Genomic DNA, 144,179 nt, shown 5'->3' with positions numbered 1-144,179 from the left:
ATGAAATGTTCCTTTGGTATCTCTGATTTTCTTGAAGAGATCTCTAGTCTTTCCCATTCTGTTGTTTTCCTCTATTTCTTTGCATATACTCAAATTAGTTATCATATAGTTTTGATTCTATTCCAGAAGGTGCCTCCCAAACCTGACTCCATCTGACAAATCCCGCTGTTACCTTGCCCCAGTTCAGGCCCTCAGAATCTCATCACTGATTTATTGAAATTATTACCCAATTGACCATTCATATCCTTGCCTATTCAACACTGTCAGGTATGTGTTCTCAAACCACATCCTCTATTTTCCCCCCTCTCCTGCTAAAAAAAAAACCTGTACTATCCCTTCATTCACTGTCTGAAAAGTACCAGCCAATTGTCTCAGACCCTTCATGGTCTGCTGCTAACATTTGGTCTGGCTTTTCTTCCCACATAGTGCTACTATTACATGCTATGCTCCCAATAATCTGAACTTCTCAGTATGCTGATCATGCCCCCTCATTGATGCCCTCAAGCTCTCCCTCCCTTCACTGAAAATGTTTTTTCTTACCCCATCTATCCTGTCATCTCCTGAGGCTCACACAACACAATTGTCATTGATCCTATGGCTAGGTAAGAGTGATAGCTATGGCAGAGATGGTTCACGGCCAACCATTTCACACAGTGGAAGCCATGAGTTTTTGCTGAGCACATGGCCAGCCAGACAGTACAATTAACCACTCTTTTAATGCAGCTTGACACAATCATATGACTAAGTTCTGGCACAAGGCATTAATCGAAACAGAATGTGCCACTTCCAGTTTATTCCCTTAAAAAGAAATAAGCATGCCCTCCCCTAGCCTTTTCCCTTTCTTGCTGGCAAGGATGGGACAAGGGCTGGAGCCACCATCTTGGCCTTAGACATGAAACTATATTTTGAAAATGGCAGAGATATTTTTATAGTCCTAGACCTCTCAGCTTCAAATAGAGAAAATCCATTTCTATTCTGTACTACTGAATTTCGGAGTCTCCTTGTCATTGTAGCTTAGTCCATATCCTACCTACTATGATAGCTAATCTTTATATTGAGAGTTTATCAAGTAGCAGACACTGTGCATCGCATCATTTAACCCTCACAATGATATTGTGGGAAAATAATGTTAGAGATGAGGAAACTGAAGCTCAGAAGGGGTTTACAACATGCCTGGGGCCACACAGCTAGTAGATAATGGAGTTAGAACTCAAGCCTAGGACAGTTGCTTTCAGAAACTATACCTTTAATCACTGCTTATCCCTTTGCTCTGATCCACAGCCTTAAAGGCATAGACAGACCTCACTGAGGTTTGCCAAGAGTCCCCATAAACACTTAGAAATATGCTTCTCATGTGATAGATACTCAATAAATGTTTGTTGAATAAATATCAATTGGTTTTAGGAAAGCAGGCTTTTTGGAAGTTCCTAACTACAATCAGATGCAGCCCTGCATCCCTGTTTTATATAGAAAACTCTCCCAGCTGCTTAATACCAGACAATTTTCTCTCTGAAGAATAACAGAGTACTGCACTTCGGGTCCATGCATGTCCTTATGCATCTCACCTGCCATCAGCAGAGAGCCTATGTGAGTGGAGCAGGCAGTTGGGGGAAGCACACAGCCAGTGTATTCATCTGTATTTATTTACACAGCTGTTCTTCCCCTTGTTCAGGCAGAAGACTCCAACCCAGAAATCAGAAACAAAAATAAAATCAGGGGGCTTTTTGAAGACTGCTGGGCAGTATCCTGCATCCTGGGGTCTCAGCAGGGATGTGGGGTCCAAGGACGTTCAAAGTCTCCTTTGTGTGATGTCAAGGGTACTAGTACAAAGCAAATAGTGCTGAGAGTTTAGGGCTGTGAGAGAGGTTATTATAAAGTACTGACATCCTGCTGTGAGGGCTGAATGTGTTCCCTTCTTCAGGGCTCTTATCTGGAGCTCTGCGATAGAAAAGGAATAGAAGAGAACGCCTGAACTGTTCTAGCGTTGCCTTCAGCCCTCCCCTGGGAAAACTTTTAGCAATAAACACAAATCAAGAGGAAACTGAAAACGATTTTTTCAAATGGGTCTTCAAACAGCCAGTCTTTATTTGTTCAAGTGGGGGGACCAAAAGAAGAAATTAAAGCCAACTTTCTTTCTAATTAAGTTTCATGGACCTCCCAAAATACAACACAGATGCTGTGATGAACATTAACAAGCTCTCTGATGGAGTGTACTTGAACTCAGTAGGACTAAGACAGAGAATGATTTAGAAAAAAAAAAAAAAACTCCACTTCACACACTGAGAGAAATATCCTAAAAGCTTGTAATGATGACTTTTATTAGTTCTTTAGGAGGTTACACAATAAAGCTGAATCCTTTTTTCATCGGTACATTCAAAAGTAAATTCATTCTTCTCTTTTGATTCCAGTAATGATATACATTTAAGATTATTCTTTCTTTTCTTATGGGAACCTATCATGTTAACATATCTAATTAAAAGTAAGCATTATTTTGTTTCAGAACATATGTTTAGATATAATGTCCCTGCCCTGGAATTCCATAGAGTCAGTGTCTCAGGGGTGGGGTGCAGGGGTTGGAGGGCTAAGATTGCTCCATCACCTAGAGGAGTATGTGCATTAGGAAAAGCTAAGTGATCACTGAAGAGGCATGTTTGATCCATCATGTGTAATCAGTTTTAGTGCAACCAGATCCCAGGGAGTGGGATGAGTGTAAGGCAGGTGATTTTAGCTTCAACTTCAGAAAGTCAAAGATGATTTCGGTGGTATTTCTGCTTCAGTTCTAGCTATTCCTGCTATATAGTTGCTCAATCGTATCCAACTCTTTGCTACCCCATGGACTGTAGCCTGCTAGGCTCCACTGTCCATGGAATTCTCCAGGCAAGAATACTTGTTTTAGGGTCCACAGCAATAATCCCACAGATACCATCAAGAATAGGAAAAACGCACGACATAGAGGGAACCATGCATGGAAGTTGGCATCACTTCAGAGTTAATTAATTTGAGATAAGAGTCAGACAGAAACAAGCTATGTGATAGTGCCAAGAAAGATAGATGATGCTCTCCTGAAACAGAAAGAAAAATTGAGCTCAATGTTGAAATTTCAAACGGAGGCAGTGCAAGGTTGGATTGAGGATTATTTGCCTGTGAGACTGTATTATCTATAAACCATGTCAATGAGGAAAAATAAAAACCAATGAGGAAATTCATTTTTATGATTTCTGTTAAGTATACATGGGGGTGAGGGAAAATACCAACATAATTAACATAGAAGAGGGACTTCCCTAGTGGTCCAGTGGTTAAGAATCTTCCTTCTAATGCAGGGGACCCAGATTCAATCACTGGTTCGGGAACTAAGATCACACATGCCAGGGGAGCAACGAAGAGCCCTCGCTGCAACTACAGAGCCCATGTGCCCTGGAGCCTGTGAGCCACATCTAGAGTTTTGCACCACAAGGGAAGATCCCGTGTGATGCCATGAAGATCCTGCATGCCTCAGCTAAGACCTGACACAGCCAAATAAATAAATACATAAACTTTCAAGAATTAATGTAGGGGATTAAATGAGGGGATCTGTTTCAGGCCACCAAGGCCTTGCATATGGAGTGAACTGAAGCGGAAGATGGAAGTTTCTGTGTCTCTTCACATCTCTGTGTACTCTCTACCTCACCTTAAAAAGTGGAATAATACTTTACTCCATCCAACATCAAATTGTTAGAAGGGAAAGACTCAGTTTTCTTTCTTGTGGAGGATTCATTTTCAAGGCCTCTTTTTACTTCTCACTCACTCTTCCTTCTTCTTCTCTGGCAAATTAGGGAAGAATAAAGTAGACCTTTTTGGCTCCATTCTTACCTTTTTGGTGGGCCACAAGGATCGTGGAATCAAGGTGCTTAGAGCCTTGCCTGGACAACTCCCACCTCGGGAGATCGTCCCCAAACCAAGGTTGCCTGTGGCTCAGGAGCACATCCGCCTAATCCTGGAATCAGTTCATAGGGCCATTTGGAGGTACATTTATAGGTACACTATCAACTCAGTTGTAGCCTCTAATGAAGGGTATCTTTTTTATTTCCCATATGCCTGCCTCTTTACCATTTTTCTCACTGTGTTCATAACCTGGACAGAGAAAAGATATACTATATATTGGGCTCCCTGGGAAATCTCAGCAAAAATAAAGAAATATTGGAATGCATAAGCTGGTTTTAAAGTCCACGTAGAAAAATAAGCAAGCAAGAATAGCTAGGACAGTTGTGAAAAACAAAAATAGTGAAAGAATGTCTTGATAGTCCAATGATACAATAATTAAAACTGTGGTATTGACACACTGAAGCTGCAGACAGATCAATGGATCAGAGTAGAAAGGTGAGCATTAACCGCTCAGCGTGTCTGACTGCTTGTGATCCCATGGACTATAGCCCGCCAGGCTCCTCTGTCCATGGAAATCTCCAGGCAAGAATACTAGAGTGGGTAGCCACTCCCCTTCTCCAGGGGATCTTCCCAACCCAGGGACTGAAACTGCCTCTCCTGCATCTCCTGCATTGCAGACAGATTGTTTACCAACTGAGCCACCAGGGAAGACATAGGCATAAATATATGTGGAAATATAGTCACAAAGATGACATTTAATATCAATAGCGAAAAGAAAGAGTACTTAATAAATTGTGTTGGAGCAGTATCTGGGGAAACAAAAAGAGCCCTTACTTTATGGCAAGATAATTCCAAGTATATTAAATATTTAAAGTCAACAAATTAAATAACAAAAATTCAGGAAGAAATCACTGGAGTCCTTTCATAATCCTAAGTACCATAAAACTTCTCAGAAATCACAAAAAGAAAGACTCATCATTTCAATTGCCTAAAATTCAAAATTTATGTACAGCAAAGCCCATCAATAATCAAAAGATAAATGGCAAACTGGTCAAAATATTAGAAACTTAAATCACAGAAAAAAAGACCAACATTTGCTAATAATATATTTATTCTATGTAAGCAGGAAGAGATAGATATCAATAGATAAACAGGCAAAGGATATGAAATAGAAATAGCTCTTAAGCATGAAAAAAAAACCCAGTATCATTCATTAAAAGAAATATGTAAATAACTCTACAATGATTTATCATTTTTTGCCTATTAAATGGACATAATTAAAAAAAAAACCTACATAGAACAATGTGTAGAGAAGCCAGCACTATCAATACATTATCCGTGGAAGTATAAATTGATTAATCTTCTACCAAGAATAATTTGATCATATCAGTTCTAAATGTATATACCTTTTGACCCAGAAATTCCTCTTCTAGAATTGTATTCTATCAATATATTTATATATGTGTCAAATGATATATGTAAAGTACTTATTAGAGCACTGTTTATAATAGCAAAAGATTGAAAACTAAACATTCATTATTAGGAAGTTGGTTGAATAAACTATGATCAACCTCATTAGAAGATAAGGTCTATGAATGAAAGGATTTGTGTTTGCTTTGTTCACTGAAGAAAAAGAAATGCAAAAAGGCAAAATGGTTGTCTGAGGAGGACTTACAAATAGCTGAGAAATGAAGAAAATAGAAAGGCAAAGAAGAAAAGGAAAAATATACCCATCTGAATGCAGAGATCCAAAAAAAAGCAGGGAGAAATAAGAAAGCCTTCCTAAGCAATCAGTGCAAAGAAAGAGAAGTATACAACAGAATGGCAAAGACTAGAGATCTCTTCAAGAAAATTAGAGATACCAAGGGAACATTTCATTCAAAGATGGGCACAATAAAGGACAGAAATGGTATGGACCTAACAGAAGCAGAAGATATTAAGAAAAGGTGGCAAAAATACAAAGAACTATACAAAAGAGATCTTCATGACCCAGATAACCACGATGATGTGATCACTCACCTAGAGCCAGACATCCTGGAGTGGGAAGTCAAGTAGGCCTTAAGAAGCATCACTATGAACAAACATAGTGGAGGTGATAGAATTCCAGCTGAACTATTTCAAATCTTAAAAGATGATGCACTTAACATGCCAGTAAATTTGGAAAACTCAGCAATGGCCACAGGACTGGAAAAGGTCAGTTTTCATTCCAATCCCAAAGAAAAGCAATGCCAAAGAATGTTCAAACTCTGTACAGAGTACGTCATGTGAAATGCCAGGCTAGATGAAGCATAAGCTGAAATTAAGATTGCTGGGAGAAATATCAATAACCTCAGATATGCAGGTGACACTACCCTTATGGCAGAAAGTGAAGAACTAAAGAGCCTCTTGACGAAAGTGAAAGAGGAGAGTGAAAAAATTGGCTTAAAATTCAACATTCAAAAAAAGAAGATCATGTCATCTGATCCTATCACTTCATGGCAGTCAGATGGGGAAACAATTAAAATAGTGACAGACTTTATTTTGGGGGCCTCCAAAATCACTGCAGCCATGAAATTAAAAGACACTTGCTTCTTGGAAGAAAAGCAATGACCAACCTAGACAGCATATTAAAAAGCAGAGACATTACTTTGCCAACAAAGGTCCATCTAGTCAAAGCTTTGGTTTTTCCAGTAGTCATGTATGGATATGAGAGTTGGACCACAAAGAAAGTTGAGTGCTGAAAAATTGATGCTTTTGAACTGTGGTGTTGGAGAAAACTCTTGAGAGTCCCTTGGACTGCAAGGAGATCCAACCAGTCCATCCTAAAGGAAATCAGTCCTGAATGTTCATTGGAAGGACTGATGTAGATGCTGAAGCTCCACCTGAGGCAAAGAACTGCCTCCTTGGAAAAGACCCTGATGTTGGGAAAGATTGAAGGTAGGAGGAGAAGGGGACGACAGATGATGGGATGGTTGGATGGCATCACCGACTCGATGGACATGAGTTGGAGCAAGCTCCGGGAGTTGATGATGGACAGGGAAGCCTGGTGTGCTGCAGTCTGTGGGGTTGCAAGTAATTGGACACAACTGAGCAACTCAACTGACTGAGATGAGAAACAAAGCAAAAACCCTGTTAAAACATTGGAAGAAAATCTTGGAGAGTACAGTACTTTTATACCTTTAGAATGGGTAAAGTCTTTGAAAGAAATATTTAAAACCAGAAGCCATGAAAAAAAGTAACAATAGCAAACTTACTGCTTAAAATTTCAAACCTCAGATGAGAAAAGACACCATAAATAATGATAATGTTGTTGACCAAAGCCTCAAGATGTCCCATAGAATATCATTACTCTACCTTTAGGAGTAGTATTGTGCCAAGAAGTGGGAAGTATATCGTAAGAGTTCAGGACACAAATTCAGAGACAGCAGAAGTTCTCCACCCTTCTGCACCATTGTTCCTTTGGCAATCTTATGAAGTCCCTCTCAGGATTAAACAGAAAATGCATAATGCAAAAGATTACAAAGGGAACCAATTATTTTGAAATTCAGTTATATGTATATATGCTTCTCTACTAACACAATAAAAAAAGATACAGTGTCCAATCTAATAATTACTGCAATTTTGAAGTACTGTTGAACTATCTGAAACAACTGTAATGTGATATAATGCTATCTATGTCAGTGACAAAGTCCAGGTACTGCTAATATTAATATGGCTTGTTGCCTACATTCTTAAGTGAAAGAATTGCTGAATTTCAATTAAAAGTTAATGAAAGTAGGACTTCCCTGGTGTTTCAGTGGTTAAGAATTCACATTCCAATACAGGGGGCCCAGGTTCAATCTTGGCCAGGGAACTAAGATCCCTGGCCAATGCCACGGGGCAACAAAGACCCAGTGCAGCACCCCCAAAAAAAGTTAATGAAAAGATTGAAAGGAAAACTGTAATATTTTTCACATCCAAGTTCATGGACACCTAGGTTTTATCAATAGAAGACCCTTTGGACAGCTCCTCCAACCCCAGGTTCACAATTCCATGGGAAGATCTTGACACAACCTCAAAATATAAAGAAATGCAAAGTCTAATCAAGTGTTGTGGCTCCCCTGTGGTTGCTTAAATAGTCCAACCTCATCCCACTCTTTACCCTTCAAAATCATGAGGGAGATTTAAACAGCATCTCACAGCATGGCAGTCAGGAGTTGAGAAGCCAAGCCCTGCTGTCTGCTGCTTCCCATAACACACCTAGCCAAAATCTCTGGTCAACGTGCCACACTGATTAGCCAGGAATGTATAGCTGGAAACATAATTCTAAAATATCCCTTTGGGAAAGCAACTCTCAAATCCTCTGGATGACATATTTATTTTCTAAGCAAGCAAGTATATATAATCCTGGGGAGATTTAGAATTAAATACAGAGGCCATGTAAATAAGACCAGGTGGCTCAGTGGTAAAGAATCTGCCTGGAATGCAGGAGACTCTGATTTAATCTCTGGGTCAGGAAGATCCCCTGGACTTCGAAGAGAGTGGCAACCTACTCCAGTATTTTCGCATGGGAAATTCCATGAACAGAGGAGTCTGGCAAGCTACAGTCCATGGGGTCGCAAAAGAGTTGGACATGACTTCTCGACCAAACAACAAATTCTACGCTTGCATTAAATTTCAAAAGAATCTGTGACTAACTGGTATTTTAAGTACTTGTTTACAATAATTTGGCATATTGGACCATACTTCTGCTTTTTCCTCCCTTACCATGAGGGCTCTTTTCCCATCCCTCCATATCTTTTTCATCTCTGGGTATTGGAGAGCCCCCAGCCCATTCCTTGATTATCAATTCTTGATTATCTATCTCTAGCTACACTCACACCCTGTGGAGACAAAATCCAAGTTGTTAGTATCAAACTGTGCCCTAGCTTTAAACACTATATAGAATTTGATAACAGCAGATCTAATCTCCAACCAGACCTCACCCCTGAATTCCTTCTCTTATATCTAACAGCCTATTCGATATCCCTACTTGATTACCTTTTGATTTCCTGTCCTGCCCACACCACACACAAGTCTGTTCCCACTCTTCCCCAAATTGATAAATTACAACCACAGTCTTCCAGTTTCTCAGGCCAAAAACCTTGGTGTCATCCTTTTTGAGCCAATACATGCTTATGAAAAATTTGGCTAACAGTATAAAGCAGAATAATAGAGATTCCATTAGATATAACTTCAGCCTTTGTAATAGTGTTTGGTGTACTAGCATGTATAATGTTAAGCAAAATAAACTGAACTATTTAATTTTTAGTTGTTCCATTTGTTATGAATCTTTCTGCTCTGTCTCCAGCACACCCATGCACTCCCTTGGCATGCTCATTCAGAGCTGGAGCTCTTAATTCTGTGTGTATGACAAATATGGAATGCCGGCTTTCCATCTCTCTTGAATGCCATTGCCACCCAGCCATCTACATTTGGAGATCTGAGAGAATCCAAAAAAGCTCTTCCATTCCCTACACCTAACCGAAACCTTCAGCTTTCCACCCATTTCAGTTAAACTGTTTACGCAGTTACTCAAGCCTAAAACTTCAGTTCCATCCTTCACTATTCTCTTACCTTCATACCCTTCATTCAAACATTATCAAAGACTGACAGTTCTTCTTTCAAAAGACATCCACTGCTTATAATCTCTCTGGTTAGTCACCTTAATCCAAGCTACCATCATCCTTCCTTGAGGCTTTTCTAGTGGTCTCTCACCCTATTAACCATTCTCCATGCAGCAGCCAGAGTTCGATTTTTTTGTCTGTACCAGGATCTTAGTTCCCTATCCAAGGATGGAACACAGGTCTCCTATAGTGGAAGTACAGAGTCCTAACCACTGGACCACTAAGAAAGTCCTAGACCACTAAAAAAGACTACTTCACCCCTCTGTGCTAAGCTAAGCCCTACAGTGGCTTCTTCTCTCTCTCAGTGAGATCCAGAGCGCCTTCCTGAAGCCATGTGCATTTCTTTGTTGAGGCTCTATCTCCCACTAGAATGCAGACTCCAGGAGCATCCAGACCTCCTTTCCTTTCTTCACCACTCTATCCACAGCACCTAAACAGTGCCACACACGGAGCAGGGACTCAACAGAAATTTGTTGCATAAAGAGTAAATAAACTTGAAGTTTGGGGTTAGCAGATGCAAACTAATACATAAAGAAAGGATAAACAGCAAGGTCCCACAGTATAGCACAGGGAATTCATTCAATATCCTGTGGTAAGTCATAATGCAAAAAAAATTTTAAGAATATGTACATATATATAACTAAATTACCTTGCTGTACAGCAAAAATAGCACAACATGTAAATCAACTATGCTTCTATTTTTTTTTAAAGTAAATAAAATGTTGGATGTGGATGAAGCAAAATTTGGGGGTGCAAAGGAGTATAGAAGGGCAACACTTACATTTTCCTTTATAATTTTTACTCTTTTGTAAAGAAAATGCATTTTGAAGACTTAATCCTCAAAAATTTTAGAGGGGAAAAATTTATGTAAACATGTTAGCAAGTTTAAGCTTTCCATAGGATTGAAGGGGCACTAGAATAAGACAGAGAAATCTACAGTGGTGGAGATCTACCAGAAATCTACTGGTGGAGCTGAGGAAGCTGAACAAGTCACATCAACCTTTTAGGAAAAATGTTAGAGAGGAGTCTTCCTCTGGTTCACAATGACTTCCTAATGAGAATCAAAACCCCAGCTTCCACCATAGCCAGTTTCTACCCTTTTGAAGATTATCTGTGCCCTTGTCCACTCTCTTGTCTTGTTTGTTCTTTTCCTTTTTCTCACCCTAATCACATCTATTTTTTTTTTTTAGTTAATTCCACACATGTATTTAAATCTGATGGTGAAAGTGAAATTCCTCAGGTGTGTCCAACTCTCTGCAACCCCATGGACTATAGCCCACCAGGCTGCTCTGTCCATGGGATTTTCCAGGCAAGAGTACTGGAGTGGGTAATCTGATGGTATGAAGATATAATTGGTTATAAAAAAGAGAACTTATTGTGAGGTGAACAGCACAGCAAGCATGATGGATGATGCAGTTCTTGAGAGTAAGAGGAGTTTTCCTCAGCAGAATAAAATTTCTTAACACCAAGTTACAGTCTGTTGGAAAAGACCGTGATGTTGGGAAAGATTGAGGGCAAGAAGAGAAGGGGACAACAGAGAATAAGATGGTTGGATGGCATCACTGAAGCAACAGACATGAGTTTGAGCAAACCCTGGGAGATAGGGAAGGACAGGGAAGCCTGGTGTGCTGCAGCCCATGGGGTCGCAAATAGCTGAACACCACTGAGCGACTGAACAACAACAGCAACAATCTTATCCAGAAGACCCAAGAAAACAGTTCTAAAAAGCCAGCAAAGAAGCAATAAATTCTCTGTGATAAGAAGTTGAGAAAGCCAGATATTCCAAGTGGGTTAAAAGAATGCCAGAGGCATAGCTTCAGGATTGACATATATACATTGACCATATTCTAGGAGTAGGATTTGCTTGGTCCTGGTGATGGTACTATTATTTGTAGTGAAAGACTGGTGCAAAAGGTGGTTTGTTGTTGTTCTTCAGTCTGACTCTTTGAGACCCCATGAACTGCAGCATGTTAGGCTTCCCTGTCCTTTGTCTCCCAGAGTTTGCTCAAACTCATGTCCATTGAGTTGGTGATGCCATACAATCATCTCATCCTCTGTCGTCCCCTTCTCCTCCTGCCCTCAATCTTTCCCAGCATCAGGGTCTTTTCTAATGAGTCAGCTCTTCACATAAGGCGGCCAAAGTATTGGAGCTTCGGCATTAGTCCTTCCAATAAATACTCAGGATTGATTTCCTTTAGGATTGACAGGTTTGAGCTCCATGCTGTCCAAGGGACTCTGAAGAGTCTTCTCCAGCAACACAGTTCAAAAGCATCAATTCTTTGTCTCTCAGCCTTCTTTATGGTCCAACTCTCACATCTATACTTGACTACTAGAAAAATCACAACTTGGATTATATGAACCTTTGTCAACAAAGTAATGTCTCTGCTTTTTAATACACTATGTAGGTTTGTCATAACTTTTCTTCCAAGCAGTAAGTGTCTTTTAATTTCATGACTGCAGTCACCGTCCACTGTGATTTTGGAGCCCAAGAATATAAAGTCTGTCACTCTTTCCATTTTAACCCAAGATAAATTAACCCTTCAGCAACACTCCTTTCCCTAAATTCACCACCACACATTTTAACCTAGAGACAAACCCTGGGCTGAAATTAGATTGGGACTACATTTTAATCACTGAACTGTTCCATAACAAAAGGCCTCACCTGGTGGCTCCAATTTCCTGCAAGAATTTGAAAGTTGGACAGGCAGTTCTGAGTCACATTGAATTTGGTGAAAAAAAGATTTAAGCAGTGGAAGGGGAAACTCCATCTTCCCTGTCAAGGAAGTCGGCAGTGAGTTCTGCCTTAAAAATTACATTTGAAAACTTAACAGACATCTAAGAGGGATTCCAACAGATTATCTAATAAAATTATTCACTGTCTTCTACATGCTGGTAAAAGCTACCTTTTCTAGGCTTCTCTGTCTGCCCCTTTAATGTTAGCAATTAGTATCCTTCTGTCTATCTCTGCTATGCTATGCTAAGTCATTTCAGTCGTGGCTGACTCTGTGCGACCCCATAGATGGCAGCCCACCAGGCTCCCCTGTCCCTGGGATTCTCCAGGCAAGAACACTGGAGTGGGTTGCCATTTCCTTCTCCAATGCATGAAAGTGAAAAGTGAAAGTGAAGTCACTTAGTCGTGTCCGATTCTTAGCGACCCCATGGACTGTAGCCCACCAGGCTCCTCCGTCCATGGGATTTTCCAGACAAGAGTACTAGAGTGGGGTGCCATTGCCTTCTGCTATTGGCCCCCAAACAGTCCTTCCTGTAATGGAGTCGAAGGCAACCAGGATTTTGACCTGAGTATGCATTGGGGTGGAGCTAAGGCAGGGGCATAGTTGAGAAGGCCTTTTGTTTCTGCTGATAAAGATCCTGGAATATGAAAGAATGTAGGCCACCAGGAGATCACTTCCCTGGCATCTTTGTTACATTTGGATACACTGTTCCTTTTGATTCTTGAAGATGGGTGGTTCTCTGAAGTTCTTAGGGTCTGATCTTGTGGTAGTTGGTGCTATTGCCTGTTTGACCTGGTTATAGAAAAAGACTTGAGAGCTTTACAAATTGCATTAATACAAAGCTATCTTTGATCTTGACAAGACTTTTTTCCAACCCAAGAAATCCTTGTCAAAAAAGCAAAGGTGGACAAGAGATAAATGAGAAGTTTGGGATTAACAGATATACACTACTATATATAAAATTAACAAAATACAAGGATTTATTTGTTCTGTACAGCACCAGGGCTTCCCTGGTAGCTCAGACGGTAAAGAATCTGCCTGCAACACAGGAGACCTGGATTTGATCCCTGCATCAGGAAGATCCCCTAGAGAAGAAAATGGCAACCCACTCCAGTATTCTTGCCTGGATAATTCCATGGACAGAGGAGACTGGCAGACTACAGTCCATGGGGTCACAAAGAGGCAGACACGACTAAGTGACTAACACATTTACGTTTACATAGCACAGGGAACTATAGTCAATATTGTCACAGTCCGTGTGAGAGTTGGAAAAGAATTTTGAGACATGAAGCAGAATGAGAGGAGAATAAAGTTGACTAGAGTGAGAGATGCTGTTAGAATAGCAGGGTGGCTCAAGGGTGAGCTGAATGCTTTCCCAGGCTTGCAGCCAATTTTTATAGCCTCGAGACAGAGAAAATTCCTACTGGAATGGTGGCATTAGGTGATTGGCTAGGATGCTATAGGGTGGATAGTAGGGTGGGTATTTTACATAATATGAGGTCACAGAACTGGCTGGTTTAGATCCGGAAGCTCATGGCAACAACTGCTATGGGGCTTGGTTAGTTCCAGAGATTTTTATCCTGTGGTACAGTGTTCCACACGGGCAACCTTGGTATAGGGCTCCACAGATATCTTATAGTAGCCTATAACAACAACAACAAAAATTTAATGAATATATATGTATATAGACATGTACATATATATATAACCAAATCACTTTGCTATACACCTGAAACTAACACAATATTGTAAATCAACTATACTTCAATTTAAAAAAAAAAGAATAAAGCAAAGTATCCAAGGTCTTTCTACCTTCTTACTCTCTACTTGTCTAAACACAGTATGCCTGAGACCTCCCTCGTGGTCCAGTGGCTAAGAATTTGCTCTAGTAATGCAGGGGATCCAGGTTCCATCCCTGGCCAGAGAACTAAATCTTGCATGCCACAACTAAGACCCAGCGCAGTCAAAAAAATATTGAAAATAAAACACGGAATACTCGACCTCTTCTGTCTTGTCTTTCACTTGTGCCATATTTTAATAGCTTCTCTGGAGTCCATGCAGTGTCTTTGCTCTTTGGTTTTGCCACCTGAAAGATTCTCCAGAGCTATTCCTGTGTATGTGTGTGTGTGTGTGTGTATGTGTGTGTGTGTATTAGGCCCTCAGTCCTGTCCCACTGTTTGTGACCCCATTGATCATAGCCCACCAGGCTCCTCTGTCCATGGAATTTTCCAGGCAAGAATACTGGAGTGGGTTGCCATTCCCTTCTCCAGGAGATCTTCCTAACTGTATTAAAAAAACTTCTCCTGTAGAGTTCCTTCTGAAATATTGCCTCTTCCATGCAACCCGCCATTTCCCCCTGAAACTAGAATTAATCTCTCTCCTGTGTGTCTAGAGAGTTTAATTTTTCAATCTCATCAGGCCTTATATAGTCATCTATCTCACTGCATATGTTCTCCGTACGATATTGTAAGATCCCTGAGGACTGCAACCATTTTGTCCTTCTCTGTGTATTCGGACTTCCTTTCAGTGTCTTCAGACCTGTGGGAATTTGTAGAATTCAGAAGGCAGTATTTTCATCAGGAGTGTTCTTTCTCAAAGCAAAATTGTGTGGCACTCAAAGGCCTGAACTTTGAAAGCAAGTGGCTGCGGTAGAATCTGAGTCCAACCACTTAACCAGCTTGTGATCTTGGCTGGGTGCTCATTCTCTCAGAACCTCAATTCCTTCATTGGGAAAGTGGGAATAATAAAATTTAGTAACAATAGGGTTGTTGTGACAAATAAATGAGGCAAATGTAAAGCACTTGGCACAAGGCCTGGCACACAGAAAAGATTTAATAAATGGTAGCTGTTTTATTATTATTACTATTACCATAGCATTAAACCTCTGTGCACAGACCAAAATAGTCTCAACACATGCTAATCTATTTAAATAAATTGAGAGAGAATGGACTGGAGAGCTTGCTTGTGCTGCCAAGTCTAAGAACACCTCTATAAAGAGTAATCACTTATAACAGTGCTGTCCAATAGAAAGACAATGCAAGTCACGTATGTAATTTTAAGTTTTCTATTAGCTACATGAAAATAAGCTACAATAAACAGGTGAAATTCTTAAACATATTTTTAATATATTTTCTTCAACTTGATGACAGTCAAAGAGGAGAGTGAAAAAGTTGACTTAAAACTCAATAATCAAAAAACAAAGACCACGGCATCCAGTTCCATCACTTCATGGAAAATAAACAAGGGGAAAAAATGGAAGCAGAGGCAGATTTTATTTTTCAGGGCTCCAAAATCACTGCAGATGATAACTACAGCCATGAAATTAAAAGACACTTGTTCCTTGGAAGAAAATCTATGACAAACCTAGACAGCATACTAAAAAGCAGAGATGTCACTTTGCCAACAAAGGTCTGTATAGTCAAGGTTATGGTTTTTCCAGTAGTCATGTACAGATATGAGAGTTGGACCACAAAGAAGGCTGAGTGCCAAAGAATTGATGTTTTCGAATTGTGGTACTGGAGGAAACTCTTGAGAGTCCCTTGGACTGCAAGGAGATCAAACCAGTCAATCCTAAAGGAAATCAACCCTGAATTTTCATTGGAAGGACTGATGCTGAAGCTGAAGCTCCAATACTTGGGCTACCTGATGTAAAGAGTTGACTCACTGGAAAAGACACTAATTCTGGGAAAGAATGAGGGTAGGAAGAGAAGGGGATGGCAGAGAATGAGATGGTTCAATGGTATCACCAACTCATTGGATACGGGTTTGAGCAAACTGGAAGATAGTGAAGGACAGGGAAGCCTGGTGTGCTGCAGTCCATGGGGTCACAAAGAGTCAGACATGACTTAGTGACTAAACAACAACTTAACCCAATATCTAAAATATTATCATTACAAACATGTAATTAATATTAATAACTATTAATGGTATACTTAACATTTTTGGGATTAAATTTTCAAAATTAATATATACTTCACACTTACCCAGTGGTTCAGATGGTAAAGAGCCTGCCCACAATGTGGGAGACCCAGCTTTGATCCCAGGGTCAGGAAGATCCCCTGGAGAAAGAAATGGCAGCACAGTCCAATATTCTTGCCTGGAAAATCCCATGGATGGAGGAGCCTGGCAGGCTACAGTCCATTGGGCCGTGAAGAGTCAGACACGATTAGTGACTAACCCTTTTCACTTTCACACTTACAGCTCATCTCAATTTGTACTAGCCACATTAAAGCACTCCATAGCAACTTGTGGCTGGTGGCAGCCACATTGGACAATATAGCTTTCTACCATGGGATCTGAAAATATCTCCCTTATAAGTGAGTCAAACCATATTAGGCTTTCACTGTATGTTTCTCTGAAAATGACTGGTGGGAGTGTGAACACCAGGTTCAGGTGCTGACTTTGATGTTCACTTCGTTGACTTTGGGCAAACCATTAATTTGGCATTTCCTGCATCTATCCTGGTGCTTAGCAAGGTCACATGGCCATAAAAATTATGACCCATTGCTCAGTCCAGTCTGTCTCATCACCACCCACCATCCCCTCCCATCCCCTGACCACAGGCCTGGGCCTGAGATCTGCAAAACATACTCCCAGACATCTTACCTATGGCTGAATTTACTACAACAAGCCATGCCTCTGTAAGATTTATTAATTGAGGCATCGCTGAAACTGTGGGGTCCTTAGAGTTTAAGGCTTTTGTCTTTTGCTATGAAGTTATTCTATCCTATTACAGTGCTTTTCTTAGAAATTGAGTACTTTGAGTTACCTGATACAGTCACTTCCATATCTTGCCCTGGGAACCCACTCAGGTTCACTCGCTAGTGGAGTGGATGCCAGAGGGAGGGCAAATCCAGAGGCTCTGGGCATCCCACCTCCACATTAGGCTGATCCTTGATGTGTGATATTACCGTTTGTTCCATCATGAGATTTTATTTGAACAAGTGAGTGAAAGTCGCTCAGTCGTGTCCAACCCTTTAGGACCCCATGGACTGTAGCCAGCCAGGCTCCTCTGTCCATGGGATTTCCCAGGCAAGAATACTGGAGTGGGTTCCCATTTCCTTCTCCAGGTTATCTTCCTGACTCAGGAATCAAACCCAGGAAGCTTATAACAAAGTGTTTATCAAATGACAAAAATAATACAATTTAGAAATAAGTTTGATGTCCTTTATTCAAGTGAAAACAATCCAGGGACTATGGGAGCACAGTTCATCATAAGTAGTGGAACACCCTTCCCGGGGGATTTTGGGCAAAAGTTAATTTGTAGAACTTTAGAAGAGGCCAATTGGCCTGAAGGCCTTATAAGGCTGGCAGTCCCTATTTTCTGGTAAGGTAAGCTAAGGCTTTGCAGGTGGTGCTAGTGGTAAAAAAAAAAAAAAAAAAAAAACCGCCTGCCAATGGAGGAGATGTAAGAGGTTTGGGTTCAATCCTTGGGTCGGGAAGATCCCCTGGAGAAGGACATGGCACCCTACTCGAATAATCTTGCCTGGGAGAATCCCATGGACAAAGGAGCCTGGCAGGCTATGGTCCGTAGGTTTGCAAAGAGCTGGACACCATGGCAGTGACTTAGCACACAAGCCAGCTAAAGCTGAGCTGGAGATTTGGAGTTGGTGTTTTAGGTTTCCTTGACAGTGTGGGCTGACTTGGGTTTTAATGTGTGATGTGGGCTCATACATGAATTAACTTTATCAGGTTAAAAAAAGTCTGAAACCTAGTTTTTGTCTTACCTTTAGCTTAGTCCCAGGATTTTCCCAAGCTTCCACAACCTGACCCCAGCTTCAGTGTATGTTTCTCCAAGACTAAATTATCTCCTCAAGTTTTATCTGTTGATATTAAGAGTTTTTTTCAATATTTATTTCTTTAGGCTGTCCTGGGTATTAGTTGCGGCATGCAGGATCTTCTCAGTTACAGCATGCAAGATATTTATTTGCAACATGCCAACTCTTAGTGATAGCATGTGGGATCTAATTCCCCCACCAGGGATTGAACCTGGGCCCCCTGCACTGGGAGTAGGAAGCCTTAGCCACTGGACCACCAGGGAAGTCCCAGTATCAAGAGATTTTTGAAGAACCTACTGGAACTCATGCAACAGTGATAGAAATATCATTTTATAACTGAAGTCTATCGACAGGAGTGAACAGGTCATCCTGTGAGAATGTCATTTCATTTTGGCAGGTGTGGTCCTATGTGAGAAAAGAGCAGGATGAGGGGGGAGGCTTGGTTTTGCCACTTCTGTGACCCAAGGTGAACTGCCCCACAAGGCCACAGCAATCCCCCTGCCCAGCCCAGGAAAATGGGGTTGGTAGCATTCTAAAGGTTTCCTCTTTGGTCTTTCAATTTAGAATCAGCCTATAGACGTGACATTAGCAGAAGATGGACTTCAACTCCTGAGCACAGCACAATGTACATTTTAAAGCATGAAACAACTTTATTCTGACCTTACCCCAAATTACTCCCACAGCATCCGATGACCAAAAATTATTTCAGCCGCTGAGATTGATTTGTGTGCAAGACCCAGACAGTTTCCACCATTCACCCTGTTTTCTCAACTCAAAGCTGCATTTTCTCTTGCTTAAAAAATTTGCATATTTTCTCAGTGCCTGTTTCTGACTCACAATAAACAATGCCCAGACCTCCTGCCAAAAAAATGTCCAAATGCGAAATAGTTGCTATAATAGTCGTTTTTGTGATGGCAACTTTGAGCTGTGTGCTTTTAAATTATAATTACTTTTTTCCTTACAAAAAATGTGTATCTGTCTTGATTGCTGTAATTATGATTCTATACTTACAAACACTTATAAAAGATTCATGTCATTGCTGTGCTTCATAAAACCCATGCCCTTCAATAAGCTTCCTTTGGTGACTGTTTATATGTTTGTGTTTAATTTGTGGCAGAGAAATCTAATGAGAAGCCATTAATCACTGAGTGCATATAAAAATTTGTGTCCTTAACTAAATAGACCGAAGTGAATGGGGCAAGCCTATTACTGGCATGACAAATTTAGAATCATAGAACATTGAAAGGGAAAGCGACTTGAGCAAAGTAACGTAGTCTAACCTCATTTTGGGCTTCCCTGGTGACTCAGTCTGTAAAGAATCTGCCTGCAATGATGGAGATGAGGGTTCGATCCCTGGGTTGGGAGGATCCCCTAGAGAAGGGAATTCAACCTCCTCCAGTACTCTTGCCTGGGAAATCCCATGGGCAGAGGAGCCTGGCAGGCTACAGTCCATGAGGTCGTAAGAGTTGGACATGACTTAGTGAGTAAACTACCACCAATCTCATTTTACAGATGACATGCAAATTTGGAAGGGGAGGAATTTGTGGTTTAGTGATTAAAAATATGATGGGAGCTGGAATGGGGCATCTAAATTCTAAACCTGGACCTGGCACTAAGGAGTCCTGGCACATGCTGACTTGACTTCCTCATTCATCCTTCTTCTCAAAGATGATGCCTAGAATCTGTGGATTGATGAGGGGCTCCCCTGAGGGAGAGAGGAAGGGGACACTGAAATAGGTTCTGACATCCATCTCCTATCCATTCCATTAGAGTAGCTCCACTTGGATTTATTTTTTATTCTTTTGCCCATGTCACCCGACCCCTGTGGTGGAGGGTAGAGTTCTAACCACTGGACTGCCAGGGAATTCCTTCTCCTCCTTTTAAAGTTTCATGTTTTCTGAGATCCTTTCTTCAAGTTTTAGCACTGGAGATGGATTGATATAATTTTTCATATTTGTGGCTGTGATGTGTCCATTTATTCATGTAATAATTCCTACTTAACCAGGCAACCATCTGTATTAGTAACTGGGTGTGCAGTAGCTGTAAAGACAGACTGCTCTCAAAGAGCCTGCAGTCTAGAAAGAGAGAATTACAGAACAGTGTGGCAATCACTCTGGAAATTTAAACCCCAGGAATCTTGGGAGCACATAGAAGGGGCAGTCAACCCTATCAAGATTTGAGGAGGAAGAGAAGGAAGAGGAGAAGTTTAGGGTTGACTTTGCAGAAGAAATAACAGATGGTGGGCATTCCTTTTAATGTCCTTTACTTTCTTTTCTCTTTGTCTTAATAAAAGCTACTGAGGACTTCTTTTGGAAAAAGATGAGAAACCAAACTTCCGAGAACTGTTAAGAGCTCTTGTCACTCACTGACTGTAATCCTGGGCAAATTGCTTAATCCCTATGAAACTCCATGTCAACATCTGGATATACAGGGCCAGTAATGATAGAATGTTCCACAAAGTACTATCACAAAGATTGAATTAGATAATGTGTGTACAAGTGTTTACAAAACTATAAAGCCCTGTAAAAATGTGGACTATCATTATTGCTAACACTCTGCGGAAAGCTTTAATTCCCACTGACCTACCCGATCTTTCCCAATTACACCAAGATTCTAGTCCTGTGGAGGTTTGGCTCACATCGAACAACTGGGAAGGGAGCCATTTCACAATATGAGTCATAATTAATAGCAATAAGGCTTGTGAAATCTTCATTAAAAAGCAGACCCTCTTTAGTTTTAGGATGAAGAGAATGTGTTACATTTCAGTAAACCATCATTGTGTCCAACTCTTATCTAACTTGGGATAAAATGGTTGGTATAATTTCTTACCACCTGCAGATTTATTGAGGGGGAGTCCTGTTGTTCTTTTTCTCTATTATAGTGGGACTCCCTAGGCGTCTGCCCTTGCTCAGACTGCTTCTTAAACCTCTTCAGGGGTCAAAACATTAGAATGTTCTAGAGAAACCCACTGGTAACTAAAAGGAGTGAAGTGGGTAGGCCCAGAGATCTGGAAAGAAATTACCTCTAGGGGAGGTGGTCTCAGTTTAATTCCAGCCTGTCTGTTGAATCTCCATACCTTGAGGTTGTCTGTACTGTTCAGTGTAATCTTTTTTTTATCTTTAAATGTGAGTGTGAATCATTCTGGTTTGTAAAGGCTCCTCTGTCCCCTTGGCTTCCTTACTCAAGTCTTGTTCCCTTAAAAGGTTTCCATCAATCTAAACCTAAAATCACTCCAATGATTAAATCCTGTGGCTCCCTCTTGCTTAGGAGTAGAGTTCAAGGTTTTTTTAATTTAGTGTTCTGGCTCCTCTGTAAGTTACCCTGAAGAAGGGCAAGGCAACCCACTCCAGTATTCTTGCCTGGAGAATCCCACGGACAGAGGAGACTGTCGGGCTACAGTCCATAGGATCGCAAAGAGTCAGACACCACTGAACCGACTTAACACAGCACACACAGAGTAAGAATAATGTTGAGCTAGGCATAGCTTCTCCAAGAGTCTCTGAGTCTCAGAGGAAAACCTGGTAAATAGGCTGCAGGACAGGGTTCCCATAACTTTCTGTGGGCTGCTCCCACTGCCCACTGAATAATTACAGACGTGTTTGTGGCCTCCTAGAGAAAAGGGGCTGGTTTTTGGAGCACAGCACTTGTTCAAGGTTTGTTGAATGAGTGACTATGATAAAGGGTACTTTTAGTTGTTCAACTCTTTGTAACCCTATGGACACTTTCCCGCCAGGCCCCTCTGTCCGTGGAATTCTCCCGGCAAGAATACTGGAGTGCATAGCCTTTCCTTTTTCCAGGGGATCTTCCTGACCCAGGGATCAAACTCGGGTCTCCTGTATTGCAGGCAGATTCTTCACCTTCTGAGCCACCAGGGAAGCCTAGCTGCCCACTAAAATTGGGATTTTCAGGCTTCACATAGGTTCAAGATAAACCCAATCTGTTAAAAACCTAACCAGAATTCACCACCAACGTTTTGTTGTTTTGCTTTTTACATTCGGGCTCAAAAGGAAAAAAAAATTAAGACAAAATGAGAGACCAGCTACCATAAGTACTGTTTCTATGCCTGCTACCTCCAGTACTTTCACTGGAGTTAAATAAGCCCCCTTCATTGTCCTAATATTCTACAATTTCCAAATTGCAGAAGGAAAATTGACATTCCTTATGGTAATCCTAAAATGTAAACTATTTAAACAAGAATGGACAAAATCTCCCTTGAAATGACAAATCAAAGTGAAAAATATTCAACAAAAGTTAAAAGGGTTTCTAATCACATTCTTCCTCAAATTCCAGAATTCCCTTATCTTGAATGCTGAAATTTGATGGTTCTGTACTATGTTACAAAACTTGCTAATACGTCAAACTTCAAACTAATGGAAATTCAAGGATAGGTTGGATTTGGTTGTTTCTTGTTACTGTGGCATTTCCCCTCACCTCCCACCACCCCAGTTAATTCACCTACAACATACTTTATAATAGCATGTTCAAAGAAGATTCTTGAAAGTTTTCAAAAGAAATAGCATTTGCCTCATCCTTTTTTTTTTTTAACTCTGGAATAGAAAAATGAATATGATTTCCTAGTCCTGCGTCTCCTACCCACAGTAGCATTAAATAAAATACATATAGAGACGTGTTCATAATTTCTTGCTGTTTGGCTTATTTAGTATTTCTATGAAGGAAAAAATGTTTGAAGGCTCAAGGGTCTTATTTATAAAATGGAGGAAAAGGAAGAAATATGTTGAGTAAACCCAAGTTGTCCCGAGGGCATTATTGCTATAGCTTTCCAAAAGAGAAAGTGGTACTTAAAAGTAGTAATTCCTAATATTTCCCCCAGACTACACCCTTGTAATTCAGATGAACTCTGAACTGAGACTCTTTACATCTCATTTTCTCATTAGGTTTTTATTATAGCCAACAAAACTTTCAGTGGTGAATTACTTCCCTTCTCTGGGGTTCACCAGACTCCTATAATGTCTGTGCTAACTAAAATAATGAAATGGTTTTTAACTAAGATTTGGGGATTAGAAAAAAAGGGATAAAGAGAGGGTACTAGAGCCTTCTCATCTCTATACTAACCAAAGTATGGTTTTCTAATCCCTTTTCTTGTCCCCCTACTCCAAAACAACCAGAAATAAAAGATGGAAATGCCACTTGGCTTGAAATTCCATTTAAAATTATATAAAGATTTCTCTTTTAAGTTCTCTTGAAATACAAGACATTTCCTCAAGAAATGTGGACAAGTTAGGCTTAAATCCATGGCTCACAGAGGACTCAGTGTAGTAAATAAATGCTTTAAAATGTAGTCAAGGCATTGAGAAATGGCGCCTAGGCCAGAAGTGCCAACACAAAAAGCGATTTTGTTTGTTGCCAAGTGTTATTATGTCACTTATTCATAAGAGTTAAATTTAATATTTACTGTGTATCAGGTATAAAACCCATTCTTGCTCTCAAAGAACTTACAATTTAGTTGAGAAGCCAGAAATTTTACCAGGATTTTTTAAAAGAAAAGAGTGGTAGGAGACTTGTAATTAAATGTTAAACTATGTGATACAGATGCTAAGCAAGCTAGGAGATAAAAGAAAGAGAAAGACTGCTGAGGGTTGGGACTGCCAAGAGCATATATTTTCAATAAACCCTTAGAATGATGCAATTTTAAAAGTTGTTGTAATTGCTGCTAATTTATACTTTTAGCATGTACATGATTCACCATTGCTTTCCAACCAGGAGATGTTCAAAAAAGTATAAACATGCAACAGTTGAGACTTGGCAGGAGACATATCTTCAGAATCTCCCTGGATTTGCTAATGAGAGAAAAAGACATACTTTCTTGCTGGAAAACAGACGTAAGAATTAAGTGGATTTTGTATGGGGAATATAAGATTTAATAAACAGGAATACAGAACTCTGGCTGTAATTTTTGGTATGAGTTTTGTTTCTATTAAACATTTTTTCTTCTTGCTAAACACATTCTAAGTTTCGGAGTTGAGTCAGGCTCAAAAATTTTTTTTTTAATTTTTAAAAACCTATTTTCACAATCTATTTTCTTTAAAAAAGGTGGACTAGAAGTACGAGTTACAGTCTCAAGGGAATGAGAATTTTCTAATTCCTAAAAAACGATGGGGCAGGTAGGGGTGTAGAGGACATATAGCGTCCTTTAAAATTGAGGCATCTGTCTGCACAGCAAACTTATCTTTTGAAATTACGAAACTTCAAGTGTGCATTTATACTCTTGGTCTTAAAATGCTTTTTACTTTAGTAGTCTAGCAAAGGTCTTGGTCTCTTTGTGTTTCTTACCTTTTTTAATCTTTGCCACCAGACAATTTGAACTAAAATTAGATGTGTTATAATAGAGTTTTAACTGCTAAAACAGAGGCATGTCTCATCTTGTGTTTTGAGTAAGTTTAGTCAAGTTTAGAGCATTATAGCATTTCTTTTCTCCATACTTGATTGCCTTCTGGGTCTTCCCAAGAAATGTCAGTTATTTCCCCAATTCTAAAAAGAGGGACTCTTTCATAATAGTGTACAACCAGGCAAAAGAGCACACTCGTGTTTCCTTAAGGGTAGGAAACCAGTAACAATGTGAGATAATTAAATTTAGCTCCAGAAATCTCTTCTTTGAAACGTTCTAATCAAGACTTCAAGCTTTCTGAGTGTGTGTGCGCTTTATTCTTCAATTCTTCCTGGTCCCGGTTTTGCATTTCTAATGAAAGTGAACTGACAAAGCGGCAAAGTGGTCTAAGGAGCAAAACAAAGCCAACAAGCAGGCTTCTGGTGCGCCAAGATTAATCAATATTCCAGAAACCTCGGGTTTCTCCCCTCCTTCCCTGTGGTGTTTTCATTTTTCCCCACTCCCCCTTTCCCGGGCACAGACTCCGCCCCTTTTCTTAAGTTGCCCTGATAGTAATTTGCAGTTTCAGAGCACATGCACGCCTCGCTCGCTGCGTTCTGTTGCTCTGCCGTACCTGCTGGGAATTCACCTTGTCATTGCCTGGGGTATCTTCCACCCGTTACAAAATCCGAAAAAGGTAAGTCTGACGTCCTGTATTCCTGCTGGGCTTAATTTCTCATTCCATTTCTCTGCCCCTGTATTTTGTTTCCCAGGCAGAGGAGTAGCGAGAGTAAAAGCTAGCCATTTTGGTAGATAAAGTCCATGTTAGTGATTTAATGCAAGGAGCGTGTGGTGTCTATTTACGCCGCGTCCTCTCTTAATTTGGAGTTGAGTCATTCAGGGTGGATTGGGGGCAGATTGTGGTTCCGGCGCTAGAAAAGAATCAAGGCTGAGCTGGTCTGTTTAAAAGTGACTGGTAAAGGGAATGAGAGATCAGTAGGGGGAAAAAAAAAATCTGGTCTCTCGCGTCTCCTCTGCTTTACTTCTCCGTAAACGTTTAATCTGCTATGAAGTCTTGAACGACCTGTACGTCTTATTACCACTGACCCCAACCTGCAGTTTTATTTAAAAGTCAAAGCTGTTAGGGTTGTTTTCCCCACCCGCCCCGCACTTGAATTTGCCAAAAGCTTCCGAGGAGTCCCTCGCTTTCTAGTTACTTCCCCCACGGACGCACACGCTGGCTGTTCGCCAGATACTATACACGTCCACAGGCACCACTGCTTTTTACTTGGATTTATCGTGGGAAAGGTTATGGACTAGAAATCTTGTAAAACAGCAGGAGGAATTTCTTGATCTTTCAAAAGAGCTGATTTCTACCAAGGGGAGATTTACTTAGATATATTTGAATAACCTAGGAGCACTTTAAAGAAACTGGAAACCACACTAACTGTAATGTTTGGAATGAAAATTGGACTCATCTCTTCATCTGTTGTAGAAATCCTAAATTTTAAAATACAGAGAAGTGGGTGATAGTTTCCTTAGAAGACTTCAGCATGTTTGCCACAAAGATAAATGCTACTTTGTACTTCTACTTGTGACAGAAATGTAAATGAATTATGATTTCAGATCATTTATAAATGTGCCCAGCCCACTTTGCTCATTTCGTGAAAAAAACTAAAAAGTTGCCATGTGAAAGAGTCATTCTTTCTCAGGGCCTGTGGGTACTTGTGTTCTGTTCATAAGCATATTTACTATTGGATGTTATCATGACATTTTTCTTAATGGAGAAAATGGTTACTTTATTATATATAACAGAAACCTCTGACTGAAATCTCAACATCTTAATTCATTTTATTGAGCTGGTTATGCCTTTCCCATGTATACAACATAAGCCATTAAGTATAGTTATTGAGCGTTTCCTGTGCATTTAATTCAGTTGGACATTTATTGAGGGTGAACCCTGTGTAAGGCGCCCAGCTAGGTTCCAGGGGATCGGGTTGGGGTAGGGGTTGTTCCGTCACACCCAGCTCTGATGAGCCCTTTTATAGCTTCACTGGAGAGGGAAGGACAAATTTTTAAAAACGTAACACAAGTTCCTGCTCATATATTCTGGATTTATGCACATGTCTCACACGTGGTTCAGTAAGATATCCACATTCGAGCCCTGCAGTCTGGCATTGCCGCTCTCCAGTCCTTGATTCCTAGTGAGATCATACAGTTTGCCAACAGCTTCCCCTGGTGTGAGGCAGCCCTGATTGTTCACCCCTGGGGGCTGTAACTCTCGTCTCTTTCTCTCCTGTCTAGTTGTGTTCTTTAACACCAAAGAGAACTGGCTTTCCGGGGCTGATTCCGTGACGTTGACGTTCAAAGCCGAGACACTCTAGAGAAGTAAAATATGACGAAAAGCAATGGAGAAGAGGCCAGGTTGGGAGGCAGGATGGAGAGATTCCAGCAAGGGGTCCGTAAACGCACACTGTTGGCCAAGAAGAAAGTGCAGAACATCACAAAGGAGGACGTTAAAAGTTACCTATTTCGGAATGCATTTGTGCTGCTCACGGTCACTGCAGTCATTGTGGGTAAGTCATTTGATAACAAAACCCCCTTCCAAAAAAAAAACAACAACTGGATCTTGTTTCTTTGGGGCATCTGACTGCCTGGGAAAATTATCAGATGAACTGATTGTAGGTATTCAAAAGGACCGCCCAGGCTTTCCTCTGAATTGGAAGATTCTTTTTTTTCCCCTTTACATGACAGTCTGTTGGCACGTTTGGAACTTTGATAAACATGTAGGAATCTAAAGAAGCATCCTTAGGCATTATGCAAATCAATTGATTGTGTGGAGAAGGGAAATAAATCAAATGTTTTTCCATCTTATGTAAGAATAAAAGAGGATAATTTAATCATTAGGCCTGAGCGGTCAAATAACAATAAAAACAAGCAAGCACAGTAGATCTGGCCAAAATGTGATCCTTATACAATGTAACTTTCACTTAAAACTAATTTACACAATTAGTATACCCAAAATGAGACACAGGTCGCTGATAGTAATTATATTCTAACTGATGCTGTCTTGAAGCTGAGTAACAACTCTTAGACTTAGAGGCAGAATCTTTTTTGTTTGCACTCTCTGTCATCCAGTGACTGGGAAAGGTAAATTTCGGAAAATGTTAACACGGATCTGTCATTCATTCATTGCCTCTAAGTGCCTGACATAAATGGCTATAACTCTTTTGAAACATTTTAGCCTCTTACTAATTTAGCATTGTTGATGGCAATCTGTACAAATAAAACATTGTTTTGTTTGATTTATTGTTATCTGAAATTACAGTTCATTACTTGTGGGTAGCATTAATCTTCCTTTAAAATGTAGTTGGGATTTTTGACTGAACCAATATAAAAGTCCTTAGGCTAGTAAACAGATAAGCCAATGCCATGCTGTTAAAAACAAACAAATAAACAAAGCTTAAATCTGCCACCAGAAAAGGTTTTAATCTCTAACTTGAAGTTTGCTAAAATCTCCATCAAATATAAGAGGTAATGACAAAACAACTAAGATAATTCTGTAGCATGTAAATATAATTGTAACTTTGTCCCCCAAAAAGGGATTCTTAGATCACAGACAAATATGAATATAGCAGAAGAGTAGTTTGTCACAAGACTTTAGATACATTCCATGTCAGTATCATTGGCTCCTTTTCGTAACTGTTGTTGATTAATGAGTGTTCAATTAATTCTAGAGACGTTCCAAGGGAAAGTGTCTTGACTGACTAGGAAAAATAATGGCTTTCTTTAGGTTGCCAGGTTTGAATACCTTCCTCGAAGAAGTATTTCAGTGCTGTGTCACTGTCTTGGAAGTTGATGTAAAATACATTATTTTCAATGAATTACAGTCACTGTCAAGCCAACTAATAGCTGCATAATATTAACAGTGAACATTTATACAGCACTATGCCAGCTACTTTCTAGGTGTTTTGCTTATATTAGCTCACTTAATCTTTAAACAAACCTATGAAGACTGTGGATAGGTATGATTACTCTGATCTTCATTTTATAGTTGAGGAGACTGAGCATGGAGAGATAAGCCACTTGGCCAACATCACACAACCAATAAATGTTAGAGCTGGAAGTGAAACTCAGGCTGTCTAGAGCCAGAGGTGATTTCTCTTAACTACTCTGCCATCTTGCCTCTCTGCTCTCCTGACTAGTTTATATCTTATGAGAGTTGCCAGGAAGAAAAATACTGCCATGTCCTGGTAGAAGCCAATTACCAAGCAATGCTCGATGCATTCACATAGCCTTGTAATTTTGCTATATGATTTACTCAGTTAAATTCAGCAGAAAACGTATAATTCTCCTACAAATGATTAAGCTGCATCCCTATCATTAATTTAACAAATACCCATTTATTTTGTAACCCTATCCATATAATAATAGAGCTTAGTGATACTGGTGTATGTTTGGAAAAGATATAGAAACCCTGATTCAAAATGGTGTTCTAAACACAAGAGTTCAATTGCTATGACAGAAGTGTTTCATTTCAAGAACAGAGAAATAAAAAATGGTAAAAACCTGAGCATGGAAAGCAGATTGATGGAGCAGGAAGTTCTTAAGTGACTAAAAAGAAATAACATCTCTAATAGAAGGAAGATAATCCCAGATTTAAAAGTCCATTTTCTCTTTGAGTTCTGGGATCATTTCCTAGCCCAATGAGTCGTTCCTACAATTTGTGAGATTTGTGATGAGTTGGCTGAGCTGGGGTAGATAGCTTGGCAGGTTGCCCTCGGTGTTGGCTTTACTAATGGAAACTGAGGAGGTAGAAGTAAGAAGAAGCCACTAACAAAGAAACAAATAAAAAGAGCTCATTGACAGTCAGAGAGACCACTGAGTCTGCATAAAGGACTTGGAATCTCAATTTAGTAGCAAACAGGTTTAGGAAAGAAGGAGGATGCTTCGGTTATCTCTTGGTGCCTCTTCCATAGAGTGAAAACATGAATTTAGCTTGTCAATGGTACGTCTACATCAACCTTAAAGAAATATTAGGAAAAGGACATGTCTGTGCATGTCTTCTCAAATTTATTTGCTGCAGCATAAGAAAAGACTGGGAAGTTGCTAGGAAGAAAGAAGAAAATAGTTTCTTTCCCCAAAGATGAAATGAGACAAAAGAACTATAGCTATTACTTAGTTTTCGAATTCTTAGGTTTTGATTGCTTTTACTAAGAAAGAGTGGAAAAACCTACATATTGGGGTGAATTTTTTATTCCAATATGTTTTCTTTATCTTTTTGAAATAAAGTAAATGTTCATTTAGTGTGTGGAAATAGAAACTAGAAAAAGAGAGGAAGAGTAGAGACATGTAATTCCATATGCTCAAAAAAGTAGAGAATTGTAAATATTACTATTTCCATAGCAATTCCTCTACAAACACAGGCATAGAACTACATGAACAATTTGATGTCATTTCTATGCAATAATATTTCTACTGTCATTTCTAAGTGATATCAAAAGTCTGAAAATGCCAGGTTGCAAAGCCCATGTAACAGGAGCAGGTTAGCAACCTGAGAGAAGGCAGCGCCACGTGCTAGATGTCTTTAGGACAGTTCATCATGAAAGCATTAGATGAAGTGTCTTCCCAGGCTATTGCAGACAGCTGTCTGACAAAAGCCATACTGAGAAAAGTGGTTACCGTCCTTTCTCCAGGAAGCATTTTCTCATTTTCAACTGTGGTCAGTTGTGTTAGAGTGACCTCAGACATCTCCCTGAAACAAAGGAAAATCCTTTGTCATGGTCAAGTCACAGAATGTTACTCATTTCATGTGCAGGGAATGAAGAGAAAATAAAAGTGAAATCTCAGGCCAAAGAATTACGAAGAAAGGAGTCTTAAGATCAGCTTCAAGGGGAGGGAATCTTTAAATAGAGTTGCAGAGAATTAGATGGTGGTTTTACCTGAGGAAGTTCACAAATACAGTACCCAGCACCTTTTTCTGCTGTTGGTCTTAAGACAGACAGACAGACACACACACACACACACACACACACATACACACACACAACGTTAATGTTTAGACTATCTTTATGTGACTTTGAGAGAAATTGGTGACTTTTTAAGAAAGAAAACCTACTGACTGAATGTGTATATTACATTTCTCACCATTCCCTGACACTCTTTGGCAATAAATTTCAATTGCACTAAAATTGAGTGCAGTTCAATAATATATCTGAAAGGATGTGCAAGAAATGAGCCACCATGACTGCCTCTTGGGGTAGAATTTGGATAGGTGGGGAGTAGGATGGAAGGAATGTTACTTTATCCTAAGTAAGTTTTTGTATAGTTTAAATGTTTTAAGGGCTGATTAACTCAGTTGGCTATGGCGTGATGCTAATAAATGCTTTATACCACATTCACACATTACCCACTGTGATCTATTATTTGCTGAATACATAAGTTAATTTTTTTAAAGATTCAGTGTTATTCAGTGATTTAACAAATATTGGATATTGTATATCTGGCCCTGTGCTTTGAGATGAGGAGTCTCTGCCCTCTGGTCATTTAGTAGAAGAGATGGATGAAACATGAGATGACAAAGTGATATACAGGGTTCAGATATCATAATAGAGGAGTTTGTAGCATTCTTTAAAATGAGATCATATTTGTATATACAGTGCTGTATCATATATGAGGTCTTCCTGTGTTGGTACTTTAGAGATTCTATTGTATTATTAACAACCACACTTGAAGCCCTAGATGTGCCACGTGGAATAATCTTTTTTTAAACTGTGGCTTTCAATGAAGGATAGATCTGGGTTCATATGCCAGCTGTACTTAATCACTGTGTGAGCCTAAATAAGACGTTTAGCTATTCTGAAGTTTCAGTTTCCTCATCTATCATTATATGTATGATATATATTGTGAACACTTACATGGTGCCAAGCAGTGCTAGAGTAAGCCAGGGAGGAAGGTATTTTTATTCTCATTTTATAGATGAGGAAACTGAAGGTCAGCCACAGTTGATGCACAGTCGATGCATTTTGACCACAGTTGATGCATTTTGACCATGTTTCAAACCCACCCTTCTGTCTCCAAGTTCATATTCTTACCCACCACAGTGTTCTGGGTGCTCATCTCTGCTCTCAGGAAATGTTCATTCTTGTTTTATTACAACAGTTAACTAAGGATGTGCACTGACACATCAACACGAGATGTGGAAAGGAGAGATTGAATCAACAGTTCAGAACAAGGGTCACTCCTGAATCCTGGTGGTTGATTACATGTGAGTTGACAGAGAAAGTGGACTGCAGGTGAATCGTCCGATTTCTGGTTTGGGTGCCTGCATGGTAATGGTGCCACCAGTCATGGTGGAATACAGGAAGAAGATGTGGAAAATAATAAGCTGAGTTTTGGATGTACTGAGTTTGAGATGCAGGCTGCCACTGCAGTGGAGATGTAGTGCAAGAGGCTCACAGAGATTTGGATGGTAGCCTTACCATCTCCAGGCCCAGTGAAGACAGGCTCTGTCTTTGAAGATAAATGAATAATGATCAGTGAATCAGGTTATTCTACTACATAAGCTACTCTGTAGGTGAGTCTGTTCTGAGAGCAGTATAACTCTAGGGCCCTTCTTTATGACTAGAAGCAGTAATCTCCCAGAAAGGCTGTAGTGGTATTCTGAGCCTCGGACATGTAACACAATATCCAGCTGAGTCAGTTTAGCTCAACAGGTTCATCGATGCGGTGAACCATCAGCTGCTGCACTGAAGTGACAGGTCTTGGGACCAGAGTAGCCAACTATTTGAGTTAGGGGCCCCCCTGCTGACACCTTCCACCTTACTAAGAGAAGGGCATCTCCTCTCGGGCTGAACAACAGGAATCCAAAGAATGGTGGACGGATTTCTGTTTCCTTCAACACTTCCTGGAAAAGAGAAGAGAGAGAGCTTCCGGAAGCTTCGGGGAGGGTGGCTCCCGAGGCAAGCCCTCCCCTGGTGTTACCAAAGCCCAGCTATTTGTGGTCACACAACGGAGGCTCCCTGGGCAGAGGGCTGGACTGGAAGGGTTAGGCTTTTGGAGCTGAGAACCACAATGCCCTGCTTTAGAGAAATGACACAGTGATTGAGTATTAGGGATTAGAGTCTGAATTTTTTTTTCTTTTTTATCTGCTTTATCTTCTCCCCCAGGGAGCAGAACTATAGAAAAATTGTCAGGGACAGCAATAGCAAATAAGTGACTTGCATTAGCTGACTTGATCCTAGCCCTCCCTATACCCCACCTTCTCCGCAAGCGTTCCAGGGAGCTGCCTCCTGTCGTGGGGACAGAGTCCAGGACTGGAGAGAGGAGTGGATCAGAGCTATGGATTCTGGAGTCAGACACTTAGGGCTATGTCCCACTTCTGGAACTGAGCCTCTGTTTCCTTGCGTGTAAAATGGAATAATTACAACACCTCTCTGCCAAGATTTATATCCCAGTTCTGCCATTTACAACCATGTAACCTTAAATCACTTCCTTAAATGCTTGGCAGACAGAGTGTCTGTAAGAACTGTCCATGCTTTGCCTTTGCTTCCCATCTTTGTTATGGCAATAAGTGGAAATATGCACAGGTTTGATGATGCTATTTGCTCAGAGGACGGAGACCCAGGAATGAGGGAGGCCTGGGAGCTGGAAGCAGGGAAGTCAGTCACCTGGTTTAGGTCTGGAAGTGGCTTCTGTTTCCTTGGCTAGAGAAAAGAGCTAAGAGAGTTGTAGGAAGAGACCTAATAGCTGTTAAGGGCTCTGAGAGCAGAGATGAAAGCCTCAGAGTAAGTGACACCATCCTTATCTGTCCCTTATCTACCTGGCCTCTTGAGTCAAAGCAGAAAGCAAACTCCAGGCAACTGCTATCACAACACAGCTTGCTCAATGCAGGGAGCACCTGATAGCTGAGGCCCCTCTCAGGAAAATGGGAAGTTGCTGGAAAAGTGGTTTCAATAAATGTTGTAACATACTCAATAGCTCATTTTTGTTCCTAGCACTTGGGGACCCATCAGAGAGTCCATCACCTCCCTGATTTCTCCTTTTCTCCAGCATTTTGGTGTCTTCCTTGTTGTTTAGTCACTAAGTCATGTCCGACTCTTTTGCAACCCCATGGATTGTAGCCCGTCCAGCTCCTCAGTCCATGGGATCTCCCAGGCAAAAATACTGGTGTAGGTTGCCGTCTCCATCTCCAAGGGATTTTCTTGACCCAAGGATCAAACCATGTCTTCTTCATTGGCTGGCATATTCTTTACCACTGAGCCACCAAGGAAGCCCATTTTTGGTGTCGACTATTCTTTAACTGTCACCCCCGCATTGGAGTGGGGGCAGGAAAGATGAGGGGTTCTGGAAACTTGGAGAAAATGTTGCTGGTTTCTAACAGAGCTGGGAGAGGTTGTTTTGAAGTAGGGGTAAGGCTTAATGTTGTTCTAAGATTATCTCTAGGTTCTATTTTCTTTCTGTTAAATCAGATAATGAGAAAACTGAGCAGGCAATTTCAAATCTATTTATCTTAAAAGTAGGCCATCAAGTAAGTAGATATGTTCAGAACAATTACCTGCAATAATAATAATACCTTCCATTTTTCTGTGTCACTTTACAGAGCACTTTCTGTTTGCCCTTTATAGCAATGTAAGTCCATGGCCAGTTCATCCCCTCTTCTGATTAGTATCTGGGAATGTCTGGAACACAGCTAGGAAAGTGCTAAGAATCTAAAGGTCCTGCTAAGAATCTTAAGGACCCTGCTCTGCCATCAGCTCCCCTTATGATTTTTAAAAATTTTTTATTTATTCTATTTTCAGCTGTGCTTGGTCTTCATTGCTTCATGTGGCTACTCTCTAGGGCAGTATGCAGGCTTCCCATTGCAATGGCTCCTCCTCTTGGGGAGTGTCGACTTTAGACCTTGTGGGCTCAGTAGTTGGGGCCCACAGGTTTGGTTGCTCTGTGGCATGTGGACTCCTCCCAAACCAGGGATTGAACCCATGTCCCCTGCATTGGCAGGAGGATTCTTAACCACTGGACCATCAGGGAAGTCCTCCCTTTATGATTTAAAACAAATCTCTGGTCCTCACAAAGTCTCATCGTGCATACATGCTAAGTTACTTCAGTCGTGTCCAACTCTTTGCAGCCCTACGAACTGTAGCCTGCCAGGCTCCTCTATCCATAGAGATTCTCCAGGCAAGAATACTGGAGTGGGTTGCCGTGCCCTACTGGAGTGGGTTACCGTGCCCTCCTCCAGTGGATCTTCCCCACCCAGAGATCAAACCTGCATTTCTTACATCTCCTGCATTGACAGGTGGGTTCTTTACCCCTAGCACCACCATCAGGAAAATACATTTGGACTAATGTCTGCTGCCAGCTCCAAAATTCTATCATTTAAAGTCTAATTTGCTTTCCTCTAAAGCTATATATGAAATAAGATACAAGAGTGTTTGCAGCCCATGACGCGGTACCATTGCAGGGACCTTTTTCCTGAGCTCATGATCTCCCAACCCATTTGAGCCAGTCTCTCTAAACTCACAAGCAGCTGCCTTCTCTTGCTTTGCATTCTTGGCTGTCAAGTTCCTGACTCTGGGTAATGGCCAGTGTTTCCTAAGCAATGTTCGAGGACACACGTGAGGCATACCTCTTTAGGAGTCACTTCCAACCTTCCGTCTTCTGCTAACCTATCATAGGTCCGAGGATGAAAATTTCGGGTGTCTGTTTTTGCCATAGAGTAAACAAGGTTGTGAAGAGCCTACGCTATTTGGAAGAGGCAACTGGAATTTAAGCCCCGTCTTTCCCAAGCTGTACATTCCAGGTGTTAGAGTTCTTGATATTTATGGAACACTGGGGTGCCATCATTCATCAGGTATTTGGTCTGGCAGCGAGGTGAGCTGTATCATTGCTGTGAGATGTGGAAACACAGAGAACACTCCAGCACACAAAGTATTGCCATTGTACTGATTGAGGATAAAAATTATGAGTTTTATGTCAAGCTTCAGTGCAATCAAAGCAACCCAGAGCAGATTCCCTAGACCAAGAATAGTCCCATCACTAGGCCCAATCAAAAATGTGCTCAAGTTGTTTTGAAAGCAAAAAGAAAAGAATAAAACTCCCAAAAGTAGATAAAGAAAGTTATACCCTGGCTGAATTAAGGCAAGGTTTCCTCTGTGTAGCTTATCAAAGAGTTGAAGGTAAATTTAGGAGCAGCGAGTTGAAAGGCACACTTGAATTTTGAATTTTAAGACTGAGTCCCTGTCTCCTGAGAGGACAGCTTCATTCTTCTTGGCCCCAAAGAGACTTCTCCAGTTCTCCAGCAATGATTCCAGGCCACACACTGCTGTCTCTTCTCAGAGAGAAAACAGCGGGCTATTAATGACAGACTTTCTATTCAGAATCTTGTAAGACGAAGCTCATTTGTCCCTAATGAGAGTAGAGATGGACAATTACTGCCCTTCTCATGCTGAAATGATGGCCTCTGCGTTTAGATCCATTGCATCATTGGAAATTCCACCTTTAAAGCAAGAAAGGCAAAACCTCAGAGATCCATGTGTTTCTTGCTGTCTTCATCGTATTGATGAACGTGAAGACAAAGACATCAAGAAAGAAAGTATGTCTTTGAAGAGATGCCTATGACCCTAGCTGGTTTTGGTTTTTTTCTCTTATTTTTTTACTTTTGTCTTAGATGTGCTTTTTAAGGCAAATGAAGTAGTCCTGTGCTAAAGTTGAGATTCAGTAAAGTTGCCAGGGCTTTGTAATTTCTGGTACTGGGATGCTTTACACAACATGGTGGATGAGGAAAGAGCATATGCCTTTGCCAAGTTATTGAGTCTCTGAGTCTTCAGTTCTGGGGTACTTGTAACTCCAGCTAATTGGGTGAATCAGCACATGAGCCTCAAATGACTGAGTTCAAAGTTTTTTCAGAGTCACTTCCTTGTCTCCAGAAAAAGAGCCTTTTGGTCAGAAAGTGATCCACTCAGCTATAAGACCGAGCACAACTAGTGTCTCCTCTCTCCATGACCCAAGTTAAGTAAATTCATTATTAAAAAAGATTGAGGACAAGCCGACCCAGACCCAGAATGACCTTTTAGAAAGATCCAGGCATCTAGCAGAAAATATATAAAATAGAATTCCATCAGATTGCTTTTTGTAGTTGTGGACCATTTTTGTGTGTGTATTTTATTTTTTAACTTATGAAATAAATCACACTGCCCCAAATCAAAAAGAACAGATGTGAAATGAAAGGGTCATGGCCACCAAAACCCTCCCCCAGGGATCTAATTTGCTTTGTTATCAGTTTCCTCAGTGTATTTAGAGTGATTTTATGAACACAAAAATAAATTCATATTGATTTTTTTTGGTCTTTTCCAAATAGTAGCATAGTATATATAGCCCACTTCATACTTTGCTTTTTTTCACTTTGCAACATTCTTTGGATGTCATTCCTTACTGGCACATAAAAAGGCTCCATTCTCTCAGGGCTGCGTTGTATGGGCAAATTATAATTTATTTAAACAATCCCCAATGTAAAGGTTGTTTCCAGCTCTTCGAAATCATTTTTCAAATGGTATAATGAATTATCTTGGATGAAAGTTATTTCACCTTAGTAAAGTATGTCTATAGAATACACCCTTTACAGTGAAGTTGCTGAGACTAAGGATATACACATTTGTGATTTTGATAAATATGGCTAACTTACACCTCATAGAGGTTGTTGTCATTTACTCTTTCAAATTGTGAGATTTGAAAGTTTTCCCAATGGGACTGCTGCCACGGGTAAAGATGAGTGGACTTTGTAGTTTATGTGGACTGGCGAGCATGTGACTCATAGCAAAGGCATAGGAGGAACTTGGAAATTTTTAAATATATTTTATTTTCGGTTTCTGCTCACAACTATATATGTACATGTGCTGTGCTTAGTCGCTCAGTCATGTCCAACTCTTTGCGACCCTTTGGCCTGTAACCTGCCAGGCTCTTCTGTCCATGGGGATTCTCCAGGCAAGAATACTGAAGTGGGTTGCCATGCCCTCCTCCAGGGGATTTTCCCAACCCAGGGATTGAACCCAGGTCTCACAATTGCAGGCAGATTCTTTACCATCCGAGCCACCAGGGAGGCATATAGTTACGTAACTATATATAGTTACGTAACTATATAGTTGCTGCTGCTGCTGCTAAGTTGCTTCAGTCATGTCCAACTCTGTGCGACCCCATAGACGGCAGCCCACAAGGCTCCCCTGTCCCTGGGATTCTCCAGGCAAGAACACTGGAGTGGGTTGCCATTTCCTTCTTATGTAACTATAAAATATAATATATATAGTTATATAATATATATTTAAACCAGAAATAAAGGCAACAGATTCTGGTGATTATAATTCGTATTTCTAAAATAAAAGACTTTTTTAAAAGGACAATGGATTGGACATTTAAGAGATCTGTAGAATTATTTATAAATTACATTACCATTTTGCATAGCCTGTGTTACTGCAATTTGAAGAAGAAAGTCGCACCGCATTGAAAGCCACTCTGCTGTCCCTGGGACATTCTGTGCTCACTATGCCATTTTGTTAATATTTATTGAGCCCTACTATGTGTCAGGAACTGTGTCATGAATGGATCATCTAGTGAGAAATACATATTAGTCTCTGTCTTAAAAAAGAAGGAGAAAACACCAGGTTTTTCAGAACTCCAGGGTTCTTGCAATTCACTTGGTTCCCAGGGCTGCATGCCATGTGGATTTGAGTCTGCGTTTGTACCCTGCCTGGTGTCCGTCACGGCTGGTTATCTGGGCATCATTGGTGGAAGGAGGCTGGAACAGGTATTTCCCACCTCCAGCAACAGGAAATACCAAAGGATAAAACAATGAGCCAAGTCGGGGCCCAAATCTCTGAAGGATGTGGGAACTGAGGAGTGGGGGAGGGTCAAAAGGTTGACTCAACACAGGGCAGCTTCTCACCAGGAAATGCCTGCAAGTTTGGGCTGAAACAAAAGGCCAGGGAGCTTGAGACCCCCAACCCCCCCACCCCCAGCAGGTAAACTCTCCATTATTGCCTTGGAGTCTTTATAAAAATGAGTTAATGATGCTTTATGTCCAGCAGCTTCCTCAAGCTGACATGAGACCAGCCTTTAACATCTCCAAATGGATTGGCCACAGTCTAACAAATTTCCAAAACAGAAACTTTTATTCAATCTCTCAACCTGTTGCATACCTGCCATAATAGCCGTAATGGCCAAATTGATAAAGCATTTTATGACTTACTACTAGTTTTGTGTGCATTTTCAATGACTTTAGAATTCATTAGAAGAAACAAGATGAATTCATAAAGAAGCTAAGCTAATGCTCAGGACATTTAGCTGAGAATATTGCAGTTCAAGAAGATCTTAGATACTGGCTTTATGATCTAGTTCTCCCATTTTTCAGATTAACGAAGAGGGCAAGGAGAGCAAAGAGATTATGTGACTTGAAGGTAGGAGCTGTGGAAATAGGAAGATCCAAGTCTATAACCCCATTTTGCCAACATCTCTTACTGGCCATGTAATCCTGGGCAGACAGCTTATTCTTTCTAGGGTTCAGTCTCCTCATCTATACAATGGTGATTCTAAGTCTGTCTAAGTATGTCTGCTGTGATGATTCAATCATTTAAGTGAAGTGTCTACTTGCATTATTTACTGACAGCATCTGACTTTCAGTCCATGATCTTGCTATTGCATCACACCTACTGTTCTTCACACTCAAAAAAAAATAAATAAAAACAACCTGCCTTGTCAGAGTATTAGGGATTGAGAGCTATCATGCCTAGTTTGTGAGTCTAGAAGCCTAAGCATATGAGAAATTGTAGCTCAATCAAGAACCAGTTTCCCAAATCATGAGAGAAACCACAGTTTGGCAGACAGGAGATGTCTCTAAGGGCAGGCTCCTATGTTCACACAGCACAGTAAGGAGTCAGATTCACTGTGGAGCTAAGTCATTCCTCTGTTCAGGAAATTGTTCAACAGCAGCTGGAGGCCAGGCCTAGAGACTTTACAGGTCAGACAAACCATTAATCACCCTGTGAAGCTTGCTTGTTGGTGTGGGGAAACTGTTCTTGCTTTTAGCCAATAGAATATGGCAAAGGTGATGGATGCCACTCCTGTGATTTTATTACATCACACGTTGTTGTTTAGTTGCTAAGGTATGCCTGACTCTTTTTTGACCTCATGGACTGTAGCCTGCCAGTGTCCTCTGTCCATGGGATTTCCCAGGCAAGAATACTGGAGTAGGTTGCCTTTTCCTTCTTGAGGGGGTCTTCCCAACCCAGGGATTGAACCTGCATCTCCTGGGTCTCCTGCATTGGCAAGTGGATTCTTAACCGCTGAGCTACTCTGGAAGCCCACATCATACTTTAGATTTTTGTAAACTTGAGGCAAAGTTATGCTAGTTTTTTGTTTGTGTGTGTGTTTGGGTTTTGTTTGTTTGTTTGTTTGTTTTTTTGCTACAAAAATGAAAAGACTCTAGCTGGGAAATAGTAGCATTTTGTACATAAAACCATCGGTGCACTATCAACTTTTGATGTTACTGCTACATCCTTGAATCATCTTACAAACAGCATGGTCTTTCTGGCTAAAGACCTACAGGCCAAGCCTTTTCTTGGTAGCAGTTTGAATGCACTTTGACTGGTTTGCAGTGTAAATGCTTAAAGAGCTAGTTGGCTCATCTTGGGTGGGCTTTTGGTAATTTTCTTACAGCTGGCCTCAGAATGTGAGGTCCTCTTCTCAAGATCAATGCCACTGTCACCTTTAAATTCTCTTGACATTTGAGTCTTTAGGGGGCATCATCTCTTTCTGAGAATTTTGCAACTGTAAGTAATAATTCTAGAAGGCTTTCTACCAACTCTCCAGAGTTTGGAGATAGGGCAGGAATCTTAGTAAAACTTTTGTTTCTAACTCCAACATCCTCGAAAACTTAAATTGGGTGACTTGATGTAGTTTACTTCTGACTGTGCCTCGTTCTTTCACTTTTAAATATGTTCTGACTTCTTGATGTTTTCAGTAATTTTTTCAGATTAGATATGGACCAAATTCTTAAAACAAGTCTTCAGCTTTTACTTGTGTGTGTTTGGCCTTCAAAAGCGAGCTGAGAATGTGTTCTTTCTGAGGTAGCAGGGTGCATTTTGTGTCTTAGTTTAGAAAGTGAAGTGATATTTAATCTTCCAAAGAAGTATTTGTTATATAGACTCCCTAGGGAGAACAGTGAGCCCCTGAAGGACTCTCTTCTTGTGCTTTACACATTAAGAGAAAGAATTGAATATTTTTGAAAATGCATCTTTGCTCATAGCAATTAACTAACTACAGTTAGTTTTCATCCCTGTAAACATTTTTGTTACTGTATTTCCTAGATTCTAGAAATCTTGTTAAAATACCAAAACAGAAGTGCTGTAAGCCTACTGGCTGAGAATGGATGATCTTGATACTGCTCATGACATCTATGAATTACATAATGTCACCAAGATGCCAACTTTGCAAACTTTGCTTTGGCTCTGACCAGTCCTGTTAGGAAGTTCTTCTGGTTTTTATTGTTATTTCCGCAGAGTAATCAATAATAAAGGGTCTGTTCTTTTGCACTGAAGATCTGGTGGCCATAAAGGTCTTTATTAACTCTGGGAATATAGATCAATGTACTTAAGTAAGTGCCCACTAATGGAACCCAGCTCTGCAGAGGCATTGAGTTGCTTTACCAAAGCGAAGCAGGCTCCCCCATCCCTCTCCCGCTAACAGGTCAGAAGGACAGAGTGGAGAGGGTGCTGAGACATCTATGCATCAGGCTGTGAGAATGTGTTTCAGAAAAGGCTTCATTTCTGTAATCAGAAACCTGAATTGCTTACCCCCCAAAAGCCATCTTTGCGTGCAGACCATTTCCTCTTGATTTTGATGTTGATCGCTGGCTGACCTCACCACTCTGGTTTTACCTCTAACTACCTGTCCCAACAGAAGACTGAAGAAAAAAATGTCTTTTGTTTCTTCATGTAACAAATGAGTTGAAAACAGCTAGATGTTAACTTCATTAATTCAATGAAATCTGTCCTCAAGTTTAGCTCCATATTTAACCTAATTAGTTAACCTAATTCAAAATAGAATGAAAAGGTAGATAAAATATTGCTCTTTAAAGTAGTGTCATGACTATTTTTTTAACACCAAAAACATTTTGTATCGGGGTATCACCAATTAGCAGGGTTGTGATAGCTTCAGGTGAGCAGCAAAAGGACTCAGCCGTACAGACACATGTATCTATTCTCCCTCAAACCCGCCAGTGACATGACTATTGAGAGGCCCTGAGTACAGCGTAGTGGGTGATGATCTGGGCCCTGGAGTTGGGTGTGAAGTCCAGCTCAGCCACTCAGCTGACCTTGAAGAACTTGACCACTCATAAGGTGGTCTATCTACACAGGTTTGTGGTTTTGGCAGTTTACCAACCTTGTTGATGACCGGTTCTTCATCTGAGATATAGGTAGTGCTAGTCTTGGCCTCCATGGTATCTGTGCTTGTGAGAACGTGGCATCTTGCACGTGCTCAAGACTGATATCATTAAGTGAGAGAATCTGAAGCATGTTTTCTTTTCATGTCTTTCCTACCTTTGTGTACTGATGGTTTCCAAGGATTAAAATGTCTGCCCTGGAAAGAAAAGGCAGGCTGCTTTAATGAGTAAATTCTATTTAAGTTTAGTTAAATCATTCCATAAAAAAGGACTTGGTGTAACCATTTTAAAAAGTGACTTGATGCTTAATAACCATACTGTAGGACCCTCAGCAAGTCAGAGGACCTATGGAAGGTTCCAAGATGTGCTGGGTACCTCTGCAGCATCTTCAGCAGATCAAAGCTTAGTACCCAGTTGCTTCTACGATTTAGAGATGCTTGAAGACCCAGAGGTCAGGTGCATTTGAGAACTGTCTTTAGGCAGGCTAAATGGAAGAGAGGTACATGGAGCACTCAGAAAGAAAGAGGCAGATACAGCTGAACTGGTTGTTGAGAGCAGAGTAGAATCAGTGTTGGCAATGGTTGGACTCTGGGGAGTGGGATCAAATGTACCTAATATTTAGAAAGAATAATCCCTTCTTTCATCTACACTAGCTTGTCTCTTGCTCTCAGAACCTATATCATAAGTAGAGAAGCTATCTTGCTAGTTTTTTTCTAAATTATAATTTAAATTTTCTGAACTAGGCAGGATCCTACCTACCCTTGGAAATATTGTTGTATCAATACATGAGTAAATACATGAATTTAGCAATGAACTTGTAAAGCCAAGCTTATTCTTAAATTGTTGCTTGAAGGATATCTAAAATTCCTACTAGCTTGGTATGGTCAAATTCCAGAAGACCAAAGTGAGTTTCTCATGTTTACTGTGCATATTTTTTGTTACAATTGAATGACCAGTGTTTAAATGCATTTAAACAAAAGTCACAAAACATAATCAATACCAGTGTAAATTTGATTTGGAAGTAAGGTAAAAATTTTAAATATTTATTTATTTACATACTTGTAAGATAAAGCATTTAAACTAGTAACAACCTTTATATGAGTAAGTAGGAAAAAAAACAGATATAACCAGAGCTTTTTATAATATCTATCTGCTGTTAATACTGCTGTATCAAATAATGCACAATGAAAATTGAAGTAAAATCCTTTACCCCAAACCAAGTTCCAGGAAGATTAAAGGTTCAATATTTTAAAACCAAGTGAACTATCTAAAAAGGAAAAATATATTAAAGATTTCTCAAACTTGGGAGGGAAATTAAGTTTATAACTCTTGAAAAGATCATCTATACACTTGCATTCCTATACACTAATAATGAGAAAACAGAAAGAGAAATTAAGGAAACAACTCCATTCACCATTGCAACGGAAAGAATAAAATACTTAGGAATATATCTACCTAAAGAATCTAAAGACCTATATATAGAAAACTATAAAACACTGGTGAAAGAAATCAAAGAGGACACTAACAGATGGAGAAATATACCATGTTCATGGATTGGAAGAATCAATGTAGTGAAAATGAGTATACTACCCAAAGCAATCTATAGATTCAATGCAATCCCTATCAAGCTACCAACAGCATTCTTCACAGAGCTAGAACAAATAATTTCACAATTTGTATGGAAAAACAAAAAACCTCGAATAGCCAAAGCGATCTTGAGAAAGAAGAATGGAACTGGAGGAATCAACCTACCTGACTTCAGGCTCTACTACAAAGCCACAGTTATCAAGACAGTATGGTACTGGCACAAAGACAGAAATATAGATCAATGGAACAAAATAGAAAGCCCAGAGATAAATCCACGCACATATGGACACCTTATCTTCGACAAAGGAGGCAAGAATATACAATGGATTAAAGACAATCTCTTTAACAAGTGGTGCTGGGAACTCTGGTCAACCACTTGTAAAAGAATGAAACTAGAACCCTTTCTAACACCATACACAAAAATAAACTCAAAATGGATTAAAGATCTAAACGTAAGACCAGAAACTATAAAACTCCTAGAGGAGAACATAGGCAAAACACTCTCTGACATACATCACAGCAGGATCCTCTATGACCCACCTCCCAGAATATTGGAAATAAAAGCAAAAATAAACAAATGGGACCTAATTAACCTTAAAAGCTTCTGCACATCAAAGGAAACTATTAGCAAGGTGAAAAGACAGCCTTCAGAATGGGAGAAGATAATAGCAAATGAAGCAACTGACAAACAACTAATCTCGAGGATATACAAGCAACTCCTACAGCTCAACTCCAGAAAAATAAATGACCCAATCAAAAAATGGGCCAAAGAACTAAATAGACATTTCTCCAAAGAAGACATACAGATGGCTAACAAACACATGAAAAGATGCTCAACATCACTCATTATCAGAGAAATGCAAATCAAAACCACTATGAGGTACCATTTCACACCAGTCAGAATGGCTGCGATCCAAAAGTCTACAAGTAATAAATGCTGGAGAGGGTGTGGAGAAAAGGGAACCCTCTTACACTGTTGGTGGGAATGCAAACTAGTACAGCCACTATGGAGAACAGTGTGGAGATTCCTTAAAAAACTGGAAATAGACATGCCTTATGATCCAGCAATCCCACTGCTGGGCATACACACTGAGAAAACCAGAAGGGAAAGAGACACGAGTACCCCAATGTTCATCGCAGCACTGTTTATAATAGCCAGGACATGGAAGCAACCTAGATGTCCATCAGCAGATGAATGGATAAGAAAGCTGTGGTACATATACACAATGGAGTATTATTCAGCCATTAAAAAGAATACATTTGAAGCAGTTCTAATGAGGTGGATGAAACTGGAGCCTATTATACAGAGTGAAGTAAGCCAGAAAGAAAAACACCAATACAGTATACTAACGCATATATATGGAATTTAGAAAGATGGTAACAATAACCCTGTGTACGAGACAGCAAAAGAGACACTGATGTATAGAACAGTCTTATGGACTCTGTGGGAGAGGGAGAGGGTGGGAAGATTTGGGAGAATGGCATTGAAACATGTAAAATATCATGTATGAAACGAGTTGCCAGTCCAGGTTCGATGCACGATACTGGATGCTTGGGGCTGGTGCACTGGGACGACCCAGAGGGATGGAATGGGGAGGGAGGAGGGAGGAGGGTTCAGGATGGGGAACACATGTATACCTGTGGCGGATTCATTTTGATATTTGGCAAATCTAATACAGTTATGTTAAGTTTAAAAATAAAATAAAATTAAAAAAAAAAATAAAAGCAAATAAATAACTAAAAAAAAAAAAAAAGAAAAGAAAAGATCATCTAATAAAAAAGATGTGTAGACATTGTTTTATAAAGTAGAATACCTGTATATTTTAAGTAATAATATATGGCAAGTAAATTAGGAAAGTAGTTATAGCAAATACCATTTTAAATATAGGCAGAAAGTAACTATCTCTATTACATAAAGAATATACACCAAATATACACACACATACATAAACTCTTAAACTATCAAAATGTAATAAATGCTTGATGAAAATACAATTGAGGGAATGGTCAAGATCACTAAATATTAAGTAAATTCAAAAGAAAACAAATGTGCATACTATTTTCTCCTCTCATTCAAAAATTCTGCTTCTTTTAAACATTTTTTATAATGCTGTGTTCCTAGAGGTATAGGAAATAAGCCATCTTGTTCACTAATGAATTAAACTGCTGAGCTAACCCATTGAGAAAGCAGATTGATAGCATGAATTGAGGTAGTCATACACTTTATTTTCTTCCAGTTTTATTGAGATATAATTGACATACAGCACCATGTAAGTTTAAGATATACAGTGTGGGAATTCCCTGGCGATCCAATGGTTAGGACTCTGAGCTTTCACTGCTGAGAGACAGGATTCAATCTCTGGTCAGGAAACAAAGATTTCACAAGCCACACAGCTCGGCCCCATAACCCCCACAAAGATGTACAAGATAATAATTTGACTTATTGTTGTTCAGTCACTCAGTCGTGTCTGACTCTTTGCAACCCCATGGATTGCAGCACACCAGGCTTCCCTGTCCTTCATAATCTCGCAAAGTTTGCTCCAACTCATATCCATTGAGTCAGTGATGCCATCCAACCATCTCATCTTCTGTTGTCCCCCTCTCCTCCTGCCCTCAGTCTTTCCCAGCATCAGGGTCTTTTCTAGTGAGTTGGCTCCTCACATCAGGTGGACCAAGTATTGGAGCTTCAGCTTCAACATCAGTCCTTCCAGTGAATATTCAGGACTGATTTCCTTTAGGATTGACTGGTTTGCTCTCCTTCCATCATGAAATGATTATCACAATAAGTTTGGTGAACATCCATTATCTTATAGATACAAAAATTGAAGAAATAGAAATTTTTTTTTCCTTGTGGTAACTCAAGATTTACCCTTTTAACAGTTTTCACATATAAGTACAGCAGTGTTAATTTATCATGTTGTCCATTACATCCCTAGTATTTCTTTGTCTCATGACTGGAAGTTTGTAGCTTTTGACCACCTTCCTCTAATTCTCCTTCCACCCACACCGTGCCTCATGTAACCACAATTCTGATCTCATTTTCCATGAGTTTGTTTTTGAAGTGAGATTGACCTACACCACTATGTTAGTTCCTGGTGTACAACATAGTGATTTAGTATTTCCATACATTTAAAATGGTCCTCATGGTAAGCCTACTTACTATTTGTCATTCTACCAAAGATATTATATAATTATTGACTATATTACCCCACACTGTACATTTCATACCCATGACTCATTTATTTTGTAACTGCAAGTTTATACATCTTAATCTCTCTTACCTTAATCTCTCCTCTTCCCACCTGGTAGCCAGATTCTTTAACGCACAGGTTCCCTTTCCCTGAACCACGCTAAGCAAAATATTCGTAGGAAAAAACCAGCCTTCATATATTCATAATGGAGTTTTTCATAAAGTAAAAAATGTGAAATAACAAAGTGACAACAAAAAAAATATTAGGTACATTTTGATACAATCATTAGATCTGTTATCATGAGGCTTAAAAGTGTTGTTTATAGTAACAGTATATGGAAAAGTATTGTCTTCGTGATTTCAATATATTTCACTCTGTATGGGAACATTCTGGGAGGAAACTCACAGAAGCACTAACAGTAGTTGTCTGCCCTACTGAAGAGGCAGGAGAATGAAATGTAGTCAGGAACAGGAGATCTGAGTCCAAACTGCCTGGGTTTAACTCCCAGCTCTGCCACTTCAGTGACTGTTCAACTTTGATATGGAAGAGCTATTAAAATTGGGCATGTTTTAAGTTCACTGTGATTAAATTTCTCTGTGAGTAAATTGGTGGTAAATTAGTACATAATTCCTGGGATTTTTTTTGAGGATTAAATATACTAATACAGGCCAGGAAAGGAAGGAGAAGGAAATGGCAACCCACTCTGGTATTCTTGCCAGGAAAACCCCATGGACAGAGGAACCCAGCAAGCTACAGTCTATGGGGTCTCAAAAGAGTTGGATACTACTTAGTGACTAAATACAGGTAAAGCACTTAACAGAAATGTTTAGCAAATAGTAAGACCTCAATAAGCATTAGCTGCTGCTGCTAAGTCACTTCAGTCGTGTCCAACTCTGTGCAACCCCACAGACGGCAGCCGACCAGGCTCCCCCATCTCTGGGACTCTCCAGGCAGGAACACTGGAGTGGGTTGCCATTTCCTTCTCCAAGCATTAGCTATTTGCTGTTTAAATGGCAAAGCAAATAAAAGCAGGGTTTTGCCTGGACTTTTCTACCTTTTCCCAATCAACTTTTTTATATCAAACATGTTACTGTTATACTGAGGGAAAGCAATAAATATTTTTCTGAAGGTCTTGAAAACTGGGTCAGCTGGATTTTCTAGTAAACATAGATTCAGCTCATAATTAGGATATCATAGATTCAGCTCATGATTGGGGTATCACAGTATGTAATCAAATGGATACTTCATTGCTGCTGGAATCCAAGAATTGAAATTGGAAGTTATAGTAACAACTGAAATGAACTTTGTGTCTCATTTCATAAGAAGTTAGGATGGCTCAGTTTCCTTAAAGGAAAGATTGCTTCCTTTGGAAAAACTTGCGTCTACACAGTATTCACTTCCCCAACCTTTAGCCTCTAGACTACTCAGTACTTCTCTATAACTCACATGTTTTAGTAATAACAGTGCAAAATTTTTGAAAATATTCATAATAATGGAATAGGCACATTTTAGGGGTCAAGGGTTAGCAAACACCCTCTTCCAACAACAGAAGACTCTACACATGAACATCACCAGACAGCCAACACCAAAATCAGATTGATTATATTCTTTGCAGCCAAAGATGGAGAAGCTCTATACAGTCAGCAAAAATAAGACCAGGAGCTGACTGTGGCTCAGATCATGAACTCCTTATTGCCAAACTCAGACTTAAATTGAAGAAAGTAGGGAAAATCACTAGACCATTCAGGTATGACCTAAATCAAAACCCTCAAAGTGGAAGTGAGAAATAGATTTATGGGACTAGATCTGATAGAGTACCTGATGAACTATGGATGGAGGTTCGGGACATTGTACAGGAGACAGGGATCAAGACCATCCCCAAGAAAAGGAATTGCAAAAAAGCAAAATGGCTGTCTGAGGAGGCCTTACAAATAGCTGTGAAAAGAAGAGAAGCAAGAAGCAAAGGAGAAAAGGAAAGATATACCCGTTTGAATGCAGAGTTCCAAAGAATAGCAAGGAGAGATAAGAAAGCCTTCCTCAGTGATCAGTGCAAAGAAATAGAGGAAAACTAGAAAGACTAGAGACCTCTTCAAGAAAATTAGAGATACCAAAGGAACATTTCATGCAAAGATGGGATCGATAAAGGACAGAAATGGTATGGACCTAATAGAAGCAGAAGATATTAAGAAGAGGTGGCAAGAATACACAGAAGAACTGTACGAAAAAGATCTTCACGACCCAGATAATCACGATGGTGTGATCACTCACCTACAGCCAGACATCCTGGAATGCAAAGTCCAGTGGGCCTTAGGAAGCATCACTATGAACAAAGGTAGTGGAGGTGATGGAATCCCAGCTGAGCTATTTCAAATCCTGAAAGATGATGCTGTAAAAGTGCTGCACTCAATATGCCAGCAAATTTGGAAAACTCATCAGTGGCCACAGGACTGGAAAAGGCCAGTTTTCATTCCAATCCCAAAGAAAGGCAATGCCAAAGAATGCTCAAACTACTGCACAATTGCACTCATCTCACACGCTAGTAAAGTCAAGCTCAAAATTCTCCAAGCCAGGCTTCAGCAATATATGAACTGTGAACTTCCAGATGTTCAAGCTGGTTTTAGAAAAGGCAGAGGAACCAGAGAGCAAATTGCCAACATCATCAAAAAAGCAAGAGAGTTCCAGGAAAACATCTATTTCTGCTTTATTGACTATGCCAAAGCCTTTGACTGTGTGGATCACAATAAACTGTAGAAAATTCTGAAAGAGATGGGAATACTAGACCACCTGCCCTGCCTCTTGAGAAATCTGTATGCAAGTCAGGAAGCAACAGTTAGAACTGGACATGGAACAACAGACTGGTTCCAAATAGGAGAAGGAGTACATCAAGGCTGTATATTGTCACTCTGCTTATTTAACTTATATGCAGAGTACATCATGAGAAATGCTGGGCTGGAAGAAGCACAAGCTGGAATCAAGATTGCCAGGAGAAATATCAATAACCTCAGATATGCAGATGACACCACCCTTATGGCAGAAAGTGAAGAGGAACTAAAGAGCCTGTTGATGAAAGTGAAAGAGGAGAGTGAAAAAGTTGGCTTAAAGCTCAACATTCAGAAAACTAAGATCATGGCATCCAGTCCCATCACTTCATGGCAAATAGATGGGGAAACAATGAAAACAGTGGCTGACTTTATTTTTTTGGGCTCCAAAATCACTGCAGGTGGTGACTACAGCCGTGAAATTGAAAGATGCTTGCTCCTTAGAAGAAAAGCTATGATCAACCTAGACAGCATATTAAAAAGCAGAGACATTACATTGCCAACAAAGGTCCATCTAGTCAAGGCTATGGTTTTTCCAGTAGTCATGTATGGATGTGAGAGTTGGACTATAAAGAAAGCTGAGTGCCGACGGATTGATGCCTTTGAACTATGGTGTTGGAGAAGACTCTTGAGAGTCTCTTGGACTGCAAGGAGATCCAACCAGTCCATCCTAGAGGAGATCAGTCCTAAGTGTTCTTTGGAAGGACTGATGTTGAAGCTGAACCTCCAATACTTTGGCCACCTGACGCGAAGAGCTGACTCATTTGAAAAGACTCTGATGCTGGGAAAGATTGAAGGCGGGAGGAGAAGGGGACAACAGAGGATGATATGGTTGGATGGCGTCACTGATTCAATGGACATGGGTTTGGGTAAACTCCGGGAGTTGGTGATGGACAGGGAGGCCTGGCATGCTGTGGTCCATGGGGTCGGGAAGTCAGACACAACTGAGCGCCTGAACTGAACTGAACTGAGGCGGAGTCAGGAAAGTTAATTAGGGAAAGGGGAGAGGGAGTAAATTTATTCACTACATTTGTTGATTTTTAAACATTTCCAATGGTATCATGCATAATTTGATTTGCATATAAAGTTAATAAATATTTAAAGATTCTATTTATTTATTTTTGGCTCCACCGGGTCTTCATTGCTTCGCTTGACTTTCTCTGGTTGTGGCAAGCAGGGGTTACACTCGAGTTGCAGTTGCATGCTTCTCATTGCAGTGACTTCTCACTGCAGAGCACAAGCTCTTGGGTGTGCGGGCTTCAGTAGTTGCAGCTCATGGACCTTAAAGCATGGGCTCAGTAGGTGTGGTATACAGGCTTAGTTGCCCCTCAGCCTGTGGAATCTTCCTGGACCAGGGATTGAACCCATGTTCCCTGCATTGGCAGACAGATTCTTAACCACCAGAGCACCACAGAGTACTTCATTTTGATATTTTTTTAAGTTCCAGGAGCAGAATCAAATTAAGGGAAAAATTGCTTTCTCTGTCCTCTATTATCCCCTAAGTTTTTCAGGGAAGATTTTTGGGAAAAGTGGTAATTTTGAAATCCTCTCCTGCCAGCAACTAGCAAGTCTGTACAGGATAGTTGCCAAGGCAATATCAGGACCACGTAGACAGAAAGTGTGGGGTGTAGATAGGGGGATGATGAAACTGGATTCACAGTGTGAGCAAGAGGAGTTTTTTTTTTTAATTGTAAAAAATAAAATTACACTACCCTTTATTAGTAGTTATGCCAGAAGTTCTAACATCTGTTGTTACAAAGGAACTTGAATATAAGAAGCCTTTTCCCCCTGTATTGCCTTGTGTATGGGGACACGCTTTGTTTCCTAGATATGCCCCAGTCTTTATAACTTTGTCCTGGGCCATGTCAAAATTGGTTGCAAGTTAGACAAAGAAATTTTTCATTGGCTAAGACTAGGAACATTTTTTTCTCTAACTACTCTTTGAAGCCCTGAATTCTGCCAGACCCTTTGAGATTATGGTTGAAAAGACAGGCAACACCCCTTGCAGCAAAGCAGCACAAATATTTGCTGCTTAAATAAATTGATTCTTGTTAGATAGGCATGATCACCAGCCAAATTCTTGCATATTTTTCTAGGCTCGTTACAGTTTCAAGAAAGGCTCAACGTTTCTTCCTTGTTTTTCTTTTTCCTTCAGGTACAATCCTTGGATTTACCCTCCGACCATACAGAATGAGCTACCGGGAAGTCAAGTACTTCTCTTTTCCTGGGGAGCTCCTGATGAGGATGCTACAGATGCTGGTGTTACCACTCATCATCTCCAGTCTCGTCACAGGTACCCTATGCAGTTTTGTTTTTTCATGTGTGCTTATTGCCAAAGATCGCTTAGAAAAACCAACGCTTTAGGTTTCTGCTGGATGCATGCTCTGTTCTAGAAAATAAAAGTCCCTTCAAAATGATGGAAAGGAGGCTTCAGTAATGCATGAATGATTATAACTCTCGTATTTTACCAATCACAAGAGGAAACGGATTTGAACCGCCACGTAATCTGGTCTGCCTCACTATGCAAGAGGCACCCTGCTAGACACTACACCACCAGCCTTCTCTGCCCACAGCGATGTAGTTGACAACAGCGTACAACAGGTCTGTTTTCTCACCCTCTTATCCCACCCAGATAACATCTGGTTGGACAGCCTATTAGCTATTGATGCAAGAATGCTTGTTCTCAGAGCCACCACGACTTGAGCGGGAGCCTTCTTGGAAGCCTCATCAAGAGGTAATGCCCACGACACACTCACCAACTCTCCTGCCACCAACACTGTATCTTTTCCTGGTGAACCCGCATGACTTCTCCATTGTCCCCCACCCCCGTTGCCTTTTACGCTGGTGGGAGAATGGGGAGGGGGTGGGAGATTTCCCCATCCAGACACTTTGTCAGTTGACACTTGGATTGTCGAGGCGTGGAAGCTTGGCAGGATAGGATTCTTATTCTCTATGAACGCAAATAACGATTTACGCCTGCGTGGGAAACGGTTTAAGAGTACATGTGATTGGTGAATACGAACAGAGCTAAAAATTTCAGAAAAATGTTGCTGTACGTTCCTCCCTGCCCACTGTTCTCTTTCCCCACAGCACATCTCTGACTTGGAGAAGGAATATCCGTAGACACTACCCCCAGCAGGATGGTTTCTGGGTTTGTAGCTCAAGCCCAGACCTCAGGTATTACTGGCCCTGTTTTCTTTTCCGTCCTTGGCTTACTGTCCACCCTTAGGCAGATCATTCTGTGAGCTGGCTCTCAGCATCTTTTCACCTCCCAGGGAGTTCGCAAGGATGTTTATAATCTCCTTTCAAGATCTCTGTGTAAAAAGAACTCCATAGAACAACTCGAAAGTCTTGAGGCAAGATTCTGACTGCTTCATGCCTTGGAGGGCTGGCCATTACTTGGAACAGAAACTACATCAGTTTCTTTTTTTTCCCAATGCCTTGAAAATCTCTGCTGGCTTCTACTTGCCCAGGTCTTCAAACAAGTGATTGCATGTACATAAAGCTCCCATTGGAGGATGAGTTGCCCATAAAACAGTCAAGTAGACAGGATGATTTGGGGCACTTTTTTTGAAACCGGTCTGGCCCATTGCTGACCAGAGGTAATCATAGCCGGCCACGATTCTTAGCAGAGAAGCTACATTCATACTGAGGTGAGGGCACGTCCTCATTATGCATTTGCTGCCATTTTTCTGGGAAGCAAGTTCTTGCGGCAAGCACTCAGAGGACAGAACTCATATCCGCCATTTTGTTTAGTGGAACAGGGAGTCCCTTCCCACCACCCTATGGCTGGAATCTGAATTGAGTACCTGCAGTTTTCCTGGATGCAAACTGAGGGTCCTGTGTTCCTTTATGCTCTCTCTTCAGTGGTGAGGCCAGTGTTTAGAGGTTTCTGCTTTCTGATAATTGTGCTTTAAAAAAAAAACCCTTTATAAGAGGAGAGCCCTTGTTCAGTACAACTAGAGAAAATATTCGTTCCCTTTGCAATCCTTTGAAGTAGAACTCCCTAGTGTTTTCTCATACTTAATACATCAACTTTGTTGCAGGAATAAGAGCTTTGGTTGAGTAATTTTTCAGGGAAAAAACAACAACAACACTATGAGGCAGTCCCTCTGCTTGGTTAAAAAGAAACTGTGTGTAAACCTTGGAGAAATTATCAACATTTATGATACTGGTGTTAAAGAGAAAGGAATTTTAAACCTTGAACAACCAGTATAAAATGAACCTTAAAAGGTAACCTAATTGCAAGTTGGGAATGCCACCACTTGGAACCACTACAAGAGTCTCAGTTCTTTTCTAGGACTGTTAAGGCAAGGGACATAATGACGTTTGCTAAAGATCTTTTCAAGGTGTTAGTCTCAAAGGAATAATTTCTAAGCTACATGATAATTTAGATACTTATGATCAATTGGAATGAATGATAGATTCAATAAGAATTTATTTCATGATTTGAAGTGCTGTGATTCTAAACCAAAGCAGGGTGTGATCCAGTGTAAATAAGGAGGTCCCCTTTGGGGACTTTTGCAAATTACACATACACAAGAGGATCTCTGTGTGTGTTGGGAAGCATTCCTGGAGAATGTATTGGGAGAGGACAAGGTGAGGGCCCAATATTTTAGAATGGAAAAGCAAGCTCAAATGCCTCCGGTGGCCAAGCAGGTGAGGGATCTTTATATATGAAGTTGCCCTTTCAGGCTCCTTTTTGTTTTCCTACTTGATAGAGTCATGGATACAGGGAAATATTTCTCTTCAGTGGGAGAGGTAGCAGGGATGAGTGTGATGATAAATGGAAAGTGACCCACTGCAGAACAGTGTAGACAAAGGGAGGAAAGGAGGTGATTATGACCTGAAAGCTATCAACTCCATCCAGTTGTTGCCATGTGTCAACAAGGGCCAAATCTTCCAATTTTTCCACAGAATCCAGAAATCCAAAAATTGATAAGAACCTAGATTTTTTTTTAATTTATTTATTTTTGGCTGTGCTGGGTCTTTTTTGCTGTGCACAGGCTTTCTTTAGTTGAGGGGAGCAGGCTTCTCATTGCAATGGCTTCTCTCGTTGCAAAGCACAGGCTCTAGAGCATGGGCTAAGCAGCTGTGGCACACAGGCTTAGTTGCTCCACAGCATGTGGGATCTTCCTGGACCAGGGATTGAACTCATGTCTCTTTCATGGACAGGCAGATTCTTAACCACTGGACCACTAGGGAAGTCCAGAACCTAGCTTTTTTAAACATTGACATAAGTAACAGAACAAAACAGTGAAAGCCAAACAAAGCACATCTGCAGGCTCAGTCCAACACTTGAGCCACCAATACTGGAACTCAGGTTTCAGTGTTGCTGCTATTAATTATAAGAATGCACTGATAGACTTGTGCATGCATTGTGCATGCATCAGCTATCGCCAGGTTTCATATGTTGCCTTATTCCACGGTTGGCAGTTCCTTGTCAAAGCTTAACATGGAATCAGCTACTGAACACCACTAAACAAGCAACTATTGGAAAATCTCTCCATCTTCTGTGTTATAAATGTGTTGTGTCCTGGCCATGCTGGCCTTTTCGGCCCCCATCAGGACGAGAACTCAGCACTCTTAAAGTTCAAAAGTCCCAGGGTCTGTGCAGACAGAACTTGGAATGCATGAAACCCTTACTGCATTGCCTGCATTTGGCATTTTGTTTCAGAAGGTTCTGCGTGTTGTTTTTCCTTCAATTAATTAATTAATATATTTTAGGCTGTGCTGGGTCGTCGTTGCTGCACCGGCTTTTCTCTGGTTGTGGAGAAACCTTGGGTGCAGCGTGCAGGTTTCTCATTGTTATGGCTTCTCTTGTGGAGCACGGGCTCTAGGGTGCATGAGCTTCAGTGTTTCGGCAGGTGGGCTCAGGGTCGCGGCAGGTGGGCTCAGTAGCTGCAGTTCCTGGGCCCTAGAGCACAGGCTCAGGGGCTGTGGCTCAGTGGCTCTAGAGTGCGTGGGCTTGTGTACGCGGGCTCTAGAACACTGGGTTGGTAGTTGTGGCACACGGGCTTAGTTGCTGCACGGCATGTGGGATCTTCCCGGAGCAGGGATCCAACCTGCAACTCTTGCACCTGCAGGCAGATTCTTGACCAATGAGCCACCAGAGAAGCCTGGTTCTGAATGTTTTTAATCACATTTAAACTCTGAGAAATTTAAGTTAGATTTTCACGCTTGGAACATCCCTCTTGGTGAATTCTGGCACTAGAGACCCTGTAAGCCATGTTCTCCTTTTCTCAAATTTGAAATTTCAGTCCTTCCTAACATCCTGGGTATGTATTAGCATTCCAGAAGCTGCCAGAGAGAAGCCGGGAGAAAGCCTAACAGCTAGATTTGTACTCAAGTACCTATTTTTTTGGACAAAAGGAATACATCTGTGCCAACATACCACACAATAAAATGGGGAGTTGGCACCAATTTCTATTGATTTGGTCAAGATAGGCAGCCAGACTAGATATTTCATGCCAGAAATATGAGTTGGTTTGACTGACTTAACCCTGATTAAATTCACTAGATAATAGTTAAACTCCATTTCAGGTTGCTCTGTGTAGACATAGCTACCACCTCACTTCCTCCTTACTTTGGAATCTTTTCAGAAAACTCGTGCTTTCTTTTCTCATTCTGAATGTGCATTCCTTCTCAATCTCTTACCCTGCAAGAAATCTTCTGTGTCAACAGTTTTCTGGAACGGGAAAGCATCCCTTTTGACAAACGATCTTCCAAATCTGTAGACCCGTGAATTCAGTGAAATATAGGACTTCAGTATAGGTGAAGCCAACAAGCTCCACTCAGCAAAGGGCTCCCTTACTTGAGAAAACAGAAGTAGAGACAGTAAATGGTAAACCTCAAAATATGGCCCCTTATTGTCAAAGAAAAGACAGCTACAATAAGAATGATCTCAAGTTTTGTCATTTCATTTAACACGAGAGGGCAAGCAATGAGCTAGACGATTCTTGGTTCTTGGACATATAAAGGTTTTGTGAAGGTCTTGCAAAAATGAAAGCCAAAACACATAAGAAAAATTTACTATTTCAAATGATACATTGTCGTGGCTGAGGGGTATCACTGAGGCCTTGATGAAATACTCCAGGTGCTTATGTACAAGAAAAGGGAGAGTAGATTTCTTTCCTTTTCCCCCCTACACATACATTTCATTGAAGAAGGAAATATATCTATCTCTGGTGGGGAGGAGTGTCTTTGAGCCTCCTTTTCATTCTCTGTAAAATGAATTCATTCATGGTATCTGTGTCATGGGTCTGTTCTGAGGATTTGTGCTTGGCACACAGTTCAGTTCGGTTTAGCTCAGTTGTTTCCCACTCTTTGTGACCCCGTGGACTGCAGCACGCCAGGCCTCTCTGTTCATCACCAGCTCCTGGTGTTCACCCAAATCCATGTCCATTGAGTCAGTGATGCCATCCAACCATCCCATCCTCTGTCATCCCCTTCTCCTCCCGCCTTCAATCTTTCCCAGCATCAGGGTCTTTTCAAATGAGTCAGCTCTTCGCACCAGGTGGCCAAAGGACTGGAGTTTCAGCCTCAACCTCAGTCCTTCCAATGAATATTCAGGACTGAATTCCTTTAGGATGGACTGGTTGGATCTCCTTGCAGTCCAAGGGACTCTCAAGAGTCTTCTCCAATACCACAGTTCAAAAGCATCAATTCTTTGGTGCTCAGCTTTCTTTATAGTCCAACTCTCACATCCATACATGACTACTGGAAAAACCATAGCCTTGACTAGACGGACCTTTGTTGGCAAAGTAATGTCTCTGCTTTTTAATATGCTGTCTAGGTTGTATGTGCTCAGTTACTGGTAGCTACTGGTGGTAAGGATAGCAGCAGTAAGAGCTGTCCTGGTCCACACAGTATGAGTGAAAATTCTAGAACAAGAAGAGAGAGCTTCAGCTTAGGGGCATGTAACTAAGCCTCCAGATTCCTTACATTTTATTTGTCGGTGGTCTTCACAGTCATCATTTTCCTATTAAAGGTTGATTAAAGAAACCATGAAGTTAATCAAGTAGCAACTGGGAGCCAGGGAGAATTCCTTCCTCTCCACTGGAAGGGATTGGTTTCTGCCCTGCAATGTGGAATGGGATGACCTTATTACTGCTGCATCATTCTAAATATTATCATTGGTTATACAACTGCCCAGTCGTTACTGAGCAACGAGGCCCCAGTGTGCAGCACCCTGGAATCCACAGGGCAGCAAAACCTACTTGCTGCTTATAGGCCACAAGCGGAGCCTTCCTGGCTAATCAAAAGTTGGACAAGTGGAGTCTGTCTCGACACAATGCTTGGCAGCCTAGAAACAAGCCACCCAGAAAGAAACTTTGGCCCAGTTCATTTGAAGCCAACAGGTTGGCCCCGCTTCATTTTCTCTCTAGATCTGTTGGCAAACATGGGGAGGGAGGCTGAATTACATCCACAGAGACAGAGAGATTGTAAGATATAATAGGAAGACCCACCTGAGGGCTGAAGAGATCACCTGGCTTTTTTTTTTTTTTTTTTTTTTTTGCATCCTGTAGAAAGGAAATCTGGGAAACTAAACGCTCTTTATTTATTTTTAGTAAATTTGGGTTTTGTTAAAAGGTAGACCAAATTATTTAAGTCTAGCTGTCCCAGAAAATATCTACCTTTGCATCACAAATAATTTCATTCAATAAGCACTTAAATTTTTTTTTTTTTTTAATGTACCGGCCACTTTTCTAGGACATGAAGATGACACAGAACTTCCCTGGCAGTCCAGTGGTTAAGCCTCTAGCTTCCACTGCAGGGGGTACATGTTCAATCCCTGGTCGCCAAAGTAGGATCCCGAATGCTTCAAGGCACAGGCCAAAAAAAAAAAAATTTTTTTTTTAATGAGAAAGACAAAATCCCTGACTTCAGGAGTTCAGAGTCTGGTGGGCGATAGACTTGCAGTAGCAGTGGCATGGACAGGGACAGTGACGCAGGGAGGAAGAGCCCAGGGAGGGACAAAGTAGAGACTGAGTAACCCCAGGCCAGCTGTACTCCCCAGTTTTCAGGCTCCCTCTTCAGGAAGCGACTCTACGAGCAGAGAAGAAGCTGTTTAGGTTGTTGTTCTCCTTACACTTGGCTCACCATTAAATGCTGCAAGAGCCGGAGGTTGGGCCCTGGGCAGCTCCCAGCAAAAGTAACCCTGGGATGTGCGGCCCCACAGAGGGAAGAGGACCCTGACGGGGTTTCAGCCACAGAAACTCCCTTTGGGAGCAGAGCCTCTCTCCCGGCTCTCAGTGGGGCATGCAGGAGATTGGGTCCCTCTGAGCTGGACGGCAGGGAGAGGACGTGCTGTGCATTCCAATGCCCAGAGTGGCAGCCCCCTCCCCTGCACCCCGGAAGGCGGCCCGCAGCCGCTGCCTGAAAGTTTTGTGCGTCCATGGTCCAAACTTAAGTTGAACTTGTCTCCTGTGAGGTCCAGGGAGAAATAGGGGATGACAGTTTGGACGGTGTCAGGAAAGCCCTTGAGCACAGCCTCGAATTTTTCTGCCAGTTCTTCTCAGGTGCCCAGTCCTCCTAGGCCCTTCACCAACCTGGTTGCCTTCCACATCCCCTTGTGTTCCCAGAGTTGAACCCAGTGTTCCAGGTGTCACATGACCAGGTCGGGGCAGTCACCAGACCCAGTCCTCTGCTCATACCGACTAGGGTTGGGTCAGTTGTCATCAGTTGCAACAGACCCCTGGCTCAGAGGGGTTCAGCCTATGGTCACCTAACCCCTCAGAAATGAAGTTTGTGGAGAAGTTTTTGTGGTAAAAATCAAACCGTTCTTGAAAAATCAGAAGCCCCAGGCTCAAGGCTTTCCTAGAAAGCTTAGGCTTCTATGACTTGGGAATTCTTATCTATGAAATTTCAGCAGCTTCAAGGTAGGTAGCCTACAGTTTTGATCAGTTCCTGTTTGTAAGACATTTTTGAACGTTTCTTTAATAAAATTAAAGAAAAAGATTTAAAGCTTCTTTTCAAGTTAGATTATTCTCTAAGAAAAAAAAGATCCCCGGCCTCTACCCCCACCCTTACCCCCCCCACCCCCCAACCCCAGGTTATGTTACCAATCTGGTAATTTCTTTCAAACCACTCTGAAACTGCAGGTCTGTGGATGGTGCTGAAAACAGATGCTTTTATTTTGCTGATATGATAATGGTTTTCAGTAGAGCGAGGATGAATCCTGACTGGAAATTTCTGCTTAAGGACACACACAGACACCCAGTTTATTAACTTTGATTTGAATGGATTTCTGCTAGGAAAACTGCTTACCTTGAAAGTGACTGGGAAAACTGCCTTCCGTTATAAATTATGCATGTCTCATAAAGCCAAGTAAAAAGGTGCTGGAGTATCTGCCAGCAGAAAGAGACAGAGATAGAGACAGAAAGAGAAAAGGTTCTATAGCTGGATAAGGCTTTCTGTGACAATGTCATGGATTGTATGTCTTCAGGGGATAGCACCCCTTCTTCTGTTTATTCAGTGTTTAGTGGGTATTTCATGATAAGCAGAAAGAAGGCTTTTTGGGGTGATGATATTTTCTGCTGAAGGATGGATCTGCTGGAATGATCCACCCAATTTTGAGCCTGTGTAGAATCTAGCTTCCCGAGTCTTGTATTTGTGCAAATTTCATTTCTCTAGGCAAGATAAACTTCTTTTTAGCTTCTTCACGGAAGATCTTTACAAAAATCCCAGATGGAAGCCAGTTTACTACCCATGATTGCAACCTGTTTTGCTAGCCCAGCAACATCTACATTTTCAGTTAAGACTGCTTTCAGATGTCCATTTCCTGGACTCCCATGTATGGGGAAATAGGTTTTGCCGTCTTTGTTTAATTTGTTAAACAATTACTTGAGTTTTCATCTGAGTTTTTCTCGGAGGGAAGAAACTTCCCCTAAATTACCAAGGGGGTTTCCTCTCACAGGGCGCTGGATGAAGGGAGGCCAGTGTCTGAGCTCTGTGATGCTGGGGGCAAGTAAACAAGTCAGAAGAAGCTCTTGGCTAGCCATTTAGAAAGAGTTTTAGAAGGAAGAGCAAGGTGGCAAGATGATTGCAGACTTCCTAGATTCCGCCTGTTGAAATGACATTTATATTACCAGGACTTGCCAGTGCGGTTGAGGGAGACTATAAATATATACATACCCCAAATCTTGTCTGCAGTACCCTTAGATCCCCTCCCCCACCTATACTCCTTCCCACCATTGGATTATTTTGAAGCAAATACCAGAACAGATAAGACAGGAATGATATTTTAAGATAATTTTAACTTGTTTCATGTTTCCATAATGTCCTACCCCACCACCCACGCACACACACACACCAAGAGCTGTCCGTCACTTAAAAGTGTTGCCAACCAAGTTCTTTCCTTTTGTAGTACAAACTTCTCTGCCACTGCTTTACAGTAATTACCAAAATCTGTTTCCAGAGAGCATGATACATCTCTGGTATAAGATGATGCAATAAAATGTTGATGCTATGGAATTTGGGGACACAATTTTTCATTGTAGCACAATACAAGTATGTGTGTGCACACATAACTTTGTGTGTTTTGTCCAAAGTTCTTCCGACTCTGAAAAATACTCTGGTCTGACTGTTGCCTCTACTCTTTGTAATTTACAACTTTTTCAGAATTTCTTTCTGTACTTTATGGTATCCTACATAGATTATTTCTAGTTAAGCTATAATTTGAACACATTGTTCTCAGAGGAATTTGTGCTAAGAGCTGAAGTTTCAATTATTTTAGAACTAACTTTCCTAAGGAATATCGCAAAATTTTCCTGAGTTGGTGCATACCATAAAATCCTTAATATCAGCATACCTTACCTACACACTAAGTATTTTGGAGTTTGGGAAAGAATGAATACATATGGCTGAGTTGCTTTGCTGTGTACCTGAAATTATCACAACATTATGAATTGTCTATACTCCAATATAAAATAAAAAGGTTTTTTCAAAAAAAAGATGGAAACATTAGTAGCTTCTATACTAGAATCTTGTAACTTTTATACTAGAATCTTGCCTTCTTTTTTATTTTTGAATAGAATTTGGTAGTCTTATCTTGGGACCTATGCATAATGACATATCTGAAAGCATTCCTTTGGCATACTTAGGCTTAAAGCCAGGCATTAATGTAGTAGTTCTTAAACATATTTAAGAATAACAAACTGGAAACTCATAACACTCTCATGGGTATATTCAAAATGTTTACATATTGAATGATGTAGGAATACATTTACTGTAAGAAAATATGACTCTTATGCAGTATAGAAACAAAACTATAAAGCGTATTTCCACAAATAGTATAAGCTATTAAACGAAAGCATGATTGACAGTTGCAAAGTTGGTAATATCATTTAGGTATTCATAATTTTTAAGTCATTTTTATGCTAGCATTCACATAAGTAGAGGCAAGAAATACTGAAGAAAAATTTATAGTGAAAAATCAAAAGAATTCGGTCTACTGACTTTATTCATTTTTTTCCCTCTGAATTGGGCATGTGGCATCATTATCTGATCTTAGCAGAAAACAGATGTTTTATGGGAAAGTGACTGACGTCACTCTATAATTTCCCATTAAATAAACATCTGAACACTAACTTAACAACTAGCAAGTGAGGTCAAGTGCCTGAAAAGTGCTGTATACACCACAGAAGCACATTTTGCATCTGTGAAAGACGGATGTGTAGCAGTGTGTATCAGACTTTCAACTGCTAGGAACATCCTGGTTGCCAAACTTTGCCTCTGTCACTACTTTCCCTTGTTCTTTGGAATGATAGGAGCCTACTTTACAATAGAAAGAGAGAGGTTTTTATTTATATGACGTTCCTAAAATTATTTCTTGGTATTGGTAGACTTAGGCTGATCTTATTTCAAGGTGCTTTTAATTTTTTTAACAGTTCTGCTGAAATGTAACTCACACACATACGATTTACCCCTATTGTGTATAATTCAATGGTTTTTAGCGTATTCGTGAAGTTGTGCATCCATCATCACATTAAAATTTTAGAACATTATTATTACCCCCTGAAAAAAAACCCACACTCCATAGCCATCACCGCCTGCCCCCCTCCCCGCAATTACCCCATTCCTCCAGTCCTACGCAAATACCAAACTATTGCCTTTCTCTATGCGCCCGTCTATCCTGGAGATTCCATATAAATGAAATGCATGGTCCTTTGTTACTAGTTCTTTCAGAGTTCATCTTTGTTGCTGTGCATGTTCGTGTCTCATTCCCTTTTATGGCCAAATGATATTTTGTTTTCTGAACATCCCATACTTTATTTATCATTCATTACTTGGTAGACTTCAGGGATTTTGTCTGTTACAGGCAGGGTGCTCTTATGAATAATGCTGCTGTAAACTTTCGTGGGCCTGTGTTTTCATTTCTCTTGGGTATATACATCAGACTGGAACTCCTGGGACATATGATAATTCTCCTTAAAACTTTGGAAGAACTGCCAGACTGTTTTGTACTATTTGTACCATCTTACATCCCCACCAGCCTCATGGTGGGGTTCCAGTTTATCTACATTCTTGCCAACACTAACCATGTTTGTTGGTTTTTTTTGTTGTTGTTTAACTTTTACCTATAAAAGATGTATGTTTTAGCTAAAACTTTTGAAGTCATATGTAATTCCTGTATTATAACTAAATTTTACATTTCAAAAAAGATAAAGTTCAAATATTACATCTTTGGTTGTACTAAAATAATTGCTGAAATCCTTTAAAATGTATGTGGACTCATCAATTACAACTTTTTGTTTGTATTCATTTCTTTATAGTGAATACAAATCAACTTAACTAAAAAAATAAGACAGGTGATACAGCAATGTGACTATACTTAACAGCACTCAACTGTACATCTAAAAATAGTTAAGGTGGTAAATTTTATGTTACATGATCTTAAACACAAACATTTTTTAAAATAAGGTAGATGTAATTTTTTTCCAGTTTTTTATTTTTAATTGGAGGATAATTGCTTTACAGTATTGTATTGGTTTCTGCTATACATAAACATGAATCAGCCATAGGTGTACATATGCCCCCTCCCTCTTGAACCTCCCTCTCACCTTCCACTCCAAAAATATGATTTTTTAAGTCAATCGTTTGAAGCATAGTTGCTTTATAATGTTGTGTTAGTTTCTATTGTATAGCAAAAATTAATCAGTCATACAAGATGTGCTATTTTAATATTAGTTCTTTTGAAAGAGACATTCTAAATATTTGTCTAAATATTCTAAATATTTGTTTTCTTATTAATCTAATCTACCACCGCTAGAGTTTTTACACACAGCTTTCAAAGGACATCTGCTTTAGTCAGATAGCTTTCTCCCTGTGCCTGGATTTACATTTGGAAATAGCAGTATAGATGCTTGGGTTAGCCAGAATGTTAAAATCTCTCCAAACTGAGACATTCTTCAACGGCCCCTGTGGTTTCCCTGAGGTGGTTGGGGGTGAGTGTGGGGCTGGGGGAAGAGACAGACTAAAGCCAGAGATCCTCTGGATTCCTCCAAGGAATGTAGATGTTAAGACTGGAGTGCTGATACAAATCTCACTGGTATGAAGTGATTTTTATGAGCTGCTTCAGTGGCCTGGTACATCTTAATTTACAGAATGCCCCCCATTGCTGAAAGTTCTGTTCCGATCTTTTACAATACTATTGAATTATGTATTCATTCTAATTCTTTGCATGGTGAGCTATAATTCCAAGTCAGTTATTTTCAGCTCAGAAGGAAAGTGTTTGCTTCCTTAGGTATTCGCACTTGGGGAATTTAAGAACCCCCTTAGTTCCATTCTTTAGGAATCTTTCCCTTTAAAGCATGCGTAAGACCTCCAATCCAAATTTTGAGCTGTGTCTTTGCAGAATGGCTTTTGTTGCCTTTCGACCATCAGAAAGCCAAAGTGAAGCCTGCCAACTGATCATTCTCAATAATTTGGGGGTTGTTTCATTCAGCTTCCATCTCATTTATTGAATTGCCAGGAACGAGCTTTACCTCTGTTTGATGAGCTAGTTTTGGTACTGGTTATTGCTCATTTTTATGCCTGAATAGAATTATATAGCCCAAGCTATTTCTTGCATTGATGGTGATACACTCTTACAGATGTATAAGTAATGTACAGGATAATTACAAATTATTCCTTTGCGTTTTATTAAATAAAACCTTAAAGACTGGTGTAAGCGAAATATAAGCCACTGACCACCCGTTAAAGAAACAAAGCTATATTGTTAAGGGAAAACTAAAGTCTGTTGGGTCTTTTGAAGTTGATGTCTCAGAGGGCAACATTGGTGCTGCTGCCAGAGACAGGATGGATTATTGGTCTGACCAAGGGAAGTCTGGAATTTTAAAGAGCACTGATAGAGTATTACATGGACTATCCTTGATAACAAGGGCTGGCTTTTGTTTCACTAACAGTTGGTTTCCTCTGTTTATTTTGCTGTTTCAGATTATCCTTTCTGTGTTGAAATCCACACAAGGGCCATGAGATTAAAACCCTCAAAAAATAAACAAAATATCCCAAGCTCTTTGGAAATCTAAATGTTAGACATTGTTTAGTCATGTCTGCCCCCTCTTGTGGTTAGACAAACCGCACTCTGGTATGTGTCGGCTTCATTCTGCAGCCCTGTGATTTGCTTTTGGTGGCTCTGGGCCAATGTCCTCTCCAAGTGCAAGCTGCATGAAGGCAGACAGTGCGTCTCCCTTCTGATTAAGCTTTGCAGTCCAGCTCCCCCACAGGTCCACACTGGCCCAGCACTGTGCATCTGTGTGTACACACTGACAGTGACAGTTTAACCTCCCTGCTGGGAAATGGGTTTGGATATTAGAAGGAAAACAATCTGTGGTGTCATATTTGTGGTCTCTTAAAGGAGAATATTCCAAGTGGTTCTTAAGTCTTTGAAAACTTTCTATTTCAGGATGTCTATTTCAAGCGTCCTCACAAATAATGCCCAAAGGGGTATTTTGGGGGGAGAGAAAAAGATTTCTTGACACTTTACAGGTACAAAAGTTCTTGCCTCGGTGGAGTACAAATTTTGCTACGTGAAGGAAACAAAAGCATGGGCAGGAATTTAAATTTAAATTTTATATTACATCCATCCATGTTTATTGGGCTATTGGAGTGTAAGGGTCAGAGGTAGAATTGTTCCCTTGGCATACTTTTTGTTGAAATCCTTTCTGTCCACAGCCCTGGGGTCACTAGCCAAAATATATCTATTCTAGTAAAATACAGATTCCTTATGACACCATATCATTATAAACTACACATTTGTGAGTGTTGCAATGGAATTAGTCTCTGCTTACTTACTTCATACACACAGGCGGTGCAGAGAAAGTTTCATGATTCTGCATAACTAAGTTTTAGGTTTTCCTTTGTTTTTTTTAATTACCCCACTGGAAATATGTGGTTCTTCTTTTGTAGCACCAAGTAAGAATCTAATTTGACCATTTTCCTCTTAAAATACTTTGTGAGTCCTGTGAGTACTCAACTAACACTCACTGTTAACCAACTTCTATTCTCAGTCACATGCCAGTCATAATGCAATTTATTAAAAGGACTTGAATGAAATAATTTAATTATTTTCAATATACAAAAGGCAAAATTAGCTGCCATGAATTTCTCTGGAGCAAAGCATACTTGATCCTTCCAAATAAGTATTCATTTTTGACATTCAATCAAGATACACTCAAATTCAAATATATCTTTTGTTAAGTGGAATATTACCTTTGGCATTCAAAATGATTCCAAAGTTTGCTCAGGAAAGAGAAAGAGAGAGAAATCAAATGTATTAAAGGAATTTAATCAATTCTACTTGGGCACATTATTCCTGCCAATCTACTCATTGGTTTACTTACACCAAAGATAAGATAGAATCTGTGATTCTTTCATGGAAAGAGATTTTTGTCAATACTAGAAAAAGTCAGATTTTGGTCAGATTTTTACTGAAAGGCTATTTCCTTAAATATCCAGCTCGCAATCATCCATTTTATTTTTACAACTGAAAACAGTTTTTGAGAAAAGGTAGCAGCAGTTCCAACAATTATTATATTTTAAAAGAGCTCAGTTTCTTTTATGGCTATTTATCACAGTAACTTCCTGGGTTTTTTGTTCCTTATTTTTAATATATCACAGCCTTCATGTGGAGGAGGCTAAAATGGGCTTTGGGTGCTCAGAGTTTATAAGAAGCATTCTCTATGTTTCTATGTGATCACTTAGATTTTCTTTTGATTCAGGTATTAATCAGCCTTAAATTTACCATTTGGCTTTTTTTTTTTTTGAGGACCAAGCACATAAACATGCAAAAAACTGTATTTTATTCTGCTAAATACCTTTCTGTTATTAAATTTTTTTAAATGTTTGCACTGTCTCAATGTTGAAAGGAAATTTTTCAAGGTTTACATGTTTGATTATTTTATCTGTAGTCAGGACTGTGCCACTCGAAACAACAAACTCAGTTTTCAAAATTTTAACTTAGGGACTTTTCAAGGAAGTTTGTGATTTGTGTCAAGAAACCATTTTTTTGTTTTATAACTGATGACTAATATAAGTTGGAACACTGTTCTTAAATCAGATCTACTGTTTTTGCCCCATAGTTCATCAGATCTTTGGACAATTTCCAAGGCATTCTGTACCATACTTCATACTGTCTCCTCTGTGTCGTTTGAGATTTTGGCTCTTACAACCTTCAGTTGCCCTTGGGAGGTATTTATGGCTTTGATGGGCCATGTCACAGGGTTCTTGTAGATAAACCTCTTGGCCTTCTTGTGACACCAAGCTACTGATCCCAGCTTCCCAAGTGCACAGTCAAAGTCCACTTCCAAACAGTGCAGCCTCACCACAAGAGGGGCTTGGAAAGGACTTTTAGGCACGAGCAGACCCCCTGTGTGACCGATCTTTAGACACAGTGAATCTCTCTGGTTTTCTTTCTCTCCACAGACATTGTGAAAAGATTCAATAGAGAGAAGTGCAGGACTTGATCTCTCTGGACTCTAACTTCATTAATGACCTGTGGTTCAAGAGTTATTAAGATTTCAGTAGAAGAAAAAATATGAAAACAAAAGCCTTTTTAGAAAACACTACAGATAACTTTTTTTTTTGCTACATATAATGAACAGTCCTAATTGTACAGTACAGTTATTATATTCCTTATGTTGAATTATGAAAGTTGAATCATTCACAGTCCATCTCAGCTGATACATTTATCTGATTGGCTCATGGCTAAACGATTCTCTGAGGTTTTCATTTTCTCTATTGTGAAAAATGGACAGTTGGTTTAAATTCCTATGCTTCTCAAAGAAAAAACACAGTCCTACCTTCTGTTGGTTGACAAAATCGAGATAGAAAAGTATCATAAAGAGCAAGGCTCTGGCCTTTCTGCAGCTTATTTATTTGTCTCTTAAGACGAAAGTCATTCCTATCTCTTGCAGGAACTTCATTCCAACAAATTGGTTCTAGAACAATTCTTGACTGTGTTGAATGATCAGGTAGACTTCACTTTGAAAAAATACCCAAAAAGGAAGTCCAGATCAATGGTTCTCTAAATTTTTCCAGTCCCAACTTCCTTGAGAGAGAAAAATCACTCTTCTTGGTAATTAATAGTAACTAATATAATCTCTTAGTTTTGTTTTGTTTTGTTTTGTTTTTTTGGTATGGGGAGAACAGAAGGAGCCTTGTACACTTGTATTGTTTAAAAAGACTCCAAAAGATATATATGCCAGCAAATTTGGAAAACTCAGCAGTGGCCACAGGACTGGAAAAGTCAGTTTTCATTCCAATCCCAAAGAAAGGCAATGCCAAAGAATGCTCAAACTACCGCACAATTGCGTCATCTCACACACTAGTAAAGTCATGCTCAAAATTCTCCAAGCCAGGCTTCAGCAATACATGAACCATGAACTTCCAGATGTTCAAGCTGGTTTTAGAAAAGGCAGAGGAACCAGAGATCAAATTGCCAACATCTGCTGGATCATGAAAAAAGCAAGAGAGTCCCAGAAAAACATCTATTTCTGCTTTATTAACTATGCCAAAGCCTTTGACTGTGTGGATCACAATAAACTGTGGAAAATTCTGAAAGAGATGGGAATACCAGACCACCTGACCTGCCTCTTGAGAAACCCATATGCAGGTCAGGAAGCAACAGTTAGAACTGGACATGGAACAACAGACTGGTTCCAAATTGGAAAAGGAGTACATCAAGGCTGTATATTGTCACCCTGCTTATTTAACTTATATGCAGAGAAGGCAATGGCACCCCACTCCGGTACTCTTGCCTGGAAAATCCCATGGATGGAGGAGCCTGGTGGGCTAGAGTCCGTGGGGTCGCTAAGAGTCAGACACAACTGAGCGACTTCACTTTCACTTTTCACTTTCATGCATTGGAGAAGGAAATGGCAACACACTCCAGTGTTCTTGTCTGGAGAATCCCAGGGACAGGGGAGCCTGGTGGGCTGCCGTCTATGGGGTTGCACAGAGTCGGACACGACTGAAGCAACTTAGCAGCAGCAGCAGTCAAGAGACAGGTGGGGAAAATAGATTCACTATTGGAGAAACTCTTCCACTGTTTCTACCCTAACCTCTAGCTCTAGAATGACAATGAAAATCATCTTTCCTGGATACAGGCTAAGGACTTTCTATAGTCTGAGAGAAAGTCTGGCTTCTGTTGGAGTCGTGTATGCCTAAAAAGAGGAAAATTCGTTTCCCTAAAATATAACCCTTCCCTAAACAAATGAAATTAGAAATGCCAGGCTGGATGAAGGACAAGCTGGAATCAAGATTGCAGGAAGAAATATCAATAACCTCAGATATGCAGATGACACCACCCTTATGACAGAAAGTGAAGAGGAACTAAAAAGCCTCATGATGAAAGTGAAAGAGAAGACTGAAAAGCTGGCTTAAAACTCAACATTCAAAAAACTAAGATCATGGCATCTGGTCCCATTACTTCATGGCAAATAGATGGGGAAACAATGGAAACAGTGAGAGATTTTATTTTCTTGGTCTCCAAAATCACTGCAGATGGTGACTGCAACCATGAAGTTAAAAGACATTTGCTCCTTGGAAGAAAAGCTATGACCAACCTAGACAGCATATTAAAAAGCAGAGACATTACTTTGCCGACAAAGGTCCATCTAGTCAAAGCTAGGAGAAGGAAATGGCAACCCACTCCAGTATTCTTGCCTGGAGAACCCCATGGACAGAGGAGCCTGGTGGGCTGCTGTCCATGGGGTCACACAGAGTGGACACAACTGAAGTGACTTAGCATGCATGCATGCATTGGAGAAGGAAATGGCAGCCCACTCCAGTATTCTTGCCTGGAGAATCCCAGGGATGGAGGAGCCTGGTGGGCTGTGGTCTATGGGGTCGCCCAAAGTCAAACACAACTGAAGTGACCTGCTGCTAAGTCGCTTCAGTCATGTCTGACTCTGGACAACCCCATAGACCGCAGCCCACCAGGCTCCCATCCCTGGGATTCTCAAGGCAAGAACGCTGGAGTAGCAGCAGCAGTCAAAGCTATGGTTTTTCCAGTAGTCATGTATGGATGTGAGAGTAAGACCATAAAGAAAAGCTGAGCGCCAAAGAATTGATGCTTTTGAACTGTGGTGTTGGAGAAGTCTTGAGAGTCCCTTGGACTGCAAGGAGATCCAACCAGTCCATCCTAAAGGAAATCAGTCCTAAATATTCACTGGAAGGTCTGATGCTGAAGCTGAAGCTCCAAGACTTTGGCTACCTGATGCGAATAACTACCTCATTGGAAAAGACCTTGATGCTGGGAAGGATTGAAGGCAGGAGGAGAAGGGGATGACAGAGGATGAGATGGTTGGATGGCATCACCGACTCGATGGACATGAGTTTGAGCAAGCTCCAGGAGTTGGTGATGGACAGGGAAGCCTTGTGTGCTGCAGTCCATGGGGTCACAAAGAGTTGGACATGACTGAGCAACTGAACTGAACTGAACTGAAACATAACTATAATGCTCATTATCATTTGTTTAAAAATTAACAATAATCCCTTAATATCATCCAATCAGTTTCAAAAGAAAATCCCCATTTCTTTTCTCCCTCACTTTATACAGTGTGTTAGTTTGAATCAAGCCAGATTGTTTTGCATATCTTTTAAACCTTGTAATCTACAGGTTCTTTCTCTTTTCTCTGTCTCTCTCTTTCCCACTCTTTTCTTTTGTACTTTGTTGAAGAGACCAGATTGTTTGTCATGTAAAATCAGTTTTCCATATTCTGGATTTTGCTGATTACATCTCCCTGGTGTTGTTTAACATCTTCCTCTGTCCATCAGACCATAGCTTTTTGGTCAAGAGTCACAGATAGATACAACCCGAAGTCTGTATTGGAAAGAGACCTTGAAGAACCTTAGTAACCACAGCTTTCAGGAACTGGTAAAACTCAGTTGGCCAAAGGCTCTTGAGTTAGGCCACTGTTGACATGTGATTGCTACTTCTTTTCTTTTTTTTTCCGTATTTATTTATCTGGTCACGCCAGGTCATAGTTGTGTTACACAGTATCTTCCATCTTCATTATGGTATGCAGGGTTTTTAGTTCCAGTATGTGGGATCTAGTTCCCTAACTATGGATCAAACCTAGGCCCCCTGAAGTGGAAGTACAGAGTCTTATTGTTAGACCATCAAGGAAGTCCTGATTGTTACTTCTACAGACTCACAAAAATTCTTCTTTTATTTCCAGATGGAAGATAGCTATTGGATGTGTTCCCAGGTGTGTGCAAACTAGAATCATCTGCCAAATAAACTTACAGACACAGTAAAAACTTCATAATTCTGAGCCTGGTTCACTGCCTGAGAAGGACGTGCTGGTCCCTTTTAAGTTACTAAGATTTTACAGAGCTGGTTCATTATTATGAAGATGGTGAGTGCAGGTCGAATAAATGTATTCCTGGTGAAAGAATGTAAACATGGAGGAGAAATCAGCTATTTCAGATATAGAAAGAGTACAAAACTATTGAAAGTTTGCTGTTGTTTTTAAATCAAAGGAAATGTAGACAGTAGGGGCTAAATCAGAAACTTCACCTCCTCTCCTGCTCCTCCCCCCATGCACAAACTTGTTGATTCCACCTCCTTAACTCTGACTTCTTGCTGTGGACACTCGTCCACCAAGTCCAAACAACACCAGCTCAATCCTAAACTACAGCTTCAACACCATTGCCAGCCTCTCTGCCTTCCCTCACAACTCCCCATGGAGACTTGCCCTTTTCTGACCCGATTTTTTACATGAAGGCAGTATGATCTTGCTAGAATTCCCCACACTGCTTTTGAAATAAAGGTCAGAATGTAAGCATGTCTTCTGTGGTTCCTGCTTATCTCTTTCCATCTCATTTCTCACTGACTTTCCCCCACCATGTCTGCCTGGAAGCTTTATCTGAAAGCTCTCCTTAACCTCCGATCTTACTTTGGATGTCATTTCCGCCAAGAAACCTTTCCTACCCTTCCTGTGTCAAGTGGCCCCGCTGTCATTTTTCCACCTCCTCCAGCCAACTGTAAGTTTCTGGGAAGCATAGGATCATTTTGTTTGACACTACATCCCTGAGGGGGCTGGCAACAATGGTTTTTTGAGATCCCAGAGAGTCTTCAGTGATTTTAGAAAAAGACATGAAAGTCTCCATTTTTCATGTAAAAAAGGCATTCTACCCTGCATACCATTTGTCAGAAGTTAATACAGGAGGGAAGAAGGGTCAGCAAGGTGACCCAGCTCCAAGGTGACCCAGCTCCTCCTGAAACTATTCCACTGTGTCCTTGAGTAGCATCAGACCAGAACAGCCAACATTTGGACTCCTGACTTAGAGAAAAATATTGCACTGTACTGCCAATTTATGCAGTTGGCTTTTTTTTTTTTTTTTTAAACAGGCAAAGAGATCTTTGACATGCTTTTCCTGGAAAGATTCACTGATTCACTCTTTCAGTTAATATTTGGTAGAGTGCCTTCTAAAGCCGTGGCATGCAGTTCTGCCCTAGGACATGAAAGTGTGTGCCGTTTAAAACAGTTAGCATTACATGGAGTTTCTGATTGCCAGCTAGTTTGCTTCCCTGATAGGCATTTCCGGATGTGAGGAAAGATTTATTTTGGCCCCCCTAGCTCCAACTGGTATGTGTGCATGTCTACACACACACACACACACACACACACTTTCTCCCTCGGTGCTTAAAATCATCTGTCTTCAACCTTTGGAAATGGAATTGACACAACAGCAGAATAACTGGCTCTCAGTAACTTTCAAGAGGAGAAGGGCATCACTCTCTCCTCTGGAACTGAGTACAACAGCTTAAAAATAGAACAATGTGTATTGGGTGTTTTTCTTTTCATCCTTTGCATCAATAGCAGGTGTACAGTTACAGACACAAAGAGCTAGATTCACGTCTTCTGCACGCCTGCGGAGAATTCCCAGAGTTACCTAGGGAGCAAGAACTGGCCTAAAATGATTAGTAAAAAGACAGTAACCCAATATAGCTGTGTGTTACTAATACTGCCATATCACATGACTTTATTATTCTCCTTCCATAGTGACTCTCGGAGGTAAATGGCCAGTAGAAGAAAGTTTCACCAAGAGCAATTCTTAGGTGCCAGTAGACAATATAAAGTTAAAACCTCAAAAAGTCCAATTAGAGTCACTGATTCAGCTACCGTGAATTGCAGGCTTTGAAATGGTTACGGTGAGGGTGCTGAGAATTGAAATGCTTCCACTAGAGAGCATCACTACAGCTTCATAAACCAAATGTGAGATGCTAGTTTGCTTTTTAATGGATTTTCTTTTTCTCAAAAAAAAATAATTATTTGTTTATCTGGCTATGCTGGGTCTCCGTGACTGTGCATAGGCTTTCTTTGGTTGCAATGAGTGGAGAATGCATTTTCTAAGATGGGCTTCTTGTTTGATGACCTTGGGGCACTGACCTCACATGTACCCTGGGACTGAATTCCTCATCCACTTTGCAGCATGTCTGTGGTCAGAACAGTGTTACTTAATGAATCAGTTCACACATGAATTTGCTGCATGGAAGCGGTACGCCTCGCTAGCACACTTCTCAGCAGCTGCTTGCAATTCTTTCACATTCCTCCCCAAGGAGATGGTTCATAATAGATTTGAACAGATGCTAGGTGTTTGGCAGCATGGTGAGGGGTACTAGTTTTCAAAATTTGGGGTTATTTCATGTCTTGTAATTAAAAAATTTCCTTCAGTGTGCTCACAGACATACCTAACCTCTGACTCCACACTTAACCCCTCATGAGCTCTCCTAACCTATTTATTGGTTCTGATGGCATCACTGCTAAATCCTTGGTCCAATCTGGTAAACATGCACAGGCAGATCTGTTTTGGCACGAAAATTGCTCCTTCTTTGTAAAGGTACTTCTCCAGTTGTCCCTACAGCAAAGTCAGGCATTGCCAGAAGCCCAGCTTCCAGGTTATCACAGTCCCCACGCTCCCCTTCCCCAGCACTCCTCTCTTCTCCTGCCAGAATGTGGCTCCCCCATCACTGCTCTGCCTGCTGCTGGGAGCATTGAAACCAGCCCTGGGTTTTATTTCCCAAGCCTGGCATGCAATAAGTGCTCAATAAATTTCTTTCAAATAAGCCAAGGATGGTTCACCAAGAAAAAAGGAAAATGTTTGTGTTTTCTTCTTAATCAGCTTTAATCTCAGAATCTTCCTCAGAAGGGCTTCTTTTTTTTTTTTTTTTTTTTTTTTTATTTTTAAACTTTACATAACTGTATTAGTTTTGCCAAATATCAAAATGAATCCGCCACAGGTATACATGTGTTCCCCATCCTGAACCCTCCTCCCTCCTCCCTCCCCATTCCATCCCTCTGGGTCGTCCCAGTGCACCAGCCCCAAGCATCCAGTATCCTGCATCGAACCTGGGCTTCTAATGCTCCTCCAGGAGCCTAGGGAAAGCTGTTTGTATGAACAGAAAATCCGCAGTGCGTTGGATAAGCTGGTGGAAACCCTCTCATGCTTCCAAACACTCAGGGGTGGCTTAAGGGGCGTGTTTGCCTATCTTGCAAGCTGATTCCCAACAGATGGTTACTCCATTCACCTTCTTTACACATTTATCTCCCTACTTGAAGTATTCTACATCTCTACTCATTTGGAAGTTATTCCACAAGCCCTCATGAGTCATTTGCTTGTGTTGTGGCCTCAGTAAGACTGTTGAGGCACTTCTCAGGGAGCACGGGCTGTTCCACTTCCTTTATTTTCCACGTCAAACCTCGTCTGGCTCCGCACTTTCACTGGACGCGCGGTAAATAGTCCCGACAGCATCTGCCATACGTTTTCACGCTTCGTTCCCTCCCGTGTCCTCATTGCTTTTGTGCCCTGAGTCATGCACAGTGGCTATTGTCTAGCTGAGCTTGTTAATTCATTCAGTATTGAGTTCCTCCAGTCAGCTGTGCTAGGTACTGAAGAAGCAAGTGACAGAGTTGTTAAACAGGGACTCTAGGCCCTGGATTTCCTTCCTCTGCGGACAGACAAGGTGTTTAATTCTGAAAACTTGAAAAGGGGCTAGCTGAGCAGTGCAGAGTAGAGGATCAAAGAACAGGAGGCTCCCTCTGGCTGCATGTACCCACAGTAATCCCTGTTTGTTTCTTAAGAGCACAAACTTTGGAATTATCAGACTAGTTTTCATACTGACTAGCTAAGGGGAACGTTGCTTTGGTATTCAAGGCTTATTGATGGAGTGGGAAATAATGGTAGCGATAGGAATATTTGTCCATGCTATGACAGGGGACCCAGAGATGAGCCCAGCTGAGACTGTGGCTATGCGCATGCTCTGTGTGAATTGCAGGCACTGAACTAATGTTAGTGATTACTGTCGCTCTCGGACTCTGCTTCAATGCTGTGAACATCAAATGCAAAGGTCCTTTGGCTTCCTTGCTGGAGAGGATCTGGTGAAAGGCCCTTCCTCATTTGTAGATCTTGCATCTGCTCAGAGAGGATTCATTTCCAAAGTCTTGGCCCCAGGTCATCTGATAGTGCTCGAATCAGTGACCATGACTGTTGTTGTTATTCTTATTCAGTCACTAAGTAGTATCCAACTCTTCAAGAGGGGTTTGCACAAGTTCATGTCCATTGAGTCGGGGATGCCATCCAACCATCTCATCCTCTGCCGCCCTCTTTTCCTTTTACTTTCAATCTTTTCCAGCATCAGGATCTTTTCCAGTGAGTCAGCTGTTCACATCAGGTGGCCAAAGTAGTGGAGCATCAGCTTTAGGACCACTCCTGGGCTGTCACTAATTGGTAGCCAGTTTTGGAGATCAGATCATGTTGTATGCCACTTTACCTCCTTTCAGCCAATTTGTGGGTTCCCTGGTGGCTAAGCAGGTAAAGAATGCACCTACAATGCGGGAGACCTGGGTTCTACCCCTGGGTTGGGAAGATGGAGACCTGGATTGGGAAGATCCCCTGGAGAAGGGAATGGCTACCCACTCCAGTATTCTGGCCTGGAGAATTCTATGGACTGAACAGTCCATAGGGTTGCAAAGAGTCAGATACAACTGAGCGACTTTCACGTCACTTCAAGACATGCTCACTGCAGCTCATCAATGTTTCTCAAAAAGAACACTGCTGGGGATGACCCAGGGTAAACAATTAAAAGTGAAACTGAAGTCGCTCAGTTGTGTCCGGCTCTTTGCAACCCAATGGACTGTAGCCTACCAGGTTCCTCCGACCGTGGGATTTTCCAGGCAGGAATACTGGAGTGGGTTGCCATTTCCTTCTCCAGGAGATCTTTCCGATCCAGGGATTGAACCCGGGTCTCCTGCATTTTAGACAAACGCTTTACTGTCAGAGCCACCAGGGAAGCTAACTTTTAATTTTTTTTTTAAACCATTAAAGTCACTTTATATTCTATGTTAGAAAAAAAAAAAAAAAAAAAACTCATTTGCCAGAAAAGCTCATGACCTCCCAGGATTGGGAAAATTTTCTTTGTGCTAAACTTAACCGGCTTCATGGGGCTTCCCCATGGCTCAGTGGGTAAAGAATCTGCTTGCAGTGCCGGAGACACAGGAGACACCGGTTTGATCCCTGGTTCAGGAAGATCCCCTGGAGGAGGCAATGGCAATCCACTCCAGTATTCTTGCCTGAAAATTCCATAGACAGAGGAGCCTGGCAGGCTACAGTCCAGGGACTGTAGAGTCAGTCAGACAAAGAGTCAGACATGACTCAGCAATTAACATTTTAACTGGCTTCAAGTTGGTGTACTAATGCAAAGCTTTAAACTACTTTGCAAAGTTTCACGGTGAAGCTTTCATTCCATCCCAGCCTCACCACTACCAAGTGGTGTCATTTCGTACATTATTGAGAGTCTCTTGGTTTCTGGGACTCATTTTCCTTAGCCATGACCTAGCCCCAGTCTTCAGCATTTAATTTTGGCTTTTTGGTAATGGATGTGGTTTAAAAGGGTGTTTGCAGATTCTGCCTTGGGATTATCAAGTTTCCATAGCATTAAGATGTGTGCAAGTTAGAGATAGTGCTACATGGTTTGCTTAGTCTGGGACAGAACCCGGCACATGGTATTTCCTCAAAAATTGGCTAAATAATGTGTGATTTACATCTGAAGCTGAAAATGTATGAGAACATTGGTATTGCCATTCAGATCATGTTCACTCTCTCCTACCTTAAAGAGGTGAAATGATAATCCTGGTTGCAGATTTATTCTTTGATTGGTCAGTGACTTTTGAAATTTGACCTGCATAATAATTGCTAGCAGTTATTGAGTGTAAGAGACATGCTGGGCCTTGAATGCATATACTTATTATTCCTTCTGCAAGGTCGTTATTCCTATTTTCAGATGAGGAAACTTCCCAAGGTGTCCCTGGCAGCAAGTGACTGAACCTGTGTTCAAACTCAGATCTCTTTGTCACAAAAGCGATGCCATGCAGAGATACACTCTGCAGTGCCGTGCAACCTCTTATGGGCTCTGGCCACTAGATTTGTACAAGACTGACTGATAATGGTAAAGTGCATTTGTTGCCTTAATTTTACTGCCTGTAATAAAGTCTTTTCTCCACATGAGCAAAAGTTTTCCACATTAAGGCAACAAATGCATTTTAGCAGTATACACTTAACTTTTTAAGTCACATGTGGTTGATCATTTATTTGTTGAGAACTTGTCAACTCAAAGAAAGAGCTCCTTGAGAATAGGAACTACTTGGCCATCTGCATCTCAGGCCTGGTTACAGTGACGAGTTTAGTAGATATTACATAAATAATATCTCATTGATTTGTGGATCGAGTACATTTGCTTAATTATTCTCACCTGCTAAATGTGCACTTTTTCACTCATCATTTGTGCAACGAAATAACTTTTGGGTCCCTACTGTGATAGCCACGGGACGTACAGCAGTAAATACCGACCATCATGTTTACTTAGAATTGAAGGACTGTAACTTAGAAAACCACAAGCTACTCTGTATTGGTAGAAGGACTAAAAGTGAAGATGAGTTAAAAGCATACACTTTTGAAAAATAATGGACGTTTTAATGATCAGTGTCATTAACATAGCATAACATCTGGGATTGTTTGCCAATGAATTACCCAGTGAACTTTTCTAAAGCCTAAAATAATTATTATGCTATTTCTTTCTCACATGAGTAACTATGTTTGTATTAATCCTTGTCCTATTTAAATCTCTACCCCATGATGTTACATTCCCATTTAGTAGAGAAAGATATTTATCAATGTATAATTTTTTGGATTAATACTATTGATTCTTTTAGGAAAAGAGAATTATTTCCTAAAGTTACAAAGTCAAGCTTAATGTATTCTCACAAAGTATCCTGTAAGAATTCCTTGTGCTACAAAGAATCTTTTTATGTTTTAAAAGCAATCCCTTTCTATAATAACATTTGGCTATGGACTTCAATTTATTTGAATTCAATTGGATACAATTTATTTTGGTTGTTCTGAAAATTTCAGTCTTCTGTAGTACCCTTGATAATAAAATAGCACCAAGTATATACCACTGTGTATACTTGAAACTGACTGAATGTTTAGCTCCTAAGGAGTGTTTAAAGCTACATGGCAACCTGGAAAGATACCTGGTAACGTACTCTGATGGTGGTGATGGTGATTTAATCGCTAAGTTGTGTCCTACTCTTGCAAACCCATAGACTGTAGTTCATCAGGCTCCTCTGTCCACAGGATTTCCCAGACAAGAATACTGGGGTGGGTTGCCATTTCCTTCTCCAGAGGATCTTCCTGACCCAGGGATCAAACCCAGGTCTCCTGCATTGCAGGCAGATTCCTTACCAACTGAGCCACCAGGGAAGCCCAGTGTACTCATAAAAAAGTATTCAAGTGTACTTATGAAAAAAACGCTGTCTTGTTCCATTGTTTTAAATCAACAACTTAATGACCCAGAAGACACCTACATTGTGTTTTGAGATGATATAAGCCCCTGAAGAATAGCTTCTACCACATATGCCTCTAAGGATGATTCAAAATGACTTCAATAGGCTGCAATGCTGGATGGAAACCAACAAGATGAAGCTGAGCAGGGGATAAATGCACATTTCTGCTTTTAGATTCAAAAGGCAATTGCACAATTGCAGGATAGGGAGCAACTGAGCTTGGCAGCTGTTCATGCAACTAAAAGCTTAATGGGAACCAACAGTAGGATGTGGTGGCTAAAAAAGAATGAATATAGTCGTGTTCTTCCTCAGTAGAATTATGAATAGTTCACTGTACTCTGCAGTGGTCACACTGCCTCGGGAGTATTTGTTTAGAACCGAGCACATTCGGGAGCACCTTTGACAAAGCAGAGTAGCTACTAAGAGGGTGTTGAATCCAATCCCAGACACATTTACTGGACTCCTGTTTTGAGCCGGCAATGTGCTAACTGGTTATGAGAATAAAGATGTGAAGAAGACCTTGCCAGTCTCTAGCCTCAAGGAGTTGAAAATGTTAATGGACTGCCTGACAGGTACACACTTGACTGTAAAACCAAGCTTGACTCTGAAGCCAAGAAGCAATAAAGAGAGTGCTCTGAGAATTCAGGAGCTGGACCGGTGGGAGGATTTCCACAGGAAATGAGGACAAGAGCAGAGGAAGCCATAAAAGCAAAGATGCAGAGACATGAAAACTCGAGGCATGTCTAGGGACTACTGAGCAGTGTAGGCTGTCCAGAAGAATAGGGTAGGCTTTGTAGAAGATGAAGCTGAGAGATGAAGGTTTGGATCAGAGCATGAGAGTCCTGACTGGTAGACAGTTTTAGAAGGATTACAGGTTGGTGAACTTCTGAAAGGGCTTCCCAGGTGGTGCTAGTGGTAAAGAACCCATCTGTCAATGCAGGAGATGTAAGAGGATGCAGGTTTGATCCCTGGGTCAGGAAGATCCCCTGGAGGAGGGCAGGACAACCCACTCCAATGTTCATGCCTGGAAGTCCCCACGGGCAGAGGAGCCTGGAGGTCTACAGTCCGTAGAGTCACAAAGAGTTGGACACAACTGAAGCGACTTAGCACTCACGCACACATGAACCTCTGAAAACAATGCTATATGGAGATCGGTTGGAGAAATGATGTGTATTTAGTGTGCAGAAAAGAAGACCAAGGTCTCTGATAAATGAGGACCAGATTTGTTCTGTGTTCCTCCAGAAGCTAAAATTTCTCTCAGGGGGAAAAGAGTTATAAAGAACCAGATTTCAGTTCTCTCTATGCACCAGGTTTTTAAAAAATCAAAGCTGGGACTTCCCTGGTGGTCCAGTGGTTAAGAATACGCCTTCTAATGCAGGAGATGTAGGTTCGTTACCTGGTCGGGGAACTAAGATCCCACACAATGCTGGGCAACTCAGCCCCGTGCCACAACGAGAGTGGTGTTCCAAGGAGTCTTTCAAACCTAAAAATAGTTGTAAAAAAACAAAAAATTTGCCATCATCATGGCTAGGATATGCGCCATATATTTGTTCTGAGGCATCACATGCTGAATTTATTTAATCCTCCAAACAATCCCATGAATTAAATACTATTATCATCTCTCATTTACTGAGACCCTGAGAGGTTGACCAGTCACCGGCTAATCAGTGAGGGAACCAGGATTCAAACCAAACCCATTCCCATATTCTTCCAATATATACCAACAAATTTCCTGGTTTTCCTCCTAATTCCATTCCAAATCACTCTGCTGGATAATTCTATGCATTTTACTTGTTCACATTAATATGTTTTAAAGTCTTACTTGTTACTAAATACTAAATACATGAGGGTCTTAATGATCATGTCTTTGGCGGATCATTGAGAAGGCCCTTAATGAAAGGTGACTGAACACATGAATAAATGAGAAATTTTTAATTATAAAATCAATTAGTATAGCCACTTTCAAAAGAAGTAACTTGCCCTTAACAGAACTTCATTACCTTACTGCCTCTTTCCATTATTTGTGATGGGACAGTCCTAGTTATTTGAATTATTTAATAGTCATTTGAAATTGATGTTTTGTAGCTGCTTTTTTTAATCTTATTTATAAACCTTTTATGCCATATTCAGTTTTAACAGCAATATCCCAAAGTTCATATTCTCTCTTTTCTATTTTGTGTTACCAGATTTCACTTAAATGCGCCCATCCAGTCCTAAAGTCTAAGTTAAAGAAGAATATTACTAATCATGCAATATCAGTCTCAAATCAACCAAACACCATTTCCACATCTTTTCTTTCACAACCTTCTAGATCCCTGAAGTCTATTCAAGATAACTGAAGTCTTATGTCAGGGGCTGCCCATAATTTTCTTTGGAGAATTTTTGGGAATTCCTAAATTATCCCTTGAAAAAAAATCAAAATAGGAAATTGATGCTACAAAACTAAAGTAGAATTTGCAGAAACAACTCCCTTGTGTAGAAGGGAAAAAAGCTGTAAAGTGTTGTTCTACTTCTAGTGGACTATTTCAGGAATAATTCAATTCCATTGTCGCCCTTGGGCCTGGGGGCAAAAATGCAGCTTTTCCTCTTCCAAGGAGGGACTGTTCTCTGACTTAACGCATGAGGCAGAGATGAGGCAAGCCAACCAGTTCTAGAGTTTACAGTCTTTTTCACTCTGCGAAGTGATACTGCCTTATTGTTTGGGTCAGGTAGTTGGGAGCACAATCTTCCACCCCCTGGGTGCGACTATTCCTTTATAGATTAGATAAGAACAATTGATGAACTTTTAAATGCTGAGAAAACTAATCAGAACTGGAAAGGGGGGTGGGTGTTGGCCACAGCCCAAGAAATATGCCGACTGAGATAAAAGCACCTTCTGAACTGTTTCTCCATCCCACACTTCTCAGCTTTTAAGTCTCCGTTTCTTTTGTCTCTTGTCTTTCTTATCTGTCATTCCCTCAACTCTCTTATCTCCACTATCTTTCTCTTCTCCTCAACCCCAACTTGATCCCCAAAGACTTAATTTTGAAAACTCTCTTAACTGGGCAAAACATGGACTTACATTTTCAAAAATGCATTCTTTTTTGTAGTACATAAGACTCTACATTCTGGATTTAATTCAGGAAATAGCTCAGGTGAGCATATGAATGAATGAAAGTTGCTCAGTCGTGTCCAACTTTTTGTGACCCCATGGACTATAGCCCGCCTGGCTCCTCTGTCCATGGAATTTTTCAGGCAAGAATACTGGAGTGGGTTGCCATTCCCTTCTTCCAGGGATCTTCCTGACCCAGGGATCAAACCCGTGTTTCCTGCACTGCAAGCAGAAAACATGCTTCCAGGTGAACATATCTTACTCTCAATTCTTCCTTTTTTTTTTTAAAGAAATATTAAAAATATCTTAATTTTCGTTTTGGGCAACAGACTCAACCTCAGTTCATTTCAGGTTGGGTTATGGTTCCAGATTCTTGATGGCAAGGAATTGGAGGGGGGAGGGTGGACTTTGGGTCACACAGTCTGTATGAGTCCTTTGGCTCCAGCACTCTTTGCTGCTTCCCAGCCTCATTTCAAGGCCCGGAGTCATACTCCTGCTTCAACTGTTCTGGGAATCCAGGCCAGATGGATTTGGGTTTTAATGTCCATATGTTGCTTTCAGTTTCTCTGAGGCTTTCAATTCCTTTTTTTTTTTCCTATGAGGGACAGGCCTTCCCTGGGAAGAAAGAGCACCCCTTGAGTCTGACATGTTCTGCAGTCATTTGTGACGCCCTTTGATTAACTTGGGACGAGTCTGGCCCCGTGCTGGAACTCAGTCCCATTCAGCATCCTGCCAGCTAGAAAACGTACTGTCTCGATCACCACCTTCTTAAGAAAGTTGTACGATGCCCAGAACATAAAGGTCTTTTCCGTGGCAAGTTAGGCAACCCTAAGGAAAGAGGGCTGTTATGGAAACGGCCAACAACTCATCCGGTGGTTGGTTGTAAATCATTCTTTGGGGGAATAAAGGCAGAGGGAGCTGGAGCTCTGGCCCTCAAAGAACTTCCTCTCATTAAACCAGAGCAATTTGCTGCTCTCTGCGTGCTCTTTCTGCTGTGAGGGAAGTCACCTGCTTTCCTCATTCACATCAGTGCTGCTGGCAGGGTCTGGTTGAGGGTCCCCTGCCAGGGGTGCATCTTTCCACCTTGTAGAGGTCTCTTCTTGAAGCCAGACTCCACAGGTGTAACTCAGAGTCGATCTGATCAGCTCCTTGCCCCCACTGCCCAACTCTCACTTTTTCTCTTAGCTGCTCTTTTCTGTGGTCCTGGGTTTCCCAGTCTTGGCGAGAAGACAGTCATTCCTTTGTGTTTGGCTGCTACAATGAGGTAACCAAAGAAAGGGTCTTGGTCTGAGGCTGTCAGCTGTTACTAATCACTACTCCCCGGCTCATCATGGGTCCCACTCGCCTCTCCCTCTTGCTCTGCTTAGCACACATAAAGAAGATGAATGACTCCCTGGTTCCTCTTCAAAAAAGCATATTGTGCGGCACATTCCAATACCGTGAGCGAAGGATGGGCTAGAGTGTGGGGTGAATGGGTATCTAAATCACCTCTCCGTGGGCCTCATGCCGGCAGCTGTGGCCTGTGAGACGTGAACCTCAGAGCTGGCCCTCTGCGAGTTTCCTGAGACCAGGCTGAGAGAGAGAGGAAGTTGGTGTGATGGGTTCCCAAGTTACTGGAACCATTCGTTGCAGGGCTGTGTTAGGCTGGGATATGCTGTGTTAGGCTGGGATGAGACTATAGGATGGTTAAGACTAGTGCAGAAAAGGGCTTCACTGGTGGCTCAGATGGTAAAGAATCTGCCTACAATGTGAGAGACCCAGGTTTGATCCCTGGGTTGGGAAGATCCCCTGGAGAAGGGCATGGCAACCCACTCCAGTATTCTTGCGTGGAGAATCCTCATGGACAGAGGAGCCTGGTGGGCTACAGTCCACGGGGTCACAAAGAGTCGGATACAACTGAGCAACTAAGCACAGCACAGTGCAGAGAAGACAAAGCTTGACCATTCGGAGGGCCTCACCAGTTGGTTACCCAAAAGGAGGGCGCTCAGACGTGTCTGACTCTTCGAGACCCCATGAGTTGTAGCCTGCCAGACTCCTCTGTCCATGGGATTCTCCAGGCAAGAAGACTGCAGTGGGGTGTCATTTCTTCCTCCAGGGGATCTTCCCAACCCAGGGATTGAAGCCACTTCTACATCTCCTGCATTGGCAGGTAGATTCTTTACTGCTAGTGCCACCTGGAAAGCCCCACCCAAAAGAAGGATTCTCCCCACCCCAAGGTCAACGAAAAGGACCCAGAAACTCTTGGACATGAGAGGTAGCAGAAGTTGAAGCTGGGCCTCCATGTCCCCTCTGCTCCCTTCTGTGAAAGCTCATTTTCAAGGTTGCCTGTAGCCAGAGAAAAGGGATTGTCTGCTCAGTCCTACCACGCTGAGAATAAAAGGTGACTTATGATAAAACTTTTCCTGCTACTGACAATCATGTCTGTTCCACTACGTTTCCTATTTAACAATCTTGAAAAAGAATGTTTCCTTTCCATGGCATTCTACTAGTGAACACCAGAGCTCAGAAAAAGACTTTTGTTGACAAGCCTTAAGAATTGAATTAAAAAATCAACTTGGCTGACAAAGTGATATGCCAGTGATACATTTGTTAGGAAGCATCTTTGTCCTCCTCAGGCAAAATAACCTCATAAAACTAAGTGGTGTCATAGGTGAATGAAACGCCAAGTTTTGGGATGCTGTGAACAGCCATAACAGGAAGGAAATATTGGCCAGGGGGGAAACCCTTGTGAGAATGTTTGTGATTTAATTGACTGTGAATTCCACAAAATCATTCTCAGCTCTTTGTGGAAGATGGTTTAACTCTCTTCACCAAGAATCACTGATTAAAGTAAAAGCCTTCTTGGCTCAAAATTCCATGAAGCATACCTTTTCTAAAAGTTCTCCCTTCATTACAGTGTCTGCAGAATTTCTGTTCAGATGAGTTGACCAGATTCCAGTGATCAGCACCGTCATTTCCTTGGTCTCCATTAGAGATGGGGTGCGGTCTTGGGTGGAGTGGGTGGACAGCCCCAGGGGAACGGAAGCAAGGTGAGAGGGTGGGAAGACCGTAGCTCAGGGCTCCTTTTTCAAGCCTCTACTCTCAACTGAATGTGGGTATATACCAGCATTTGCAAACTCTTTTTATTTTTTTTAACTAGAACCTGCAAATACCATATAAACGTATTTTATGCAGTGACATGGCCGCACACAGACATACAAACGTGCAGCTGGAAAAACTTCACAAAGCAGTATTTCCCTCTTACCCCATGTAATGCACTCTATCGTTTTCTATTCTATCCTGTTTCATTAATAGGATAAAAGATACTAGCTCATGACCTACTAAATTGATTTCATGACTGGCATCTTAAGCACTTACTCAACCTCACTTCCTCTTCCATTCCCGTCTCTGTGTTGGGTTTTTCATTTATTTGCTCATTGTTCTGTTACTGTGTGACAGATAGGACTATAGCAATTACATAAGCTCATCTGCTAGAGTGAATCCTGTTAAAGATGGCAAAGAATAAAGGAGCGGGGGAGGGAGAGGCTGGGTGAGACGGAGGGGTACTCCTGTGGTGAGGGGTAGCGGTGTGCCAGCCTCCTGCCCATCCTGCCCTTCTCGGATTACCCCCCACCCCCATCTGGAGATAAAGCTCCAGGTGATCCTGGGTCCCTCCCCACAAGGTCTGTCTCTCCTTCTTCAAGGTAGAAGGAACCTCACTACTTTGGATTAAATTTGGGGAAGAGGGCTTCCCCAGTGGTTCAATGGTAAAGAACTTGCCTGTAATGCAGCAGACTTGCAAGAGAGGCAGGTTTGATCTCTGGGTGAGGAAGATACCCTGGAAAAGGAAATAGCAACCCACTCCAGCCTGGGAAATCCAGTGGACAGAGGAGCCTGGTAGGCTACGTTCCATGGGGTCGACAGCTGAGCAACCAAACAACAACGACACTGTGATAAATGTGGGGACGAGCAATCAAAATTGGCGAGTCTGAATTTCAGAGTATTTTAAACACAAGCAATTTTAGTACTGGTCATTCAAACAGTAGCCTAAGTGAAATGTTTTTAAAAAGTTTGTGGCCTCCTCCCAGCATAACAACAACAACAATGATAAGAATGACTATTCAACATTCTATTGGGCACCTTCCTGTGCAGGCACTGTTTGGGACAAGGAGGCTACATCAATGAATAAAACAGATTGTTCTGCTCTCCTGGCACTAAAATTCTAACAGGGGGCATCATATAATAATCATAGCATTTATTAAGGGCTTACTTTGTATAGATTCTTCATGTAAGTTTTCCATAAGCTGGCAGTGTAGGTATTATCTTCTTGTCTAGGTGCAATGGAGACTTAGAGAGGTCAAATATTATTATTTGATTAATTAATAATAATAGCAGCTAACATTGCTTGAATGCTCAGTATGTGCCAAGCACAGTGCTAAGTGCATCTTGTACAGAAGTCCCTTTAGAGCCATGAAAACCCTGTGAGGGAGCTTTCTTCATTCCCATGATACAGATAAAGAAACTGAGGCTTCCAGAGGTCACAGGGCATCCCAGAGCTAGAAGTTGAATCCAGGTGTTCTAACCTCAGGGCCTGAACTCTTAATCACTTAGCCACAATTTTTTAAAAACAATGTGCTTCTGAAAATGCCTGAGGCTGGCCTTGCTATGCCAAGCTAAGTCACTTTAGTCGTGTCCGACTCTGTGCGACCCCGTAGACGGCAGCCCACCAGGCTCCCCCGTCCCTGGGATTCTCCAGGCAAGAACACTGGAGTGCGTTGCCATTTCCTTCTCCAATGCATGAAACTGAAAAGTGAAAGGGAAGTTGCTCAGTCGTGTCCGACTCTTCACGACCCCATGGACTGCAGCCTACCAGGCTCCTCCGCCATGGGATTTTCCAGGCAAGAGTACTGGAGTGGGGTGCCATCGCCTTCTCCAAGAGGCTGGCCTTAAGTAGTTTGAAATATTGACTCTTCGATTAAATTCTGAGGCTTTAACCAGCTTATTCATTGTGATGCAAAATTATGATACAATTTCTAACCTAACTAAGATTTGCCTTCTGTTCTAGAACCCCTAGAATCATCGAACTTATTTTTTTTTTTCCAATCTAGTTTATAAAAAAGCTGGAAGAAAATATTCCAGTAGGAAAAAAACTTCACATAGTTTTAGAAGGAGATTTACAGCAATTTGTTCCATGCTCACTCCCACCCCCTCAGACGTTTCCTCAGAGCTTTTTCTCCTGCTGTTATGTGCTGAGGGTCCAGGGTGCCCTTGCTCCAGCGATGGGCAGATGCTCTAGGACACAAGAGCTCCTTTTTCGGCCTGTAAATATGAAGTACGTTGTAATTTTTAGAGTTTAGTTTTTCTTATTGAAAAAACATCACATGAATACGGTATATACTACCACTCATCCTTGATTTCCTTGTTATAAGTTTGCCCGTCTTAAAATTCTAGGAGGCTTGAGAACAGGCGGCTTTCATTAGATAAGTGTCTGAGAAACCCATGGTAGAGAAGGAGTATATCTAAAATAAAATAAAAACTAAAACAGAGCAATATTCTTGAGGCAGCAGTTGCCACCCCCTCCCTTTTCCATTCTTTCTGGGCCTGATCCAGTGGCTCTGAAAGAACAATGAAACACCATGAGGGTGAGTAGAAAGAGCATTCATAGCAGAAGGCTTCTTCTTTAGATTTCACATTTCAGAGCCACAAATAGGAATCATTGGAAGAATATACTGAGACCCATTAACGTATAAGACAGACTTTTAGCAGATGGGAGAATAAAATCCATGCAAAGAGTAGAGCCTTAGGAACTTGACATTATTTATATGTTACCCTTTAATACTTGACTGAATACATATTTCATTTATCCAATAAGTCCATACCAAATATTATACCAGAAGAAATCTAATTTACAATAAACTTACAGAGTTCCATATACATATTTATTGAACACTCCCTCCCCATCCCCATCTTGCCCCAAAACATGAATTTCGTGCATTTTCTGTTGTGCTAAACTGATTACTTAAACACTATCTTCATAAATAAAGAGGTAAATGCTTACTGACCCATTTGCATTAAGAAACTCTCTTCCTCTCTCTTCAGAGTGACTGCTGCCTAAAATATTCAGGTGTTTGAAGCAAAGTCTAAATCTTTTGCATTCTAGAGAATGTCTTGTTCAGTCTTTTTTAGATGCTTAACTCATTGGTAAACATGTATTAGGTTTGCAGACATGAATGATTAATTACTTTTTTAAAATTAATTTCTATTGGAGTATAGTTGACTTGATTACTTTGTTGACAACTGGTATTTGATGGGTTTGTTTTTAGAAAAGAAGACAAGATCCGTGTGCCCACGGTCAGCAATATCTATGATCCTCAGTGCTCCATTAGAACACGTTCTGAGCTCTTTTTCTAGGAATGATGAGGAATTTGAACGGATTGATCTGCTCTCCAGCTAGTCCTTCTGGTGACCACTGTGGTCCACTTCCCCCCAAGGTGGGGAAATGTCAGAGTTTTTCCACAGTTACCTCCCTGTATGCAAATTTCTTCTAGCCAGATGGGTCATTTCAACATTGAACTCAAATGCAATAAAGTTAGAGAAAGCTAGTATGGATAAAAGCGCATGAAACGTGGGTGACTCCTAGCTTGTCCGTAAGGATTGAGATATAGTAGAAAGGGTACTCCCTTTGAGTGTGGGTTCAAATCCTGCCATTACTGTTTACTAGCTGTGCAACACTGGGCAAGTGACTTAACTTCTCTGGTCTCTTGTCTCTTTACCTTTAAAATGGTATCAACAATATCTGCAACATACAGTTGTCATGAAATTAGATGTGCCACTGGTGAGAGGAAGAATTTGGTGAGTGATTTAGTGGATCAGCACAAAAGTTAACTCAAAATATACAAAACATATAAACTTACAAACATGTCACTGTAATTGGAAGAACTATGGCAGAACTGTAATTAATAGGCAATATAGTATTTCTTGGGGTTCAAGAGGATCTCAATTCTGATGACAGATTGTTTTCATAATAAAGATGTCAGGATGTCTTGAATGGGGTTGGTTCAGCTAAGCCCAGATCAGATGAGGAAAAAGGGACCAGTTAAGATCATTATCTTTACTACTTGCCCTGGAATGTGTTTCTCACATACGTATTTAGATGAACACACAGTTGTCATAACATACTCCCACGAGTACCTGCATACCCAAGTGACCTCGTTCGCCCTCACCCCAGTGCCCTTTTCCTCCATATATTTTAAAATGACGAGGCTCCATGCAGACTTCCCCCTTCTCAAACATTTAGAGCACTTCCTCCCAGAGTTCCCTTTTCTACAGAGTGATTTAGTGCTTTACCCTTGTGCCCAGACACTCTGACATTTGTGTGCAGCGCTTTGTCTGGAATTTCGGGAGGCTTGAGAAAGGAGATGGCCCCAGAGTTGGGGTGAGAGACAGGAAGAATGACAGCCTGCCCGTGTGGAGTTTTGCCTTCCAGAGCTTTTCCTCCATTTCCTTTGCTCCTCCAGCATTGAGGCTGTTCTCTTGCAGACCCGGTGTTGTGACAGATTGTCCACATCCATCCTACCTTTGCCCTGATGACAGTGTGTGGCTTTGCTTCTAGCGTTCCCTTTAGTTTGACAGACCCTACTCAGAGAAAAGGGGAGAGGTTAGAGTTGGAAGGAGGAGGGGAGGGGCACTGGGGTACCCAGAGCAGAAGTCAGCAAGCAGCCCCGCATGGGACACCAGACCCCTTTAGAAGAAGGACCTCCACGGAGATTTGGTTAATAAAGATACCCGCACACACCCCTGCCTTTTCTAAAACGTTAGCAGTTGCTGCTTTATTCTCATTCACAGGATCAGGGTCAATATGCAGAGGTTGGTGAGGCCTCTCATTTGACCATCGATTCTCTCTCTGGGCTCATTGCTAAAGAAAATGCTTCAATGTTTGTCTTCATCTATTTCACAATTGGAAAGTATGGAGTAAATACTCACTGGTTTTCTTTTTTTATTAACTTTATTTAAAAAAAGAAAAAAAAAAAACCTATAAACTTTGTTTCCTAGAGCTGATGGCCCTGTAGCTGTGAATTCCGGAATAACAGTGCCCAGCCCTCCCCCATGGTGGGAGGGAGGGAGATTTAAGCCTCCTCCTTTGTCTGCCACGTTGGTTTCCAGTGCTGTGCCTTGACCACTTAGCGCTCTCTCTGAATAGCTATAGGTCGGGAGTAGTGGGCAGGAGCGGCAGAGAAGAGTTGGCGTGAGAACGGAACAGCACCACAGAATAGAAGGCGAGAGGGAAAGAAAGCATCTCGGAGGAAGAGAATACTGCCGCCTGGTACCCCTAGCAGAGATATCCGGCCTTTTGTGCCCACACCACTCGCCCGCCGAAGAATTGCAGGCTTCAGTGGTGACGAGCTCAGGCAATGATGGGAAAGAGAGTGGGCCCCTTCTGGGAGAAATGATTTCAAGCACAGGAAAGCCAAGATATTTTGAGACACCATAGGAGACCTGCAGATGAACCTGGGGGGATGGGACCACGTATACTGAGAACAGATTAGCCCATTTCTAATGATGGTAAAGTGTTGAAGTGGCGCCAACCTCACAAGTGGGTATTAACCTTAGGTTTCAAGAAGCCTAGGACAAGGATAAAGGAAGCTAACTTCACTGCCTTAAAACCAAAATTGGCCTTCTCGTTTGTGGGAGCTGTAGGTGGTTTTCTCAGGGGCAGAAAGAACACTAAATTCAGTTACATAAGATCTGGGCTCAAGTTCCCACTTCATTTTACTTGGTATTAACTAAGAACTGAGAAGTTTACTTAATTGCTTTTTAATCTGCCTTATAGATTGTTGTTAAAAATAAGAATATAGCAAGTACTATGTGCTTATTATGAAAATTATGAATGATTTGATTCAAATACACATGAAATTATAAATTGGAGATCATGGCTTCAATTCCCATATAAGCTCATTACCATTATCAAGATTTGGGGGCAAACCCAGCCAGTTATCTGGCATTCATGGACATTATCCAATATACTTTACCTTACTCTAAATACATTGATATAAACAGAGCCACTACCTACATATTGAACCACTGTTAGAGTCTGATACTGATCACTGAGCTACAGTGTAAACTTTTAATATATTTATAAAATTATGATTTTGCATAATAAAGAAAATAGTTTGATTAATTACGATTGGATGATGCTACAATTGAATCTTAGTGTTTTAGGGAGTTCGGGGGGAGAGAAAGAAAAAAGACAAATGAGGAAATGGTTAATGAAACAGAAGAGCCCATATTATGATTACGAAAACTTAATCTTTTGAGAGTTTTGGGTTATTTCCAATTTTTTTCCATCCCAAGAGGCATGGAGATGTGTTCCATTTACTAGAACAGTTAGGGAAACATTCACCATCATGCCTCCTCTCTCACAGAGGATCATGCCTTGCCTGAGGTAGACTTTGAAGATGTCCTGAAAAAGAGGGGAAGAATGTTTCACATGAGATAAGGTATGCCAGGCCTGTGGGACAAGGTGGAGGAAGGCAGAGAGCAAAAATGAGAGGAACCCCACCAAAATTACTGTTTTTAAAAACTGTTGATGAGATGAGATAAAATGAAACAACAAGAGAAGCTATTTGAGAACTTTGGCCTACTATAAATGTAAATTGAGGATAACTCAGTAAGTGAATAGAATAATAGCTTAAATTTTACATTAAAAAAAAACTTACAAGTACATACATAAAATAATAATTCTTATAAAAGAATTTAATGGTAGTTACTCTGTGTGAGTCTGCAGAGTGCTCAAAACTTGAGATATGCTTAGATTATCCTGCCAGAAACCTTTTTTAAGGTATCTCTTAATATATATACACACACACACACAATACTCACTAATTCACACTCACAGCTTCCCCAACTAGTAGCAACCTAGGAAAGAATTTGATTGCCCCTTGAAACCATCAGAGAGTCATGTGAAATCAACTCTTGGGACAGAAAATGGGTGATCACGTGTTAGCTGACACAGCTGGTGCCTAGCCATTCTATGGCTTTTTCCCTTCACCTTTTGTGATGCCCTGATTCAATTTGGTGCCAAGTTCTCATAACATGTATAAAATCCCATTGCCGGGTGGGAGAGGGTTGGGGAGTGAAAAAGGAAATGCTCTTCCCATTACCTTCCACTGGACAATTCCCTGAACTGATTTCCTGAAAATCTCCTTCTGTTTGCCTTCCCTAGGAATGGCGGCCCTAGATAGTAAGGCATCAGGAAAGATGGGGATGCGAGCTGTAGTCTATTACATGACTACGACCATCATTGCCGTGGTGATTGGCATAATCATTGTTATCATCATCCATCCTGGGAAGGGAACAAAGGAAAACATGCACAGAGAAGGCAAAATTGTACAAGTGACAGCTGCAGACGCCTTCCTGGACTTGATCAGGTATGTCCTTGCAAGCCCATCCTCTTGAGTATATTTTGACAACCTCTCCTCTTTCGGGGGGAGCTGATCAAACCCTAGAAGAGGTATCCAACTGAACCAGTCCTGCTGGGCTTGAAATGAAGATCACATGTAACAGAAATGGAAGTAAGGATCCGTTTTCTGATCTCATGTGAAAGAGATAAAAAGAGCAAGGAAAAGATAAAGATTTAGGAGCCCTGCTTTTAGGATTCAGAATCTGAGCACTCAGTCCTCTTAACTGTGCAGCTCATCTTGGAATATTAATATCAATAGTTCTTTTGTGTGTATGATTTTGTATTGAAGTATATATAGTGTTGTGCAATTACATAAGTTACAGATGTACAACATAGAAATTCAAAATTTTTTACAGGCTATACTTTGCTTATAAAATATCAGCTTTATTCCCTGTGTTGTACAGTATATCCTTGTAGCTTATTTTATACCTATCAGTTTGTACTGCTTACTCTTCAACCCCTATATTGCCCTTTCCCCCTTCCCTCTCCCCACTGATAACCACTAGTTCTCTGTGTCTGTAAGTTTGCTTTTTTCGTTATACTCACTAGTTTGCTGTACTTTTTAGATTCCACATATATAAGTGATAATCATATAGTATTTGTCTCTTTCTGACTTATATCACTTAGCATAATGCCTTTCAATAATTCTTGACCTACCTTTCTCAAGTCTTACTGTTTAAGGCTATTTTTTTCCCTCAAGTATAGCCTGTTCGTTGGACTCTTCTAATTTGGAACTTGTGATCTGTATCACCATCCATTATACACAACAATTCATTTCCAGAAGGGACCTTAGAGATCATCTGATCTCACCTGTCCTAAGGTTTTCCTTTTGTACTATTTATGAAGAAAGGATTTGGCAAATCAATAATAAAAGATTAAAGGATGACTTCTTTAGCATTGTTTTTATATACAAACCATATACTGATTACAAATTAGTTTTATCTAGTACTTGAAACAGACCCAGTGATATAGTCTGATTTACACAGAACTGAGAAGTAAGCCTAAATTTGATCCTGGCACTTCCCTGCCTGCTCTCTATCCACATTTGCTTTTGCATGGGTCAGGTCCTGGAGGGAAGCATTGCAGGCTCAAAAGGATCACTGAACAGGGCGTGCAAAGGTGCGGGCTGGGTTAAGGGAACCTACAAGTGATGGTGTGACACTCGGGGACTATCAGCAATAGGAAATTGTTTTGTTACCACCTGTTGCTTTGAGGTCAGGAAGGGAGCTATTCCTAGAACTCAGGATGAGCTGTAGCCTTGGAAAAGGCCACCAAGGACAGGGGCTGGAGCTCTAATTTGGAGGAAGGAAGCTATTGCCCAACCTGCCAAGAGAGAGAGCTGGAAGAACCTATACATCCACTTCTCTCTCCCACTTCTGTCTGTGATCTGTCAGCACCTCCCACTGGACAAACCCAACAGGAAGCCAGAAGGCAACGGGGCAGCCTCGCAGGCACAGAGCAGGATGGCGGGTAGATGGAGAAGGGCAAGTGGAAGATATCCTAGCACAGACCTCGAGATGTCCCACCTGCTCAACAGTCCAGCCAGCAGCCCATCCAGGCTGTCTTCCCAAACCTAGCTCTTTCCTCCTTATTTTCCAATGGACCTACTTGCAGAGTGACTGGCTTGCCAGTCCTAGATGTCTACTCTAGGATTCCCCACTGACCATTTGAAAGCGCTCCTCCTAGCAACTCAGTCTCCCATGCCATCTCAAGGAATGGGTCCATGGCTGGTAGGTTCAAGAGTGAGTTGGGCAACAAAGGACCTCTTCAGCAGCACCTCTCAATACCTACCACAAGTGACTTTGTAGCATCTGTGTGTAAGCACTATACAGCCCCCTCTTGAAAGCCTTTTCCAGGGAGTTAATGGCAGTTATCTGAAGGTAATAAGCCATTCTGTTTTAGTTCATACCAAGTTGGCACCTGATGACAATGATTTTATTTAGTTCCTACGGTTAATTAAAGCTTTTCACCATTTTTTTCAGGGACTTTACCTTCAGGTAGTTTGGATTGGGGGTATTTTATTATATTCTCTTTCTGTATAATTTCTACTCCTTGTTTACAGAGTTGGGACCTTGTCATTCTCTGATGCTTTTCTGCCCCTCCTTGCCCCAGTGACAAGTATAAGACTAGCCTGTCCTCCCCCTTACACCTGGTTTGAGCATTTATCTTGGAACCTCCTAAACATTTATCTCAGGGTTCATAGAAACAGACCCATAGAGCATAGATGGGAAGAACAAAGAAACAGGATGGTCCAGGCAGTAAGAAGAGACAAGAGTTTATAATCTTAACATATGATCGATGACTTAACAATTGCTGGAATCTCGGGCTCTGACCTGCTGCCCAGGTCATGTCTCCTCCACAGGCTTCCATCCTGGAGCCCTGGTGATAGTTAAACCCATCTCGTCTTTAACAGATGAGCAAACTGAGACCTGCATGGACGCCACGAGTCACCCAAGGTCACACAGCTGGTTAGAAATTCCCCAGTGAGAGTGCTGACTCTCATTCCTTCCCCACCATGAGCACAGACACTGGTCTAAGGAAATGACAAATTCTGCCACCTGGGCCCCAACTTCAAGTTCTGTGGACCATCTCCCTGTTGGTTACCAAAGGGCTAGAAGCTCTAACCATTCAGAGTCATTATCTCACCCCCCAGCATTCTTTGGGAGGACTTTGTGGAGAATAAAATTCCACAGTCTGACCATGACATTTGATTCAGAACATTTGGTCCCTAAACACCCAGCGTGATACTAAAATGACCCCTATTGAATGACCCCTAATGACCCCCGCCACCCCCGCCCCGCCCCAGTCAACCAGAATGCTTATGCTAAAAGGCATTTCCATTTTCACTTGGGTTCTTCCTGGGCGCAGGGTTTGATGTCTGAATTTTAAAAATTCATTTGTCTGACAAAAGGACAGATGAGTTGGATTTGGGACTTAAACTGAAAAATATGAACTACATGGACCACACTTAGGGATGACCTATATCCCATTTCAAAACTATCTACCAAAATCTTTCTCTTTTTCCATCTGCTGCTTAGTTGGATACAATCTTTATCTTACACACAATGAAAAGATATTTAAGGAACTAATTTATTATTTGGAAAAGTTTCAAGTGATCATTATTTTCTTTGCAGGAATATGTTCCCTCCAAATCTGGTGGAAGCTTGCTTTAAACAGGTAAATACTCTACAGCCATGAATTCCCCTTTGAAATTCCTCTTTGGCAAACAGAGTGTGGCTGTCTTTTTAATTGAATTTACTTTTTTTTTTCCTGTTTCCCTGCAATAAGAAACACTTCCTTTGCCAACTAGATGGAAAGCACTAGAGTTTTCTGGGGAATTGGGAGGGGAGGGAGGGGTCTTCCCTTGTATTGAAGGCTTATTAGTTGCCAGACACTATATGTCTTGCATACAAATGGCTCATTAAGTCTCTGTTAATTGTTAAGAAGGCTAATCAGGAGACTTTCTCCCTTCCTCCATATCCCATACACAAAAGCTCACCAAGCACACAAACTCCAGTATAAGATATATTTACAACTTGCTTCAAAGATCAGGGAGATTATTCAAGTGTCTGGGTTTGATTTTAAAAGTCAGTGGGTTGTGTTTTTTAAAAGTCTGTTGAGGGCCTTTAAAGGCCTCTAAAGGAGGAACCATGTCAGAAAGGATTGCCACCATCACGTATTGGATGTCTGCTCTGTGCCAAGCACTAATGTTGTATTTACTCCTCACATAAATATGATGGGTATCATTGTCTTCATTTCATCAATGAGGCAACTCATCTGTGATCATTCAGAGGGGTCAGGTAACAGGCATACGATTTCACAAGTCGTAAATGCCAGACCCAGAATTCAAACCTGTTGTGCTGATTCCCAATTCTGTCATCTTTCTGCTTCTACATTCTGTTCCCCTTCCTGGAAAGCAGTATCCAGGCTGATGCGACACTTCCCAGGAGGCCGTAGTGAGCGTCAGTTCTTCTTAGCACCAAATCCAGGCAACCCTTGGCTCTCTGTGTTGAACACACAAATACATTTTTACTATTAGGGGATAAAATGAGTAACGCTCATTCTAACCTCAATTGAATTAAAAAAAAGCTTTGTTACCCAAAATATTAAGAGGGAAACAATTAAATATTATAGTTGTTAAATAGTAGTTCCCAAACATTTCCCCAGATGGTGTCACTTTACCCTAACCCTTGTGCTTGGGATGTGTAAAATAAACAAAACCAAACCCTGACCTCATGGAAGACCAAGTTTTCTACTCTTCACTTTTCTTCCCTTTTTAAAATCTGTATTGACCGTTTTTAATAGTCAATTTTGCACATACTGCAAAATTCAAACAGAATTCTTTCTTTAAAAAAAAAAAGGCTGACAAGGCAAAATCTAACTCTTTTTATTCAAAACAACTGTAACCATAAATAATAATCCCCTTTCAATCCAGCCAGCCAACCCCAGCACCATGGGGCTGATTCTTCCAGTTAGTCAGCTGGCACTGGACGAATTCAAAAACATTGATTTCTAGCAGCACTGGGAAAAGTGCTGACTCGCACAGATTTATTGTATTCAATATTTGGTTTTGGATAGCACTTACATGATTTTGAAGGAGAAGCAAATGTATCGTTCCAGATCTATTTGTCTTAGATCAGAATGCAAGTGAGGTTGCAATTTCTGTGTAGGCTGCAAACTGTGTCTTAGGGGAAAGAGTTGGAGGTGTAGGAAAGGCTAGTTGGGATTGAAAATTCATCCTAGACAGTCTAAAATTGGGGTGCACTAAAATGCATAAGCACCCCAATTGAACAGAGATTTGACTGGAATAGGAGACAGAAGGGGACCAGTTTCTTTGTTAAAATTACCAGCAATGCCATTGATTGTTTAGGGCTACGTCTACAGTATTGACAGCTGGCCATGTCCTTGTTTGGAAATGATAGTTTCCCACTGCACAAAAAAAGTCTCCCATACTTTACCAGTACTCTTGGTAAAGTGATGGCCAAGCATTCCATGTACAGCTGTGCTTTCTTCCCCTAGACTCTAGATCCAGGCAGCATCCATAGATTATTACTTTCTCTGGTGCTTTAGTACCATCAACGTGAAGGCCAGAAATTCTGTTCTTATTAAAATCATAGAGAGATGGGCTTCTTTCAAATGGCCACAGGAAGACACTCAGCATCTTCTGTCTGGGGCATCTATGCAGAAATTTTGGTATAAAGACCATCTCCCTTTTTTTCTTTTAAGATTTATTTATTTATTTATGGTTGCCCTGGATCTTCATTGCTGCTCACAAGCTTTCTCTAGTTGCAGCGAGCAGAAGCTACTTTCTGGTTGCAGCCCGCAGGCTCAGTAGTTGCGGCACACTGGCTTAGTTGCCCCACAGCATGTGAGATCCTCCTGGACCAGAGATTGAACTCATGTTCCCTGCATTGGCAGGTGGATTCCTAATCACTGGGCAACCAGGGAAGCCTCAAGACCACTTCCTGAGTAAGAGGAGACACTCCTCTGTAGACTTGAGAAGTGGGTTGTCATCCTCACCAATCAAACACTTCTTCTTAAGAACTGATACAATCAGGAATACCTGGAGGAATGTTGTTTGGGGATATTAAAATTTTTAATAGTCACCAAAATCGCCAACTAAGTCTAGTTCCAGAAGAGCTTTATTTGTGAGTATCATTAGCCAACATTAAAATCTGTGCTTTAAAATTTATCAGATAATCTCATATATTGTTTAATTTGATCATTACAACAACCCTGTGAGGTAGAGTCAGCCCAGTGACCCCTGTTTTGCAGCTATGGGATATGAGCAAAGGGAGGTTAGGTGATTTGCCAGTGATCACATAACATGTACCCATAGAGGATACAGGGATTGTTGTGAATATCTTAATTTTTAAAAAGCCTATTATAGTCATTTTATTAGGGTTTCAGAAACATGCATATGTTTACTCCAACATCTTCAACCTCTTTCCTGTTATGATTTGCTGTATATTTAAGTGTGTGTGTGTGTGTGTGTTTGTGTGTGTATCTGTACTGAGGAAGTAGTAGAGGTTTGTCACAGATTAGATAGGTGATAGATATAGATAGACAGATACTTTCTATAACACAGTTCTCTGAATTCAGGGTAATGTATATCATTACAGAAAATGCGAGCAGAGAAGTACAAAGAAGAAAAGAAAAATCATCTTTCATCACTGTTGTGTCTTTTCTTTTTAAGTTTAAAACCAACTATGAGAAGAGGAGCTTTAAAGTGCCCATCCAGCCCAACGAAACACTCGTGGGTGCCGTGATAAACAATGTGTCAGAGGCCATGGAGACTCTGACGAGGATCACAGAAGAGTTAGTCCCAGTCCCAGGGTCTGTGAATGGGGTCAATGCCCTGGGACTAGTTGTCTTCTCCATGTGCTTCGGATTTGTGATTGGAAACATGAAGGAGCAGGGCCAGGCCCTGCGAGAGTTCTTTGATTCTCTCAACGAAGCCATCATGAGATTGGTAGCAGTGATCATGTGGTATGTATTTCCATTTGCTCTGTATGCTCTATAGAAGATGCTTATTGCCATCAACTTGTGTTCTGTTCTGAGGAAGATGCCGCCAGGCAGGATGGCCAATTGCAGAGATTTCATCCGGGTAAGCATAAGAAAATCAGTGACTTTCTGGGCTGGTAGTAGCCTTGAACGTATCTGTGAACCTCTCTTCATTAGTTTGCTTCCTTGGTTTTGAAAGATGTCAACTCCTTTATTCCAGTGCTGATGGTATCCCATTGCTCATTCCTCTTTTACAACTAATTAACTATTCATTCAATACATATTTTTGTATTGTCTCCTGTATACCAAGCATTTAATGCCAGGCACTAGGGATGTAGCACTGAGGAAAACAGACAAAGATGTCCTAGATCTTACATTTTTTTTAATTCTTTTCCATTATAGTTTATTATAAGATATTATATATAGTTTCCTGAGCTATATAGTAGGACTTTGTTCAGATCTTATATTCTTAAACAAATCAACCATATGCTTGGAGTCACAAGTGCTATGGAGAAAAAATAAAATAAAACATGAGATTTTATTTTATATAATATCATGTGGTGTGATTAAAAAAAAAAAAAAAAACTGAGGAGGAGGCTTAAAATTTGCCTTGGTTGGGACAGAAAGGCCTCTGAAGAGATGGATGACATTTTTTGCTGAGCTCTGAATGACCAGGAGAAGCTAGCTATATAAAGTGGTGAGAATCACATTCCCAGGAGAGGGAAAAGCAAAGGCCGAAACCCCTGAACCATCAGAAAAACCGAGCTCTCCTCTCCTCCACTTCAGTCCTAAGAAGGAAGTGTAAATGGCCCTTCTGCAGCTAGTGTGAGGGACTCATGGGAAGTGTTATAGAAAGCCAAGCCACAATTTATAACAAAACTTCCTTCAAAGAAAGTTGAGAGCAGGAGACAAAGGAAAAGACTAAATCCACAGAGGAACATTGACCTTGGAAAAGTAAACTCTCCCCAGCAGGGAAGAACCCAGTGATTGGTTTAAACCTCCTGTGAGGGTTGCTTTCCTTTTATCCTTTATTTAAAATCCAGACTCCCTCTTGGCACCTGAGGCAGGAAGGCATCCATTTCTAAGAAAAGCACTCACCAACGTGATTAAAAATATCCTTGGTTTTTATTGCCACTGAAGCCCAGAGAATCCATTTTTCAGGAGTTTGTACAAGATGGATATGAAGTCGGAAACACAAAGATGATCAGAGTGCGGTCTCCACAGGCATCCCCATTGCAATGCTGGGGCCCTCCTTGGAAATCTTGGTGGGGCTGAAAGTGGACATTTATCTTCATATTATGAAAATGCTCTACCTTTCACCTCTTTTATGAAAGAAGTCTATTCAAAGGCTGCTGAATGAACCTCACATGTAGCTTTTTCTAGCTGTACATTTCGCCTGCACATTCAACATTGAGTTATTACATTTCTGAAAACAGGTACTCTTATACTTTTCTGGCCTGTGTTTTTAAAGGGCTTTTAAAAGAACCATTGTATTTTTCAATATGAAAGAAGTCCTCCACAGTTCCCAACAGACCCTTTTCCTGAAGGGTGATCGACTTCTGTTTTTATGCTAATGGGAGTTGGGTTGTGGTTTACAGCATACATCGGACAAAGAGAGTTGAAAGCCTGGCAGCACAGCCTTGATTCAATGTATACAATCCATTTCATGTCTCCGATGTTAATTCTTGCACAGATGTAAAGCAAGATCTAGAAGAAGGATTGCAAATAGCGGTAGCAGCCTGTGGATAATAATTGCTTAACTAGAGCACTTATAACCTGATTGTGGAGGTACATACATGCATGTTATTAACTTTGATAGCTGTGAGTTTATTTTACGATTGCCTCCTACTCATCACAAATGGTGTTAGTTTTTCATTTGCACTGTAACATGTAATTTCCTCTTATAATACATTTATTTAAGTTAAAAAAAATACCACGCATGTAATATTATAACAAGGTTGTAATATAGGAAAAACCAATAAAAGTGGTCCTTGATAAAGAGAGTTGACTGCAAATCTAGAACACTGAAATGGCATGGTATACATCTTGCTTTAGCTTGGGAATCAGTCTCTGATGTGGGAAATGCTGCCCCCTCTCCCCTGCCCAGAAGTCTGGAAATTGGTTCAGTAGATTCTGACTGTTCAGGGTATTTAGCAGGGGAACAGGAAGTGGTGGGGAGAGCTTGGAGAGTGGATGGCATCTGAGGACTCCCAAAGCGACTGAGGTGTTTAGGGAAAAAAAGAGGTAAGTAACAAAACCTCTGAACCAACCATTTTTCTTGGCTTTGGAGAAAAAAAACTGTGACCTAAAGAAATTCTGAGTGAGTGGAAAGCCTAAAGTACTATTTATATTTAAATTTATATTTTAAAAAAAGGAAAGAAGGAAGTTCATAATTTCTGCAAGCCCTCATAGTATCCTGGGCAGAAAAGTTTGGAAATCAACTCTCATTGACTTTTTCTTATCACTTGGTAATTTCTGTGGAATAGTTTGTTGGAAATCAGGCTTCCAACTGTGCGTGTGTTGCTTCTACATAGGTACGCCCCTCTGGGCATACTCTTCCTGATTGCAGGGAAAATTGTTGAGATGGAAGACATGGGAGTGATCGGGGGACAGCTGGCCATGTACACAGTGACAGTCATCGTGGGCTTGCTCATCCATGCTGTCATCGTCCTACCCCTCCTCTACTTCCTGGTAACGCGGAAAAACCCCTGGGTTTTCATCGGAGGTTTGCTGCAAGCGCTCATCACGGCTCTGGGAACTTCCTCCAGGTATAGATATATCCATGGCTTATTCCTATCAGAAAATATATTTCAAAACTTACTTTGAACCAGAACCTTCAGATTGGAGTGGCAGGGTGCATTTTTTCCAGGTTTTAAATGTCTAGACGCATGAATTGGCTTTTTGACTCTGATGCTAATCACACTGATTTGGGATTTAGGGAATGGCTGGATATACACTTTTAGGAGAAAAATAGAAATCAACTATCCTTTCCTGCCCACTCTCATCTCCCTTGTCCAGTTGCCATTTACCTGAGATGGCAGAGCGTCAGCACAGGCTCTTCTTGTGGGAGTTGGAGAGTAATCACAAGCGATGCCTCATGGAGGAACCTAGAAGCAGAAGAGCTGTCAAATGATGCAGTGAAGGGACCCACTGTTCCTAATCCTCTCCCCTATTTATAATAGTGCTGACTTAGTTCCCTTTAATTTAGAATATGGGAGAGGAAGGAACTCTCTGTCCAAAGTACTAAAACAGACAGGCACAACAGTAGGACCAACTCCCTAAGGGTTGTTGCAAGAAGCAAATGAGGTAAGCCACGCTTCATATGTCAGGATGGTCAACTGACATGTCCTGTTTTACTGTGCTCAGCTCCGCCACCCTACCCATCACCTTCAAGTGCCTGGAAGAGAACAATGGCGTGGACAAACGCGTTACCAGATTCGTGCTCCCGGTGGGGGCCACCATCAACATGGATGGGACCGCCCTCTATGAGGCCTTGGCTGCCATTTTCATTGCTCAAGTTAACAACTTCGAACTGAACTTTGGACAGATTATTACAATCAGGTACAAGGAATATTCTACATGACATTTTCTTAAGAATGCCTTTAAATGATGAGCTAGTGATCAGGGCCACCCGGATGAGGGTAACACCCAGGATGAGACGATCACAAGCTCTGGCCCCTTACTCTATAGAACACTTGGTACTATACAAGGGGGACAAAGTAAGGGAACCATGAACAGTCTCTTCCACAGACTTATTACTTTATGAATACCACTTTATATCTACTCATAAAACATTTTCACATTGTCACATAAGCCTATCAAATAGATATTTAACAAACTGAGTTCCAGACGGGTTATATGCCTTACAAATGAAATTCACATCGCCTCTGTAAAAAATATTGATAGTGCTACAGAACTTTGTTCATAAATCATTTTGCTTTTGAATTCATAAATTTGATTTATTTTTCTGACCACAGTAGCCATACAAGTTCAGTATCCCTTACAATCCTCTGCTTGGATAGAGGAATTATTAGAAATAAATTGTTATTATAACTATACAGTATTTTAGACCTTACAAAATACTTTCAAGTACATGAGGAAGTATTCTATAACATCACAGGGGAAAGGCCAAAAGAACTTTTTGGCCAACCCAATATCTAGGTACAAGGTTCTTTATTTAGAAAAGGCTGTAATAGTAGGACCAACTCTCGAAGGGTTGTTGCAAGAAGCAAATGAGGTAAGCCATGCTTGACATATCAGGAGGCACATAGTAGGCATTTGATAAGTATTAGTTAATATGCTTATTAACTCAATGGGTTTTTTTTAACAATCTCATTTACATTTTTCTAAAGTGTGTCCTTAATTTGGCAAGTCATACAGCACCACTGTGCATGTTTTATAGGGTCTGCTCTCTATTTGGGGAGATTTAAACAAAAGTTTTCTGTTTGGGGACTTCCTCTAACAGCATCACAGCCACAGCCGCCAGTATTGGGGCAGCTGGGATTCCTCAGGCAGGCCTGGTCACCATGGTCATCGTGCTGACATCTGTGGGCCTGCCCACCGACGACATCACACTCATCATCGCAGTGGACTGGTTCCTGTGAGTACACTCGGGCTGCATCATCTGACTTGCCGTCATGGGGGTACCTCTGTCATCTTAGGACACCAGGCAGCCTGGCACCCCTGCCAAAGGGCTCCAGGAAGAGGGGCAGCTTGGCCTGTAATTATTGTGCTCCCTGCCTGATCCCGACGGCTATCTGGAGCCTCAGTCCCAGACTCTATGCACACTCACCCCCTTATCAGCCCACAGGGCACATCTGGCTGTTACCCTTCTCACTCCATAAAGCCATTTGGGGATTGGGAAACCCACTGTCTGCAAAATCAACATAAATTAGCGAAGTCAGTTCTGAATTGCACAACACATCCCCATGGTGGCCGGGACAGAAATGTGGGCCTCCCAGGCTGGCTCAGACTTTCTCCTTGTGCTTCCCATTCCAATGGCGTAATACAGGGCAGATGTTCCCATCTGATCCCCGCAGGGAGCGGGGCGTCCCCAAAGACAGTGGAAAGAGAGCTGGCATCATTAAGTAGAATTGATTTTTGGCTCTGGGGAAAATTCCAAGAACAATACCCTAGACCCTAACCTCTAGGGCCCATCCCTCTGCCCTTTTCCCCTCACCCTTTCGACTGACAAGTTCCACTCCTCTTCTTTCCCTTCCACTTACAGAATTTCTCCCCAGGATGCCCAGGTTGAAAGCCTAGAAGGACACAGTAGGTGCTAGAGTCTACATAGACGCTGTGAGCTAGGTCCAATGACCGCAGAAGCTCAGTGTGCTCAAGACACTATCAGGTGGGGGAGGGGGGTAATTAACTGAAGCCAGAGATCCACAGTCACTTGGATCTGGGCTTGTGTCTTGCCCCGTGTGATACTGGGAGGGTACCCAGCCACCCTAGTTTCCTCCTCTGTAAAACGAAGACAGGAATGTCTTCAGTGGTGCTATGAGGACTAAATGCAGTGGTATATAGGAAGCATTCGGCCCACTATCTGCCCCATAGTCCTACTCGATTCATGTGAAGACTTTTATAGTGTAAACCGGTGGTTCTCAAAGGTTTTAGTCTCATAACCCCTTTACATTTAAAAAATTGAGGACTCCCCAAACTTTTTTATCTGTATGGGTCATATCTATCAATATTCATCATTTTAGAAAAGCTTGGGCATTTTTAAAATGTTAAATACATTTAAAGATTACAATAATAAATTCATTACATGTTAACATATATAACATTTTTCTGAAAAAATACCATCTTCCAAACCAAAAATTTAGAGAAAAGAATGACACCATTTTACATCTTTGAAAATCTCCTTAAAATCTAGTTTAATACAAGACTAACTGCTTCTGCCTTCAATCTCTTTTGTTATCTTTTGTGTTATTTTGTAGTATTCTAGAAACTCCACTAGATAGACATTCATGAGAAAGTGAGACGGAAAGGGGCAAATAATATCTTGGCATTATTATGAAAATTGTTTTTACCTTCGTGACCCCCAGTGGTCTCTAGAGTCCAATTTGAGACCTTCTGGAAAAGGAAGGAAAGAGAACCAAAGATTAATTTTAAATAGAAGGAGACAGGGAAGCAGAACTTAAGAGATGCCCCCAATAACTTAGCTGGCTAGTTCAGAACATGAGCTGAAAGCTCCTGATGTTTACTGGAGACTCGCTTTTCACTCCTCCGCGCTCTTCCCCAGGGACCGCCTTCGCACCACCACCAACGTGTTGGGAGACTCTCTGGGAGCTGGCATTGTTGAACACTTGTCACGACATGAACTGAAGAACCGGGATGTCGAAATGGGTAACTCAGTGATTGAAGAGAATGAAATGAAGAAACCATATCAGCTGATTTCCCAGGAAAGCGAAATTGAAAAATCCATGGACAGTGAGACCAAGATGTAGACTAACACAAAGAAATGCTTCCTTGAGCTCCAGGTGTTTGAAAACCATTATACAATATTTCCATCTCATTACAACTCATTCTCACCAGTAAGCCCCTTACCTCCCTTCTCCTCCCTGCTCTGACAGGATTGGGAAGTATTCATCCAAAACCAAGGGAGGATTTTGCAGTGGCCAAAATGTATAGTTTTCATCCCAGCCTAGAAATTTTTAAGTCATTTCGTGTTAGTCTTATCTAATAAGGTACTGAGATCAAAAATAGTCCTGATCAGATCTTAAACGTTTCTGTGGCACACAATCCTGTAAATGTGATAGATCTTATAATTTAAAGACTCAAATACTCGGCTAAAATCATGGTTTTAAATCAACTTTCAGAATGGAAAAATCCTTCAGAATACAATTCAGTTTTAGGATCAACACAAAACAAATTGATCAGCAATGGGTTATTAGTTGGATATTAAGAGGGTGCCCCCCCTTTTCTCCTATGATTTGTGTCCTTATTTTATTAGTAGCAGGACAATATTAATACACACCTAGCACAGCTATAAGGAGGCATGTAAAGAGAAATTTCCATGTGCCATGGGGAAGTTATGAAGTCTTATCTCTAGGCCTCAGTGTTCCCATCTATAAAATGAGCAAGTTCCTTAGATGCCTTTATGATTGATTCCAGTCCAAACATCAGGTGGCACCATGAAAGAACATCAGATTCCTCAAATTCCCCTCAGAGTGTTCTGTAGCAAGGATCATTCCATGAAGCATGGGACTTTCAAAGCAGACATTCATTGCGAATGAACGTTTCTAAATAGTGGGAGGGATGGCTGTGTGGTTTACGAGGTCCTGAGTCCAAAATGTCAGTTACACGTCACCAGACTGGAGGCATTCCAGGAGGAGTTGTTCATGAAACTCTGCTTAGTTCTTCCCAAGAGGGGATGTATTCCTTTCTTTCTTCCCAAACTTAAGGGACTCTTCTGGGAAGGATGTCTCCCACCACTCCTCAACTGACCATAGACTTTTAGAAAATAAAAAGTAAGACTATCAGTTAGCAAGGGTGCTTACCCATCTTACTTTGGAACACTAAAGAGCCAGCCAGGAAAGAATGGAGCATGGTTGACATTATAAACAGAGGATTTTAAAACACCAAGATTATAAGTCATCTTTAAGGAAAAGGTGTTTTTTTTTTTTTTTTAACCTGAAACACGTTTTCTCTTAAGTTCAAAAATCATTCCCTAAGGAAGTCTGCAGATTAAAAATATAAGGTCACTTCTTATATTATTTTAAACAAGTCAAATGAATGAGCTCTGTCTCTACTAGAGGTCCCAGAGTCAGGTGGGTGGTCTCTTATTTGAAAAGGTTTTTGACTCTCATCAAAAGTTCTCAGAATGAGTAGAACAAGATATTTCTTTGTGTTGGAACACCACTCAAAAAATCATTCAAAATCTTAAGCTGGAGTGGTGTTTGATTTGATTATGTTTTTGTCCATGAGAAAAATGGTAGAAGATGAATTGGTATGAAGCCATGTCAGCGTGGTTCCAAGAAGAAAAAAAAAAAAGACATTGGGGCATTAGTTTCAGGCAAGGCAGCTACCAGGTTTAAAGATTAATTTTTTGTTTTTTTTAACCCTGTAAGGAATATGCAGTTAAAGATGTGAAGTGGGAGCTGTCAGACAATACCAACTGTGTTTGAGTTTCTGACTGAAAATGGTGAAGAATGGACTTAATTATGCTAACAGATTGAAAATATAGACATACATCCTCTGATACACAGTTAGAGATATTTTTATATAGATCGCAAGCATTACGTGTGTACAAAAGTTAACGTTAGGCTGTGGTGGAATAACCATTTAATGTCAAGGCTCTATTTGGGAAATACAGTACAAAACTTAATGTATTATCCATGGCTGTCATGACACCAGTAGAGCAAAAATTAACCATGTCAAATTAACTCTGTTACACAGTGTGATCTTTTTTAATGCTAACCATCTCTTAGGGAAAGCAGATCCTCTGAGATGACCCTCTCGCCAGCCCATCACAGGCTCTGCATATCACTTGTACCCAGTGTGGACTGAGAAGCGTTACTTTGTAGATGTATTTTCAATAAAGAAAAAAATTAGTTTTACATGATATCTTTGCATGTGGTTATTATTCTTCTCCCTGAAGGAAAATAAACTTTTCATTCAAGGAAGTATTTCAGTGAGGTCAGGATAATGCTGGGAAGGATGCCTTGCAGATTTTTGGTTTGTTTGGTTTTTTTCTTTTTTTAGATTTTACTAGGTAAAATCTTGGAAGGCCCAGCTAGGGAACCCAAACACAAGAAAATCAGAAAGGACGTACTCTCCCTGCCCAACTCCTAAAACTGAAGCTGGAAACAGGAGGAGGTGAGGGAAGCATTTTGCTTTAACAGCCTGCATTTACTTGTTCATTTCAGATTCAGATTTCTGCAATAGAGTGAATCATTTCCATGTTGGGATTAATTAGAAGAGTGTAATGCCACCAGTGGTTCTTCCAAAAAAATAGTAATTTCCTGTCTGACCTTCAAATTAGGTAGATTTATCTATGTGATGACTGCTGCCATTTGTGAAAAGAGCTGAATAAGATCTCAAGGGATATTTCAGAAACAGCCAATGTGCCAGTGAACCGTTCTATTCATAAAGTATGAATTATGAGTAACTGCCTTTTTTTTTTTTTTTTTTTTCTGTCATGCTTTTTAATAAAGAACTGAAAGGCAGTACCATGGAATGCCCGGATTAAAGTTGTGTCTGGAGACCTTTTAATCTAACCCTCTACCAGCAGGTGGCAGCCACCTAGAGGAGGGTCTCTTAAGTATGGTCCACAAAACCCCTAGATCGGGGTCCCCAACCTCTGGGCCACAGTAATGGTATCTCCTGTCAGATCAGCAGTGGCATTAGATTAGAAATAAAGTACACAGTAAGTGTAATGCACTTAAATCATCCCAAACCATCCCCACCGCCACCACCCTATCCGTGGAAAAGTTGTCTTTCATGAACCCTATCCCTGGTGCCTGAGAGGTTAGGGACCACTGTTCTAGATCATCCATGTGAAGACTTCAGTGAGCTCATACAGCCATTGAAATTGTAGGGAAAGTTCTGGGCATTTGCCTTTCTGCATGGGAGCAATCTCTAATTTCCATCAATTTCTCTAAAGGATCTTTTGACCAAAACATTTACAAATCACTGTTTGACCAGTCTTTTTACAAGGCATCTATGATATTTGAATGGTTGGCTGGGGAAATGCCCACAGCCTGAGGGAATCAAACCAGCTCTGGCCACCCTAAGGGAATCTGCATCTATGGGACTCTCTGGATACAGAAGCAATCAGGAAAGTGCCACAAAAAATTCCCCCCTAGGAAGTGCTTCTTCCTGCAGTCACCAGTTTCCTTCCCGTCCCAGTTGAAGCTGGATTTTGCCTCCGCCCCAACCTCCACAGCCACGCCTGAAGCTGGTCATCAGCCTGTGGAAGATCTGGAGATGCCATTAGGGTTGAGGGACATGGCAGCCCTGTCGGTGTGTGACTAAGGTGGTGATGGGGAAGCCGGCATAGATCCCTCTGTGTGGTGGTCATAGATCTGTTCACAAACGGAACTTGGGAAAATTTTCAGATTCACAACTTTTTTTTTTATTGTTTCTGATGAGTAAACACACTCCTAACAATTTTTCTTACAATCCAGCACTGTGAGAAGTTGAGAGTCTATTCGTGCTTCCCATATTTATCCCTTCAGCACCACTGCCCCTCTCCAAGCAGGATTTTTCTCTCGTAGGCTGAAAAACTCACTTTCCCAGTAAAATCCCTTCTTTTTTTTTTTTTTTTTTTTTTGGTAAGTCTTTATTCATATACAGAGTGTTGAAAATAGAGATTTTACTGCTGTTAATTGCGTGGGTCTGAAGGAAGGGCTCATTTCGCGCTGCAAGGGGCAAAGGGGGACGTGGAGGGGGCACGCGCGCTCCTTCCGGGTGGCCCGCGGGGCACTTGACCTGAGGCTGCTGTCAGTCATCCGGCCTCCGCGGCGGCGCGCTGCCCCTTCTCCCACCCGGGTGGTCCCAGAACTGGGGCAACAATGACCAGCTCTGTGTGGCCTGTACTGGGGGCCAGAGCCGTTGGTAGGCGTCATGCCGAAAGCAGACTCCGAATGAATAAACCGTCAGAAAAAGCCGAGAAGCAAGAGCCGAGAAAGCTAAGTTCGAGGAAGGCCGAGTTCTAAGAGAGAAAGCGGGAAATTGGAAAACTCGGGGATAAATGAAGTAGGGCCTGGGGGAGCGATACCCATAATAGCCACCGGGGGGAGCCCGGAGCTCTTCGCAGGAAGGAACTGCACTTCCTCTTGGAGAACTCGCTTGAATTAGCTCAATATGAAATTCCAAGGTCTGCAATGCAGAGGGAAGATCAATATGTGAAAGCCATCAAAGGGTTTAAAACTCGACCCCGCCCCACTTCCCTTTTCCCTCTGGTCATCCTACTTCTCCAGTCCTCTCTCCCAGGAGCCTCTTCCTTTCTGGATATTCTGTTTAGTCTCCCCGGTGGACCTGCCTCTCTCTCCTCCCACTTCCTTTTTTGATACCACCTTGTTCTAGATTATTATCTTCACATCCTATCACTTATGTTTTCTAAGCACAAAACAGGTACACAGAAAGTGGCATGGGAGCATTTTTTTTCAGCTCATCTTTATGCCTGCAAAACTTCCCTCTTTATCCCTGCAAAACCAGTATCTCAACCTTCAGTTTGGAAACAGTCTCATTTTATTGAACATACACATTCAAGTAGGATTGTCAGATAAAATACAAGACAGCAGATAAATCTGAATACTAACAATAATGTTTTAGTTTGAGTATTAAATAGCAAATAATGTTTTAGCGTGTGTCCCAAAATATCATAAGGGCAACCTGTATTTTTTGGTTAACTTGGCTACCCTACATACAAGTGAAATGAAGAATTCAAGACTATGCTTGCTTCAGTGAAATGAATATTATAGGTGACAGAGTTCGTGTGATTGTTAAAATAATTATCCTAATTTTTAATTTATCTTTGTAGACAAAAACATGTGTAAAAGGCAGCCCAAATCTGGGACATTTCTTCCTATTTATTTACTTTGGGGACTTCATCACTTATTATGTGATGTAATATATTGTAAATCACTGCATGGTCTTAAATAGATTAAATAGTGTTTCAGTTATCCATGCTTGAAATATTTTAGGCTCACATCTGTTTTTCTTCTCTTTTCATTTTTCCCCCTTTCCTTCTCTTACCCCTTCCTCCTGTCCTCCCCTGCCCCTACCCAACTCCAAACATAAGATATTTTCTGTAATCTGTTACAGAGCTGAGCAATTTGGCATTCACATATTGTTTTCCAATGTGAACATATTTTTTTCATTTGGGGTGCTCTTTTTTAAAAACGCACCCATATTCTTTTCATATTGCACTATCCAAAGACCGTCATTTTCCAGCTATTGTAAAGTTGGAAAGGAGGCATTTTTCAAAGTCTTCTGAGGAAACTGTAGCCTCTGTGGTTGGGCATCATTCCCACAAAAGCCCCTTCTTTCAGCCGAAGCTGAAAGAGATTAAAAAGTAGGGCCCAATTGGTGCTGCAGAAGGAGCACAAAATATGCCCCTTAAAAATTATAAAGTCTTTCCCAATAATCACATACACACAGCCAGCTTATGGTGGGTCTTGCAAAAGATGGTGTCAGATGACAACTTTTGGGTTTCCCTTCCGAATCTGTAGGTTCAAGAGATTAAGAAAAAAAGGCTGAAGGCAGCCAGCCAGGAGCTTGCAGACATAGCAGGAAAAAATAAAGAAGACCATCCAAGAGTCATCTCAGCCCCCAAAGGAACTTACGATCCATCTGGGGAGAACTTAGCACTCAAAGTTCTGTCAACAACACAAGTCTGAAAACTCTCACCAAATTCCATGGCCTTGGCACTACAGGGCTTCAATAAAGAATTATTCCATGTAAGCTGATGATGAGCCATTAGATGAAGAAGTAGAACCTCTACACATGTGTTAGGAAACTAACACAGCTAGGCTAAAAGTATCAATACCTTCATGCTTTCTCAAACTTAAAGGCCTTTGGCTGGCTTCAGAGTGATGGTTGAATCCAAACCTGTATATGACCATGCTGGCTGAATCCACACTATTAACCCTAAGTTCTTGGGCAGTTTCTTCAAGATCCCTGAACTATCTTGCTTAACCCTGGAACATAAGCTATTGGCTTCATGGTGATAGTGGTTACCTGGACAAGGAAATGTGAGTTCAAGTCCCTGGCTTGCTTTTTTTTTTTCTTTCTTTTATTTATTTTTTATTTGGCTGTGCTGGGTCTTAGTTGAGGTATGTAGGATCTTTAGTTGTGGTACGCAAATTCTTATTTGTGGCATATGGAATCTTGTTTCCTGACCAGGGATCAAACCTGGGCCACCCCTGCATTGGGAACTTGGAATCTTAGCCATTGGACCATCAGGAAAATCCCTGACCTGTTTTTAGCCAACTGTGGTACCCTGACCTAAACCTTCAGGCTCCCCTGTAAGTCCTTATCTGTACACGTGGAGGTTAAATGAAACCCAGATTCTCCACACCAAATTTCCTCTCAGGTTTCCATATACCAGAGGAGGTTTAATGGGGCTCTCTGGTCAACCACACTTGGCTTCAGCTTTCCTTATCAACAGGTATAATAAGACCTCCGCAACAAAAAGTCCTAATGGGACTTTCCTGGTGGCTCAGATGGTAAAGCATCTGCCTACAACGCGGGAGACCCGGGTTCAACCCCTGCGTTGGGAAGATCTCCTGGAGAAGGAGATGGCAACCCACTCCAGTATTCTTGCCTGGAAAATCCCATGGACGGAGGAGCCTAGTAGGCTACAGTCCATGGGGTTGCAAAGAGTCGGACACGACTGAGCGACTTCACTTTCAACATGTAATGAGAATTAAATAAATGAAAATTATAAAATTCTCAGCACAGCTCAAGGCACTTAGGAAGATTCTTAAGGTGTCTAGAATAAAACCGGCTTAGTAGAAAAAGAAGAGGCGCACGGATGATGCTGGAGGAGGGGAAGGTGGCTCCTGACTCCATCTGAGCCCACAGAGCAGGAAAGAACTCCCGGAGCATGCCACAGACCAACCTCCTCTGGGAGGGAGGTTTTGCGGAGGCCCATCACCCCTAGAAACGAGCATCCTGAGAAACTGCCAGGCCGGAGGGGCCCAGGCCTCTGCGTGCACCCAGGGTACAGGCAACCCCTGCCAGTCTCCTCCAAGGCCTTTGTCAGGCCCGGCTCTCCCAGCAGCCCCGCGCTGCATGGCGGTTTTGTCAAGGGCACAATTCGACACTCTGAGGGGACCACCCAGCTTCCTCCCGGGTCTCCCAGAGAACAAAACCGCCTCTCTGTGTGCCAGCAACCTCCCCCTCTGCCAGGCCCCTTCCAGCCGCCCTGCTCCCTGCCAAGGGGAAACGGAGAGGCAGTCAGGCCCACACTCTGTGGGAACCCAAGGGCGGGTGCGCTAATGAGCTGTCCCCAGCTCCAGGCCAGGCTCTCGGTACCTGGAATACTGCTGCCACCCTGTGGCAGAGGTCTTTCTCTAGGCTCTCCGGAGGGGCCCGCCAGATCAGACGAGGCAGAAACACCGGGCACTTGCTGTAAACTCATGACTGAGACTGGAGCAAAGGCTAGAGAGACAGAAAAGAGTTCAGGAGTCTGAAAGAAAAGGGAACCCGAAGTAGTGTATGTCTATGGCAGGGATTCTCCAAGTGTGGTCCCTGGACCAGCGCTATCAGTATCGCCTGGGAACAAACTAGAAATGCAGATTATCAGATTCCACCCTGGATCTACACAATCAGAAAAGCCCAGCAGGCTGTTTTTACAAGTCCTCCAGGTGATTCTGAAGCACGTCGGAGTTTGAGAACTACTGGTCTAGAATCTAAACAGAAATGGAGTTTGGAATTGACAGACCAGGGTCCTAATCCCCGCCTTGCCTGTTAACCGTGTGACTCTGGGCCAGTTAATTCACTTCACCATACCTCAATTGGCTCATCCCTATCAGAGTCATAATCATTCCTCTTTTCTAGGATCTTGTTGAAGATTCTATCGGAAACACAGGTAAAAGACCAGCACATGCACCGGCCTGATCAGTGGGGCATGTTTGAGGTGTTATCATAATGGAGTCATAAACTTGTTTACAGTCTCACAAGGATAAACAGAGAAGATTCTGCCCTTCATCTGTTTACAGATATTGATAGAGTGCCCGCCATGTGCAGACACAGTCATGGCAATTTAGGAATAGCATGCACAGACAATTCTAAGAAATGTGGAAATGCATTCGAATAAACGTGGACTTATAAGGATGCCTTGGACTGAATACAAGTCCCTCCACTAGATTAAAGCCCTAACCTCCAATGTGATTGCATTTGGAGATGGGGCTTTTAGAAGGTAATAGGGTTAAATGAAGCCACAAGTATAGGGGTCTAATTTGACAAGATTTGTGATCCTCTCTCTCTCTCTCTCTCTACACACACACACATACACATATGCCAAGGAAAGGTCATGTGAGCACACAGCAAGAGGACTGCTATCTTCAATCTTGAAGGAGCGGCCTTGCCAGAACCTGACCATGCTGACACTCTAAGCTTGGATTCCCAGCCTCCAGGCTATGAAAAAATGAAATCTCTGTTGTTTAAGCCACTCAGTCTGTGATATTTTGTTAAGACATAGGCTCAAACTGTAATCATTGTGAGGGATAATAAAGCTGTGTAAGAGCCTGGAGAGGGATTAGAGAACTATTTAAATAGGGTGGGAACTTCCCTGATGGTCTGGTGGCTAAGACTCCATGCTCCCAGTGCAAGGGGCCTGGGCTCAATCCCTGGTCAGGAAACTAGCTCCCACATGCTGCAGCTTCTTAGCTGGGATCTTTCCCACAAGTGAAGTGAAGTCAAAGTCATTCAGTTGTGTCCGACCCTTTGCGACCCCATGGACTATACAGTCCATGGAATTCTCCAAGCCAGAATACTGAGTGGGTTGCCATGCCCTTCTCCAGGGGGTCTTCCCAACCTAGGGAGCGAACCCAGGTCTCCTGCACTGCAGGTGGATTCTTAACCATCTGAACCACCACGGATCCTCTATTTTGTCTCTCACTTCTCTGTTGGTCCTTCAGGTTGACAAACCCAGTCCTTGCCCAGCTAAATAGTCTTCTGTGATAATGTGGCATCTTTCAGTGCCATTCCCTAGACTTTCTGCTCCCTCTTCTCTTCTCCACCTTCTTCCTCCAACCCTGGGACTCACTCCCACACACACAAGGTTACTGTTCAGACCTGCTGGCTGTCGGCCTGATATCCACACTGCACAGGAAATGAGAGAGGTCTGAGTGAGCAAACCATACCGTAATACCCTCTGCTGGCACAGGGCAGCGCAGCACAGAAGTCTCTGCCCATGGAGTTCTCCTCAGCTTAGGTAACACCAGCTTCTTAAAGAAGGTACTTCTCTCCTGGCTGCATCTCTTTTAATAGCTGAGAGGGATGGGGTTTTAATAACTGGAAGGGATGGGGTTCTGCCACCCACAGTACTCCCTCCATCAATCTCCTAATGAAACCCCGACTGTCTAGTTCACCAGGCCTGGGTTTTGATAAGCTAAGGAAGGATGTGAGGAAATTGAGAAAATCTCTCTTCACAATGTCTGCTCTCAGGTCTGTTGCCTCGAAATAAGATCTTATTTTGAGAATCAGAACGTGAATACCATTGATTTCTTTCTGCTGTAATTATCCTAATTTCTTGAGGCAGATTAAGTGTCCTTGGCCAGGCTTGGCAGAAAATATATTCCGAAAAGCAAAAGAGGAAATCTTGTCAACTTTTTTCCTGCCAAAATATTATGTAATTATTATAATACCAATTATTATTATAGAAAAATGAGGCTGTAGTGATTAGGGAAATTTCACTGGGGTTCTTTTTCATACAAGGGGTTTTTCCAGTGTCTTTTCAAAGACGCTTTTCACTTCTATCTAAGAAGTCCCTTTTGGACTTCCCTGGTGGCTCAAACAGTAAAGCGACTGTCTACAATACAGGAGACCCGGGTTCAATCCCTGGGTCAGGAAGATCTCCTGGAGAAGGAAATGGCAACCCACTCCAGAACTCTTGCCTAGAAAATCCCATGGACAGAGGAGCCTGGTGTTCATAGGGTCGCAAAGAGTTGGACATGACTAAGTGACTTCACTTTCACTAAGAAGTCCCTTTAAGATGTATTCATTTATGAAATTCAAGCTACGTTAGGCTTTTATGTCTGGCATAGGTTTCTCCCTGCTCAGTGCCCTCCAATTGTCCCCTCCCCATAAGGTTGTGACTTGCCCTGGGTCAGGTTGCCAGTCACCTGGGTCCTTTGCTGCACATGGAAGGAAAGACTATGAATACATGTTGGGGAAACCTGGCAAGTTACAGGCCATGGGGTTACAAAGAGTTGGACAGGACTTAGCAACCAAACAGCAACAAATAACGTTGCTGGGGGAAAAGCTGAAGAGTCTTAGAGCTCAGACCCTGTCAAGGACCCCAGCCCCCTGCAGGGTCATGCTTGAACCAAGCCCAGCCATTTTTCTTGATTAAGAGTCCTCTTGAAGTGGAGAGGAGGCTTGAAGTAAAAATAATGGACATGTTTTTCAAATCCACTCCCCAAAAGGACAGGAAAGCTTTAACATAGGAAAGAGGTCACCATTTTCTATTCATTTCCTGCCTTAAGGGAAATAAGAAACTAGAGTGACACTCTCGGGGGTCATTATTGGACGAAATCAAGAAGTCTCTCTAAGAATGGAAAGGACACTCCCTCACCTACATGTCTCAAACTCAAACTCCAAACAAATGCTCCCTTGTTCCCACCCTGGCCCAGCTATGCCCTTCTGAGATGCAAGTCACTCCAGAGTGGTTAAGCAGTCAGGGCCTTACAGTCAGGAGCCTCAAGTTCAAATCAGACACTTCCAGTTACTCACTATGTGTCCTGGGACACTAATGTCACTTCTCTGAACTTAATGTTTTCTCATTTGGTGGTTTTCTGGGGATTTAATTAGGCAATGCTTACTCAGCAGGTAAAGAAACTGCTTGCAATGCAGGAGATGTGGGTTCAATCCCTGGGTTGGGAAGATCCCCTGGAGAAGGTAATGGCAACCCACTCCAGTATTCTTGCCTGAATCATCCCATGGACAGAGGAACCTGGAGAGCTTCATTCCAAAGGGTCACAAAAAGTTGGACATGACTGAGCACACACAGCATACATATAACTCATGGCCAGCACACAAACATGCTAGAGCTGAATACAGCTGAAAATCCATGTCCAGTCTAGCCACACCAGGGATTTGCTGCTGTGTCACTTCTGATTGGTCAGCATCCATGCATCAGTGATTGTAAAGTATGTTCACTATCACCTCCAGGTATTTTATCATTAATGTTATTATTCCTCTTGTTTTCACACTGTGTATCCCTGGTGACTTTATCTAGAGAGAGAGAGACAGAGATCTTACCACAGGATGGCAGCAAATAATCTTCAAAGTCCTTCCCAACTCTAAAATTTCATGAGTCTTCAAAGATGATCTATAGCTAGAACTGAGTAAGGCCAAAGAGAACTCATGTCAAAGCTCTGGGAGGTGGTGAGGGACAAGGAAGCCTGGCGTGCTGCAGTCCATGGAGTCTCAAAGAGTCAGACAGGACTGAGCCGCTGAAAAACAACAAAAAGAGGGCTGAACTGTAACAACTATAAATCCAGCAAGTTGCTAGAGCCATGAGGAGCATCCTTCTCTGCTCATTCCCATCCAGGCAAAAATCTTCAGGGGCTGCTTAGAGAGTCTATGGGTGTTCTTAGAGCTCAGAGCATTTCTCCACCTCCCTGCCTTCCTTCTCTTTATCCTTCGCTCTCCCTTGATTGTGTATAATCTCTCTCATTCTCTCTGGCCCTCAGACTGAGGATTCAGACAGCTTACAAGTTTTTCATTTCCATTCCCCCTAAGGCATTATCTCTCTCATAATGATTCCTCTGGCTCCATGTTCTGAAGCTTGCCTGCACTGACATGGTCCAGGATCCGTATGTGTGTCTATATATACACATACATGGTATGCATATATACCACATCTTCTTTATCCATTCATCTATTGATAGACACTTATGTTGCTTCTATATCTTGGTTACTGTAAATAATGCTGCTATGAACATTGAGGTGCATGTACCTTTTCAAATTAGTATTTTTGTTTCCTTTGAGTATATACCCAAGAGTGGAATTGCTGGCTCATTTGGTAGTTATATTTTAATTTTTGAGAAACCTTCACACTGTTTTTCACAGTGGATGAACCAATTTACATTCCTACCAAGAGTGTGCAAGGTCAACACGTATTTATCATGTACCCCAACTCTGGCTTTAGAGAGGTAAGTCTGAATCCTGACTCTGCTGTCTGCTAATTGTGTGACTTGGGGAAGGTTTACACCCTCTCTGAGCCTCGATGCCTTCATCTGTCAAATGGAGATATGACAACATCTGCCTTGCTATGGTAGCTGTGAGGATAGGTGATCATGCACACGTACAGCAGGTAATCACAAAAGAGGCTTTACTGTCACAAAACAGATTCAGGGAACTTATAACCTAATGGGGAGCAGAGATACAATTACAACACAAGAAAACACTGCCAGGCTTTCCTGGTGGTTCAGTGGTTAAGAATCTGCCTTGCAATGCGGAGGACACAGGTTTGATCCCCGGTCCACGGGGCAGCTAAGCCTAGGAGCCACAGCTATTGACCTGTGCTCCAGAGGCTGAGAGCCACAACTACTGAAGCCCATGTAAGTAGAGACCATGCTCCAAAACAAGGGAGGCCACTGCAGTGAGAAGCCCATGCCCCGCAAATAGAGTAGCCCCTGCTATCCACAGCTAGAGAAAGCCCGCCTGCAGCAACGGAGACCCAACATAGCCAAAAGTAAGTAAATAAAATATTTTTTAAAAAGAAAACTCTGCCAGTGTTCACATGGATTCTTATGTCAGGGATTCAGAAGAGTTGAAGCGCTAGGAAATCAGTCTCTTCCTCGGGTGACATAATTCAGAGGCTCTTGCAGACTGAAAAAATCCAGGCAGTTAATTATAAAACAAATCTCATTACCCTGGTAATAAGTATTTATTACCCTGAAAATTAAAAAGCCAGTTTGCCCAGCTCTCCCTCAGCATGTCACAGGGCTCCTCAGCTAGAATTCTCCAAATGGGATGTCTGACCCACAGTCACATGCCCATTCATAATTCTACCTTAATATCAACAATATTTTGAGCATCTACTGTTAACCAGCCAAGCTCAGATCCTAGAAGGGAAAAACCATTAAATGAGCAATAGTATTTGTGTAATTGGGCTTCCCTGGTAGCTCAGTTGGTAAAGAGTCCGCCTGTAATGCAGGAGACCCCAGTTCGATTCCTGGGTCAGGAAGATCCCCTGCAGAAGGGATAGGCTACCCACCCCAGTATTCTTAGGCTTCTTTGGTGGCTCAAATGGTAAAGAATCCACCTGCATTGCGGAGACCTAGGTTCAATCCCTGGGCTGAGAAGATGCCCTGGAGAAGGGAAAGGCTACCCACTCCAGTATTCTGGCCTGGAGAATTCCATGGACAGAGGAGCCTGGCGGGCTCCAGTCCATGGGTGTCAAAGAGTCGGACACAAGTGAGCAACTTTCACTTTACGATCACGTCACATTTGTGTGATTAGTACTAGGAGAGAGTTAGACAGGGGAATTCCAGTGAAGCTGTTACTGTAAACTGGGTATGTCTTCCTCTCCCCAAACCTCTAAGAAGCATTATTCCGGCTCTCTGCCTCTGAGCGTGATTATGCCTGAACTACTCGCACAAGATTATTCTATTTTTAAGGATTTCCAGGCACTGGTTTTAGGATATAATCTCCCTTCCACATGAAATAGTCTGGTTTAGTTAAACTGTAATTTCTCTAGCCACATATAATATAAAACCCATCAAATACAATATACATGGAATCTAGAAAGATGGTATAGATGAACCTGTTTGCAGGGCAGCAGTGGAAACGCAGACATAGAGGACAGACTTATGGACAAGGGCGGAGGGAGGAAGGAGAGGGTGAGATGAGTGGAGAGAGCAGCACGGAAGCATATACACTGCCAGATGTGAAACAGATAGCCAATGGAAATTTGCTCTAAGACTCAGGGAACTCAAACCAGGGCTCTATAACAACCTAGAGGGGTGGGAAAGGATGGGAGGTGGGAGGGAGTTCAAGAGGGAGGGGACGTATGTACATCTATGGCTACTTCATGTTGATGTGTGGCAGAAATCAAACCAATGTTGTAAAGCAATCATCAATCAATTAAACATAATTTAAATTTTTTAAATAAGACAAAAAAGAAAACCCTCTTCAAGTAGAGAAGGGCAAGGCATATGTTGAAAGTCTTGTTATAGACCAGGTGCTTCACAACAGTCCTGTGAGGAGGCATTGTTATATCCATTTTACATGCAAGAAAGTTGAGGTTCGGGGATAAGTAACTTAAGGCAAATTTTCCATCTGAGTCCAGGTCTATACCTGAAGGATGGGTTTCCCCCTTAGACTACTCTAACCCTAGAATTTAACTCTGATCAAGCATTGAAAATCCAGGACCTCATCTAAAACATACTGTGGCATAATCTCATAGGTCAGTATTTTTCGAACTGTGGGTCATCATTTTGGTGGGTCCCAACCAGCATTTTTTAATGAAAGAATAGAATAGAAAAGAAAATACAAGAGAGCCCAACATGTAGTAAAATATTGTTTTAGGAAATTTTTATTTCAATTATATATGTATAGGTATAGGCTTGCATAGTGAGTAAATTACTTTTCATGATTTAAAATTTTAAAGCTACATTTCCAAGCCTTTGCTGATTAATAACCGACAACCAATCAATAACTTTTTCACCTCTTGAATTTAGGGTGTGAGTGCCTTTGGTTTTCACAATTGCCTACCCTCAAGGAAAGTTCATCTTCCAAATACGAATACTTCCATAGGATGTGATGATTTGATCTGTCTTTGTTGTTGCTTAATCACTAAGCCCTGCAGACTCTTTTGCTACCCCATGGACTGTAGCCTGCCAGGCTCCTTTATCAATGGGATTTCCCACATAAGAATACTGAGTGGGTTGCCATTTCCTTCTCCAGGGGATCTTCTCTACCCAGGGATCAAACCTACATCTTCTGCAATGGCAGGTGAGTTCATTACCACTGAGCCACCAATAAAAGTCCAGTGATTTAGACTTTTATCTTAAAGACCTAAGTGTTCTACCAACATTTATTTTCCAAATTCGGTTCTAGGCTCTGCTAAAATATATATTTGTAACCCAACCTTCCAAAATCCCTCCACGCTCCCGTGAACTAGAAGATGAATTCCAAGACCAGGTTAAATTTCTCTTAGCTGTGTCTGCCAGCGGTGGTGGTAGTGGTTTAGTCACTGAGTTGTGTCCGACTCTTTCGACCCCATGGACTGTAGCTCACTAGGCTCCTGTGTCCATGGGATTTCCCAAATGAAGACACTTCAGCTCTGGAAACAAAACAAAGAGAAACTCCTTGTTAGCACTGACATCTGGTGGTCACCAAGAGGCCAGCATCACAGTGTCTGGGCCGTTGCGAATTCATCATTTATATACAAAAATATAAACGTGAATGTATATATGCATGCATATTTGTATGTATAGTGTTTACTCTGAGCCAGGGACCAGAGCAGGAGCCAGGTACCAATCCTGTTCTGTGCTTAGTCGTTCAGTCGTGTCTGAGTCTTTGTGACCCCATGGACTGTAGCTCGCCAGGCTCTGCTGTCCATGGGGATTCTCCAGGCAAGAATACTGGAGAGGGTAGCCATTCCCTTTCTCCAGGGGATCTTCCCAACCCAGGGATCAAACCTAGGTCTCCCTCAGGCAGATTCTTTACCGTCTGAGCCACCAGGGAAGCCCTACTGCAGCCAAATTGACTCCTTGTGTCCTCACACCCTTCTGGGCTCACCTCTGTTCTACTTGGTGGAGGGAAAGGACAGGGACTTCGAACATGCCAAGGTCATGGGATCCTGGGTAAACTACTTAAATTCTGGAAGACTCTGTTGCATAATCAGGATAAGAAAACAACAGTCTATACTGGGCATGGGGTATCTTATTTTATTTAACCCTCAAAATGTTTCCTTTGATATGAAGTTCCAGATACCTACTGAGCATTCAGAAAATACTGGTTTTCTTCCCCCTTCTGTCATTTTATGTAAGGCATTCACTAGCTGTCTTTCAAAGTCTAGAGTCCTACTTTGTTCCCATCATGGCTTACCTGCCTTACTCAATTAAAATAATAACAAAGATTTATGGAGCACTTACTATGTGCCATGAGATTTCTACAAGATATCTAAAAGTATTCTAAGAGATTTACATGGTTAAAATAAAGTCACAGGCTTCCCTGATGGCCCAGTGGTAAAGAATCTGTCTGCCAATGCAGGAGACACAAGTACGATCCCTGATCCAGGAAGATCCACATGCCGCAAATCAACTAAGCCCGAGTACCACAGTTGTTGAGTCTGTGCTCTAGAGTCTGGGAGCCACAACTACTGAGCCCACAAGCCCTAGAGCCTGTGCTCTGCGACAAGAGCAGACACCACATTGAGAAGCCTGAGCACCACAACTAGTGTTTAGCCCCTGCTCACTGCAACTAGAGAAAAGTTCGTGCAGCAACGAAGATCCAACACAGCCAAAAATAATTAAATACATTAAATTATTTTGTTTAAAAAATCAAGTTACATTAGCCCTCTGAAAAGGAACTACTATTGCCTTCTATTTTTTTTAATTTGTTTATTTTTATTTATTTGGCTGTGCTGGGTCTTAGTTGAAGTGCATGAGTTCTTTAAGTGCAACATGTGGGATCTAGTTCCCTGACTAGGGGTCAAACCCAGGCCCCCTGCATTGGGAGCATGGAGTCTTAACCACTGGACCACCAGGGAAGTTCCTGTCACCTCCCATTTTATACAATTGTCTCATCTAATTGCTATTAAAACCCTGTAAGATAGTTATTGTCATTATCCCTATTCTACAGATGAGAAAGCTGAGGTTAAATAACTAGGCTGAGGTCCCAAAGCTAACAAACACTGAAGTTGGAATTACAACTAAGTTTCATTCCAAAGGCTTAGGTCTTCACCACCCTTCTCCTTTAGACTTTCACATGGTTCCAGTCTCCCAAACTAGCCCATGATCTCAAAGGCAGAGCGGTCGACCTGCAAAAGGTTTTCCCTTACCATGTGATATATTTAACACAAAAACAATTTAGCAACTTTTTAAAAATTGAGGACTTCATGACACTCTTCATATAAGAGGCCCTCCTGTGGTGGTGTGCAAAAACAAAAACAAAATCAGGAATCACCAGGGCCAATACATGGGGACTGCAATCAGCCAGCCCAATCCTGGGTGACTGTTTGCTTTTTGTTAATAAGCTACCTTAGTTTCCTATTGCTGTTGCTACAATAGGAAATTGCAAATTTTTACAAATTTAGTAGCTTAAGACAATGTAAACTTATTTATTCTCTTAGAATTCTAAATGCCAGGCTGGATGAAGCACAAGCTGGAATCAAGATTGCCAGGAGAAATATCAATAACTTCAAATATGCAGATGACACCACCCTTATGGCAGAAAGTGAAGAGGATCTAAAGAGCCTCTTGATGAAGGTGAAAGAGGAGAGTGAAAAAGCTGGCTTAAAACTCAACCTTCAAAAAACTAAGATCATGGCATCTGGTCCCATCACTTCATGGCAAATAGATGGGGAAACAGTGACAGATTTTATTTTCAGAGAGCTCCAAAATCACTGCAGATGATGAATGCAGCCATGAAATCAAAAGATGCTTGCTCCTTGGAAGAAAAGCTATTCCAAATCTAGACAGCATATTAAAAAGCAGAGACATTGCTTTGCCAACAAAGGTCCATCTAGTCAAAGCTATGGTTTTTCCAGTAGTCATGAATGGATGTGAGAGTTGGACCATAAAGAAGGCCAAAGGCCGAAGAATTGATGGTTTTGAATTGTGGTGTTGGAGAAGCCTCTTGAGAGTCTCTTGGACTCCTAGGAGATTAAACCAGTCAATTCTAAAGGAAATCAGTCCTCGGTGTTCATTGGAAGGACTCATGCTGAAGCTGAAGCTCCAATACTTTTGCCACCTGATGCAAAGAGCTGACTCATTAGAAAAGACCCTGATGCTGGGAAAGACTGAAGGCAAGAGAAGAAGGGGACGACAGAGGATGAGATGGTTGGATGGCATCACCGACTCAATGGACATGAGTTTGAGCAAGCTGCAGGAGGCGGTGAAGGACAGGGAAGCGTGTCATGCTGCAGTCCATGGGTTCACAAAGAGCTGGACATGAATGAGTGACTGAACAACAACAACAACAGTTCTGGAGATCAGAAGTCTCAAATCAAGATGTTGGCTGGGCTGAATTCCTTCTGGGAGTTTTCCACAAGAATCTATTTCTTTGCCTTTTCCAGTTTTTAGACATCATCCACATTCCTTGGCCCATGGCCCCTTCCTTGCATCACTCCAACCTCTTCCTTCCACTAGCATCTCCTACTAGTAACTTTAGTCCTCCTGCCTCCCTCTCTTGAATACAGAAGACATGGGTTTGATCCTTGATCTGGGAAGATTCCACATGCTGCCAGACAACTAAACCCATGTGCCCCAACTACTGAGCCCACGTACCACAACTACTGAAGGCCTCAGGCCCTAAAGCCCGTGCCCTGAAACAAGAGAAGTCATTGCAATGAAAAGCTCCTGCTCGCAGCAATTAGAGAAAGCCCAAGTGCAGCAACAAAGACCCAGCACAGACATATAAATAAATAAATGTTTTTAAAAAGATTGTTAACAAAGTCTCTTTAACCGTGTCAGGGAACATCCTCACAGGTTCCAGGCATCGGATCCAGACATACACTGGATGACCACAATGCAGCCTAACACACAAGCCCAGGCCAGGTTTCCTCCCACAGGGAATTTCACAGGTCAGGGCTCTGCTTCTCCAACAAGATGGTACTTGGAAGCTCTACGAGGCCTGGGCTCCAGATGTATGAGGTGAACCTTTATTCTGGACAGTAAAGCAGCATGGTGTGGTGCTTTGGAACCATAGAAAAGCAGGACTTCTGAGTCCAGCTTGCATTCCCTTTTATCAGGTAGATCAAAGACCATTCACTTCACTTGACTAAGCTTCAGTGTCTTGTCTGTGAAATGGAAACATCACCTGCCCTCAGGGTTGATGTGAGGACTGAAGATCCATTCCAGAAAGGGCCTAGGGCATAGGAGGTTCTCCCTGAGACCCTCTCAGGTGACTGTGAACTTGAGCTGCCCAGCAATAACATTGATATGATGGGTCTGCCCATGTACAGATGAAGGGCGAAGAGAGAGGAGGAATCCAGAAAAAAAAAAAAAAAAAATATATATATATATATATATATATTGGTCATGTGGCCAGGACAAGAATGAAGTAGTCTTCTTCTACTTGACCTATTTTGTGAAAACTATAAAAATCTCTTCTGCTTTCTCATTATCTATTGTTAACCTCAAATATACAAGCAATAGATGTTGGATCTGTGTCAAGAGCAAAATGAGCTTCATGAGAGGCCTGATGTACTTTGAAAATGGTGCTGAGATTTTGAGATTTGAAAGCTATGTTGAATATTCAACATTGCTGATACCCGGTTAAATTGAGAAAGTAAAAACCCTTAGTTGATTGGTGGTCTCAGCTTCCTTCTCTACAAATGAGAGGATCTTTTTTTTTTAATGCGTCTCTTTCTAACTGGGTAGACCACAGAGGAACCTCAAAGATTTTCATTAATGAGCATGCCGTTTATCTATTTTGAAGATAATCATAGCTTAAGTCAGGGTTTGTGTCTTAGTTACTGATGTCAGCACAGGAAAGGGTTAAGTATAGGACCCTGTTATGAATAAGAGTTGTGAAACTCTACTGCTGTTTCTTTTATACTCAGAGGCAATGATCACTTTAATCGAAGATAAGACACCTTGCCTAAAACAATTAGCGTTGACAGTACATGTAATAAGCAGAACATTAAATTATAAATGTGTTCCTTTTCTTTTTCCCTGCCACACATATTAGGTAACAGTGACAAGAAAAGTAAGTAAAAGATGATTCTAAGTAATTTCAGAGCATGATTATAAAGTGAGGCTGGTGAGATTTTTGTCTTTTTGACAAATTGAAGGAAGCTCGTAGAACAAATCTACTTTCGAGAGTGCATTTCCACTTAGCTATTCTCTAAGTGGCGATGCATTACCCCTAGAAAGAAATATCAAAGTTCTTCAACTGCCAAAGATAAAATGACACATTTGGCTCCCAGCAATACATTCTTGACTGTCACTAGATTTCCAGGAAAAGAAAACAAGAAAATTAAATTTGACAGAAATGCAGAGGGTGAAGAAAGAAGGAATTTTTTCCAGTTAGCATTTCAAAGTCCATTCAGCAACAGACCACTTTGGCATCTCCCCCATTTTACCCTACAGATATGAATGTTATTTTTTAAATTATTTTATTATTAGTGTTTTTGGCTGCACTGGGTCTTTGTTGCTTTGCAAGGGCTTTCTCTGGTTGCAGAGAGTGGGGGCTACCCTTCGTTGTGGTGCTCAGGCTTTTCATTGAGGTGGTGTCTCTTGTTGCAGAGCACGGGCTCCAGGGCATGTGGGTTTCAGTAGCTGAGGCACACAGGCTTATTAGTTGTGGCTCATGGGCTCTAGAGCATGGGCTCAGTCATTGTGGTACACAGTCTTAGTTGCTCTGTGGTATGTGGGATCTTCTCAGAACAGGGATCAGATCTGCGTTCCCTGCATTGGCATGCAGATTCTTTACCACTGAGCCATCAGGAAAGTTCCATGAATGTTATTTTAATGGAGCTGCCACCCTATAGAGAATAGATGGTGTCTACATGTTTAGTCCACAGATGACTTGTATAGTTTGCATGATAACTCATTCCAGACAACTTGAGAATAACTGTGAGCAACTACCTGTCCAGAAATGAATTGTACAGCTCTCACTTCTGTATTTCCAAAATACCCTTCCATGGAATTATTGCAAAAGCCTGTTCTTCAATCTGAGCTTTAAACTGAGGATCGTGTTCGTTCCGTGTTTGGAAACTATCCAATATGATAGTGGTTATTTAAATTAATTTAAATGTCATTTTAGTCAATTATTAGTCAATTTTATTTAAAATGAAATGAAATGTAAAATTTCAGTTCTTCAGTTGCACGAACCACATTGCATGTGCTCAATGGCCCAAGTGGCTAGTGGCTGCCATCTTGGACAGCACAGATGGAGGACATGGCCATCAAGGCAGAAGGTCTTATTTATTGAGTTATCTCTGTGCTCAGGACACTGTAGGTTGAGAGTCAAGGGTGGGAACTGGGAGAGGTTGAGAGTCGGGTGGGAGAGTGAGAGGTGGGAACACAAGGATGGGGAAGAGGAGTTACAATAGACATTTATGGGCAACCAGAGGGGATTTGAGTCAAAAAAGAATTGCTAATTGACTATCCTGTGAGCACCAACGCTGAGAGAAACAGAGATGAATAAATGAAATGTAGTTCCTGCCCTCAGGATATTCAGGGTAGGACAAAAACAACAAACACACATTACAAAATCACTTTCATACAAGTTATTATGCCAAAAGGACATATCATGAGAGAGCTATGGGGGCATTCAGACAGTTGTTAATGGAAATTAAAGATGAGAACAATCAGGAACTGAAGGGTAAAAGAAAAAGGAGACCGCAGGGTAGGAGAGGCTGCCAGAGGGAGATGGTGGGGATTGGAGAGAAATGTCGAAGTGAACTTGCTAACAAACACGAGCCTGATATGGAGCAAGACTAGCAGAGGGTATAGACTCTCAGCATCACCAAACACTGGTTTTTTTTTATTAGTCTTCCACTACTGTGTTTTGGAAAATGTTTATCATTATTACCTGAAATAATAAAACATGCACGTGCTTTGGAGTAAGAAAGACTTGGACTTGAATCCCAGCTCTACTACTTACCCACTGTGTAATGTTAGTTAACTTAGCTAACCTAACCTCTCAGAGCCTGTCTTCTTCCTCATTTACAGAACTGTGGATTATAACAGCTATTTCTAAGTATTGTCACAAAGATTAAATGAAATAGTGTAGATAAAAGTGTTTAACAGAGTGCCTGACTCATGGTAAATACACAACTGGGGTTATGTTTTTCCTTCCCTTTCTGGAAGATGATGGCTAAGCCTACAGCTTTGGGGGGTAGACTGCTTGGTTCAACTCATACTCTCTCTCTTACTGGCTGTGTGATATTGGGTATAGTCTGAGAGACATCTTCCCAAGTGACAGTAAGTGTGGACTCATGACAGTTTAAGTCTGAGCATACCACTTTTTTTAGCAGAAATGGGACCTATTGGCAAAAATCACTTTGTAGGACTCCATTTTCACTGCTTATGTTAAGGATAAACACTTGTTAGTTAATAATACAGTGAGAATTTGAGAATAGTGGTAACTAGTACAGAAGTTATCACTCAATTAAGGAATGAAACAAGTTAAGCAGGGTTATGGTTTGTTTACACCTGTACGGTCAGCTCTGTTTTAATCTGCACCAACAGTGATACCTCATACCATTTCCTATGGGTTTACACTTTTGAACTTAATCACATACATTTCGGGCCTGTGGTGTTATCTCTTCTATAACAGATCATCTGTTTCCTTTTCATTTATTTTATCTCCCAAGCCAATACGCAATGTTTTTGAAAGAAGGAGCCAAGTATATGTTCTTTATATCTCACATGGTTCCTAGCACAGTCTTGCACTTGTTGCAGAAGAAAAGGAGGGGTGGGAGAAAGGAAAAATGGGAACAGCTTGTGTTTGTGTTAGAAATCTGAAATAAACATGTATTTGGTTACGGCAGAAAGTGAAGAAGAACTAAAGAGCCTCTTGATGAAAGTGAAAGAGAGAGAGAAAAAGTTGGCTTAAAGCTCAACATTCAGAAAACTAAGATCATGGCATACAGTCCCATCACTTCACGGGAAATAGATGGGGAAACAGTGGAAATAGTGGCAGACTTTATTTTCTTGGGCTCCAAAATCACTGCAGATGGTGACTGCAACCATGAAATTAAAAGATGCTTACTCCTTGGATTGAAAGTTATGACCAACCTAGATAGCATATTAAAAAGCAGAGACATTACTTTGCCAAAAAAGGTCCATCTAGTCAAAGCTATGGTGTCTCCAGTAGTCATGTATGGATGTGGGAGTTGGACTATAAAGAAAGCTGAGGACGAAGAATTGATGCTTTTGAACTGCGGTGTTAGAGAAGACTCTTGAGAGTCCCTTGGACTGCAAGAAGATCCAACCAGTCCATCCTAAAGGAGATCAGTCCTGAGTGTTCATTGGAAGGACTGATGTTGAAGCTGAAACTCCAATACTTTTGCCATCTGATGCGAAGAGGTGATTCCTTTGAAAAGACCCTGATGCTGGGAAAGATTGAAGGTGGGAGAAGGGGATGACAGAGGATGAGATGATTGGATGGCATCACGGACTCAATGGACATGAGTTTGGGTAAACTCTGGGAATTGGTGATGGACAGGGAGGCCTGGTGTGCTGCAGTCCATGGGATCGCAAAAAGTCAGACACAACTGAGTGACTGAACTGAACTGAACTGACAATAAAATGGCCATTCAGGGTAAGCCTAATGTTGGATGTGTAATCATGGTATCATGACACCAAGTGCTGTATGGTGGAAGACTCTGGTCCTTCTTCTCGTCAGTTTTAAATAATCAAGATTTTATCCTAGAAATACACTAGAAAAACCTTTAAGCCTCTACAGTCATAATTACCTGTTTTAAATTATTTTAAGATATATATTAAATTATTTTGCTTACATTTTATGTTTTTAAAAAATGAAACATGAATTTATTCCCTTGTAATGAATGACAGGGAAACACACAAGACACCATTGAAGTTGCCTTCACCTCCTTATCTCTCTCTCCACCCCATTGACAGCACGGGTAACTGTCTGCCTGTTTCCCTGAAGCAATTTATATTTTATGCCTGTACCATGTTTTGGGTTGTTGGAATCCTTCTAGATGAAAGATTTCATGATTTTATAATTAAGAAGGGATCATTAGATATATTCATTCATCCAATAAATATTTATGGGAAATCTACTCTAGCACCACCTGGGAAGCCCTAGGGGAATATGGTGGTGGATTTAACATACTGTGCTGTCTTCTCTTGCTATTGACATCAGGATTCCAAGAACTCTCTTTCAAAAAGACATTTTCAGGGCTTCCCTAGTGGTTCAGATGGTAAAGAATCTGCCTGCAATGCAGGAGACCTGGGTTTGATCCCTGGGTTGGGAAGATCCCCCGGAAAAGGAGATGGCTACCTACTCCAGTATTATAAATAAATGGTATTGAATAGTTTATGAATAACTGGCTCTCCACTTGAAAGAAAAGCAAAATTCAAAAAGGCATTTGGAAGGATGAAACTGGTGGCTCAGTGGTTAAGAATCCACCTGCAGTGTAAGAGACGTGAGTTAGATCCCTGGGTTGGGAAGATCCCTTGAGAAGGAAATGACAACCCAGTTCAGTATTCTTGCCTGGGAAATCCCATGGACATATGAAGTGGAAAGTTACAGTCCATGAGGTTGCAAAGAGTTGTACACAACTGAGCAACTAAACAACAACAAAACTGACATGAAGCTAGATGTCAGGAAGTTGAGGTGTGGCGGGGAAGGAAGATTGATATCTGTACTGTTGTGGTTTAGTGAAATTTGGCTGTGTAAGAAAGACTTGTGGTGGGGTGGTAGCTTATGGACGTATAATAGCTGAGACAAGGAAAGATCCGTTCCAACACAGGAAGAACCTATAACTTCATGTAAGAAGGTATTTTTGAACACCTACAAAGGCCAGGCACTGGGGTTACTTCCGCAGGAATATGTGTCTCCCATACAGTGAGCTCCTTCACATTTGGCTGGACACCGTGGGGTGTATAAGTGTGTGTAAGATAACCACTGCCCATTTACAAGCACCACTACCACATTTGAAGCAGAAGTGCAGAGAAAATCAAGCCTAGTGTGAGAATGCGGTCAGTTCCCCATTCCAGAATGGGGTCAGTTCCAGTTCCAGGAAGATGCTAAGAGGATGACTTACGTGACCAGGTAGGAAGATTTATTTTGGAGCAGTTTTGGAAGACATCATATCTTTTTTTCTCATTGGTGGGAATGGCCACTTAGTATAAATTTTCTATAAAGTAATTGAGGAAAATATATCGCTAGCCTTTAAAATGTCCATGCACTTTGGGAATTCTGTGGCCATTCAGTGGTTAGAACTCTATACACTCTCACTGCTGAGAGCCCAGGTTCAATTCCTTATCAGAGAATTAGAATCCCCACTTTTTCTTTTTTTTTTTTTTTTGCTCAACATTCCTCCCCCACTCAAAAAAAATGCCCATACCCTTTAACCCACTAATTCCTCTTCGAGAAATCTTCCTAAGGAAATAATCAGTTCTTGGCAAAAATGAGAAGCACAGTGATAGTTACAGAATTTGGACTCTAGGCTCAAATCTGGCCACTCTACTAACTAGTTAGGTTCCCTTGAACAAATACCTTAACTTTACTCTCTTCAGTTTAAAATAGGGATGATAGTATTTATCTATAAGATTATTGCGAGGCTCTAAATGAATTGATATGTCAAACATTTGAAACTTGGCAAGCAAAAAACAATGAGGTTCCCTGGTAGCTCAGATAGTAAAGAATCTGCCTGCACAGCAGGTGACCCCGGTTTGAATCCTGAGTTGGAAAGATCTCCTGGAGAGGGGATAGGCTACCCACTCCAGTATTCTTGTCTGGAGAATTCCCATGGGCAGAGAATCCCCTGATGGGCTGCAGCCTATGGGGTTGCAAAGAGTCGGACATGACTGAGCGGCTAACCACACACACAAGCACAAAAATATAAAGATTTATCATTAAAGCAAAAGAAAATGGAGACACTAAAAATCTCTAGCAAAAATACATGGTTTACATTAGCAGAAGACTACATGGCCAGGCAAATGTGGCAGAAATTGCTAGCTGAGCCTCAGTATCTGTCTTATCCTTCTAAAGTAGTAGAAACCCTGGATTTTAGTTTGGCATATAACCACCCAGAATAAATACTATGATTCCCATCCTTCCTTGCAACTGATTATGGCCATATGACTAGATATGGCCAATGTAATATAAGCAGAAGTGATGGACATTAGGGGTATGCCTTCCCCCCTTTCCCCTCCCCCACAACTTTTTGATTTTCACATAAGCATGATGGTGAGACATCTTGGACCATGCAGAAAAAAACCACACCTGGAGATGGCAAAGCAATGCAATTAAAGAGCCTGAGCCTCTGGCAGCTTCACAGAGCTTCATAACAGCTCAAGCTGCCACAACAGAGAAACACATTTCTATCTTGGTTAAGTCACTGTTCGGTCTCTTTCACAACGGCCAGACCTATTTCCTATTAGTGCAAGGAAATAGTATGCAGCTACTTAAAATGATGCTTTAAGAAGCAGTTTGAATTTCATGAAAGAATGATTATTACTTAGTAGGTGGGAAAAAAAAACTGAATACTATATTGCTATATGATCTCAGTAGCTTTTAAAATTCATAGTTAAAAAAACTAGAGGGAACTATGCCAAAATAGATTATGTTTGGATATTTTTCTTCTACTTGACTATATTCTTCCAAATTTTCTGCAGTGTAATTCCAATATACTGATAATCAAGAGAAGATAAAGTATAAAAATTCTAGCCACCTATATTTCAAGACAAACCTGCTCCAGTTTCCAGAAATACCCCTTCTCCTTCTACACTCATGGGTCATTTTGGTCTTGCCTCATTAGATTGTAAGCAAGCACTGTGTCTTGTATAATTCTGTGTTGCACAAAATTTCACCTTTAGTAGACTCTCAATAAGTATTTCACAGATAATTCATCACAAAGCAGAGATGTTTATGAATATAGTTAAAGCAATCACTTGGTCGCTTTATTTGAACAGACCCTTAAAACAAGCAAACTAGTCACAATTCCTTGCATGTAGTTTATCTTCCAATATTATACTTAAGAACAATAGAAAATTTTTTATATCTGCATTTGAGTTTTACATATATTTTTAAATACTCATCACCAGTCTATTAAGCACATATTATTATCACCATTTTACAGATTTCAAAAATGAGGCATAGAGAGGTTATTCACCCCAGATCACAGAACTACCAAGTGATAGGGTTGAAATTGTAACCTAAATCTCCTTTACTACTTTATCCTACTTCATATATATATATATATACATATATAAAATCTAGCATGCATCTTCTGGTCTGACCCAGGGATCAAACCCTCATCTCCTGCATTGGCAGGCAGATTCTTTACCACTGTGCCATCAGGGAAGCCCTTTGAGATATACAGTATATCAGTATACTGTATGTATATATATATATATATATTCAATATGTATAGAATTATCAGTCCTACCTAACACACATACATGCACACAGTGTTTTAATCCTCTCAATAATCTACATAAATATTTTTAGTGTGCTAATAATATATTTCTTTTTTTATTGTGTATTCAGTCGCTCAGTCATGCCCAACTCTTTGCAGCCCTGTGAACTGTAGTCCATCAGACTCCTTCTGTCCATGGAATTTTCCAGGCAAGAATACTGGAGCAGGTTGTCATTTCCTACTCCAGGAGATCTTCCCAACCCAGGGATCGAACCCACATCTCTTGTGTCTTCTGCATTGGCAGGCAGATTCTTTACCACTTTGCCACCTGGGAGTTTTTAATTGGAAAAGAAATACATGCCCCAGTCTCAGGTCAGTTCAGTTCAGTCGCTCAGTCGTATCCAACTCCTTGCAACCCCATGAATCACAGCACGCCAGGCCTCCCCATCCATCACCAACTCCCAGAGTTCACCCAAACCCATGTCCATTGAGTCAGTGATGCCATCCAGCCATCTCATCCTCTGTCATCCCCTTCTCCTCCTGCCTCCAATCCCTCCCAGCATCAGAGTCTTTTCCAATGAGTCAACACTTCACATGAGGTGGCCAAAGTATTGGAGTTTCAGCTTTAGCATCAGTCCTTCCAATGAACACCCAGGACTGATTTCCTTTAGAATGGACTGGTTGGATCTCCTTGCAATCCAAGGGACTCTCAAGAGTCTTCTCCAACACCACAGTTCAAAAGCATCAATTCTTTGGCGCTCAGCTTTCTTCACAGTCCAACTCTCACATTCATACATGATCACTGGAAAAACCATAGCCTTGACTAGATGGATCTTTGTTGGCAAAGTAATGTCTCTGCTTTTGAATATGCTATCTAGGTTGGTCATAACTTTCCTTCCAAGGAGTAAGTGTCTTTTAATTTCATGGCTTCAGTCACCATCTTCAGTGATTTTGGAGCCCCCAAAAATAAAGTCTGACACTGTTTCCACTGTTTCCCCATCTATTTCCCATGAAGTGATGGGACCAGATGCCATGATCTTCGTTTTCTGAATGTTGAGCTTTTTCACTCTCCTCTTTCACTTTCATCAAGAGGCTTTTTAGTTCCTCTTCACTTTCTGCCATAAGGGTGGTGTCATCTGCATATCTGAGGTTATTGATATTTTTCCCAGCATTCTTGATTCCAGTTTGTGCTTCTTCCAGCCCAGCGTTTCTCATGATGTACTCTGCATATAAGTTAAATAAGCAGGATGACAATATACAACCTTGATGTACTCCTTTTCCTATTTGGAACCAGTCTGTTGTTCCATGTCCAGTTCTAACTGTTGCTTCCTGACCTGCATATAGGTTTCTCAAGAGGCAGATCAGGTGGTCTGGTATTCCCATCTCTTTCAGAATTTTACAGTTTATTGTGATCCACACAGTCAAAGGCTTTGGCACAGTCAATAAAGCAGAAATAGATGTTTTTCTGGAACTCTCTTGCTTTTTCCACGATCCAGCTAATCATGACAAAAACATCAGACAAAACCCAACTGAGACATCCTATTGACTAGTAGCTAGTACTGACTCCTCTAAAGGTCATCTGAGAAGTCTGAAAAACTGTTTCAGCCAAGAGGAACCCAAAGGGACATGACAATAAATGAAATGTGGTGTTGTAGGTGGGATCTTGGCAAAGAAAAAGAACAATAGGTAAAAAACTAGGGAAATTGGAACAAGATATTGATTTTACTTAATAGTAATGTATTAAAATGAGTTCACTGTGACAAAGTGTGTATAATGAAACATACCCATAAGATGCTAATCATAGGGGAAACTGGGTTTAGGTATATGGAAACTCTCTGTATGATTTTTGCAATTTTTCTGTAAATTTAAAGCTATCCCAAAGTTAAAAGTGTTTTTTAAAGGATTATGCACATTTGAAAAAATTCAAACAATCAGAATATATAAAATGAACAGTAAGTCCGCCTCTTACCTTAGACTCTTAGTTTCTTGGTTCCCCTTCCAAGAGGCAAAACTTGCTGCCCATTTCCCATGTCTCCTTTTCTACAAGCACATAATGTACTGACCTATTTTTCAGTAGAGAGACCTATGTTCATGACTTAAGAATTTAATTCCCTAGGTTCAAGTACTTAGATCAGTTTTTTATGACAGGTGTAATAAATTACCACAAACAAGGGCTCAAAACAATGAGATTTATTTCCTCACAGTTCTGGAGCTGAGATATCCAAAATCAGCATGACTCGCCCAATACCAAGTGTTCAGCAGAGGCTGTGGGGAGATTCTGTCCCTTGACTCTTCCAGCTTCAGGGAGCTGCCAGCATTCCTTGGCTTGTGACTATATCCCTCTGATCTCTACCTCCATGTTCATATTGCCTTCTCCTCTTCTTCCTTGTATGTCATCTCCTTTTATTTCCCTCTTAAAAGGATTATACTGTGGGGACTTCCCTGGTAGTCCAGTGGTTAAGACTTTGCCTTCCAATGCAGAGGGTCCAGGTTAAATCCCTGGTAGGGGAGCAAAGATTCTACATGCCTCATGGCCAAAAGAATAAAACATAAAACTGAAGTACTATGGTAACAAATTCAATAAAGACTTTAAAAGTGGTCCACATCAAAGAAATCTTAAAAAAATAAAATAAAAATAAAAAAATTTAAAAGTATACTGTGATTATGTAGGGCCTATTGGATAATTCTGGTTAACCCTTCCAATTCAAGTGTTTTCTCTCAATCACACCTGCAAAGAATTTTTTGAAATAAGGAACCATTTACAGGTTTCAAGGACAAGAACCCAATATCTTTGGGAGCTATTATCTAGCCCACTATAGTAATTTAGTTTTTATAATGAAAGATTTCATTCACAAGTTAAAGACAAGTTCAAGAATAAAACTGCTGCATACACATTATTCATGTTAATAAAACTAAGAAATGATAAAATTCTGATGAGTCTTTAGCATACCTCATCCCTTTCCCTCTAAGTGACATAATTATATTCCCTTAGGTCTGCCAAAAAGACATGGGATGGTCTCACGTAAAATGTAGCTGGTCTTTTATTTTTCTTTCTGTCTTCCCTTTTGCAAGGGTAGGTTAACTCCCAGGGCTACCAGCTCCTTCTATCCTGTTGCATCAGTGTTCAGCTGTGGTTTTCTAGTCTCATTGTCAGAACATGTGATGAAAGAGTTTCAGCGTCTGATGCAAGATTGTGCTCCCTCAGTGCCCTTGTGCCCCAACATGTTGGCTCTGTGCCCCCGTGTGAGAACCTCGCTGACTGATTGGGGAACATTTGCCAGTCCCTGAAGTCCTGACTTTAAGAGCAATCTGTAGGGCTTTACCTGTGAAGCGGAGGAACTCTGGAAAACTGTCCTCTGATGGGATCACCAGGACAGTAAGGAAGGTAAGAAGGCGGTGTACGGTCTAGGAGGAAACAAAAACAGAAATCTCAGCCTCCACTGACCTGCCATCCTCTGCAGACTCATTTGCTCCTACTCAAAACTTCAGACCCTCCAGAGACAGCCTGGAATATCTTGCCTGCAAAATATACAGCACGGAGACCTGGTACTTTTTGTTCTCACAGGACAAAACATTCAAACGTAATGGTTAATCCTGAGCCTGAAATGAGAGGCTGAGTTCAACCCTTAACACTTTCCTACATCTTAGGCTCTTAATCATTCTTACCGTTTTTTGTTTTTTTTTTTTTTTTTTTTTTACTGCAGGGAAGGAAGAAGTTAAATTTCAATATGAAACAATGGCCCCCAGTATTTTCATTTACCACCAGTAATTACTGCTCAGGAAAAGGATTAAAAAAAACATACAAAGCCTAACTCCAATTCCCTATAGCCTGCTGCTCATTCCTTTCTGTAACCAGCAACATATTCACCAACGTATTTAAAACCAAGCATGACAAAGTCAAGAATACCAATAACTTTGTTCTTTGGAGTGCTGACAAAGGATCTAATGGGGCTTTAGGCACCATGTCTGTCCGGGCTCATTACACAAATATGCCCATCCTCCGGGAGGGCTGCAGGAGGAATGAGTGAGGTAATGTATCCAGGGCGCTTCACACAGAGCCTGGCAAGTGGTAAAGGCTTGACAAATAGCAGCTATCGCTATTATTAGCGCCACAGTGGGGCTCGCCTGGAAACTCCATCCGGTGTCAGGCTAAGGGAGGAGACGTCAAAAAGGAATGTGCAGTACGAGGTGGAGAGGGAGAGAAAGGAAGGAGACCAGGAGAGACCAAGAATCAGACAAGTTTTCCAAATCTTCCTGAGGACAACTTCTACCCTAGACGCACCATCCAAAATGATCTTTTTCTAAATTTGATTATTAGATGCTGCCAACTGAGTTATACTGTATGCTTTTTATTTATCAAAAGTGTTTTTCCAAGATAGAAGATTCAGTTAGCTATATTTAGGTGATCCTTGGTTTTTTGTGTTTTGGGTTTGTTTTGTTTGTTTTTTTTTTTGGTTGGGGATGGTTTGCATGTTTTACAAAAATGAAAGACCCAGGTGATAATTTTTCCTACTTAGTCTTGAGACAAAATCCTGGTGGGTTATAGTTTTGTAGACCATTTGTCTATCCGGAATATCTGGAAAAAGTGCCTGGTTGGATAAAGTTCAAGACCTCCCATGATCCACACAGTGGAACAAGTGACAACCAGGCACCATCCCTCTCTCCTCTCAATGTAGAGACAGAAAATACACAGCTGACACCATCAGCAATCTCCTGATGGGGGCAGAAACATCAGGGTTACTATTCTGCATACTTATTTGTGTTCTGTATTGGTTCGTGGAGGCATTGAAAAGCTTTTCAACAAAAACACATACAATAATATTGTGATGTAATATAGGTTAGAATAAACAATCAGCAGCAGGGACAATATAAATAAAAATAGAAAGTTGAGACTGAGGAAAGCCCATGATGGCTTATATAGAGCCTATAATTGTGCCTCGAATTTAGCTTGAGAGAGAAGTTTTCAGCAACCAGAGCAGCAACCTAGGAGCCCGGGTCAAACCTAGAGAGGAGGGAAGGGCAGGGGCCGCTGGAATCACAAGGGGAAACTGCAGGCCAGGCCGAGGCTGACCAGCCTGCCAGTCTGGACTGGGGACAGCCAGTGAGCCAGAGATATCCAGCTCATTCCCATTTTTGCAACCACACTCCGCCCCTATTCCCATTTAGTGTGACCCCAGAGAAGCACAGATTACAAGTTCTCAGTCAAGGAAGGAACTGGTAAATAATCCAAGATGCTGGTTAAAAGTAGATCCAGATGGGACTTCCCTGGCGGTCCAGTGGTTGAAAATCTGCCCTTCTGCTGCAGGGGGTATGAGTTCAATCCCTCGTCAGAGAACTAAGATCCCTCATGCTGTGTGGTCCAAAAAAAAAAATAATTTTTAAGGTAGATACAGAAGTTTTTGAGGTCAGATGAGCAAGTGGTTAAATCAGCATCTGCAGGGTACGAAGGACACAGCCAGGAATTTCCCTGAGATCCAGGGTCTATGCTAGCATGAAGGTGAAAGTTGTGGCATTCTATATCACAGATCAAGGCTCTGATGCTCTTGGCATGGACTATGCTTAAAGCAGGTGTGTGCAATCATTCAGCAAGGTCAAAAATTAAAAAAAAAAAAAAAAAGCATCTCAGAAATGCTGTCAGCTTCCCAGTGAACCTGCCTGGATGAATTAGCTGCAAAATGTGCCCCTGGAGGAACTAGATGAATTCGCCTGCAGCAGCGGTTGCCAGATATGAAGCAATAAATCTTGAAGGACATCTGCCAAAAGCATAATTTTCATTTTCGAATGGTTACTATAGAATAGCTCTTGAAGAGGGGAAAATAATTAGCTAGCAGGACCACCTGTTTATGATAAGCCCCTTGGTTCCTAAGCAGAGGTCAGCAAACCATAAGCTTTGCCTGTTTGTATTCTCCCATTAGGGGCTTCTCTGGTGGCTTAGTGGTAAGGACTCTGCCTGCTAATGCAGGAGACTCTGGCTTAATCCCTGATCTGGGAAGATTCCCTGGAGGAGGAAATGACAACCACTCCAGTATTCTTGCCTGGAAAACCCCATGGACAGAGAAGCCTGGTGGGCTATAGCCAATGCGATTGCAAAAAGAGTCAGACATGACTTAGTAACTGCATAACAACAACAAATTTTCCCATTATCTATAGCCAGGCATTCAGGGGACTGCAAAGAAGTTTCAAATCATTGAAACATAATAAACATAAGTTTACCAACAAGAGGAAAGTGGCAAGACTAAACAATCTCAAATATTATCTAATTTATTTTTCAATTAATTAATCAATTTCTTGGCTGCAGTGAGTCTTTGTTGCTGAGCACAGGCTATCTCTAGCTACGGTGAGCGGGGGCTACTCTTCGTTGCGATGGGCAGACTTCTCGTTGTGGTGGCTTCTCTTGTTGCAGAGTACAGGCTCTAGAGCTTGGGCTTCAGTAGTTGTGGTGCATGGGCTCAGTTGCCCGCAGCATGTGGAATCTTCCCAGACTAGGAATCAAACCTGTCCGTGTCCCCTGCATTGGCAGGTGGACTCTTAACCACTGGACTACCAGGTAAGTCTTCTAATTTCTCTTTTTAAAATCTATTATTTATTTTGGCTGCTCTGGGTCTTCATTGCAGTATGCAGACTCTTCATTGGGAACCACAGGCTTCTCTAGTTGAGGTGCAAGGGCTCAGTAGTTGCTGCACATGGGCTTAGGTGCAGCCTGGAGATTCTTAGTTCCTCTACCAGGGATCAAACTGGGGCCCCCTGCATTGGAAACTTGGAGTCATTCCCTGGGCCACAAGGGAAGACCCTACTTAATTTCTTAGCAGTCCATTCTAGCTAACCATGCTTCTTAAAGAAGTATGAATGTAGAGTGTACCAGACCCCCACTTATTTCTAAATTAATTGTGCAGTAACTTTTTAGTTCCTTGGCCCCTCCAATTGCCTCTTCTGATTCTAAAAGTGTGGGGAAGGAATCCCTAGGATGCCTTTTCCCCAGCAACCTTGTCTCTTATTTTCTTATGAAAAGCAGGATAATGCCCCTCCCCACAAAGATGTCCATATCTTAACCTCCAAAACCTGTGCATATGTTAAATTACATGGCAAGAAGGAAATAAGGTTGAAGGTGGAATTAAGTTGCTAATCAACTAACCTTGATAGGAAAAGATTAACCTGGATTATCTCAGTGTCATCATAGGGGCCTTAAAATCGGAAGAGGGAGGCAGAAGGGGCAAAACCAGGGAGACAGCGTCATGAAAAGACAGCCATTCTTTGTCGGCTTTGAGGATGGAAGGGAAACAAGAACCAAGGGAGTCAGGCAACTTCTAGAATGCTGGAAAAGGCAGGAAACAGATTCTCCCCTAGAGTTCTCAGAAAAGAACCAGCCTGGATTGTAGCCCAATGAGACCTCTTTCAATTTTGTGACTGTGACATGGTAAATTTGCCACTATGTAGTGTCTTATTTCTTCTCAACTGCAACTCATACATAACCTGAGAACTGACCTCTCTCTCTTGCAGTGCTTCTCCAAACTTGGATACGCAATGGAATCACTTGCTGCTGCTGCTACTGCTGCTAAGTCGCTTCAGTCATGTCCAACTCTGTGCGACCCCAGAGACGGCAGCCCACCAGGCTCCGCCGTCCTTGGGATTCTCCAGGCAAGAACACTGGAGTGGGTTGCCATTTCCTTCTCCAATGCAGGGAAGTGAAAAGTGAAAGTGAAGTCGCTCAGTCGTGTCCGACTCTTAGCGACCCCATGGACTGCAGCCCACCAGGCTCCTCCGTCCATGGGATTTTCCAGGCAAGAGTACCGGAGTGGGCTGCTGTTGCCTTCTCCGCTTGAGCAGTTTTAAAATACTGAATGCTGGGACTTCCCAGCATGGTGGTCCAGCGGCTAAGATTCTGCACTCCCAGTGCTGGGGGTTCAGGTTCAGTTCTTGGTCAGGGAAATAGATCCCACATGTTGCAACTAAGACCCAGTGCAGCCAAATAAGTAAATATTTTTTTTTTTAAGTACTGAATGCTGGGTCCCACACACAGAGATTTCTGATTTAATGAGTCTGGGGACAGTTTATGAATCATAAATTTTTCAAACTCCCCAGACAATTCTAATGTGCTGGCAAGTTTAAGAAATGCTGTTGTAGAGGGTGTGACATATGTCCCTGTTAACCCCTGGGTGTCTCAATAACTTTTGGTCTTACACTTCTCAGACCTTAACTGTTTCCTATCAGAATCAAAGGTTGATTAAAGAGCAACAAAAGATAAAGTTATAGGCTGATGTGTAATTTTTGACAAATTTCTCTCCAGAATGCAGAACACAATAAGTAGTGAAGAAGCTATACCTGAACCTTGCTCACTTCTCATGTAAAGTATTGCACAGGACAGTGGGCTCCTAAGCTCTTATATTGATCAGGATTTCCATGCAAGGGACAGAATCTATTATAGCTAGTTTAAGCAGGAAAAACATTTATGAGGGGCTTCCCTGATAACTGAGTTGGTAAAGAATCTGCCTGCAATGCAGGAGACCCCAGTTAAATTCCTGGATTGGGAAGATCCACTGGAGAAGGAATAGGCCTCCCACTCCAGTATTCTTGGGCTTCCCTGGTGGCTCAGCTGGTAAAGAATCTGCCTGTAATGCAGGAGACCTGGGTTGGGAAGATCCCCTGGAGAAGGAAAAGGCTACCCACTCCAATATTCTGGTCTGGAGAACTCCATGGACTCTATAGTCAATGGGGTCACTGAGTCAGACACAACTGAGCGACTTTCACTGACTGTAAGCTTACTATAAAGACTTACTGAATCACTGGGAAAGCTGAATAAATAGGCTCCAAGACAAGTTTCAAGAACAAAAAGCCTCAGTGCTGAAATGGGTCACCAGAGGAGTTTCTGCCTCTTCTGTGGTCAGGAAACATCTGGCTCCAGGACCGTGGCAGGAAGCTGCTAGAGTGAGGAAGCTGCCCCATCCCTGCTCTGATATACACCAGCAAGGAGGCTTCATGCTCTGCCTCTTAGCACTCAAGCCAGCTGAGTTAATGCTGCTTCAGGGCAGGGGGAGGGTTGGGGTGGAGGTATCCCTCCATGACGGGGCTTTTCAGAAAAAAAACAAGCGCAGCAGAAATACAGCCTCCATTTCACTTCTGCCTTCTAAATCTTGCACAAGGGTGTTTGATTGGCCCAGCCTAACAACATCCAAAACCTTAGCTGCAAGAGAGTCTGGGTTTAAAAAAAATTTTTTTTTAACTTCTGCAGATTGGGAAAGTTCACAGAAGAAAGCTTGAATGGATATTGAGCACCAATCCACCATAAATCCCATAGACTTTTCCTCTAGCTATTCAACATCCTTGGACAGCAAGGAGATCAAACCAGTCAATCCTAAAGAAAATCAACCTTGAATATTCATTGGAAGGACTGATGCTGAAGATAAAGCTCCAGTACTTTGGCCACCTGATTCAAAGAGCTAACTCATTAGGAAAAAAACCCTGATGCTGGGAAAAATTGAGGGCAGGAGGAGAAGGGGCAGCAGAGGATAAGATGGTTAGATAACATTACTGACTCAATGGACATGAGTTTGAGCAAACTCCAGGAGATCGTGAAAGACAGGGAAGCCTGGCATGCTGAAGTCCTTGGGGTCAGCAAAGAGTCAGACATGACTGAGCAACAGAACAACAAAATTCAACATCCATACTTACCTTCTCTCCATATTTAAACTTCCAAACAATAATTTTCCCTGTACCAAAAAACAAAACAAAAACAAAGAAATACAAATGTATTCACCTCCTCTCAAAAGTAGAGACTCAAATTTCCATAAGTCTCTGCATCTATCTTTGGGTAATATTTATTCCTTCTCTACAAACAATTCCATCATGATATTCCATACTGTATAAATTAACTTGTAAAATTAACCACCATCAATAGACCATTTATAAAGTTTTGAGAAAACTGAAAAGGAAGGAGGAGAAATGGTTAATGTGTTAAAAAAAAAAATACACATAACACAACAAGGATGAAATCACTGGTGGCCATAGCAGTTCCAGAGACAGCTATAAGTCTACAGTGGGCATTTACAGCTGTTTTCCTCCACAGCCTATTATAGGTTACTTGCCAGCATCACAGCTGGGCCAAATAATTTAGCTGGTAGAGTGACCCAGATCTTCATTCCTTGGGAATAAACCCTCAGGGATCCTGGCTGCTAGATTTCTGTAGTCTTCTGCTAAAATTTATTGTTAAATATATAAATTAAATTAAAATGTATATTAAATATATAATTTAATGTAACTTTTACCAGTGGGCATTGCCCTACTATGAAGTGTCCGAGAAGAACTTACCAGAAGATTCCAGAAACACCTCTCCCTGCTCCCATAGTAAAACAGCAATCCTATTTCCCCTGGATTACCCAGCTGAAACAATTCCCTGACACAGAACTGACCCGTCTTTGCCTCTTGGTTTATTTGACAAGGTGCCCAAAATGGTGAGTAGCAATCTCAAATTCCAACTGAACACAACAAATCAATATCACGTGACTCCTGATGTTTTGATTGAGAAGGATAGAACATTAATTATGTGGTATTCCTTCCAAAGGGTCTTCCCAGGTGGCGCTAGTGGTAAAGAACCTGCCTGCCAATGCAGGGGATGTAAGAGACGCAGGTTCGATCCCCAGACCCTCTGGAGGAGGGCATGGCACCCCACTGCAGTATTCTTGCCTGGAGAATCCCAAGAACAGAGGAACCTAGTGGGCTATAGTACGTAGTATCGAAAAGAGTTGGACACGGACTGAAGCAACTAAGCAGGCCACATGCATATTCCAATTACACATTTAAGAGTAAGGGAAATAATTACAAGAGGGCTTCACAAACTCAGTAGGGCCACTGAGAGACAAGCTCAAACCCAAAGTTCATTTATCACCTCTAGACACCACTGTAGTATTCGGAGTCTTACAGGATTAATGTTAATGAAAACTAGAATCCAATCAGCCCTCACCAGTCTTGGTGGTTCTCGTCCCAGTGCAGAGTTAAGTTATTAAATAGCTATAGGTTTCTTTGAGAAAGGCTAGGAAAAAGATTTATAGTACATTTTCTTGATAAGATCTCAGGGTTCTGGTTTCTCCTTCATTCAATAGCTTTAGGTTTATAAAGTGCTCTGGAAATTGTGAAGGCCTTTGACTTTCCAGATGTATAGTATTTTTGATTCTATATATTAAGTGGATTCTGATAGAATAGCCATCTCTTTATTCCTAGAAGCCTCATGATCAGTCAACTACCAGCAGAGATCAGATTGCCACTCTGGCTCTGCTGCCAGAAGCTTGCTGCTGGCATGTAAGTATGACTACTTGTTCTCTGCCTCTCCGGGGTCTCAACAGACCCACTGCAATCAAAATGTCCATTTCAAAAGTTACATCTCTCATCTTCCTGACTTACAGAGGTCTCCACTGTGACACTTTTCAAGGATCTATTTCTCACTATTTTGTTTCTCTATGCTCTTGTGAAAAGAGAGTCCTCAGGCCCTCTTAGTGGGTTATTGGATTATACCTGAGATACCTACTCCAATAGTCCTTTCTCCTA

The 144,179-nt window shown here is 41.4% G+C and overlaps 1 protein-coding gene and 2 long non-coding RNA genes across 4 annotated transcripts; 1 reads left to right on the top strand and 2 right to left on the bottom strand.

The window, feature by feature from the left end:
- The first annotated feature begins 24,889 nt into the window (after positions 1 to 24,889).
- SLC1A3 (solute carrier family 1 member 3) lies at positions 24,890 to 107,292 on the top strand. Of its 2 annotated transcripts, XM_055555281.1 has the most exons (10): positions 24,890 to 25,016; positions 26,624 to 26,895; positions 51,500 to 51,637; positions 91,988 to 92,192; positions 95,359 to 95,401; positions 98,421 to 98,713; positions 101,263 to 101,496; positions 102,095 to 102,289; positions 103,194 to 103,328; positions 104,973 to 107,292. In XM_055555281.1, the coding sequence occupies exons 2-10, from the start codon at positions 26,715 to 26,717 to the stop codon at positions 105,175 to 105,177; spliced, it is 1,629 nt and encodes a 542-aa protein (XP_055411256.1). In that variant the 5' UTR covers positions 24,890 to 25,016; positions 26,624 to 26,714; the 3' UTR covers positions 105,178 to 107,292. The 2 variants fall into 2 exon arrangements, with proteins under 2 accessions (XP_055411256.1, XP_055411257.1); XM_055555282.1 differs by lacking the exons at positions 24,890 to 25,016; positions 26,624 to 26,895 and adding an exon at positions 51,977 to 52,078 and having other exon boundaries at positions 51,609 to 51,637.
- On the bottom strand, positions 101,398 to 105,019 carry LOC129633351 (uncharacterized). The gene is made up of 4 exons (XR_008705038.1): positions 104,889 to 105,019; positions 104,761 to 104,803; positions 101,758 to 101,835; positions 101,398 to 101,521 (listed from the first exon to the last, which is right to left on the bottom strand). It is a non-coding gene; the product is annotated as an uncharacterized LOC129633351 (long non-coding RNA).
- A 12,683-nt stretch (positions 107,293 to 119,975) lies between the features above and the next one.
- LOC129633127 (uncharacterized) lies at positions 119,976 to 141,698 on the bottom strand. The gene is made up of 3 exons (XR_008704905.1): positions 141,418 to 141,698; positions 135,968 to 136,049; positions 119,976 to 120,698 (listed from the first exon to the last, which is right to left on the bottom strand). It is a non-coding gene; the product is annotated as an uncharacterized LOC129633127 (long non-coding RNA).
- Positions 141,699 to 144,179: the final 2,481 nt, after the last annotated feature.

Source organism: Bubalus kerabau, chromosome 18 (assembly GCF_029407905.1).
Source record: "Bubalus kerabau isolate K-KA32 ecotype Philippines breed swamp buffalo chromosome 18, PCC_UOA_SB_1v2, whole genome shotgun sequence".
Lineage (NCBI taxonomy): Eukaryota > Metazoa > Chordata > Mammalia > Artiodactyla > Bovidae > Bubalus > Bubalus kerabau.
The sequence above is the reverse complement of the archived record's forward strand: the minus strand, read 5'-3'. Positions and strand labels throughout refer to the sequence as shown.

Coding starts and splice junctions, on each gene's coding strand:
- SLC1A3 (XM_055555281.1), top strand. CDS start 26,715: ATGACGAAAAGCAATGGAGAAGAGGCCAGGTTGGGAGGCAGGATGGAG. Junction 92,193..95,358: donor GCCTTCCTGGACTTGATCAG/GTATGTCCTTGC, acceptor TTTTCTTTGCAG/GAATATGTTCCCTCCAAATC. Junction 101,497..102,094: donor GCTCTGGGAACTTCCTCCAG/GTATAGATATAT, acceptor TACTGTGCTCAG/CTCCGCCACCCTACCCATCA.